This window comes from Jaculus jaculus, chromosome 1 (assembly GCF_020740685.1).
Source record: "Jaculus jaculus isolate mJacJac1 chromosome 1, mJacJac1.mat.Y.cur, whole genome shotgun sequence".
NCBI lineage: Eukaryota > Metazoa > Chordata > Mammalia > Rodentia > Dipodidae > Jaculus > Jaculus jaculus.
Window position 1 is genome coordinate 55,098,893 of NC_059102.1, and position 144,179 is coordinate 55,243,071.

Below are 144,179 nucleotides of genomic sequence, written 5' to 3' on the forward strand. Positions count from 1 at the left end.
CTTAGGCTAGTCATTAAGAAAACTAAGACACACTCTAAATGGGAAGCATTGTTTAAAATATTCGACACATAATAAAAACAACAAACAACAAAAAAGAATCTCAGAGCCGGGCATGGTGGTGCACGCCTTTAATCCCGGCACTTGGGAGGCAGAGGTAGGAGGATCACTGTGAGTTCAAGGCCACCTTGAGACTACAGAGTTAATTCCAGGTCATCCTGGACCAGAGTGAGACCCTACCTCAAAAAACCAAAAAAAAAAAAAAAAAAAAAAGAATCTCAGAAACTGCTACTGCTAAGAAGAGTCCAAGGAGACATGCTGATTATATGATTATCTCAGATGTGATCCTGGAAAAGAAAGATGGATGTTGGGGAAAGCCCAAGAAAATGAAGCAGGACTCTTAAATACTAATCCATCAGTACTGGCTTATTGGACTGAAGATATTGCCCAGAGGAGAGAGTACTAGCCTAGCATTTGAGAGACCCTTAATTTCATCCCTATTATCATGAAAAAAGAGGGGAGTGGGGACTATAAAATGGCTTAGTGAATAAAATTGTTATAATGCAGGCATGAGGACCTGAGTTAGAATCCCACCATATAAACCACAAAAATGGCCTAAATTCTACATAAGCATGGAGGCCTGCCTATAATCCCAGAACTCAGGAGGTAGTGATGGTATGGGAATTTTGGAGTTCCTTGGCCAAAGAACCAACATAAAGCAATGCACTGATAATTTGGGGTGTTTCTGGATCCTTAGGAATTGGAAGAATGAAACCCACAGATAAGATGATAAAGTTAAGAAGGATTTTACTATAGTTTAGAGCTTTAAAGAAGGAAAGGTTTGAGAGAAAGGGGTTTAAGGGAATGAAGGAAGACATATCTCTTTCCCCAGGAGGGAAGATGGGGTTTGGGAAGCCAGGAGTTTGGGAACAAGAACCTTGGAAAAGGGCAATCTTCTCAAAATCTTAATTCCCTAGGAAGGGCATGGAAGGACTCCCTAAGGGGAATGATTAGAAAAAGCTATATACTTTTAAACTTTCTGACCTGTCTTAAAGTGCAGTGTAGATTTTTCTCTTACAGGCCCAAGCACCATTCTTATGTTTAGCCAAAAGAAAGTTATTCACTTTTGTGATTCTGTCACCCCCAAACTGCATAACCAATTTCTATTTCCTATGCTAAAAAGACAGGAGATACCCAGGGCAACCTGGCTGGCTAGACTAGCTAAATCAGTGAGCTCTGGCCTCAAGTGAGAGACCCCGCCTCAGTATAGATGCTTGTGAGCAACTGAGAAAAACCTGGGTGTGAACCTCTGGCTTCTGCATGCACACTAAAGAGCATACACACACAAACACACACACACATACATACCACAAACTCATATACACATGCATGAACATCATACACAAATATGCAAAAAAGGAAAAAATGGTTTATTAATAAAAACAAAAGAACTGTACTAATATAACATTAATATAGTGGAAACTGGGTATGAGGTACGTGGAAACTCTATGCTACCTTTGTAATTTTTCTATACACCTAAAATTATTCTTAAATAAAATATGTCATTTTAAAAATTTATAATGCCTCAGTTCCACTCCTGAGATTCTGTTTTAATTGGTCTGGGTCGTAGCTGGACGTTCAGAAGCTCTCAAGGTGATGTGTTATCAGCAACCCACTACTCTGTAGAAAGAGGCGATTTCTGCAAACAAGCTGATTTTTCTTTCTTATTCCTTTTCTGCTTAATTACAATACATATTCTGACCTTGTCCCTGATAAAATAGCAGAGTGACTTAATGATTTAGGCTGTTTGAATACAGCTGTTCTTAAAATTCACAGGTAGTGACATGGAACTTAGAGCTATTTCCCATTAAATTAAAAATCTTGTCCAAAAGCTTAAAATACCATGAAGAGTTTAGGTAACTAGACAGTGAAGGGCAGAATATATTAAATGTATTGTTGGTTTGAATCTGTATGTAATAAGAATGCCTCCATCTTCCCTCTGCTATATTATTCCCTATGTCAGAGGTGAGACATTCTCTAAATTTTGAGCATAGAAAGTTAGGTCTTAATTAGAGTTCTCTGGGGTCTGATAATGACACATGAGCTAAACATGTTACTGCTAGAAATGTAGCTTATAGGCTCGGGAACTGAAGGCAGCCTTCTGTTTGTCTCCTACAAGGAGGGGTGCCAGGGAAGCTGGTAGTTGGATCACTGGGGAGCATGGCTGGCTCTAGACATGACAGGCTGTGGCTGTCAGGAGGAAGGTACCCCATCTACCCAGCACCCAGAAGTTAGGTGAAGAGAGGAGGTAGAGAGTCAAAGGAACCCTGCTCCCTCGCTCCATGATATGTATGGCAAAGAGAAACTTTGGTTTGAAAATGTTGAGACCATATTACTCCTACATTCATTGCTAAAGGTCCTAACAAGCCAGGTGATCACTTCATGCACATTGAGATATGCAAAATATCTATTTTTCCTTAATGTTCTTCCTTTTCAAATAATCATTAGTAGAAATTGCTCCATTTTGTTATAAGATTAGCCTTCTAGGAAACATCTGCTGGCTGGAACTAATACTAAGCTAGACATACAGTGGGATATTTTAAAAGTAAAATAACCAAGGTTTTATTTATTCATCCAAGAACTGTTCAATTTAATGCATTTCTATACCAGGCATCTGCTAGGTACTAGATATTAAATAATAACAATGACAAAGCAGGAAACTAAGTAACACTAGGTTTACTTTTTATGCTCTCACAGTTTTAATCATTAACTTTTATTGATAATCTGTATATATTACATAATGCAATTTGATCACAATCCCTTCCCATTACCTTCTATTGATGTCGCTACTCCATCCCCCTTTCACTGAATCCCTTACTCCTACCTAGGCTTTCTTCTACTTTGATGTCCTTCTGTGTGTGTGTGTGTGTTGGGAGAGTGTGACCCACTGAATTTAATTAGGATTGCTTGCAAGAGACAACTCATCCTAATGCTCAACAAATAATGTGGAAGAGAGGATGGAAAGAATGTAAGAGACAGGGGATAAGGAAGACTGCTGTGGAATGTTATCTTCCAGGCATGATATAGCCATCAGTTTCATGGCCTCACAGTAATGTTTATAACCTGCACAAAACTCACACTATATTGGGTCCATTAACGTTCCATCATAAATGATGGAAAAATTCTATCCTTCTTTGGTCATTGGCAGTTGATCATGTCTGGGGCGTGGGAGACATTTTCTTCAGTGATATAGCCACTGGAAGGATCCATGTATCCTGATAGATTTGGTTTCTTTTGAAAGTTACCCACTATCCAAGATATCCATGATCTTGAATCTGGGTCAGTGATTCTTAATATTTGGGGAAATACTTGGTCATTACTGCTGGGAGGGGTAGGAGATGTTAGGACACTGCTGTGGTTTGGATGTAAAGTGTCCCTCACAAGGGCTCATGTGTTTAATGCTCAGTTCCTGCTTGGGGATCCAATCACTGACCTGTGAATGGATCACTGGGGCTCAGACTTCATTAGTAGACTGATCCTTTTGGTGGATCTAAAACTAGGAGGTAGGGCCTAGTTGAAGAGAGGAGGTTACTGGGCCTCTATAAACCTTATCCCTTGCTCCTTCCTAGCCCCATCTGCTTCCTGGTCATCGTGAAGTGAGCAGCTGTGCTTCACCAACTCCCACCACCATAGCCTCTGCCTTGCCTCAGAGCCCGAAGCAAGGGAGCCAGCTAACCCTGGGATGAAGCTTCTAAAACTTTGAGGCAAAATAAATTCTTCTTCCCTTTAATTTTTTCACTCAATGTTTATGATAGTAACAAAATACTGTCTCACACTGGTTATCTAGTGGCCAGAGCCAGGGATACTGATAAAAATCCTACAATACACAATTCCATGCCCTCCACTGATGAAGATTTATCTGACCCCAAATATTAGGAATGTCAAGGTAGAAAGTCCCTAAAAATCTATTTACTCCTTCTTTAAATATAATACATGCTCTATAAGTGTGAATTAAAGCAAGATCCCACTTACCCTCTACTTGGAAGGATGGGACCTTAGAAAAGAGGGTGCAGGGAACTGGCCCACCCTTTTAGGTAGAGTTTGGTTTACAGGAAAGTCAGAGGTTCTGTCACCAAGTCCCACAAGGCCAAAGTGTATTAAATCAGATTAACCCCGAGAGAATAACAGAGTCCTCTTTTCCTGGGAACAGAGAGCTTCTGCATGCGGGGCCAGATACACACAAAATCTTCCAAATAATATTACTAAAAACCTAACATTAGGACTTAAATTGAAACTATTACAAAATATGTGTCGGCTTACCTATTTGTAAGTATTAAGTACAAATTTCAAAGAAAATGATGCTTTACAACCATTTTGTCAATGTGGCTACATAAATTTAAATTAGTTGGCAACGAACATTATTTTTTTTCTAAAATAAGATAGACACAGTTAGAAATGCGTTCTTTGGTGTCACTGGCCACATGTAAGTGCTCACTAACCACATGTGGCTGCTGGCTACCAAAGTGCAGTGTGTGGACAGATACTGTTTCTTTCAATAGGACAGTGTACTTGAGCAGCGCTGTTTAACAAAGTACCAGTTCTTGGGGTCCTCACCAATATGTATGGAGATTACTGGAAGGAAGAGAAGGAGGAGGAATGGGAGAAGGAGAAGAAAGGGAAGGTTTTTCCTAGCAGTTTAGACTATATTATTATCATGTTCAGAAAGACACCACCATATTCAGCTATCTTAATGATCAGTATTCATAGCTATTGCATAACATATCAAATGATTAAAACTGATTTCTAGAAGATAAAATGGTATAAAATTCAAGTAAATGACTGCTACAAGGTATTGCACCCACATACCAGACAGAACCAGTCCCTGTTGTAGTAGAGCTATTTCCTCTGGGCATGATGTGACCATCAGCCATCAGGAAGAATAGTTCTCTGACTTATAGTAATGACAGGGAAATAAGCAAGATGATATAGTGGTAGCTGGGCATATGGCTGTTAATTTGGCTGGCAGGGCTGTGAAGTGCCTGAGATTCTAGAAACCCATGGGGTTTATCTCTTCTAGATTACCCAGCTAGAAGGAAGGAGACCTTTAAAACTATGTAGGGGTTGGGTTTTAAAATTCATTATACCACAAGAAAAGCAAGAAGTAATTGTAGAGTGGCTTGCCAAAGACTGCATTATTCATCCATATACTCATTCATAGGTAAACGTTTTATGTCTGTCATGCATCAGACACTGTGGAACTGTTATGACATGGTAAAAAAAAATACATTAGTCTTGGTTCCAGTTTCTGGCACTGAGTTCCTGAAATTTATAGAATTTTTCTAGTGAGACAAGTATCTTTGGTATGCTAATGAGGCAACTAAAGCAGAGGCCAGCCACGATTGCTTCAGGACAGAGGCTGGTCACTGGAGAACCACACACCTGAAAGGAAGGTGAGATCTGTGTTAGATCTGCACATCACTTCCAGGAGGCAGGCAAGAGTTGGAGATTCATTGTCATCAATAGCCACTACTTTAGTAAGTTGTGCCTACAGAGTGAAGCTTTGATAACTCTGAAATCATGAGGCTAAGGAGCTGCCTGGTTGGTGAATACAGAACGACTAAGAGGGTGGTTCACACAGAGAGATCATAGAACCTCTGTGTTGTGTCCCCTGCCTAGTTTTTGTCCTACTGAACCCTCTCATTTAGCTGTTTCTGGATTGCATCACTTACAATAAAACTGCAATAGAGAGGATGGAGCTTTCCTGAGTTCTGTGAGTCATTCTAGAAAATGAATCTGGATGGATGGTAGGAAGCCCTAACTTTCTGGTAAGTTGAATTGAAGTACAGGTAACCAGAGGACTCTATTTGCAGCTGGTGCTTAAAGTGATGACATTTTCTACAACTATGTCCTCATTTGCAGGGTCTATAGTGATTGGGTGGTATCCAAAGGGAATTGAACTGTTGGCCACCTTCTTGGTGCTAGAAAATCAGAGGACCGGGTGGAATAGGAGTAATATAGCTGGGGACAGAAAGGTGAACAAAAGGACTGGAGATATGGCTCAGAGGTTAAGGTACTTGCCTGTAGAGATTAACAACCTGGGTTCAATTCCCAAGTGTTCATGTAAAGCCAGATGCACAAAGTGGCACATGTATCTGGAATTTGTTTGCAGTGGCTAGAGAACCTGGTAGTCTCTCTCTTTGTAAATATTTTTTTTTAAAAAAAAGAAAGATGAACAAAAGCAAATTCTGTTCTCAAAATTTGCATAAATGTCAATGATGATCTGGGATTCTTCAGTATTGTGCCATATGCATCCTGTTACCCACTGAACTCTTTTCAGCCTGTTCTCAAGGACTAGCCCCTATGGACCACGAAAGTGGGTACCATGCTTTCTACCTCTGGTTGCATGGGACCAACAGAATACTCTAGCATGAAATTGAAGAGAAGGATCCCTGCTTCCCTCCCTCTGTGAGGTCACCATTGGCCATATATCCTTTTTTTAAATATTTTTTTATTTTTTTTTATTTATTTATTTTGAGAGTGACAGACACAGAGAGAAAGACAGAGGGAGAGAGAGAGAATGGGCACTCCAGGGCCTCCGGCCTCTGCAAACGAACTCCAGACGCGTGCGCCCCCTTGTGCATCTGGCTAACGTGGGTCCTGGGGAATCGAGCCTTGAACCGGGGTCCTTAGGCTTCACAGGCAAGCACTTAACTGCTAAGCCATCTCTCCAGCCCCCATATATCCTTTTAAGACAGCTTTTTTTTTTTCTTCATAATAGCATTCTCTATTCAAATTTGTCCATTTTTCAATTCTGCTACTCTCCTACTAGAATCTGGGAGTGATAAAATTGGTTTGGCTTCTAACCCTGGCTTACTATCTGCCAACTCTTGTGGTTCTTTTATACCTATATACATCCTGATTAAAAAATTAAACAAACCTTCTTTGATTATGTTGATACAAGTGTTCCATTTCTTTGTGGCTCAGTACAAACACTTTGCATGTAAATGTTGGATTTATGTTTGCCAAGTATGTTGACTTTTCTTTAGTACAGTTGATACTAAGCCAGCTGTTCAGCTGCTCATAGAGGGTCACCCTGGCCTGTAGTGATACAAGAACGTGGAGTGGAATGCTTATCTTTCTGCTTTCTTTGACAGGAGGGTGTGCAGAAAAGAGGGGCTAGAATATCAGCTCTGTTTTATAACATTTAGAATCGCATTTTCAGTTACCCAAATGCAGTTCTTATTATGATTCTTGCATTAATTCTATATGCCAGGCTTTGAAGACACATTGATGGTCTGGGTATATGCCAAGAGCATGCATGCTGGTGAGAGGTTGATAAATGATGTAAATATCATTATAATTAACTTTAATTGGTGAGATGGATCGGGGCAACAACATTCAGAAGTTTAGTCTTTATTCCTGAAACATGTTTTTTTTTTTCACAATAAACATTTTAGTGACAGAGTACCCAGAAATGAGACTGTGAAGATATAAAATAGGTGTGCTTTTCTTGCTTGCTTGGAGAACCATGCTCCAACATTTATATTTGTTATTAATCATTCCATCTGATCCCCACCCTAGTACTTCCATTGAAATCGATCATAAGCTAGTTTTCTGAATGATGAATTTCTTATGAAAAGATATTAACTTATAAATTTGTAGCTTTTCATGAGTCTCTTTGAGCCTCCTTTTGCTTTCTGGAGTCATTACTGGAAGATAAATTGGCCAGACAGGGTAATCAAAGCTAGTTTCAACTCATCTATCATCCATTAATCTGAAGATTAGAAGGGAAGTTTATCTCAGGAGGAATGGCAAGAGCCTTCTTTATCCTTGACCATTAACCTTCAGAAACTAAAGACCATTCAAAGACAATTACTTCCTTATGTTATAAGAAGGGATACTAAGGCCCCAGGATATTATAAGACTTGCTTAGGAACATAGCTATGTCAGTTTTTGTCAGGGTTTATATAAGAAAGTATTTATAAATCAATGAGCTTAAACAATGGAAATTTACTGTCTCACAGTTCTGGAAGTTGGAAGTCCAAAATCATGGTGTGGGCAAGTTTAGTTTCCCCTGAGAGTTTTCAGGGAAGGATTTGTTTCAACTCTTTCTTTTGGCTAGTTGATGACTACCTTGCCCCTCTCTGTTCATGTCACCTTCCTTCTATATGTTTGTATCCAGATATCTTCATCTTTATTTCATTTTATTCATTTGCAAGAAGAAAGAGAGAGAGAGAACAGGCATGGTAGGTCCACTAGCCACTGCAAACAAACTCCAGACACATGCATCACCTTGTACATCTGGGAATGGAACCCATGTCATTATGCTTTGAAGGCAAGCACCTTGATGGTTGAGCCATCTCTCCAGCTCCCAGATTTCTTCACCTTATAAAGTCATGGAGCATACTAGATTAGGGACTACCCCAATGGACTCATTTTAAGTAAATTACATGTTTGAAGACCCTTTATCAAAATAAAGTGACATTCTGAAGTTCTAGAGATTAATATTCAGCATAAAAATTCTGTGCAAGATACCCTAGTTCAACCCCATTCAACATCAGCTAAGGACTGAACGTAATTATGGTCTTCTGACACCCTTGTTATCTTTTACTCATGTTTTAGTAATTGCAATATTCTCATTTTCCATGCCTTTTTGCTGTGTGATAACATATCAGGGTACACTTAGATTTTGAATTTTCTCAGATATTTCAAAAAATTTAGTTTGGGGAAATATAAAACCAGAGTATCAAGGCAGCAATGAGCCTTATTAATATAGGTTGAAACTATTCATCCTGGAGATAAATGTATATTTTTAAAATTATTTGGCAGTGGACAATGTTGAAACATTGTAGATGTAACCCTTTAAGAATTATTTCATTAGAGCCGGGCATGGTGGTGCATGCCTTTAATCCCAGCACTCAGGAGGCAGAAGTAGGAGGATCACCAAGAGTTCAAGGCCACCCTGAGACTACATAGCTAATTCCAGGCCAGCCTGGACCACAGTGAGACCCTACCTCAAAAAAAAAAAAAGAAAAGAAAAAAATAGAATTATTTCATAAACTATATGTTATTAAGATGTGATGGTAAACCTTTGTAATCTAGCTCTTTCCCCCTTTTGATTCTCTCTACCCTTGGTGGAAAAAAACCTTCTATGGAAGCAAGAGTTTGTTTGCCTTCCCCAGATGTATTATACATACATTTTTGGAAGAACCATTGCCAGTCTAGACATTTGATTCTCCTAAAATTGTTTTGTCATCTTAGGGATGCTTAAAAGTTTAGAAAGCAGCTGAATCATGCCACATATCTTGGGGACATATCTGTATGTTGGTAGGAAGGATGTTTTTATTATGTTCTTTTAGGGGGAGGTGATCTCAATAACACAAGAACATTTTTAATCACTGAGGTCAGGGTGGCTGGGTCACACTCAAGTCAACCCAAACTTCTTTAATTTGATGTTGGAACAGAAAACAAATAAGGTATTAAACTCTCTACCTGTGACTCCATTCTTTTGCCTCTCACATGGCTCAAAATGCTTTTGGAAAGTAGGTGATTGATGACAAGAGACACAGCATGCTCCGTCTGAGACTCGTAGTCTATGTGCTTTCACCCTGGACAGCAGCCATGCTGCACAGCTGGGAAACCCCAGGCTCAAGGATGTGCTCACTGTCTGGTTGCAGTCACTGGCAGCACCCTTATGTATGGACATGGACTACTAGCCCGTGTCACAGAATATGTTTTGAGATTGCTCATTGGTTAAAGGTGCTTTCTTGTAAAGCCTTCCAGTCTGGGTTCAATTCTCATCACCCATGGAAGGCCAGATGGACAAAGTGTGCATGTTTTTGGAGTTCATTTGTAGTGGCAAGAGGCCCTGGCATGCGCATTTTCTTTCTCTCTGCCTCTGCATATAAAGAAATAAAAATGTTTTTAAAAATTAAAAAAGAGGTAACATAGGCTTTAAGATGTATGTCCATGTACTTCTCACTAACAGAGCTCCCCAAAGGAGTTGTGTAGAGTCCAGGCATGTCCAACCTGTGGCCTATAGGCTGCATGTATCCCAAGATAGCTGTGAATGCAGCCCAATACATCTTTACATGACAGCATCATGTCCAGTTTCAAGTTGGACAACTCTGGTATAGACTGTCACAGTTCACCCCATGGGAATGGATAGCTTCCAATTTCTAAAGGGTCACCAGAGTTTCACTATATTCCAAGGAAAGAAACTTCATCATTTCAACAGCTTGGAATACATAGTGCACCCTTCTCTCAGACATGCTGCAGGCCTATTGGAATAGTGAAGACTTTGTGGCATCTGGCAGTTACAAAGCTGTTAAATGTAATCAGGTGCATCCATAAGTTTTCTGGTCATGGTACCTTTTGTTGACACAAAACCTGGACGTTGAGGATGGCTAGTTGGTTCCATGGTTAAAGGTATTTGCTTGCAAAGCCTGCCAGACTAGGTTGAATTCCAGCCACCCACATAAAGCCACAAGGACATTTGTCTGCAGTGGTGAGATCCTTTGGCATGCACACACACACACACACACACACACACACACACACACACACACAAATGAATATATATTTTTAAATCTTAGAAGTTGCAAGCAACATTTTAAGAAAACTTCATAAAATTTTGCACAAGTTTAAGAGATATATACATAAAAAGAAATGTCAAATTCATAGGTGTTAGGACAGGAGCTATAGGCAGAGAGGAAATCATGTAAGAAGATAACGCAGATGAACTGCCACCACATCCTGTGACTATAAGTGGGGAACTCATCTTAAACTAGCTGTGAGGTTGGCCTGGATAAACAAGGGCCCATGATAGCAGTCAGAAAGCAGGTCTCGCTCAGGCTTTTGTCACCCAGTACTTGTTGTACTGCATGGGGTTGGTACGGTACCCCCTCTCCAACCCCTGCCCTTGATCACATCCAGGCCTTTAGTGTTCACAAGGGCTTCTCTCTATTTGGCACCTCAACAACCTGTCTGAAGGTGAGGAGGAGGATGTTGTCAGGCTGGTGACATAATGTCTGCACTGTTTGGGTCACCTCCAAGGAGCAGTGTGGTGGAGAGGCTCTGAGTCGCTTCTGAGCAGGGTGGGGGTGACTGTCTGAAGATACCAGATGGAGCTACGGTAGGCAGGGCTTCAGAAGCCTCTGGATTTAAATCTCAGGAGCCATCTTGAGTCCACATAGGAAAGAAGTCTTTGTGGGAGATGAAATAATTAAGCATAGGATAGAATTTAAAGAATTGAAATGCTTGCTATATTAAAAATAAAACCAGAAGGTTGTGTTATTGGAAATGAGACTTGAGTGGCAGAAGGAAGCCAAATGAGTGAGTTCTGAGGATCAAGACACTCAGGAGGAAAGAGTGAGTATAGAGGCACTAAGGCAAGCATGGGCCTGGCTTGCAGGAGGTAAGATGCTTGGCTGCTCTGTGTCCACTACAAGGCTCTGTGGAAGGTTGTCTCTGGGCTAGTGACTCAGATCACTGACCCTGACAGGTTTCATGCTGCTGAGTGAGCAATGCGTATCCGTGTGAATCTTCCTATGATCTGCTTCAGGCTATCAGAGCCCAGAGGAGAGGATTCCTCTGGGTTTTATCTGAGTTATGCCCTCCCAGACCAACGTGGCCAATCCCCTCCTGTCTGTTCACCCTTTGGGCATGGATCCATCATCTCCAGCCTCTGTTCCTCAGGACAGAGCTTTCCCAAATGGGGTCAAGGCTGGCTTTCTTCAGATTGACACCAATTCTGTGCTGGAAGGACTGGCGGTGTTCAGCTGCACACAGCTGCTTCCATACCACACCCCAGCCACTCTGTCAAGTACAGCTGTCATACTGGATGTATTTAGTGCAGACGCCCACCCGTGCAGGGAAGCAGGGAGCCTATGAGGGCTATGGTTCGCAGCTTACGGTGGCTCACAGCCTGCTGGAGCTAGTCATGCCCGTGTCATTGTCAAGTGATACTTATCAGAGAAGCAGTCACATGAGATCACAGGGCCACAGAGGTCATCCTGTCTTACATTCCTCATGTGTCTGGTATTACCCAGAACAAAAGTGTTGGAATGCCACCATTCCCGCTTCTAATAGGGTTTCTGTTAAACTGGATATCTACTAGCTATAGTTCTCTTCTCCCTTAACATTAACTTTCTGGCCATGGGAACCACTATAATTATATCTCTGGGCAGTTATATTTCCCATGTGACTGGTGGGACTTCAGGGATGTGTTTTTTCACATTAGGAGGATCAGGTTGCTGAACAGTACCTGACCTTGGATTTATATAAGCTAGACCTGGGACATGAAGTATTAAAATTTGCAGTGATTTTGGTGATTCCAGATGCAAAAGAAAGAAAGCAAAAGAGAAAGAGCGAGAGAGAGAGAAAGGAAGATAGAAAGAAAAGTGGACAAGGTTAGTGGTCATACTGCAAAGAAAGTCTCCTTCGGGTATGTGTTGCACTGTGGTATGGTATCTTTAACTCGCGGAACAAAGAAAATAAAATTGTCCTGTGCAGAACATGTCCATCAGCGTTCTTTGTGCCTCTGTCTGGTTTCACTCTTCCCAGCTTATGTGGTCAACATTGTTTTCTTTTCCTTTTTCTTTTTTTTTTTTTTACAGACAAGGAAAATGAGACCAGAATGATTAAATCCACTAACAGAGTAAGTGACAACAATGTGTATGAGCTGGTGGTTGATGGAAGAGCAGAAGTTAACCACAATGTAGGTCGGGCGAAATCTCTGTCCCCCTCATGAAGCAGGTATTCTAAAGCACTAGACCTTCAAACAAAGGTCTCTGGGCTTCAGAGTTACACACTCACCCTCAGTGGTGTGGTGTGTGGAAGCACCACTCCAGGAGTCTGCATAGCGGGGACAGGGCAGCCACAACTCCTAACATCATCAATACATCTCAGTAGCTGCTGCCACTTATCTTAAATATCACTTCCTCCACTCAGTGCGGTACCTGAAAGGCCAGACTGTAAGAATCAGCCAGTCAAGTTGAATCTTGGTTCACTACTGATTCTGAGATATGGGACTAAATCTTCCTGTGTTCAAGTTTCACATTTGTACAATGGGAGTTAGTAGTAGAACTTTCCTGGGAAAATTGTGAAGAGGGAATGAAGCAACACACTGAGAAGGGCAAATGAAAGAAAGGTTAGTTGTTGCTGCATTTGTTGTCCTCCCAGCAGCAGGAAAGCAGACAGATCTGAGCTCTCTGTAGTGCTTCAGAGAGAAGACAACCATGGGTCATGACAGTGGGTGGACTTCCCACGGTGAGAAATATCCACGAAGTACTTGGATGCCCACCCCTAGGGACTGATCTGCTATGGGTTCTAAATTCTCAGGGTTATCTTCATTTCCTGTCGACATCACTCCTCCAACAGCAGAAGGTCTTAGCTTGCCTACTTGAAAAGCAAAGGCTGACCTGAAGGTTGTGATCAAGTTTTGTCTCAAAGAATCAGACATAAGAGCCTCTCACATAACCTGAAAAGTATAAAGGAGCCAGTGATAAAACAGCTGCCCTGAACTTTTCCAAAGCACTGTTAGTCTCTGTGTTAGGAATCCCTAGTTCTTATCAAGGTGTCATTTGCCCTGTTGTTTTGGTCTTAAGATAGAATAGGAAGAAATTAATAAGCCTCTCTTGTAGACTGTGAATTTGTGACTAAAGGCTATAAAATGCTCTTTCAAGTTATTTCTGTCCTATGAAATAATTCCATGCTTGCTTTACCACTTCTCAGCAATATTTGGATTTAAAAAGACTGGTTCCTATGACTTTATGTGTACTCTTAGTCAATACTGATCTCCTTCCCCCTCCATATATATGTTGACCTTTCTACTGACCCTTTGGTGGCTTAATATTTTATGGCAGTGCAGGGGAAACGTTTAAATCCAGAGCCAAGTGACAGGCTGGGAAGTAACAGCTCAGCCTTCATAGGACAAGTATGCTTTGTGCTATTTCTAGCCAGAACACATGAGGCCTTGATGGACTGTAGGGAATGATATCTCTCAGGTATAAATAAACTACTAAGATTAGAACCAAACTGATGCAAATCCTTCAGTTTGAAAACTGATCATAAACCAGTAGCTATGGAAAAAGAAGACAAGAGTTGGACCCAAGCAGGATCCAGTCCCCAGAAGTTTAGTAAAAACACAGAAATCAGCTACTTGGCCTTCAGGTCAGTACTTCAGATTAAAAAATGTTTTAAGTCAACAAAAAATGAAATGAAATGACAAAATTGTATGTGCAATCATCCAATTTGGCACAATCTAAACAGAGTGACAGGTTTGCTTCAGAACAATTGAAGTTCTTTGTACACATCTTTTGATTCTAGTTACTCCCCGTTCCCCAAAGTGTTGTATGCAGTCTGCATATAGCATACTCTATATGTATATATGCATTGATCAATAAGATGTGGTTTTACTTAGCATATTTTAAAGCTTTAAATAAAACAATGTATTATATATATTATTCTGTAACTTGACATTTAAAATTTCATATTAAATTTTAGTCATTTAGTTTCTGGTTCCACTCATTTGAACTGCTTTGTGGAAAAACGTTTCATCTCTTCTACATTTGGTAAACACTTGCTTCTGATTTTCCTCTATCCTAAAGCAAAGTTTCAGAGGATTCTTGCACAAAAGTTCCTCTAAGACATGTTTTTTCAAAATGTATTGTTTACATGCACAGTAAGTTTACATGCACTTTACATGGAAAACCAGCACATGTGTGAATGTGTTGCATTCATGTGGATATATATCAAATATATGAGGAACATAAGTTTCTCAAAATGATATCTTAAAATTCATTCAATTATGGTACAGTTTAGCTTAGCGTATTTCACCTCCTATGTCCTCCCTCAAAAAATGTTGGGTACAACTTACCGAAGTGATTTGATGACCCTATGTGTATCCACTGACAATTTGAAAAACACTGATCTTGGATATATACCTAGACAGGAACTTGCCTGGTCAAAGGCAGTGGCCATGACTGGAAAACTGATGATCTAATCTTTGTGAGTTCACTTATTAAAATATGTAAATAGATTTTTGTATGTAGCAGCATTGTATGTACTTCTAAATATAGCTTTTAAGGTTTGGTGTGCCATGTAGATGGAATAGAAATCCTCGTTTATGTGTCCTAAGAAGCCCCTCCCTGCCATACACACATACATATGCTTTCTTCTTAAACATTTCGCCAACAGTTCTCCTTTGTAGTCTCAAGATCACAGAGAGGCCATTACTGTATATGTGGAGAAGGGATCGGGGACAGGGAGTAAGCAGGTCTTAGGCCTCTTACTTCTGTCCTAACCAATGACCTCATTTTAACATTGGCCTGTTGTATTTCTGTTGGGTTTAATTGGCAAAAAGAATTACACATCTTGTAAGCATTTTTATTTTGACTTTTTTGTTTGATCTTAAATCTTTTCTTAATTTTTTATTGACAACTTCCATAATTGTAAATAATATCTCATGGTAATCCCCTTGCTTCCCCCACTTTCCCCTTTGAAACTCCACTCTCCATCATATCCCCTCCCCCTCTCAATCAGGCTCTCTTTTATTTTGATGTCATCATCTTTTCCTCCTACTATGATGGTCTTGTGTAGGTACTGTCAGGCACTGTGAGATCATGGATATTCAGGCCATTTTTGTGTCTGGAAGAGCATGTTGTAGGGAGTCAAATCCTTCCTTTGGCTCTTACATTCTTTCTGCTACCTCTTCCACAATTGACCCTGAGCCATGGAAGGTGGGATTGAGATATTTCAGTGCTGAGCATTCCTCTGTCACTTCTTCTCAGTACCATGGTGCCTCCTGAGTTATCATAAGGTCTCTGCCACCTGAAAAGAGAAGGTTCTCTAAACAAAAGTGAGTGTAGCATTGATATATGGGTATGAACATTAAGAGAAATGCTTACTGGGCAGTTTGGTGAGCGTAGTATATATATCCAGATAGCTGCAGACATTACCCCCCTATTGCTCATAACTACCCATGTTGTAGGTTTTCAATATCAAGGGTTTATTCTCTCCCATGGAGTGGGCCTCTAGGCAAGTTGGAGGGCTGTTGGTTTCCCCAATAACCAATGTGCCACTTTTGCACCTGTTGGTTCATTTGGCCTGGTTGGCCAAATATAAGGCATGCAGTGTCCACTGTTGGGTATCTTCACTAGTAATTTCTCTCTTGCTCTCCCATTGAATTGCATGAAGCATAGCTTTATTCTGATTTCTGTCAGCTGGTCTACATGGAGGAGGTTTTCAGCTCAGCTCCAGCAGGATTTCTCAGTGACCCTGCAGCCCAAGTATATGGAGTCTTCAGCAATGGGGTCTTACCATCTATTCTTGGTGGGATACCAAGGGCCTTGGCAATGGTCTATAATGTTTGGGCTGGGCTGACATTCAGGATAGCCACTTCTGTTCACCATTTGGGCTTCCTCTGCCAGAGGTTGATTTAAAAGTTCCTGCTTTCACTGTATTTGTTTATATGGTGAATAAGGGCCTAATATAATATTTTTCTGAAGTCCATTTATTCCCACCAAACTGTTCCAAATGCTCATGACAAAGCTTATTTGCTCGGCAGGGTGCTCCATCAGTTAAACCCATTTATAGTCACAGAGATGAAATTTTATTACCATTTTAATGAAAATACTCAGCTCCTCATGGGTTTATTTTTACATTCACAAGAATAGTAAGAGCGTTCAGAAACACCTAGGTAGTAACTTGGTAGTGAAGTGAATCAGAAGTGGGCATGTGTTAATTAACTTGCACAGAATCACAACCCTCTCTCCTATAACACTGGCTTTCCTTACCTCCCCAGGGCCTGGGTTGCTGCCTACTCTCAGATTCTAGTCCTTCCCTTCAATTTGTCCTGCTTGTATTTCATCCTCTTTAATCACTGCTTTCATCACACCACTCCCATGCTTAGAAACCCTCGAGGGATCTTCATTTCCCACCACATCCAATCTAAATGCAGCTGCCTGTTTCCATGGCGTCTCCTAATCTGTTCTTTCCTTACATCTCCAGCTTTATTTCCCTTGCCAGATGTGGTTCTGGTCCCTGTGGCTTGGAGATAATAGAATTTTTGTACATCAAAAAAAAAAAACTTGAAATATGCATCATTTTTTCTTAGCAATTCAGTGCAGCTGCCTTAAACAAAAGCACACATGGGCAAAACAAAGGCGTGCCTCAGAACAGTCTATGTGAGCAATGCTCTTGGGGGTAGGGGGAAGGAAGGAGAAAGTACCTTCTGTACCCTTATTTCTCCATGGCCAGGGAGGAGATTAGGTACTGAGAAGATGACTCTGGAGCAGCTTTGATAGCTCTGCCACGTTGGTAAGTCCAGAAGGAAGTAAGCAATGTACAGGCAAGTGAGAAAGATGTTAAAGATACAACCAGCAGAGGTTGTCTCAAAATACCCTGTGAAGAGAGGATCCCATGCTGCAGGGAGGGGAGAGGGGGCTCAACAGATCAGAGCTCTGCAGAAGGTGTTGGAGGGGTTGGTGTATGAGACTCAGGAAAAGGCTTAGATATTGGAGGAGGCTCTTCCTACTTTCACATGTGATTTTCCGATTTGTCGGTTGTGTGTGTATGTGTGTGTGTGTGTGGGTGGGTGGGTGGGTGGGTGGGTGGGTGTGTGCAAATAATTCTACATGATTTCTCCCTATTGTAACATGTCCTGGCTCTTTCATTTAGTAACTGTATGATTTGGAGAAAGTTTCTTTATTCACAAAGTGGAAATGTTTTCTAAAGGTTTAGTGGCATACTACATACATGTAAAAAGCTTAAGAACATGTTAAAGAGCAAAATATTTATTTGAAGAGCTGACAAACACGTACCATCTCTCAACTTCTCTCCAGGCAGTTAGTATAGTTTATTAAGCATGGAGTGGGAGCACTCAATATATACTGGGCACTGAGGAGACGCCAAAACACCACAGTATAGCACTGACCTTGCCCATGAACAATTTATCTGCAGGCAGGAAAATAACAGCCATACACTGATTGTGAGAGTTTGACCAGCAGCCCCAGATCGCATTCATGAGAGTGGTTTTCATAAGTTTACTGTAGAGCTGGCCAATTCTTGGTGTGTGTGTGTGTGTGTGTGTGTGTGTGTGTGTGTGTGTGAGAGAGAGAGAGAGAGAGAGAGAGAGGGAGCTCCAGTGGCCCTCATGTCTCTGCCCCCACTCAATTCTGGAGTTGCAGGTATGTAAAGCCACACTGGCTTTGTATGTGGGTGCTGGAGATCAGACTTGGGCCCTCATGCTAGTGCGGTGCATGCTCTTACCAGTGAGCCATCTTCTTCATCTTCATCAATCCTTTTTTTTTTTTTAATTTTTATTATTTATTTGAAAGCGACAGACACAGAGAGAAAGACAGATAGAGGGAGAGAGAGAGAATGGGCGCGCCAGGGCTTCCAGCCTCTGCAAACGAACTCCAGACGCGTGCGCCCCCTTGTGCATCTGGCTAACGTGGGACCTGGGGAACCGAGCCTCGAACCGGGGTCCATAGGCTTCACAGGCAAGCGCTTAACCGCTAAGCCATCTCTCCAGCCCCAATCCTTTTTTTTTAAATGTTATTTTCATTGTAGAGATCTTTTACTTCTTTGCATAAATTTATTTTTGTAACTACTATAAATAAGTTTGCCTACTTGGTCTGTTTTTCAGAAAATTCATTGTTTGTCTACAGAAGTGCTACTGATTTTCATATGCTTATTTTATACCCCATGGTCTTACTAGACTTATTTATTAGTTTATTTGAAATTTTACAGACTTTCTATGCATAATCTTGATTATTACTGTATCCATCTGAGATATTGGTCTGTATTGTTTTTGTTGTTGTTGTGCCCTTGTCTGGTTTTGGTATCTGGGTAACCCTGGCCTTACAGTATGAGTTTGGAAGAATTTCTTCCTCTTTGTTTCATGGAATGATTTTTAAAAGATTCATATTGGGTCTTCTGTAAATATTTGGTGGAATTCAGTAAGAAGTCACATAGTCCTGGGCTTTCCTTTAATGGGACACACTTTTATTACTGATTCAGTCCTGTGTCTCCATGTTGGTGTATTTGGGTTTTCTGTCTCACCCTCTCCAGGAACATTAGATTCAGGTGCTCCCACTAAGGTCCACCTATTAGTCTGACTTCCAGGATATAGGATTCTGTGATAACTGTTCAATTTGGGTTCAGTTTTGAGTCCCCCAAATTTCTCTCTTCCCTCAAGCCCTACCCTTCCTATTTTCTAAGCCTTAAGATGCTATTCAGTTATGTCAGCAGCTTGGGCTGATACAGCTTAGGAACTGCAAATGAGTGAGATCATGGTTGTCTATCTGTGATTGTGTGAGTTCACTTAGAATCAACTGTTCCAAGTTCAACCATTTTTCTACAAATTTCATTGTGTCATTGTTTGTTACTGCTGAGTAGAATTCCATTGTATAGATATACCACATTCATACAGTGATGGCACCTGGGTTGATTCCAGTTTCTAGCTACTATGAATAGCTAAAAGCATGGTTGAGCAAATATTTCTGAACTGAGGTGTTGTTAGGGTAAATGTAGAGTAAGGGAATAACAGGGTCTGTTGATAACTCCATATTCATCCTTTGCAGGAGTCTCCATATTGATTTCAACAGTGGTTGTATCAGCTTACATTCCCACAGAATAGAGTGTTCCTATTTCCCCACAGCCTCACCAATATTTGCTTTCATTTGAACTTTTATTGTTTTCTATCCTTACAGGGGTAAGGTGATTTGCATTTCCCTAATGGTTTGGGATGTGGAACACTTTCTTAAGGGTGTGTCAGCCATTTGTATTTCTTCTTCTGAGGACTTCCTATTTAGTCCTCTGCCCCGCTTTTGGAATGCATTGTTTGCTTTTTTAAAAATTATTACTAAATTTTTATTAACAACTTCCATGATTATAAACAATATAACATGCTAATGTCCTCCCTCCCCCCAATTTCTCCTTTGAAGCTCCATTCACCATCATATCCCCAACCCCTCTGAATCAGTCTCTTTTATTTTGATGTCATGATCTTTTCCTCCTATTATTATGGTCTTGTGTAGGTAGTGTCAGGCATTGTGAGGTCATGGATATCCAGGCCATTTCTGGGGGAAGCATGTTGTAAGGAGTCCTACCCTTACTTTGGCTCCTAAATTCTTTTCGCCACCTCTTCCACAATAGACCCTGAGTCTTGGAATGTATGACAAAGATATTATTGCAGTGCTGAGCACTCCTGTCACTTCTTCCCAGCGTCACAAAGCCTTCTGAGTCATCCCAAGGTTACTGCCCTCAGAAAAGAGAAGGTTCTCTAACAAATGTGAGAGTAGCATTAATATATGGGTATGAACATTAATAGAAGTGCTTACTGGGCAGTTTGATAAGCATAGTATATATATTTAGCCAGATAGCAGCAGACATTACACCCCTAGGGCTCATGGCTACCCCTGTTATAGGTTTTAAGTATCAGGGATGTATTCCCTCCCATAGAGTGGGTCTCCAGTCCAATTATGGGGCAGTTGGTTTCCCCCATAACAAACATGCCACTATGGTACCCGTTCTACAGATACATACTCAGTTTTCCTAGCACCATTTGCTGAAGAGGCTGTCTTTTCGCCAATGAGTATTTTTGGCATTTTGACCAAAGATCAGGTGGCTATAGGTACCTGGACTTACATCTGTACCCTGTATTCTGTTCCATTCATCTACATGTCTGCTTTTGTGCCAGTACCATGCTGTTTTTGTTACTATGGCTTTGTACTATAGCTTTAGATCAGTTATGGTAATACCATGAGAGGTGTTGTTTTCTTCTTTTGCTGAGGATATGTTTGGATATCTGAGGCCTTCTGCCATTCCATATGAATTTTCAGATCAATTTTTCAATCTTTGTGCAGGATGATGCTGGTGTTTGCATTAAATCTGCATATTGCTTCTGGTAGAATTGCTATTTTTACAATATTAATTCTACCTATCCAGGAGCATGGAAGATCTTTCTATTTTCTCAAGACCTTACCTATTTCTTTCTTGGGTGTTGTTATGTTTTCATTAGATAGGTCTTTCACATTCTTAGTTAGTGTCATTCCAAGGTATTTAATTTATTTTGTTTCTATTTAAAATGGGATAGTCTCATTGATTTCTTTCTCTGTATACCTGTCCTTTGCATATATAAAAGCTACTGAGTTTTGTGCATTGATTTTGTATCCTTCCACTTTGCTAAAGGAATTTGTCACCTTTAGAAGTTTTGATATGGAGAGTTTTGGGTCACTTATATATACTATCTTGTCATCTGCAAATAGAGCTAACTTGCCTTCTTCCTTTCCAATTTGAATCCCTTTTATTATTTTTTTTATTGTCTTATTCCTGTCTTATTTCTTGGGCTAGTATTTGTAGTACTACATTGAAAAACAGTGGTGAGAGTGGGTACCCGTCTTGTTCGCAATCTCAGTGGGAACTCCTTAAGTTTTTCCCCATTAAGTATTATTTGGGCTTTAGGATATTTATATAGAGACTTTATTGAGTTGAAATATAAACAGTCCATGCCTATTCTTCCCAGATCATGAAGTGGTGTTGTATTTTATCAAAGGTCTCATCTGCATCAATTGAGATGATCATGTGGTTCTTAAGGTTCAGTTTATTTATGTGGTGTATTATGTTGATTGATTTCCATATGTATACCATCTCTACATTCCTGGGATAAAGCTACTTGTTCAAGGTGTATAATGACTTTGATGTGTTGTTGAATTCAGTGTGCAAAGATTTTGTTTAGGATCTTTACATCTAAGTTCATTAGGGATATATGTCTGAAGTTTTTTTCCTTGTTGCATTTCTGTCTGATTTTGTTATTAGGGTGATGCTAGCTTCATAAAAGGAGTCAGGGAGGATTTCCTGTTCTCTGAAGTTGCACAATAGTTTGAGAAAAATTGGCCTCAGTTTTTTTATGAAGATTTGATAGAATTCAGCTGAGAAGCCATCTGGCTTTTTCTTTTCGGGGAGGCTTTTGATTACTTTTACTTTCTTTTTTTTTTTTTCTCAATTTTTATTAACATTTTCTATGATAAAAAAAAATATCCCATGGTAATACCCTCCCCCCCCCATATTCCCCTTTGAAATTCCATTTTCCATCATATCCCTTTGCCATCTCAGTCTTTCTTTTATTTTGATGTCATGATCTTTTCCTCCTCTTATGATGGTCTTGTGTAGGTAGTGTCAGGCATGGTTAAGTCATGGATATCCAGGCTATTTTGTGTCTGGAGGAACATGTTGTAAGGAATCCTACCCTTCCTTTGGCTCTTACATTCTTTCTGCCACCTCTTCCACATTAGATCCTGAGCCTTGGAAGGTGTGATCGAGATGTTACTCAGTACTCCAGTCACTTCTTTCCAGCACTATGATACCTTCTGAGTCATCCCAAGGTCACTGTAATTCTGAAAAGAGAAGATTCTCTACTCAAAGTGAGAGTAGCGTTAATATAAGGGTATAAATATTAAGAGAAGTGCCTACTGGGCAGTTTGATAAGCATAGTATATACATTTTTCCAGACATCATCAGATGTTACACCTGTAGAGCTCATGACTACACCTGTTTTAAGTTTTCATTATCAGGGATGTATTCCCCCCCATGAGCGGGCCTCCAGTCCAATTGGAGGGCACTTGGTTTCCACCATGACAGACGTGCCACTATTGCACCTGTTGGCTCATTTGGCCTGACTGGCCAATTATAAGGCTTGCAGTATCCACTGTTGAGTATCTTCACTTTTCGTATCTCTTTCTCCCATTGAACCACATGTAGAATGGCTTCTTCCAACTTTCTGACAGCTGGTCTACATGGAAGAGGTTATCAGCTCAGTTCCAGCAGGATTTCTCAGTGGCCTTGCCGCCCAAGTATATGGAGTCTTCAGAAATAGGGTCTTACCATCAATTCCTGGCGGGAAACCAAGGGCCTTGGCAATGGTCTATAATGTTTTGGGGACATCAGGGACCTCCCTGGCCAACAACTCATATCTCTTTGGAGGGCTCTATCATTTTCTTCAATCAAGTTAAGCTTACTGTCAAAAGCTGAATGCTCTAGGATACAATTCTGTTCAATTTTAGTGATATAATTGTTGGTTCTTTGATAGTTTGATTTAAGTTTGCCATTTTTTTTTTTTTAACCAGGGTATCATTGGTTGTTGTGGTTTCATTTTGGGAATGAATTTCTGTTGATTTCTGTGTGATTTCATTGGAAGCTTCCATTGTAGTACTAGGCATCCTTAGAGGAGATCTCTCAGTTTTCTGGCTTTTTTTTTTTTTTTTTTTTTTTTTTGCATTGTCTACCCATTTTAGGAAGACTCTTCATTTTATTGAGGAGGAAGCAAGTTTTTGTCCTTTGGCTCATTCACCCTCTGTGGTGGTTTGATTCAGGTGTCCCCCATAAACTTAGGTGTTCTGAATGCGAGGTTCCCAGCTGATGGAGATTTGGGAATTAATGCCTCCTGGAGGGAGTGTATTGTTGGGGGCGGGCTTATGGGCTTTATAGCCAGTTCCCCATGCCAGTGTTTGGCACACCCTCCTGTTGCTGTGTCCCACCTTATATTGGCCAGGGGGTGATGTCCACCCTCTGCTCATGCCATCGTTTTCCCCTGCCATCGTGGAGCTTCCCCTCGAGCCTGTAAGCCAAAATAAATCTCTTTTTCCCAGAAGCTGCTCTTGGTTGGGTGATTTCTACCAGCAATGCGAACAGGACTGCAACACCCTCTGACTCAGGTGAACAGGGATGTTGGCACCTTGTGGCAAGTCAGGATAACAGCAAAAGGCCTGATTCCACAGGTCACACAGGGACCAGGCCTCCCCAAGCCAGGCACAATGGGACCTACCAGGACTAGCAAATTGGAAGGAGCAAAGGAACAGGGATCTTGCCTACTTGGTTCTGTGCCTTATAACACACCAACCAGGCCAGGCAACTCAGACCTGGGAGATGGGAGAAGCATAGAAATGGGTCTGTCCTACTCACTCCAGACTGCTGTGCCCACCCACACACTGTCCACAAAAGCAACTCAGGCCTGGGAGGTGAGAGGAGTCCATAAATGAGAGTGACCTACTCACCTCACACTGCTGCACCAACCCACACACTGTCCATGCAAGGAACGGGGAGTTGGGAGTAGCCCAGAAATGAGTCTGGCCTTCTCACTCCAGACTGCAGTGCTCACCCAAACTGTCCACACATTAGGCTTGGCTAATACTGTGATTTAAAAAACTGTCACATATACACTCCTTGAATATGTGGTACTTATTCAATATTACTTCATATTTTTAGAGAGAGCATCAGTGAGAGAGAGACAATTAGTGCATCAGGGCCTCAGCCACTGAAATCAAACTCCAGATGCTTGTACCACCTAGTGTGTATGTACAACCTTGAACCTTGGCTTATGTGGGATATGGAGAGAGATGAAACATGGGTCCTTAGGCTTTGTAGGCAAGTGCCTTAAGCACTAAGCCATCTCTCTCCAGCCCTTCTTCATTTTTTTAAAAAAAAAAGTTTATTTTTATTTATTTGAGAGAGACTGATAGACAGACAGAGAGAAAGACTGAAGGAGAGAGAGAGAGAGAGAAAGAGAAAGAGAATGGGTGCAACAGGGACTCCAGCCACTGCAAACGAACTCCACATGTATGTGCCACCTTATGCATCTAGGTTACGTGGGTCCAGGGAATAAAGCGTTGAACCAGGGTCCTGAGGCTTCACAGGCAAGTGCTTAACTTCTAAGCCATCTCTCCAGCCCTTCTTCATTTTTTTTTTCTTCAATTTATTGTTTGATGTCTCTTCATAATGAGATTTAGATTACATTATAGCCAGAAATATTACCTGAACAGATACTGTATTCTTCTCATTGCATTTATCAAGAAGTATGTGATTTTGCTTTGTTTCATTAAGTGGTTAACTTCATTAAGGTAATTTATCACATGTCTCTTCCTATAAAGTCATTCTTTTCCCCTTTGAAATGATTTTATTTTGTGAAAAAGTACTTCCAAACTACATACATATCCCATTCTTCATTAAATATTTATTTATTGGTTTATATTAGAATGAACCCATGCTTTCATATTTAATGGGCCATGTTATGGTGTGTTTCTAGTATTATCTACTTCAGTTGTCAAATTCTCTTAGACTTGGCCATTGGAATCCCCTTCAAAGTGGCTTCTGTGTCATTGTGGCATGCACCTTTTGTTCTTACCTCTTCCTTACTCTCTCATACAAGAAGATGCTCTGCTTTCATCTCATACTCTGTCTGGCCCAGCCCTAGAAACAGGAATTCCTTAAAGAATCATCACTTCCTTTTGTTGTACCATATTTAGAAACCAAGATTTGTTCACTAAGGGATATGTACTGCTCTCTGGGGGTCACTTCTTTTGGGTCCTCCTAGTGCAATGACCAAGAGTAGATATAAGCTTATGTATACATACATATGTGTCTTCCTATTATCCATCTCTCTGTGTATATCCATCTACCCAATCATCTTGCTATCTGTAGATAATCATGAGGTTATATCAATGCTTATATTCAGATCCAATTCCTTTGATACCTGTGTTGATTTCTGTTATCCTTAATCCTTGTTTGATCAATGCCTTTAAACAAACCACTAAAATTCCAATATAACCCCATTCCTTATCGACCTAAATAGTAATTTTTGACAGAAGTTTTGAGACTAGAAAGGATTAGGAAAAGAATAAGAAGAAATCTGGTTTTCTCCGTGACTTATAAAAAAGTAAACTACACTAATAGACTTTTCTAATTTTGACTCACCTTGAGTCTTTGCAATGTTCTGTCCTTAGGTTTTTTGTTGTTTTTTTTTTCTCTCTCTCTCTCTTTCACTTGGAATCTTTGATAAGCTAATTTATTTTTCTGACATTAAAAAGCTTTGAAATGCTAGGAAATTTCTTAGGACATTCCTTTAATTTCATTTTCTTTGATTTCTACAGGAAGAATATCAGACTTTCTCCCAACTTTTTAATAGTTTTCCTGTGCTTTTGATTGTAAATCCTTTAAGACTGATGGCTGGTTTTCAGTAGTGGACTTTCCTGATAAGATTGGGATGCAAGGGTCGCAGGACCATGCTTTCAGTAGTGAGGTTCAGCTCTGGCAAAAGCCATACTGTTTGGTAATACCATAATGAGCTTTCTCATAGCAACAGACAAAGGATTTCTAAGACTTCCTAGAATTTCAAGAAAAAAAAGAAAATTGAACCAAATATCTTTTGTTAGCCCATTACTAGACAGAGCTAGTCTTAAAGAATAAACCAGTGTCACTACCACTATCTTTCATCTCCTCATGTCCAGACTAACCCCGTAGAATTTCTCAAAGCCCACAATAAAGCTAATTTAAAAGACTAATCTGCCTTGGGAAAACATTTGTTCCTTATTAAGCAGAGGTGGAATTTGGGGAAGTGCCTTATAGATGTCTATCATTCCATCAACTGTGATAATTGTCAGCTGTCTGAAACCCAGAGGATGGCCTTATGAGTAAATGAAGTCTATCATTTTTGCAGGTGGGGAAAGCCTTTATTCTCTTGCCACATCACTAGCTCACTTTCTTGACTCCTGGAGGACCAAAGTACATACATTGCTAATAGGTATCTTGGTAGTTGCTTAATTTTGGAGGTAACCATTTTACAACTATGATTGCTTCCTCTGACAGACTGTACCTTGGATCTTCTTTACTTCACATTTACATTCAAGCTACCCATCTTTCACCAGCTTTCCTTCCACTTCTGCTTAAGGAAGATATAACTTATGGACCTAGATCACTCTGCAATGACTGGGATATGCCTGTTTACTCAAGTACCCATATGAACACATATTCCCACAGTGTATGTGTGCTTTTGAATGCGGTTTGATTAACTTGGCTATTCTTGGAACAAATGTTGCCACTTTTTAAAACAATGGACTTACATACTGATTTAGCATGTATATATGTGTGTGGTAAGGGCTTGTGTGCTTGAGGGGGTCAAATAACCTTGAAGTGTTTGTGCTCTTCAACCACCGTCTTTGAGTCAGGGTCTCATTGTTATTGTAAATGAATGTCAGGCTAGCTGGATCCCGAACTTTGGATTCTCCTGGCCCAGCCTCCCATTGTCTGTCATAGGTGTGCTGGGACCCCAGATATATGGGCCATTTTGAGTCCTGCTGTATTGTGGGAGCTGGGGAGTATCAAACTCGGGTTGGAAAGTTTTGCAAGCAAGTGCCTTTAACAACTGAACTATCTCTTCAGCACCCCAATTTTGCCACTTATGAAGCTTCATAGAGAAGGGAAGAGGAAAAATAATGAAAGTTTTAGTTGCAGGGTTTTTTTTTTTTAGTCTTTTATTGCCTCAGCAACTGGCCATTGTGGAACTGTGACACCCAAATGAATCACACACTTCAACTATATCATGGGTTCTGGTGACCCAGGGAGAACAAAGGTCATCCATTTTTTTTTTTCCAAATTAAAAACTAAACTGTCTAAAAATAAAGAGCAAATGATCATGCTTTCATAAAAATGGAAAGGCATATTTGTTGCAGGTGTACAAGTGGACATCTATCTGGGCCTGTGATTAGAGCATTCATTCATTTATTCATTCATCTACTCTGAAAATATTTATTGGGTGTCTTTCAGGTGGACACTCTTGGCAATACGTTAGTAAGTAAAGGCAAGCATTGTCCTTTTTGATAAATGAGTAACATCTGGCTTTCCAGGAACAAAACCTCTGATGATTAGTATTTGCCTATTTCTGTGTTGGAAACATTACACCAAAGCTTCTTTCAAGCTGTCTGTGTCTTACACTCTCAGAATATGAACACAACCAGCAATTACCAGCCAGTTTGAACTGGCTTCTACATACCACTGATGTCCAAGAACTCATGGGCAAGTAAAAGAGACATATATTAAAAAATTAAACTGTCACTTCAACTTGTGATAAGGGCTGTAGAGAAGGGGAATATGGAATTATTATAGAATGAAATAAAGTTATATGAACTCAAGTGGGAAAACATTCCCTGGGTAACTAATATTTAAGCTCAGAATGTCAGATGTAAAATAAGCTGATCAGAGAAAAGGGAGAACATCTCAAACAGAAGTTTGGCTCATGCTGTAAATGGAGTTTGATTAATAAAGGCTGGTACCCAGTGTATTACTGGATCTGTCTGTCGTTTGTACAACTGGCTAGATAATACTACCAGAGAGAAGGTACAAGAATATTGTGTGTGAGAGTGTGAGTGAGTGAGTGTGAGTGAGTGTGTGTGTGTGTGTGTGTGTGTTTGTGTGTGTGTGTAGCAGAGAGGGAGAATCTTGGGCTTGAGAGTCTGCCCTATCTTGTAAAGTGGGTGTATAGGTACAGGTCTAGAACTCAGAATAGAATTTTGGTCTAGGGTACACACTCTGAAGTGATTTTCATGTAGATGTAGTCTGAGGAACCTCTCAGGCAGTAGACATCCTTTCAACATTTATCCAATTGTTTATACTATTTTTCCTGAAGATATTTTTGTTTGGGAGTGTAGCTCAGTGGAAGAACGTTTGTCTAGCATATGCAAGGACCAAGGTTGGATCCCTAGCAGCACAAATGAATTAAAAAATAAAAAAAGATAGCTGGAGAGATGGCTTAGTGCTTAAAGTGCTTGCCTGCAAAGCCAAAGGACTCAGGTTCAGTTCTCTAGGACCCATGCAAGTCAGATGCACAAGATGGTACATGCATCTGGAGATCATATGCAGTGGCTAGAGGCCTGGCATGCCTATTCCCTCTCTCTATCTACCTCTCTCACAAATAAAAAAATTAAAAAGATGTGTTATGAGGATTTTTTGCATTTGTATAAGGGGACAATATGACAAGAGTTAGGTAATTTTAAATTATATTCTTTGTTTCTGATTTTTAAGTTTTCCCTTAGAGGGTTGTGTTCACTTTAACACAATGCATTACATGAAATAAAAAATGTAAAGTCATTGTTGGCAGAGTTCCAAGTGCATGGAATTCAGAAAACGGCAACTGTCATTATCATTATATTACATCATTAATATCTCTTGATCATAATTGTCTAATTTCATTAACAGATCAACATTCTCAACATACTGAAAAGAAATTATGACGAATGGGTAAATTCCTAAGATATGTCCTTGGTGCTTGTGTGTATGTGTACATAAAGATGTAAAGAAGTCAAGAGGGATCATGCTGCTCTTGTCTCCCTCACCATGCAGTGGCTAGATTTAAAGAGAGAACCAGGTGGAAGCTCCATGAACTGCTGGGACCTAAACTTGGAAGTAACTCACAATCACCTCCCCATTCTTGGAGTCAATATAATCATAAAGCACTGCATAGATTCAAGGAGAAGGAAAAGGGACACCCCTTCTTGGTTAAGGAATAAGGGTTCCATAAATGCTTATATAATAAGAATTACAAATATGGTCATTTTTGGAAAAGAAAACTTGCCACAATAAGTCTGTCTCTTTTGATGCCAAATTTGCTGTGGAAATATGGAAAAATAAGCGAAATCCTCTCATAGCTGGATATAAGAATTATGGTTACCATAGCTGGATATAAGAATTATAGTTTCACCTTTAGTGACCAGATTCATGCATGATGAAAAGCAATAAAATGTCATGTAGCAAACAAGAAATATATAAAAATATGTTTAACTGTTGCATAAATACATGTATTGTACACATTCAGGGAGTACCATATGATACTTTGAAACATGTGTACATTGCTTCATATTTAAAGCTAGTTAAATACAACTATTTCCTCAAACATTTATCATTTCTTCCTGGTGAGAACACTAAATGCTTTCTATCTTTGTAAGATAGATGGGACATTGTCACCACTTATTCCTATCTTATGATGAAACAGTATAATAAAGTTCTTCCCTCCTATCTCACTGTATCTTACTATCCATTGACTTCACCTGCCCCTCCCCAACCAAAGAAATTTAATTTAGCTTTCCTTTGTATTATAAAATTTGCCTTAATATAAAAGGTGAAATGATGCATCCCAAGCATGAGAAAAGTCTACCTTTGCCTTGTCTGACCAGCAGTGGGTGGCTTTCTATTTGTTTTTTCCACTTAGCTTAGTCTGCAAACACAGGAACAGAAAGGCACAGGGAAATTCATGAGAATGAGTGCTTTGCTACAGAATTTTTAAATAATTTTCTTTCATGCACATCATTGTCTTCTTTCTCTACTAACCTCATTTTATACAAGACTGTGATAAAGATAATGTGTTGTTTCTGAGCCAGGTACATTTCTCAAGTTATTTATTTATCAGGGTTGAATCAAGTCCTCCATTTATATTCCTGCTGCCCTTGTTCTAACCAGAGCTTGTGAACATAGACAATTATTAACAGGGGCATTTACTAACCACTAGAGAGCTGTGTTTAGGGGATTGTCAGGACATATCCCATTAAACAGAAGAGTCTGCTAGACTCAAATCTCCTGATATTTTATGGGGTGCATGGATAGCTCAAAGAAGGTATAAATTATATCTGTAGGAATTCTAATTTTGTAAAATACTATTATTGTAAATTTTTATTTCTTTGAACATGTCCAACTTTCTTCCTCATTTGAGAAGTTAAAGTCATCATGTAATAGGAGCCTTAGAAGTTAATCTGTTTTGGCAGAATTTCCATGCAAAACAAACATATAAACATGAAGGCTGGGATGTAGTTCTGAGGCTTCACTTGCCTCCCATGCCTAAGGAATTAAATTAAATCCCTAGTCCCTCTCTCTTTCTCTCTTTCTCATACACACACACACACACACACACACACACACACACACACACACACACAATTTTATTGAAAATCAAAACCAGATTTTCATAGTCTTATAATGTGAAAAAATGGTTTTTATTCATGGCTATATAAATTAGTTCAATTAAATTTTAATAAAACCTTCTTATCCTGAGTATTTTTCTTATTTAGACTGGAGACAACCATTCAGTCAAGATTTTATTTTTTCAGATATGTATTGGAATTGAAACATGTAGTCATCCTTCTCCTCTGAGAATTTTAGTGCCAAAACAGTATAATAAGTAAATTGATGCCCTCTTCATGTTTGAAATTGAAAGTATGAATGGAATCCAACTCTTGTGTGCCCGCATGTGTATATTCATACTTGTTAGGGGCATTTACTCGTGTCCTCAGCACAGTCTCTTCATTGTAAAAGTCATCAGTTAAGATGGTCAGCTCGGCTGCTCTTTAGAGTTCTCCTAAAGGGGCTTTTATAGAGTACTAAATCTTGGACCCCACATTCTAAAGTGCTGCCTCACAGGCCAAGAAGTAGGTTAGGAAATCTTTTTTTTTTTTTTAAGTTCCCCTTACAACTCTAGGTGTTAGTCCGATGTGAGAGTGCCTTACCTGGAAGACTAATTCTGCGGCATAAAGTGTTTGCTCTTAATTCTTTCTGCCACCTCTTCTGCAATGAACCTGGAGTCTTGGAGGGTGTGATAGAACTGTTTCAGTGCAGAGCACACCTCTGTCACTTCTTCTCAGCACCATGGTACCTTTTGAGTCATCTCAAGGTCACTACCATCTGAAAAGAGAAGCTTCTCTAACCAAAACTGAGAGTAGCATTAATATATGAGTATGAATATTAAGAGAAGACCTTACACCCCTAGGATTCATGACTACCCTGTCATAGGTTTTCAGTATTAGGCATGTATTCCCTCCTATGGAACAGGCCTCCAGTCCAATTAGAGAGTAGTTGGTTTCCCCTCGAACAGACATGCCACTATTGAACCCATTGGCTCATTTGGCCTGGCTGGCCAAATATATGACTTGCTGTGTCCACTGTTGAGTATCTCCACTGGCAATTTCTCTCTCTCCATTGAACTGCATGCAGAATGACTTCTTCCAGCTTTCTGTCAGCTGGTCTACATGGAGGAGGTTTTCAGCTCAGCTCCAGCAAGATTTCTCACTGACCTTGCAGCCCAAGTATGTGGAATCTTCAGGAATAGGATCTTCCCATCTATTCTTTGTGGGAAATCAAGAGCCTTGGCAATTCCCTGTAATGTTTTGGAGACTTCAGGGACATTCCTGGCCAACAACGTACTGAAAGGTATCCCATCCCTGGCCCTAAAAATGTTTTAGTAGCAATCTATGGCTTTTGGGTATTCCATTGTTCAAATAAGTATGTTTCCCTATGACTTATTCATACCCTCTTAGATTTTTTTTAAATTTTTATTTATTTATTTATTTGAGAGCGACAGACACAGAGAGAAAAACAGATAGAGGGAGAGAGAGAGAGAATGGGTGCACCAGGGCTTCCAGCCTCTGCAAACGAACTCCAGACGCGTGCACCCCCTTGTGCATCTGGCTAATGTGGGACCTGGGGAACCAAGCCTCGAACCGGGGTCCTTAGGCTTCACAGGCAAGCGCTTAACCACTAAGCCATCTCTCCAGCCCCCCTCTTAGATTTTGATTAGCCCTCCTTCTCACCTTTCCTTTACTCAATCTCTTTCCCTGACCTCACTTAGGCCTTTCCACCCCCATTAATTGATTCTTCTACTTACATATATCTAGTACCATCCTATTAAGTCCATATATATGTGGATCCTGGCTACAAATAATTGGACTTCTTTGTGAGTTGGAATAAAACTAAGTAGCAGAGTCCAGTATTCTAGAAAGGGGATATAAAGGGAATAGGAATGGAGGGAGGGCATTTGTATTTCTGAGCCTGTGTGGCCTCACTTAATTTTTCCAAGTCTCTCCATTTTCCTCCAAATTCTATTATTTCAGTTTCCCTTACTGCTGAGTGAAATTCCATTGTGTATATGTAACACATACTCATTAACTATTCATTTGATAGGCATCTGGGATGATTCTAGTTCCTGGCTATCGCAAGTAGAGCAGTAATAAAAAGTGGTTGAGCAAGTGTCTCTGTGGTACATAGTAGTCTTTGAGGTATATGCCCAAAAGAGGTATAGCTGGATGTAACGGCAACATGAATCAATTCCATAGAAACTTTCTTCCTGGATACCATTCTATAAATCTCAATAAGGGAAAGGAGGAACCTGAACATAAGAGCTCCATAGAAAGGTGGAGAAAGGGCTGGAGAGATGGCTTAGCGTTTAAGCGCTTGCCTGTGAAGCCTAAGGACCCCAGTTCGAGGCTTGGTTCCCCAGGTCCCACATTAGCCAGATGCACAAGGGGGTGCACGCGTCTGGAGTTCGTTTGCAGAGGCTGGAAGCCCTGGCGTGCCCATTCTCTCTCTCCCCCTCTATCTGTCTTTCTCTCTGTGTCTGTCGCTCTCAAATAAATAAATAAAAAATGAACAAAAAATATTTTTTAAAAAAAGGTGGAGAAAGCATAACCCTATTAAAACCATGGGCTTTTCCTGGTAATTCCTGTGGCCAAAATTGGATTCCACCCCACAGTGAAGTCAGGGAGACGCAAGGTCCACAAAATAACACAGACCATTGCCAAAATACTTGGTTATCTGCAAGAGGTAAAAGGTAAGACCCTATTGCTGAAGACACTACAGCCTGCTGCCACAAGACATCAAGTGACCATGCTGGAACTGAAAGGAAATCCAGTTGCCTCCCTGATAGCCCTCCTAATGCTAGAAAGTGCTGTAAGAGTGGCTGGAGAATAATAGTTGCCAACAGATTAAATAAGCAGAAGTTCTTGCAAGATATACAACATCAACCAACCAAACAAGAGGTACACACTTGTGCAACAGTGGCACACAACTATTCACATATTGGACATGAGGCCCACTCAGTGGGAGGAGAACTCACATCTGGCTCTGGGGACCAACCCAGATTCACTAAGACAGGAAACCAGTAGGCTCTAGAAAGGACCTCTACTGCTCTTTAACTAAGAAGAGTAGATATACACATCAATATATTTCTATAGAAACTCGACTTATCCCCTTCAAATCAAACTGTTGTCACTTTTGGTTATCAAATCTATTCTATCTTACACATGGTGGAGAGTACTGAGGAGAGCCAGGATATATCAATACATCAAGAAGAGAGAGCTGACTGCCTACCATGAAATGGGTCAACGCAACCTCATCTTCCCAGGACCAGAAGTCATTATTGGAGGAAGTGGTGGCATGAATACTGTTCTCAGGCTAGTCTGAAAAGCAGTTGTCCCAGATGGTGACAGACACTGTACTCACTAAAACCTCATCAAAACAGAGATCCAGAGGCTGCAGAGAAAGCAACACTGAATCAGATCCACATCTTGTCTGCCAGTGTTCAGGGAGATTGTAGAAAAGGTGGTAGAAAAATTGTAAGAGCCTAAGGATGGGTGGGAATAGCCTGAGGCACCATACCCTCCACCCACTGACTGAGGCCTCTTGATCCCCACAACAAATCCAATAACCCCAGTGAAGAAGACTCTCAACAGAACTGGAAGAGAGGAGAGGGGATCTAAGAGTAAAACCTTTTCTAATAAAAAAATCAATAAATAATTTAAAAAATGACTTCAATAGGTAGTGTAGATAAAAAGATATTTTTTTACAAAGTGGAGACTGAGGTGAAAGTGAGGGTATAAATGCTTGAAGCTGCATGACACATGAAACAAGTTGAGTGAGTAGCTTGGTGTAACCCATTTGAATTATATATGGGAAAGATTTGTACTCAGTCGTTTTCAATGATATGAACAAAGAATTCTCTCTTGGTTCTACATGTAGTCATCTGGTATGGCTTTTTGAGGAGGAATGGTTAGACAGATTCTGAGCATCCCTCTGGCTTTATGGTGGCACAGATCTCAGTTGTGGGTGTAAGAGGGAACAGCAGATCATATTTTCTATTCCTAGTGTATGTGATATGGATTTATATAAGTATCTTCCTGATCATAGTGATTTTCATATTGTGTCTTCACTTGGTATACATGTTCAGTGTCTCTCCTGCTCTCTTGATTCTCATGGTATCTGGGAATATATACTGAGGTCCTTGAAGAGTTCATGCAATGTTGATCCTTGTGAAAGGGTGGCTTTGCTTATGACTGTCATTTTAATCTTGCCAAGGAGCGCTGTGGCAGAGCTGTACTAGAAATTACTGAAGTGGTAAAAACATGAAATACAAGCCATTGTTCACCTCCAACTTTCTGCGTCAGTGACTGAGTTGAAGGGATAACTGATGATCTGTCAGTCTGATTTTCTCATTCTATGGATTTCCATTTGAAATCTGATGAGCACTGACTTATTTTTCCTCAGAAGAAAAGGAACTAAAGTATAAAGTAGATATGACTTCAAGTTTTACTAAGAAAGCTTATACTGATTAACCACATGTGTATACACACACACACACACACACACACACACTCACACACACACATTTTAAAACTAACTTTTCAATTTACTAGTTTCAGAAACAAATCCAAATTCATTAGGTGCTTTAAGTATTCATGTCTTCAGAAATATGATATATGTGAAACCTTCTTTTGTTATTATAGTTTAGCTATGTCTAGACATACCACTTAGAGTAGACAATATATAGCCTCTTAAATACCATTTGAAAATTTTATTTTTCTTTGAATATTTAATTTGTAATGGATATATTTTTTAAATACTAACAATGTCCAGGGCCACATTTTAGCATTGTGAAATAAAGATGTGTACATTGTAAAATGCGTGAATATTTCATGTAGTGTTTTCTATCTGGTTCATTCCCCCAGCTCTCTACTTACATCTCCTGTGCCACCCTTAGTACCAAAACACTGTTAATAAATCAGTGCTATCAACAGTGGTTTTATAACTGAGGAAATGTGGAAGTTCATGCAGAGAGAATGAATGGCTATCAGTAACTGCAAAACCTAAAGGAAAAGATTGTCCAGTTAAATAAGACAGAAAAAAATTCCTTTGAACATTTCCAAACCATTGTCTCCCTCTTCCCTTTACATCTAAATATGGCTCTGTGTATGTCCAAAAATTGGAGTTTGAGATGACTTTTCTGCATTACCTGAATGAGCATGAAAAGCCCTACAAAGTAACTTAAATATCACATTATTTCCAATATCTTAAAATCACTTTATTTTAGTAAGTTGAGGAGTCCAATTAGATATTGGTGCTGAAGGGAACAATTTTCCCTTTGCCTAGAGATAAGATTAGAAACATGAGACTTTTAGGATATTAAATGATGTGAAAAGTTTAAAACTTTTCCAGCTGAGCCAAAGCCCCTGATGCCTGGAACACTTCTGAGGTATAGTTTCCACTGACTCCTTAGTGGTATTTAACTTAATCCCTGTTGTAGTTACCTTATCATTGCTGTGACAAAACACCTGATCAGAAGCAGCTTATAGGAGTAAACGGTTTACTTCATGCTTACAGTTTTGAGGGAAAGCTTCACCGTGGTAGAGTAATCTGGCTCATTTCATCATACATCTAATAGCAGAGATAGACCAGCAGTACTAGCTGGCTCTGAACACACAGGGCTGGATTCAACCCCAGGTTCTACCCCTGGAAACATACTTTATCCAGCAGGGCTCCACCTCCCAAAGCTCCACCAGGAGAGGACTAAGCAGGAAGCTTAAACACAAACACGTAAGGCTGTGGGAACATTTCCATTCAAGCCACCACATTTTCCCCCTGGCCCAACAAATTAATGACCATCTCACACTACAAAATACATTGAGTCTGACTCTAAAAGTCCCCATAGTCTTTACCAATATCAATACTATTCAAAAGTCCGAAGTTTCATTTGGGATTCAAGACAGAATTGTGAGCCCTGTAAATTCAAAGCACAAGTTACATACTTCTAACACATAATGGCAAAGAGCGAAAATTCTCATTATATAAAGGAGGCATAATAAGATGAGACTGAACCAATTTAAAATCAATAAATAGAAGGACAAATATCAAACATCTAACATCTACAGTCCCATATTACATCTGGGATCCATGATAAAGTCCTTTGGCTTTCAAAGACTTCAGAACTCCATCATTACCACCACTGTCTGCTTATTCTCTGGGAAGATTCACCCAAGCCAGAGCTATAAGTTTACCTTGGTTTCCATCTCAGTCTTGGCATATCCACCACAACCCTGGGTTCATCTTTGTAGCTCCAAAAATGTCCTTACTGGGTCTCCATACAGTTTTTTTTTGTTTTTTTTTTAAGCCCTGCTTCACCTTGTTATAGATTAACAGTTCCTGGAGTTGTGTGTCATTCTTGATCCCATTTCTTGCATTTCTCATGCTTCCAAGACCAATACCATTTGGATGGCATAGCCAAATTTGCAAATCCTGGGTTGGGGGTTTGTGGTGGGGATAAAGCTTAACCTTGAAGCATAGGATACTCCTTCACCAGTCTTCCTTCAAGCCCCCTCCTTTCAAGTGAATTTGCATTCTTACCAGTTTGAGCCTTCCATGCATTTTGAGAGCTTGTTTGGAAGTTCTAGCAGGGGAGTGCAGCTACTCGTATACCCTTGACCGAAGACTAGTCCTCTTCGACCGAGGGCGCAGCTTTGGGAGGGACGCACATGGAGCGGTGAGGGAGGAAGGGGACACCCACCTAGCCAGCCAGATCAGTCGAATCAACCCTGGCGATCAATGGGGTGACAGATGTCGCAGCCAGATCGCCCTCACATCCGTTCCATGCATTTTGTTTTACCCTCAGGGCATCTTTTCCATTTTCCCAGTGCCAAAATGTGGTGCACCTTTGATGGTTCCAATATCATTAACAATTATATCTTAGTGGCCTAAAACCAGTTTTAGTGCCTATACCTTCAAACTTACTTGAATTTCTTTATGTGATAAATTAAATTGTTCATATTTTTCTGTTCTATTTTCCTCCAAGTACACAAGTCCATCATTTTTTAACTTCAACTTTGCTCAAATTCTCAGGACATGAGCAGAATTCAGCCAGCCTTTCTGCCAGTATCCCAGTTCCTTCCCCTTTGAAATTTCACAAGCCAAGCCTTTACAGTTCATAATTCTCTCTTTACTTAATTACTTTTTACTTTACTCTGTACTTTTAAAAGTGCTCATCAGAATAGCCCCTCAAGCTTTGTTTAAAGCACTACAAGCCTTCTTCATTCCAAAGTACCGAATCCTTCCATATTCCTTTTGCCAACACATTCCAAGATACCAAAATCCACATAGTCAAATTCATCACAGCAATGACCTCATTCAACTGGTATCAATTTTCTGCTATAATTACCTAATTATTGCTTGGGACAAAACACCTGACCAGAACAGCTTCTAGGAGGAAATGGTTTATTTCAGGCTTACAGTTTTCAGGGGAAGCTTTGTCATGGCAGAGTAAGTTGTCTCATGTCATCATATATTCATAGCAGAGCACAGCAATGCTACCTGGCTCTGAACACACAGGACTGGACTCAGTACCAATGTCTACCCCTGGTGACATACTTCCTACAGCAGGATCCACCTCCCAAAGACTCCACCATGTAGGGACTAAGCAGAAAGCCTAAGCACGAACACTTGAGGTCAAATCATCACAACCCATTTCATGATATTTTATCATCACTGGTTGTTTTCTCTCCTATGTTACTTCACCCACTTCTGTAACAATGATTCCTGGAGTTCCCTTTCCTCCCAAACAAAGCACTTATACTAGAATTCTACCCCCGTGGTCCATTATGATAAAAATATCCACTCAACATCTAAACTTTTTCCTGTATTTAAAGAATGCTGCTTCCATAATGGGGTCTGAAAATGCCCATTGCTTTTGCCATCCTCGTGGCCAGCATTGTACATGATGTATACATGGGCAATAAAATGCATCCATCCAAGTCTCTAAACTGGAAGCTAATATGGGGAAGAGAAAGGAAGTGCCCAGAGCTGTTTCTGGTGACAAAAGTGACAGTTAATTCAAATGGAAACCTTCAGAAGCTAGTATTGGTGACACCTGTGGTGAATTCCTAGGCATCAAGGGTGGCAGTGATGGTAGCTTTAGACAAGTTCTTCTGTGATACTTTGTGAGTGTTTTCCTTCCCTACCTCAGAGCCTGATTTTTTGGTCTTCTTAGTGTCTTTCCTGGTAAAATTTTTCTGCAAAATATCAGGACAGATTTCTGTAGCTTGTAACTGAAAATGCTGTTTGTATCCATCAGAATCCAGCCAGGAAAATTGTCCTTGAGGTCTTTTGAGCAGGTGGGATTTAACACAGATAGTTGGTTAAAAGGGAAATAGAAAAGCTGATAAGCCAGTGCAGGAGCAATGAGGCTGCAGGAGATGAGTAACAGCTGAAAGATGCTAACCACTTCTCCTGGGGCTGGAGGAACAGTGAAAGGAGGGTGTTATCAGAACCTGTTGCCTGGCAAGAAGTAGAATCATGTCAAAGGGTTGCCTGGACAAGCTGACCAGTCAGGTTGGGAGAAATTAGAGCAGAGAAAGGGAAAGCTAGAAATACACTTGAAGAACAATAGGCACATATAATTGTAGCTTAAATACTTTTAGGCTAAATGAATGAAGTAAATCAGGAGATGGCTAGACCCCAAAGCTTATGCTTTGCTAACTCTTAAAGGATTAAGGAATGAAGAGGATTCATTTTAAAAGATGTCATTAAAGAGATAGAAGGAAAGCAGGAAAGGGCAAAAACAGGAAAGGGCACCATCCTAGAAGCCACAGTCAAAAGCAATCAACTCTGTCAGACTCGTAACTGGATTTCCAGCAGCTAGGCCTCTGAATTATTTATTGAGTCTAGACAGTAGACTCTAAGCACTTATCTATGAGCTTTGAGTATCATAGCTTCTAATCCAGGCTATTCCCTTGGTAATGTGGGTTATTAAGTGAGGATAACAGCACTTGCCAATTTCAGTTAGGCCAGGTGCAAGAGAATGCATAAAGAAGATGTTTAAATATTTGGCAAAACAAACAAATATGCTGTAGTCGGAACCTTAATTGACAAACTGGAGATAAGTGCATTTACTTTCAGTTTAAATTTATGGACTCTCCTATACAACTTACAGCCACAAATGAAATACATTGTCTTTAAGAGTGACATCAGTGCCTTATTACATGAGGAAAAAACAAAGATCTGAGTTTGGACTTGGTCCAAAGGGACCCAGTGTAAAGGAAAAAACATGGAGTTTTCTGATCATATTTATTTCTTTTGTTATTTTCATTGTCAAATAGAATTGTGTTTATGATATATAGCATGTTTTGAAATAGGTATATGTTGTAAAATAGCAAAAGCAAGTTTATTAACATATATAAATATTACTTCAAATAACATTTGTTGTTGAACACAGCCTCGGCTTTCCTACCTAAGTATTCAAAACATGGTTATTAATCATAGCCATTATATTGTCTTTAAGACCAAATGGTATTCTGTTACATATTCTTCTATTCATTCATCAGTGGACACTGTGGTACTTTGAATTTATGGCCCTCAACAGACTCAGGAATTTATCAAAGCCTGTAACTTGGATTTCTAGCTGCCTGGAAGTGTCACTGTGAGTTGATCCTGGGGTCCAGCCCTAAGGTGTTACTGGAGGGCAGATCTGAATTCCAGCTTATAGCATGCAGACTGCTTGAGCTCTGCTTGGGGTTTCCAGAGTGTGCTGGCTTGTGGTACTGGTTTTCTTCTCTGAGTGGATTTGGTAAAGAAGGCCAGCATTCTCCCACCATTATGAAGCTTCCCTTGAGTATGTAAGCCTGAACTAAATGCCGTTCCTCCCATAAACTGTGTCTGGCTTGAAGGTTCATCCCAGCAGCATGGAGCTGACTGTCTGTGACAGACACTTAAGTTGATTCCATCTCTCAGCTCTCAGGCACTATTCTGCAATGAACATGGGAGTACAGTTGTCAAAAATCACATTAATTTAAAAAACTCGGGAAACCTTCATGCTACTTTCAGCTTTATTGTTCCTCAGCCTTGTGATTTTTAGACATATTATAAACTGATTTTCAGTTCCTTTGTGTTTAAAAAGATCATAATCATGGTTCTTTCTTTAGAATCATGAGAACTTTTTGTGATTACATAATCAGAGCTTCTAACACAATGCCCAGCATAACATGAGCATTTTAGAAATGCATGTTCCCTTCCTTGGTATGTCTTCTTTGTATCATAGCTCTAACCCAGGAGATAAAACTGAAAAATAAGCTGAAATATAAACTGAAATGCTTTTCCAAAGGAAAATGACTAATGTAAATTGGTTCTATTGAGAAATGATTGAAAGATTTAAACCCCCAAACTCAATGTTCCTGCTCATTGCTGAAAGAATCAAAATCCATGGGAATTATAAATCTGGATTACTTTAAGCATACTTAGCAGTTTATTTCAATATTTAACACTGTACATTCTAGTCACTTCCTATCATCGTAGCTGAGGACTTCTCTCTTAAATCTGTTTCTCCCTCCTGTATACTTCCTGTTTGTTTGCATTCTAATCATGATTTACATTATTCTGACAATGGAACTAGTTTCTACTGAGCCAAGGAGACTTCTGTCATTACAATTCCTTTCTTGTTCAAGTATTGTTTTTCCTGTAGCTGATAATTTGCTCATTAGAAAAAAAAATTACTCATCTTCTATGTTATGGCCTCGCAGCTCTTCCAACAGTCCGTACTAATCAAGGCAGTACTTTCAACACATTATCATATTGTATTTACTTGTACAATCCCTCTCTGAGCCGACTCTATGCTCCTTGCTTTCTCATCCTTGTTTGCTTTTTTTAAACAGGGTCTCACTATTTAGCTCTGGCAGGCCTGGAGTTTGCTATATACTCCAGGCTGGCCACAAATGTTCAGCAATCCCCTGCCTGTCTCCTGAGTGCTGTGATTGCAGGTGTGAGTCACATACTTGGCTTGTGATCCATGTTGTATACATGGGAAATGTTAAACAAAGAGATAACTAGCTTATATGTGATCATAAGAGCAGAACTGAACCCAGTGTGTTCCTCCTAGTCATGCTTCCACACAATGAATCTCCCCCCAGATACGGAGTTTTTCACCCAGCATATTTACCATGTAATCTGAGTTCATCAATTATTTTTTTTTTCATGGAGTCTTTCACCTAAATCTCTCTATCCTATGTGCGAGTCTGGGTTTCCGGTTGTCCAAACCTATATCTTGTTGTCATACCCAGACTTAGTTTCCTTTTTCTCTAGGAAATTCTGTCATCTCACTCCCTTCTTTTCTGGATAGCACTTCTTTCTTGATTTCTCTCACGATCCATGTTAGGTGAAGTCCATCTTGCAGTAGACTTTGAAGACAGCAAGAAAAGAGTTGGCCATGCATTTTTAGATCATAAAAGGTCAGAAAATGTTTGTTTCCTCCCTTGATAGCACTGGGTATGGGATTCATTGCCATTCTTTTCCTGGTCACTTATAGGGGTCCTATTGCTTCCTTTCTTGAAATGTTTTCTATCGCCCTGCTAGAACAACAGCAGACATGCTCTTATGCACAATAGGGTTCCTTAGCTTGGAGAGATATGTTCCTAAGGTACAGGAAATGTTGCTATAAATCTTTTTCTTTTTTTTTAAAGACTTGGTATATTTTATTTCCTAAATCCTACCTGCTCTAATTTACCTATCATATTTAAATTTCTCAAAACCTATTTTTCTAATAACATTCTACACTTATTTCTTTACTAAAATAGCAACCTGATTTGCTTTTAGAGATAAATGGCTCATCACTCTGAGGTTTTTTTTTTTTTTTTTTTTCTGGTCTTTTGAGGTAGGGTTTCACTCTAGCTTGGGCTGACCTGGAATTCACTCTGTAGTCTCAGGGTGGCCTCAAACTCGTAGCAATCCTCCTGCCTCTGCCTTCCAAGTGCTGGGATTAAAGGCATGTTCCACCACGCCTGGCCTACTCTGAGCTTATTAACTACTCTTTAATTAAAGTCATCTTCTTTTGGGTGTGCTGCTTCTGTTGCTTTTCTGTTTCCTTTTTTTCCCCACACTGGTGTTTTTAATCTTTCATGTCACAAGTTATTATCTTCAAATTTTATATAAACCTTGACTTCATATTTTTAAAAATAGGTTAAAATTCACCTAAGGTGCTATAGAATAATTGGGTAATTGACCTTCTAATTTGGTTATTCCTAAATATTAGTAACTATAGGTCTTTTCTCTAGGAACATGAGGTAACTTATTTGCATGAAACTAATCAACTCTCAATGAGGCTGAGACAATTTGCTTTGTAACAACATAACCTTTAAATTCATTGTTAGAAACTTGGATTCCCAGAAGTACTTCTGCTGTTTCTATAAATAAGGTTCTATTTCCCAGCCATGTTGGTTAGCACTGCCTTCTGGATTGTTTTTTCTCTCTCCGTCTTCCTCATTATCATCTCATTATCATGCATCTTTAATGTAGAGCTATTAAGTTCATGCTGACTCATGCTCTCAAAGCCCTATTCAGCATTACCAATTATTTTCCTAAGTGAAAACAGTTCTTTTCCAGTTATTGTCCTGATCGTGCCTTATATCCACACATCAGTTGTTTAGTTAATTGCACTGATGATTATATAACAGCTATTAGTAAGCCTAATATCTGGATTGGTGCCCACTCACATATAAATATTCTTTTCTGATACTGTGCAATTATTTCATAGAAGTTCATTCCACTCATTAAGATAATTCCATGGATCTTGAAGTATATCAGTCTGCTTGTTTTAGTGACTGCTAAAACCACAAGCTTATTAATCCTCTTGTTGCATGAGTTTGAGATTGTCTGCATCTAAAATATCACTTCTTCACACTCCCACACAGAATCTACATAGTCATTTTCTTTCCTATCAGCCTATTTTAATTCTATGGATGTGAATTATCCATGTCTGATGTATTTCTTATTTCTTTGCCTAGCTCTTGCCAGAATGTAAAGTCTTTCAGAGCAGTGACCATGCCCATCTTAGGAAACCATCAATTCCAACTTACTTATTTCTAAGTTGAAAAACCAGCAACTAAGAAGACAAAAGGCTTTGCCAGAAACCAGATCCATATATCCATATATCTGGAGGTGTTGGTTAGTTAGCCGACTGATCCAAATGTGTCCATGGTTAACATGCTCGCAACTATGTCACACCAGCCCCCATTGTTTGTTTTACTCTTGCTCTGATAATTTTATCATTTATTATATTTTGGAATCAGAGATGATGTTCAGTATCATTAGTATTGTCACAGTTAGGATGCTGTGGCAAAAGTATATAGTCTGTTGTGTCAGTTGTCAGTCATTGTTCAGTTGTACCCTGAGATAGCTGTAGAAGCCCTCATTATAACTTTCAGGGCTCAGCTTTTCACCATGATTTTCAATGACTCACTGGAATCCACCCTCTTAAGAAACCAGACAACTGGTTGTGTTCAGTCAAGAGGCTGGATTGTCATTTTTGCTATGGAAATCCAGTTCACAGAGCATTGATAGTTTGGTAGAAATAGTTCTGGCTTTGGAAACCTGTCTTTTTATATACTTCACTCAGGAGCTGTCTGATCTTAACTGAGGCCTTAACACACTAAGATGCAGTTTTGTGAGTTAAAAAAAAAACAAAAAAACTAAACTAAACTAAACTAAACTAAACTAAACTAAACTAAACTAAACTAATTCTCTCATTGTGCCCTGTATCTAAGAATATATATATGAAAATCACTTCACAGGCTGGTAGTTGGATTATGTGAGCTGATTAATATAGAATTTGTGAGGCATTTTAATTAATGCAGGTGTTTTGTGTATGAGTAGTAAGTGCGGTGGGTGTGGTGGGTGTGTGCGTGTGCTGATGCAGTGCCCCATGGGTTTGCCTGTAGCAGGGGAAAAAATAATGTTGGATACGCCCCTCTACTCACCCACTTGATTTTTCCTTGAGTCAGTCTTATTTACTCTAGACCTTGATGTTCTCAAGCGCTAGTGAATCTTTACTTCCCATAGGAGTGGGGTTACAGACAGATGCGGCTATGCCCAGCTGCTAATATGAGTTCTAGAGATTCAAAGTTGGAAATCTCAGATCTTCATACTTGAGCAGGAAGGATACTTGATGATTAGCTGCTGAACTCTCTCTCCAGGCCTAGAATTAAAATATTCTATTTAGATTCTGCATAAGATGCTATGAGGAACCTTAAGAAGGCCTTTCCCCTAAAACCGCATCTTCAAATATATGTCTAGATAGGTAATTTCTTTAAAAGTATTCTTCATTCAGTTTTTAAGTTCACCATGGGAAATAGCTCTGCTTAACATTTTGCCAATGTTGGATCAAAGATCTCAATATAAAACATAACAACACTGTCCAATGGATGGAAATGCGTTCAAGAGTGGCACTCAAATCCTTTGTAAGTTTATTGTTAAAGTTTTCGTGTAAGTATACCTTATATGTTGAGCATCATCCCATCTCCCCTTTCTTGCCTTCTTCCTCTCCCATTAGTCCCCATTTTCCCTCTGGATAGTTCTACTTTGACTTTCATGTCATATAAAAATATATTATTTTACGTATTCATATCATATCTAGGAACCACATATAAGAGGAATCATATACTATTTATCTTTATGAGATTAGCTGAATTCACTTATATGATTATCTCCAGTTATATTCATTTTCCTGCAAATGACATGACTTCATTCTTTGTGATTGAAATATAATTCTATTGTGTATAACTACATTTTCTGTATCCATTCCTCTGTGTTTGAATACCTAGGTCAAATCTACAATTTAACAGTGAATAGTGCTACAATAAACCCTGATATGCATGTATGTATGTGGCTTATAAATGTGGAGTTCTTTGGGTAAATACCAAAAAGCAGTATAACTGAGTAGTATGGTAGATCTCATGTGTGTGTGTGTGTGTGTGTGTATGTGTGTGTGTTTGAACCTCCATACTGACTTCCATAATGGATGGACTAGTTTACACTACCAGCAGCAGTGTATGAGGGTTTCTTCACATCTTTGCCAGCATTTATAGTTTTTGATTTCTTAATGAGTGTTTTTCTGACAGGGGTTATGTGGAATCTCACTATAGTTTTGATTTTTATGTACCTAATAGTGAGTGAAGTTGAACACTTTATTGGCCATTTATTTGTATTTACTCTTTTGAGAACTGTCTGTTATTTCATTAGCCCATTTATTGATTGACTTATTGATTGGGTTGTTTAGTTTTTGGTTTAGACTTTTAGTTTTTTATATATTTGAGATATTAATTCTCTATCAGATGTATAGCAGCAGAGATTTCTTTCTCATTCTGTAGCCTGTCTCTTTCCTCAATTAACTGTTTCCTTTGATAGAAGACTTTTTGATTCCATGAGGTGTGATTTGTCAAGGGTTGTCCTTATTTCTAGAGTGACTAGAGTCCTTGAATATAGAAATATTTTTTCTAAGTTTAAACTGCATTACAGACACAAGGGCATAAATGAAAAGGCTAGCACATAGTCATCACATAATACATTCATATACAGCAATGATTGTAATTCTCTTTTTAGAAGTTGAGTTCTATTTGAATAGCATGTTTCAGATTTTATTTATTTACTTGAGAAAGTGGAGGGGGATGAGTATGCCAGGGCCTCTTGTAACTCCAAACGAACTCCAGATGCATGTCCCACTTTGTGTATCTGATTTTACATGTGTACCAGGAATTTTAACCAAGGCCAGCAGGCTTTGCAAGCAAGCAATTTAACTGCAAAGCCATCTCCCTAGCCCAAAGTCCCTATTGCTTGATCAACTTTAAAATAAATGTCTTATTACCCAGTAAACTTTTGAATAATTACTCTAATTAATTATTTTAATAAAACTATGCTCACTGAAACCAAACCAAACAATATATACAAAAATCTAAAGTAGAGGCTGAGGAGACTGCTCAGTTGATACAGTACTTGCTATGCAAACATAAGAACCCGAGTAAAAGGTGGCACATACCTGTAATCCTGGGGCTGGGAAGGTAGAGACAGGCAGATTTGCCAGGCTCATTGGCTAGCTGGTTTAGTCTAGCCTTAGTGAGACATTTTGTTTCAAAAGCCAAAGTGGAGATCAATTGAAAAGGACACCTATGTGAGACTGTGGCCTCCCTATCCATACATACACATGGAAACATATGCACCTGCACACACCCATGCAGCATTCACATACCTGATTATTCACATCCACAAAAATAAAAATGGAAAAAATGGAAAAAATGTTAAAAGCACCTCTTCACCTCAAGCCTTATGAGTTTCACCTCCAAGTTCCATGACCTTTTTTCAATCAATGTTACTAACAGTGAACACTTACTTATTGATTGACTATGAATCAAGCATTTTTATGAATACTGTATGTTAACAGATATCACTGTTCACAATCTACCTATACCTCAATTATTACTGCTTTCCTCATTTGATGCTTGAGCAAACAGGGACTCAGAGGAGAGGAGGTAGTTTTCCAGGGTCATGCAGCTAAAGACAGGCAGTTTGGCTCCAAAGTTCATATCATAACAATGAAACATATCATATAGCTGCCTATCCAAGTGAGTGTGTAGTGTTCTGCACAATTTTAGTACTTATAGAAAGGTGCACTCTATGTCACATATTTTACTGGTTTTCAATTAATGAGACCATAAACATCTTCCAGTTTTTGATTATTAAAATAAAGGTCCAAAGGTTTGGGACATAGCTCAGTGGATACAGTGTTTGCTATGAAAGTGTCAGGGACCAGAGGTCAGATCTCTACCACCCTCATAAATGCCATTTGAGCTTGGTGACCCTCCTGTAATTTCATAACTTAAGAAGGAAGAGACAGGGAGTCACTGGGGCAACCTGGCTAGCTAGACTACCTGCTTAGCTCTGGGTCCAGTGAGAGACCTTACCTCAGTAAATAATTAGAGAGTGATCAAGAGAAACAGCCAACACCAACTCCTGGCTTCTATGTACACATACAAACATGCATGTGCACAAACATAGCCACTGCATATGAACCTTCACAAACATATGCACCATCCACACTCACCAGATATATATTTACACATGAGAGAATTTTTTAAAAATGGGAAAAAAATGTGGAAATATAAAATTAAAGTGTCTTGGACAACCTAGAGCTCTTATATGTCCACCATAGAGTAAATGTCTAAATGTGCACAGTTGCTAGATATGTACACAAAACTTTTTGGGTAACACCAGTTTCTCCTGGAGTTTAGAATCCACAAGAATTACAGAGATGACCCGTGATTTCTCTATGTGCAGCTACTTTTTAAAACTTGTTATTGACAGCTTCTGTAAGTATAGACAATAAACATAATTTCTTCCCCCACCCCTTTCAAATCTACCCTTCACTGAATCCTTTCTTCTTCCCAATTCTTTCTTTCTTCTCCCAAGTCTCTCTTTCATAATGATGTCATCATGTTTTCTCCTAACATGAAAGTCTTATATAGGTAGTGTCAGGCATTGTGAGGTCATGAATATCAAGGCCATTTTGTGTCTGGAAGATTGCATTGTCATCAGTCTGCAACCATTGTTTTGTTCTAATTTCTTTCTTATTGATAGCTTTTTGTTAGACAAAAAATTTCACTGTATGCCAAGCACACTTTGGGCAAATGTTCATATTTCTGTGAGGTATGACTGTTCATATGTGTTGAGCAGGCACGGGGTACCTCTTAGCTTATGCAGCCTGGTGCCCTGAGGCTATGGAAGAATTACTGTGAGTCTGTTCACCTGAGCTCAGCCTGAGATCTATGCTGGCAGATTTATTGACTCAAACATTTATCCAACCAGAACCTCTGCAATAATATAAATAATATATTTGTACTCCAGTGAGAGGAGAGAGTTGAGAACTGTACTAAGTGAAACTCCAGAGGTGTGACTCCATATCCACCTCTTTGCCAACTTCTCATAAAATGGAACTAACTCATCCATTATTTTCAGCTATAGATCTCTTTCCTATCATAGTTAATACTGATATGTGAAAAGTATATTGATGAGTGGAAGTTATTGAGATCATTCAATCAGTTACTCCTCCACTCATTTGTTTTGTAAAGGAAAACATTTGAGTAAGATATACCTGCCTTCGAGAAACTTACAATCTGCACCAGCCTTCTAGAAATGGGGGATGGAGACACTAGGGCCAACTTAAGTAAGAGTGAATTTAGAGCAGTAAGGAATAGTGTAAAAGGAAGGTACCCTGGTGAGAACAATAAACTTGAGAGAAGTAAAGTGACCTGCCACAGTTTACCCAGGTCACAGGTGGTGAAGTCACAGTCAAGCTCTGGCTCCAGATTCAAAGCTCAAGTGTTCTGTCCTGCACCAATGTTTGCTCTGCAGACTTGACTGGTGGAGGCTTCCAGGGCCTTAGACAGAGCAGGCTGACATCCTCCGGGTGCCACAGGCACAGGGAAATGCTGAGTATAGTAAAACAAAATTATTTTACCTACATAGTTAAGAAAAGACGCATATGTACATATACATGCACACCCATATGACAGAGAGGAGGGAAGAAGGAAGGAAGAAGAAAGGAAGGAAGGAGGGCAGGGATGGGATAGTTTTCCCCTAATGTTGACTTTCTTTAACTAGTGGAATTTGAAACAAATGTTTTCTTAGTCTTTTTTGTGTTATACTGTTTTGTTTCTGCTTTGTTTTATTTTAGACAGGGTAATGCCATGTAGCCCAGATTGGTCTTGAACTTGGAATCTTCTGCCTCAGCCTCACTAGCATTGAGATCATAGCTATGTGTATGTGCAGGTATGGCTGGCATAGATTTTTTTTTAAATTCTCTAATATTCCACCAACTTCATACTTAGAAGAACCAAAATGAAATTTATTTTCAAAATGAGACTTAATAAATTGATCACCTTTTTCTATTATATTTAATTTTAGGCAGTGCTCTGTTGTATCAAGTACCCATAGTAAATCCAGACAGCAAGTGTCCAAGCTCCAACTAAGCCTCCATATTAGCTTCATTTACACAATATTCCTATTAAGTTTATTATTTCAACCTACAAAGAAATACCTTCACAGAAATACCTGCTGAGTCCAACATGGAGCTGGGCAGGATCAGATCTTGCTTATCCCCACTCAGTTTCAGTTAGTCTCCAGGGGGGCCAGGAAGCTGCTCTGAGATCTTGGCATTCCTCTCAGCACCATGCTGTAATGTATTTGCTTTCTGGCTCAAAGACCCCCATGCACATGCCTTGCCTTTCCGCATTCAAGCAGAGGCTCCTTCTCTGCACTGTCTGGGTGTCAGCAGGTGGCTTTATGCATGATTTGCTGTGTGCATTTTCTGCACATTGAAACCTGACAACCCCTCCCACGCACACTTCCTTTTCTCTATTACACACACACACACACACACACACACACACACACTCACTCACTCACTGTGTTCCATCAGAAGCCATCCAGATTTTTGGTGTGAATATTGGGCCAAAGCCAGGCTTTCGTCAAAAGAAACAGATAGTTTCCCATATAAAACACCACAGCCCATCCCCCTTTCCAAGGAAAACACTTTATATAAAGGTTGTAAGATCCCTTCTCCATCCCTGACTCCACATAGCCACTTGGATGAGTAGATTGCCTCGTCATCACCCTGAAGTCTTCTGTAGCTTTCATCACATTCACAAGAAGGCATGCATTCCATAGATGGTGTGATGATTAATGTTGATTGACATCTTGATAGGATTTTGAATCACCATGGGAATAAATCTCTGGGGATATCTATGAGTAAGGCTCTAGATTAGATTGAGTTGGATGTCCCATCTAAACTATGAATGGTGCCATTCCATGGGCTGGAATCTTGGACTGAACAAAAGGGAGAAAGTGACCTGAGCACCATCATTATTCATCACTCTCTTTCCTGATTGTTTTATGCTCCTGCTACCATGTCCCCACTGCCCCCACTACCATGTTCTGTATTTCCTTTATATGCTGAAATAAACCCTTCCTTCATTAAGTTGCTTCTTGTCAGGTACTTTGTCGTGGCAACAAGGAAAGGAACTAATACAAATGGTGAGCAAGTTCCTTCTCTATGAGACCTCAGCTTATCAGTCCTCTCCTCCACACATTCTCTCTGCCTTCCTCTATTCAGTGGTCTGAATTCAGTCTTCTTTCTTCCTCATGGTCTCCTTTCCCTGTGCTGTTTCTTCTCCCTTCTCCTCTTTGTTCCCTTATCAATACTAACTTACACTTCAAAAAGCAACTTGACAATCACCTCCTGTGGTGATCTGGCATAGCCTCAAGTGTTTGTGATTAAGCTTCCTACATAGTTCTCAGCGGGTAGAACCTTTGGAAAGTAGAGCCTTGCTGGAGATGGTGTGTTTCTGGAGGTTGATGTTGCTATTAATTAGTTTTTCCCACTGTGTTCACAGCTAGCTCACTCAGACTGTACCCACCTTGCCACTGGTGGATGAAGATGGAAGCTCATCGATGATGAAACTTCCTCTAGAAATGATAAACCTGAAATAAATGCTTTCCTTCCATAAACTGCATCTGCTTGGGGGTTTTGTCCCAGCAACAAGAAGGTAACCTCCACTGAGCCTAGTCTGACTCTACTCATATCCTCCATCCGGTGCAAAGTGTTTTTGTACATAATGACTGCAGGCATTGAGGAGTCTCTGCTAACTTACCTTTGCCCTTCATTGCATTCTGAAGTCCTTGAAATTTGACTGTGCCTTTCCACCATTTTATTCTAGTGTTTAGTTATCTAGTTTCTAGTAAATGGTAAGCATCAACACTATGTGAAACTATTCTATTTGTGGGTATAACATTTATAAGATGTGTCCAAGAAGGTTCTTAGAAACTTGCCATCTTCCCAGTCCCTATCATAGCATTTTATTTTAGTTTAAATATTTTATGTTTGATATTTGTATTTATTTATTAGAGAAAGGGGGAGAATGTGGGCATACCAGGGCCTCTTGCTGATGCAAATGAACTCCAGACATATGCACCACTTTGTGAATCTAACCTCATGTGGGCACTGGGGATTCAAACCTAGTCCAACAGGGTTTGCAAGTAAGTCTCTTTAACTGCTGAGCCATCTCCCTAGCCCTATCACAGCCTTCAAAGTAAATAAAACACATATGACAACAGGAAGGAAGAATTACAGCTGCATACAATACTAGAAAGAAGCCAGACACAAAGGAGTCATCGATGCGGAATTCCATGCAAGCCCATTAGGCCAAAGTTGTCGCCTAAGGAGTTAGAAATCATGACAATAGTTGCTTGAGGTACATTTGGAACCTAAGTAATTTTCTGTTTCTTGTCCGAGATTGACATTTTCATGCTGTGAAAATTGAAATACTTGAATATTTATGATTTGTGCATATATCTGAATCACACTTCAACACGTTTTTATGATTGTGTGTGTGTGTGTGTGGGTGTGTGTGTATGTGCCACAAAATGTGTGTGCAGAAGTCTGGGGACAAGTTGGGGGTGTTCATCCTCCTCTTCCATTTGCCTTGAGATGGGGTCTCCCTTGTTTTTTTTTTTTTGTCTTTTCCCCTTATGTGTGCCAGTCTAGCCAGCCTGCAAGTTTTTTGGTGCTTCTGGATTACAGACACATGTCACTTTGTGTCTGGATTTACATGGGGGTTGGGGAATCAAATTCAGGCTGGCAGACTTGTAAGAAAGCTTCCTTTAACTAGTGAGCCATCTCCCAATACTCAATAAAGATTTTAATTCAGGAAATTTTTCTTTGTGAAACATTACTCGTCTTTGGTGTTCATGTCTGTGTTAAAAATAAAGTGTGATAAATTTGGCTAAAGTGCATAACTAGCTTGCATAATGCCTTTTCCCCAAATGCTGTCACATGATAAAAAGGAAAAGGAAAAGAAAAAATAATTCTCATTGAACACAGATTAGCATTTGGCTTAAAAAATATGGTACTGAGAGGGTCTGGGGAAATGGCTCAGTAAATGTGAGGACCTGAATTCAGATCCCTAGTATCCACATGAAAAGCCAGGCATGGTGACACACAAATATAATCCCAGCACGAGGAGACAGAAACAGGAGGATCTGTAGGGTTTGCTGGTTAGCTAGTCTAACTGAACTGCTGAGCACTAGTTCAACAAGAGACCTTGAATTTGAAACTAAGGCAGGTAAAGAGCAACTGAGGAAGGTATCCACCATCTCCTTCTGGCCTCTACACACACGTTCACACTTGTCCATGTTCACCTGCCCACACATTCACACGTGCACACACAAATGAACATGTATACATATGTGTATATATAACAGACACACATGCAAAAAACATGGCGCTAAATTTGTCCACAGGTATTCTTTGCAGTTTGACTTCTCCCATTGAATTTTATTAAGCTCAAATAATTTATAAGTTACAGAATAAGTAGATTAGGACGTTGGAATTTCATTCTTTGCATAATATTTTAATCATTCAGCTTTTAAATTTCTGTTACCAATGGGTCTATACATGCCAAATATTCCCCATACCTAACTGGTTCACACTTTACAGCTATGCTTAAATCTGATAGAAGGATTATGATTCATTATCCAAATGATTATCTTTGAGTTGGGCTGTTTTCCTCCATTTTTTTTTTGGTGGGGTGGGGCCACACTAGAAATACTAGTCTCTGGAACATTCTAACAACAGTACATTTCTTTCTTTTTTTTTTTTTTTTTTTAAACATCACAGGTGAATGTGGAGAAGAAACCTTGGGAACACTTGACTTGGCAGCAGTGTCTGTGCTGTTTTCTGATGCTCCCTGGAGTCAGTCCAGACATCACGGTAGGCACTCACCACATTTCCCTCTCACATTCCCAATAAAGACTCTCAGTGTTGGCACAGATGGGAATTCAGCTCCACCTTCTCACTTCACATTCCCTGCACTTTCCTGCTAAATTCTCTGCTGCCCAAAATAGAATCATAGTCTATGCCATGGGGGTGCGGGGAGTGTGGATTTCAAGGGAGAGTAGACAGCGATCTGTGGCTTCCCTCTAAATTACCACACTTCGACGTAATCATTATTAGGAATTAGAAGATAGGTAAAGGGTGAAGAAGAATGCTCAGAAGTTGCATAGAGAAAAGTGCTGGATTTTCTCTCAAGTGACTGGGATGACCCATCATCAGGTGAGTTATTGATGCCAATGATGTCAACAAAGGGGAAAGAGAAGACCAGAGCTATTGCCTGACCTGCCACCACCAGCCACCTTCATGAATCTTCTGTTCAGTGACTCTGAAGGAAAAGCCCTTTCCTCACTACATTAGGTTATTGAACTCCACATGGACTAATTTCTATTCTTTATACCCAGTTGAATTCTCTCCATCTTTCAAGGTCTAGGTTGCATCTGACTTCCTCTGGGAAACTTTCTTGAATGACTTGACCTACGCTATGATGATGTTTATATACCAAGATTATTCCCAGTAGTAAGGATTCTTATTAGACACATATGAAGAGTCAAGCATAGTACCTGGAGACTTGATTCCAAATAGTTTTCTCTTTATATATATTTTTAATGTTGTTTACTGATTTTTGTTTGCTTATTTGAGAGCAAGAAAAAGATGCAGAGAAGTAGATGGGCAGGGAAAGAGAGAGAGAGAGAATGGGCATGCCAGGGCCTCCTGCTGTGGCAAATGAACTCCAGATGCATGCACTCCTTGTGGATCTGGCTTATGTAGATCCTGGAGAATCAAACCTGGGTCCTTTGGCTTTGCAGGCAAGCACCCTAACCACTAAACCATCTCCCCAGCCCTTTCTTTATATTTTTTAAAGTGTGTGTATATTTATGTGTGAGGAGGCCGGATGACAATCTTGGACACTGTTCTTCAGGTCCTTCTCAACTCTTATTGAGACAGGGTATCTTGTTAGCCTGGAAGTTGTTGAGAAGGTCATGCTAGCTGACAGTGAGCCCAGGAATCCATTTATCTTTCTCTTCCCAATGCTGAAAGTACAAGCATGTGTCACCATGTACAGTATTTTTACATAGGTTATGGGGATCAAACCTAGATCCTCATGATATCAAGACAAGCATGTTATTCACTGAGTCCAGTCTCCAGGCACTATGCTGGACTCTTCATATGTGTCTAATAAGAATCCTTACAATGAATCTATGAAGGAAGTTGTATTATTTTTCCCACCTTATATATGAAGATCTCCTAGTAATATTAGAAACTCCATACTGACTCACTGACTTATCTTTCTCATAGTACAGGCTCAGGGCTTTGGAAATTACTCAACTAATATTAGTTTAATTTCTTATGTGCTAAATGGAACATGAGACCATGAAGAGATTTAAGAAGTATTCTGTCAGTCAGGTGTGCTGCCTTTCTACTTCTGTCAAGATTAGGGACTGTAATGGAGTAGGTGGAATTAGGGAAAACTAGAGTATCAGCAACAAATCCTTAACTGGTATGCATCATAATCCAGGAACTGTGTGAAGTGATGCCCATTCATATACTGTCTTAATTTCAACTGTCATCCCTCCCTAAACAATCAGAATTGTGGCAAGGCAGACAAAATCCTTGGTTCAGCCATTACAAAAATATGTGCCTTATAGGTCTTCTTGGAGGCTAGCTTCCTAGTGTCTATAGTGAAAATGGACATGCAGTCAATTATGAGATCCCTTATGCTGTAAGATAAAGACATTCCAGCCATTGCAGTGAAGTGTTGCAAATGTCATCAAACTGTTTCTTGTTTTATATCTCAGCACAAGCCAATCTTATATGGCTGAAGTTCAGACGGGTAACCTCAGGTTGGAGAGATTGATTAGCAGTTAAGGCACTTATCTGCAAAGCCAAAGGACCCAGGTTTGATTCCCCAGGACCCATGTTAGCCAGATGCACAAGGGGGCGCATACATCTGGAGTTCATTTGTAGTGGCTAGAGGCCCTGGCACACCCAATCTCTCTTTCTCTCTCTCTTTCCCTATTTCTGTATCTCTCTCTTAAGTATATTTCTTTTAAAAAGAAGGGTAATCTCATTTCTAGGAGGAGGCAAACTATTAAGCTATATATGCAGGTGAGGTTGCTTTAATTTACTCCAAGATATATGAACTGTGCTCATTTCAGGAAAGTGTCTGAAAATTCTTTTTTTATTTTTTTTCTAAGCATTATCCCATGCTATCTATTCAAGGCAATTATCCTTTAATCTTCAATCAAAACCTGAATAGAAGTTACAGGATAAGAACCATGAGCATCATATAGTATTAGCATGCCCAGGAATAGCCTTTGGAAAACCCAATAGTATAGGCAATGTGGCACTTTAAAAATCAGATTTCCAGTGGGAAAAATGAAATTTAAACTCTTTGCATGATTTATGATGTTCTTTGAAGCCCTACCTCAACTTGCTTTTACAGAACTAATTTATTGTCACCTCTATTCAGCATTTTCATGCTTTGTTCCAACCAAACTACATAGAGTTCTATGAATATCCTCAGTGCTTTCACTGACTGGATCCTCATATCTGCTTCCTTCAATCCCCTCTCCCTTGCCCTTGAGCTGCTCTGACTAAAGGGTCTTGAAGAATGTCACCTTTTTCCACCAACCTTGCCCAATTCCATTTGGCAATTAATCTTACTCATTACTGGGTTCCCAAAGAAACCTTGATTATATAGTATTTTATTACCCTCCTTCTTAAGCTTCTCTGATATTTCTGCCAAACTGTGAGCTCCTCCAGGGTAGAATGTGTCTTATTTATCTTTGTGTCCCAGCATCAGGATCATACTGTGACCTGAATTTATTTCACCAAATTTTTATTGAGTGCTTCCTGCACTGACAAAGCAAGCTGGGACAATTCCCATCCTGTGAGGCTAAGTGAAAAAACATGAGCTTCTCCACAGTGACCTACATATGTTTTCACAGTTCCATGAAGCCACCCAGGACTGTGTAGATGTATTATGCAATATGGCTCAGGATACAAAAGAATGGTAAATGGGCTAAATCACAAACTGATCACACTATAGTCTTTTCCCTGAATACATCATTTCCTAGATTTGAGAAGCTCCAAAGGAACCTATCCATACATTTTGTCACTTGTTATATATACTGTCCCTTAGGTTTTCATTTTTACTTATTTATTTGAGAAAGGGGAGAGAGAGTGCGTGAGAGCAAGAGAGAGAGACAGAGAGAGAGAGAGAGAGAGAGAGAAAGAAAGACAGAGAGAGAGAGAGAGAGAGAGAGAGAGAGAGAGAGAGAGAGAGAGAATGGGCCAGGAGCTCTACCCACTGCAGATAAACTCCATACACATGTGTTACTTTGTGCATCTAGCTTACATGGGTCCTGGGGGAATTATATCCTTTGGATTTGCAGGCAAGTGCAGTAACCATTAAGCAATATCTACAGCCCATTTCCCTTAGTTTTATAACACTGCCATGCCAAAGACCTTGGTGGAAGTGCTTAGCATGTGGAAGCTTCACTTCACCCACTGATATAATGCACAGCCTTTATAAGTAAACAGAGCCTTTGATAATATTGAAACACAACAAAGAGAAAACTCCAAGGGGACCTTTTATGAATGGGAGTCTTCTGAATGGCCATGTATGCGTTAAAATTTTAAGAAATACATTTTTAAATGTCATTGTTACTGGAAAAACTTATGTAGATAGAAATAACAGTACATTTTATACAAATATGATCTAGATTCCAGTCTTGCAAAGCTTTTATTATCCATTCATTATAAAAAGTCATATTTGGGGGCTGGAGAGATTGCTCAGTGGCTAAAGGCAATTGCTTGCAAAACGTGACAGCCTGGGTTTGATTTCCCAGTACCCCTATAAAACCAGATGCACAATGTGGCACATGTGTCTGGAGTTTGTTTGCAGCAGCACAAGGCCCTGGTACGCCCATTATTATTCTCTCTCATGAGCACTCTTTCTATCTCTCTTTCTTGCAAGTAAAAGAAGTTGTGTTTTGAACATTCAGAGCCATATAAACATTGCAAAACTTTTAAAACATTTTGTAAGTGCCATTTTTTTTTAATTTTTATTAACATTTTCCATGATTATAAAATATATCCCATGGTAATTCCCTCCCTCCCCACCCCCACACTTTCCCATTTGAAATTCCATTCTCAATCATATTACCTCCCCATTACAATCATTGTAATTACATATATACAATATCAACCTATTAAGTATCCTCCTCCCTTCCTTTCTCCACCCTTTATGTCTCCTTTCAACTTACTGGCCTCTGCTACTAAGTATTTTCATTCTCACACAGAAGCCCAGTTATCTGTAGCTAGGATCCACATATGAGAGAGAACATGTGGCGCTTGGCTTTCTGGGCCTGGGTTACCTGACTTAGTATAATACTTTCCAGGTCCATCCATTTTTCTGCAAATTTCATAACTTCATTTTTCTTTACCGCTGAGTAGAACTCCATTGTATAAATGTGCTACATCTTCATTATCCACTCATCTGTTGAGGGACATCTAGGCTGGTTCCATTTCCCAGATATTATAAATTGAGCAGCAATAAACATGGTTGAGCACGTACTTCTAAGGAAATGAGATGAGTCCTTTGGATATATGCCTAGGAGTGCTATAGCTGGGTCATATGGTAGATCAATCTCTAGCTGTTTTAGGAACCTCCACACTGTTTTCCACAATGGCTGGACCAGATTGCATTCCCACCAGCAGTGCAGAAGGGTTCCTTTTTTCCCACATCCCCGCCAACATTTATGATCATTTGTTTTCATGCTGGTGGCCAATCTGAGAGGAGTGAGATGGAATCTCAATGTAGTTTTAATCTGCATTTCCCTGATGACTAGTGACGTAGAACATTTTTTTAGATGCTTATATGCCATTCGTATTTCTTCCTTTGAGAACTCTCTATTTAGCTCCATAGCCCATTTTTTGATTGGCTTGTTTGATTCCTTATTATTTAACTTTTTGAGTTCTTTGTATATCCTAGATATTAATCCTCTATCAGATATACAGCTGGTGAAGATTTTTTCCCATTCTGTAGGTTGCCTCTTTGCTTTTTTCACTGTGTCCTTTGCGGTGCAAAATCTTTGTAATTTCATTAGGTCCCAGTGGTTAATCTGTGGTTTTATTGCCTGAGCAATTGGGGTTGTATTCAGAAAGTCTTTGCCAAGACCAATATGTTGAAGGGTTTCCCCTACTTTTTCCTCTAGCAGTTTCAAAGTTTCCCGTCTGATGTTAAGGTCTTTAATCCATTTGGACTTAATTCTTGTGCATGGCGAGAGAGAAGAATCTATTTTCATCCTTCTGCAGATATTTATCCAGTTTTCAAAACACCATTTGCTGAAGAGGCTGTCTCTTCTCCAATGAGTATTTTTGGCATTTTTATCGAATATCAGGTGGCTATAGCTACTTGGGCTTACATCTGGGTCCTCTATTCTGTTCCACTGATCTACATGTCTGTATTTGTGCCAGTACCATGCTGTTTTTGTTACTAGGGCTCTGTAGTATAGGTTAAAATCAGGTATGGTGATACCACCAGCCTCTTTTTTGTTGCTCAGTATTATTTTAGATATTCAAGGTTTTTTGTGATTCCAAATGAATTTTTGGATTTTTTTTCTATTTCCATGAAGAAAGCCTTTGGAATTTTGATAGGGATTGCATTAAATGTGTAGATTGCTTTAGGTAAGATTGCCATTTTCACGATATTGATTCTTCCAATCCAGGAACAAGGGATGTTTCTCCACTTTCTAGTGTCTTCTGCAATTTCTCGCTTGAGTGTTTTAAAGTTCTCATTGTATAGATTCTTTACTTCCTTGGTTAGGTTTATTCCAAGGTATTTTATTTTTTTTGATGCAATTGTGAATGGGAGTGATTCTCTGATTTCATCCTCTGTGTGTTTGTTGTTAGCATATATGAAGGCTACTGATTTCTGTGTATTTATTTTGTATCCTGCTACATTGCTGTAGGTTTTGATCAGCTCTAACAGCTTGCTAGTAGAGTCTTTAGGGTCCTTTATGTATAGAATCATGTCATCTGCAAATAATGATAACTTGATTTCTTCCTTTCCAATTTGTATCCCTTTTATGTGTGTCTCTTGCCTTATTGCTATGGCTAAGACTTCCAAAACTATATTAAATAGAAGTGGGGACAGTGGACACCCTTGTCTTGTTCCTGATTTTAGTGGAAAAGCTTCCAGTTTTTCCCCATTTAGTAATATGTTGGCTGTAGGCTTGTCATACATAGCCTTTATTATATTGAGATATGTTCCTTCTATTCCCAGTCTCTGTAGGACTTTTATCATGAAGGGATGTTGGATTTTGTCAAATGCTTTCTCTGCATCTAATGAGATGATCATGTGATTTTTGTCCTTCAACCCGTTTATGTAATGTATTACATTTATAGATTTGCGTATGTTGAACCATCCCTGCATCTCTGGGATAGAGCCTACTTGGTCAGGGTGAATGATTTTTTGATATACTCTTGTATTCTGTTTGCCAATATTTTGTTGAGAATTTTTGCATCTATGTTCATGAGGGAGATTGGTTTGTAATTTTCTTTTTTTCTTCTATCTTTGCCTGGTTTTGGTATCAGGGTGATGCTGGCCTCATAGAAGGAGTTTGGTAGAATTCCTTCTATTTCTATTTCCTGGAAAAGCTTAAGAAGCAATGGTGTTAGCTCTTCCTTAAAAGTCTGGTAAAATTCAGCAGTGAATCCATCCGGGCCTGGGCTTTTTTTAGTTGGGAGATTATTGATAGCTGTTCGGATCTCCATGTTTGTTATAGGTCTATTTAAGTGATTAATCTCATTTTGATTTAATTTAGGTAGGTCATATAAATCAAGGAAATCATCCATTTCTTTCAGATTTTCATACTTTGTGGAGTATATGGTTTTATAGTATGTCCCTATGAGTTTTTGAATTTCTCTGGAATCTGTTGTGATGTTACCTTGTTCATCTCTGATTTTCTTAATTTGTGTCTCTTCTCTCTTTCTTTTGGTCAGATTTGCTAAGGGTTTATCAATCTTGTTTATCCTTTCAAAGAACCAACTCTTTGTTTCATTAATTCTTTGGATTGTTCTTTTTGTTTCTATTTCATTAATTTCTGCCCTAATCTCTATTATTTCTTCCCGTCTACTGATTTTTGGTTTGCCTTGTTCTTCTTTTTCCAAGGCTTTAAGGCGAAGCATTAGGTCATTTACTTGCGACCTTTCTAATTTCTTAATATAGGCACTTAAGGCTATAAATTTACCTCTTAGAACTGCCTTCATGTGTCCCAGAGATTTTGGTATGTTGTGTTCTCATTGTCATTTGACTCTATAAATTTTTTGATTTCCTTTTTGATTTCTTCATTGACCCACTCATCATTTAGTAGTGTATTGTTTAGTTTCCATGATTTTGTGTATGCTCTATAGCCTTTCTTGCTACTGATTTGTAGTTTAATTCCATTGTGGTCAGATAGAATGCAAGGAATTATTTCAATTTTCCTGAATTTGCTAAGATTTGCTTTGTGTCCTAATATATGGTCTATTTTAGAGAATGTTCCATGTGCTGCTGAAAAGAATGTATATCCTGCAGCCTTTGGATGAAATGTCCTGTATATATCTGTTAGGTCCATTCCTTCTATGACCTCATTTAGTCCAGATGCCTCTCTATTTATTCTTTCCCTGGATGACCTGTCAATTGATGAGAGTGGGGTGTTAAAGTCACCCACCACCACTGTGTTTGGTGTTATCTGTGACCTTAGTTCTAATAGTGTTTGTTTGACGAATTTGGGAGCCCCCATGTTAGGTGCATATATGTTTAGGATTGTAATGTCCTCCTGTTGGAGTGTGCCCTTAATCAATATAAAGTGACCTTCCTTATCTTTCTTGACTAACGTCTGACTAAATCTACCCTGTCTGTTATTAGGATAGCAACCCCTGCTTGTTTTCTAGGCCCATTTGCTTGAAACACCGTCTTCCAACCTTTCACCCTAAGATAATGTCTATCCTTTGTAGAAAGGTGAGTTTCTTGGAGACAACAAATTGTAGGATCCTGCTTTTTAACCTAGTCTGCAAATCTATGTCTTTTCGTTGGGGCATTGAGACCGTTGATATTAAGAGATATTATTGAAAGATGTGTATTTATGTTTGCCATTTTTTTGTGTGTGTGTGTTTCTGGTTCTACCTGTGCTCTCTTCTGTTAACTGGTATTTGAGTATAGCTTGTTTTTTCTAGGTTCCTTATATGTGTGCTTTTCCTTTTGTTCAGCATGGAGGATTCTACCAAGTATTTTCTGTAGAGCTGGTTTTGTCTTCAAATACTCCTTTAACCTGCTTTTGTCATGGAATGTCTTTATTTCTCCATCTATTTGAATGGATAACTTTGCAGGATAAAGTAACCTTGGTTGACAGTTGTTATCTTTCAGAACTTGGAATATATCACTCCAAGCCCTTCTGGCTTTAAAAGTTTGTGTTGAATAATCTGCTGTAATCCTGATGGGCTTGCTTTTGTAGGTAACTTGATTTTTCTCTCTAACTGCTTTCAATATTTTTTCTTTGGTGTGTGTGTTTGGAAGTTTGATTATAATATGGCGAGGAGAGGTTCTTTCTGGGTTTTGTCTGGCTGGGGTTCTAAAGGCTTCCTGTATCTGTATTGGCACCTCTTTCCCAATTTGGGGGAAATTTTCCTCTATGATTTTGTTGAAGATGCCTACTATGCCTCTGGAGTTCTTCTCCTTCTACTATGCCCTGAATTCTTATATTGGATCTTTTCATAGTGTCCCGAATATCTTGAAATTCCCACTCATACTTTTCTATAAGTTTGTCTTTCTCTTTGTTGGACTGCATTAGGTCTGCCACCTGGTCTTCTAGCTTAGATATTCTGTCCTCTCCCTCATCCATCCTACTGGTGAGATTTTCTACAGAGTTTTTTATTTCATTAACTGTGTTCTTCATTGCTAGTAATTCTGACTGGTTTTTCTTTATTATTTCTATTTCCCTATTTATGTCTTGTATTGCCTTCTTTATGTCATTAAATTGGTGTCCTGCCTCTTCTTTGATTCCTTTGATTTCCTCTTTGATTTCCTCTTTGACTTCTTCTTTGATTGTTTTCATGTGTTCTTTGACCTCTTTGAACATATTTATAATTATTCTTTTGAACTTTTTCTCAGGCATTTCCTCTAACTCTTTCTCACTGGAGGACATTTCTGATGCATTAATACTTTTAGGTGGATTTATATCGTCTTGCTTTTTAGTGTTTCTTGTGTTATAATGTATATATTTTTGCATCTTGGATTAAGTTAATGCTTGGATTTTCTAGCTAGCTGTGTATTCTTAGCTGTATCAATTGATTTGATGTAATATATTTTCAGGGTAGGACCTTAAGGTATTAGGTGTGGCTCTTAAGACTCTCAGAGTATCTACAAAGATGTTCTTAGGGGTTGAGTTTCCCTGCTATAGGAGTATTCAAGCAGGCTGAGTGGAATAAAATACAGGTAGATTCTAAAATTTAACTAAACACTGTACACATTCAATCAAAAACAGCCCCGAGTATGTATGCAAGAGTAGTTATTATAATGACCAGATCCTCTATCAACAAAGAGGTTTAGATTTCTGTTCTGTTGAGGGATCCAAGTCAGCTTGTGACCAAGTGAGACCCTTCCCTGGTGCAATCCCAGTTACCTTGGGTGATTTTGGTCTCAGTCAAGTTGCTGCCTGGGTCGTCGGGCTGCTGTTCTGATTTCTGGAGCTGGGCACTTGCTTTTCCTATGGGGCAAACTGAGCCGCTGCTGCTGCCTCTGCTGCTGCTGTAGCTGCCACTGCTGGAGCCACCACTGCTGCTGAAGCTGCTGCTGCTGTGTCCACTGCCACTGCTCCCCCTGAAGCTGCTGCTGCGGGATCTGCCGCTGCTGCTGCTCCTGGGTCTGCTACTGCTGGGGCCGCTGGTACCGGTGCTGGAGCCGCTGATGTTTCTGCCGAACTCTGCTCCTGTTTGGGTCCCGTTGTCAGCCCAAGTTGGCGTGGCCGGGTCCCGGGCCGCTGCTCTGTTCGCTGGAGCTGGGCTCAGGCGGTGGGGGAGGGGAGGGAGCCTCAGCTGCTCTGGTTGTCTCGCTGTTCCACGTGTTCTTCTACCTCACGGTCTGCTCCTCCGCTGCTCGCTGCCGCTCTCCCCTCACGTTTCCCGAGTTGCGGAGAGCGCGGTGTGAGGGGAAAATCCCGCACCTGGCTTTTCCTGCGGCTCGAGCCAAGTCTGGTGGTTTTCTGCTGCGCCACGTCCACGGCGGTTGGCCGAGCTGCCGGAGCTGCTTTTCCCGCCTGTGCAGGCTCTGGATTCTCTATAACTCTTCTACTTTTCCGCTGCCGCTTCAATTTCCTATACACCTCACTTTTTAGTAAAAGTGTGTATTTTGCTGAGTTTTTTTTGGTCTTTTTCCCCCCTAGGCTGCTTTGGTGTGGTACCTACGCCGCCATCTTAACTGGAAGTTCTGTAAGTGCCATTTTTAAAAATGTGTTGTGCAATAGGAACATTTTGGATATAGAGAATGAAATCAGTATTTTCAATGTTGTTTGTATCAGCTCTTTATGATTATGCATTAATCAGCCTAACAACATTAACATCATTCCTGGAGGTGAGACCAATCTTAAAGGAGGAATACTATGGTTTTATAACATTTTCCCGAATGTATCACCTCTGTAATAGTTTTAGGCAAAGAATAATACCTCTTCTACAGGACCAGAAAGTTCTCAGATTCTGAGGAGTCAGCTTTCACAAATTTTGCTACAGAGATGTCCTCATCCCATGTCCCAGGGTCTCATCTTTTCCCTATCACAGCCCAGGCTTTCAGAATATGAGATCTAATCATGCTTCAAATTCAGCTTTCTCTGCAACCTAACTCACAATCAGAACCTGGATCTACTTTTAGAACATCCTGTGTCTGCTTTGTGTAGTCAAATGTCCCATTCAGTGCTGGGTGAGAGGCTTTTGGTTTTGTACATTAAGCTCCGAATGAATGTTTGCTTAAACCTCCAACTCCACAAACTTCATCATTATCATTTGTTGTGAATGCATGTACCCCATCCCTCTGGGTCCCTGTCAAGATTCTTAATAATCTGTGAAGTTCCAGCATGTCTGGGCGTATTTATCTCCATGATGCTACTTTACTCAGCCAGTGTAATATCTAATCCCAGATGCATGTGCTACACTTGATAATTAAGTTTTTCAAAGTCAAGACAAAATACCAAGAGATATAGACCCCTAGACACATGCACGCACACACACACACACACACACACACACACACACACACTTGCTTTACAAACTGAATGATACATTTTGTAACTAAAGAAATTCCCAGTAGTTTCTTGCATGCAGTATAGTTGAAGAAATCAATAAAGTTATTAGAAAGTTAAGTTCTGGGCTGAAGAGATGGCATAGTGGTTAAGGCACTTGCCTGCAAAGTTTAAGGACCCATGTTAGAATCTCCAGGTCCCACGTTAGCCAGATGCATAAAGGTGAGGCAAGGGCAAGATTTCATGTGACCACTAGGTGGTGCAAGCGTCTGGAGTTCATTTTCAGGGGCTGAGGCCCTGGTATGCCAGTTCTCTCTCTCCCTCTGTCTCTCTCACTTTCTTTAAAAAAAAAAGTGTTGTGTTTTCTTTTCTTTATTTTTTCCTTTTTTCTTTCTTTTCTCCTTCTTTTTGGCAACAAGCTCTTATGTAGTTCAGGTTGGTCTGGAGTTTGAGATCCTCCCTCAGCCTCCCAAGTACCAAGTTGTGCCTTGCCATGCCCAATGTTTTTTTTTTTTTTTTTAACTTGCCAGTTATATATTTATAGAAAGATAATCCCCTGGCTTTAAATAGATATGTACATACAAATATGAACAAACTTAAAAAAAATACAAACCCTTGGATCACAAGGGGGCTTCTAGTAGCCTCCTATCCTTCCCCCTCACCCAAGGACAGAGGGCATGAGTCTGCTTTTTAGAAATTATTAATTTTGGCCGTCCTTGCAACAAGCCTGAAATTAGATTAATTTACCCATAAGGTGAAATTCAGAGGAAACGTTCTGTTTCCACACTGAACTCTGCATCTCCAAAATTAGGGCTACATGCTTTCTGATTCTTTTAGCTAGAATATCAGGATAAGGGGGCAACCCCTGAAATGGGCTAAAATTAGATACACTCAGTTTAAAAAGGGGTGTGTGTGTCATTTGCTCTAGGAGCAAATGGTAAGATAAAGGCATACAGATCCTAGGGAACACCCAGTTCCCACACCACATAGGAATCTATTGTCCAGCTTAGGTCCAGGACCTATGTTCTTTACTCTAGCCACCCCTACCTATTTCTTTGGTATTGTCAGAAGACAAGATTCAGCTCCTGGGTGCTGGAAAGGAGGGAGAGTGCTTCAGGGACTTCCAATGGGTACTGAGAGAAGAATTTAAATTTTCCCTTTTTAAAATATTTAAAAATAAACAAATCAAACTCCATCCTGTGCTGTACACAGCCCTTTTGACTCCCTGACATTGATTTGAGGAAAGAAGAGAAGGGGTGTCAATGTTGGAAGGGCCTCCTCACTTTCTTCCTCCGCTTCGGTTTGGCTTCTCCCTTGGGTACAGTGCTACTGGGCTTGGAGGCCGCAGTGGCCCCAGGGCCAGGATGAAGAGCTGCAAAGAAGTTCCCATTGGACATTTGCCCTGGGGGTACTTGAAAGATTCGACTCAAGAAATCCTGAAGATCAGCAGGAGGGGCTTCCGGGGTGGCTCTCTGCCGACCACTGGTGCCTGGCACCTGAGAACCAAATGAGATGTGATAAGGAACTCTATGGGTTTCTGGTGAGATTCCCACACGCTGACATCCAGCCCATTCTATGCTTTCCTTGGCATCGGCTACACATCATAGTATTCATTGCCTCCTTGAGGTCATCTTGCAGCTTGGACAAAAACTCATTCACTGACCGGCTCAGTTCATTCTCTGCCATTCGTTTCATCTCATATTCCTTTCGCCTTTCAGGATTGCTGACAATGTCCCAAGCTGCGTGCAAAACCTTGAAGGCCTCTTCAGCCCGAGGATGATGATTTTTATCAGGATGAACCATCACTGCCAGCTGCCTATAGGCCTTTTTTAGTTCAAGATCTGATGCTGTGGTTTCAACCCCCAGCACATGGAAAGGGTTTAGTTCATCTTCAGGAACACCAGCCATGGTCAAAAGTCGAACCACTTCCTCTTCCGGCTGGCAGTAGCGTCCACTAGCCACAGGTGCATTACCCTGTCTATCAGCCCTCTGCTTGACCCAAGGCAATTCCAGCCAAGTCCAGTGAACTAATCTTACCAGCTGCTTCCATGGCCTGCTCTCTCTCAGCAGAGTCAAGCAACGCTGCAAGGCTGGAGAGTCCAGCCAAGAGAAGAGCCAAGTGACCTTATCCCTCCAGCCTAACCAGTCACCCAGTCCCACCACAAACCGCCAGCCCAACTGCAGACAACACAAAAAGAGGGCAAGAGCCAGGAGCAGGAAAGCACCCAGCAGCCTAAGAAAACGGGTGAACAGTCCTGCCCCACAAGAAAACCCCTGACTGAGACACTGGAACACCACATGTCCCCAGCCCCTCAGTCTCCCTGCCCAGACTCCCACCCAGACTCGAAAAAGGTCCAGATCACTGCCTTTCAGCTGCCTGCATGCATAAATGAGATGGCCACACATTTCCACATACTCCCCCACCAACACCAGCAGTTCAATCAGCCACCAGAAGCCTGCCTGTCCAAGCTGACATAGCTCCTCTGCCCCCCACAATCCCAGGCCTCTGCGCTTATCAGCTTGACTTCGTTTCCGGCCCAGACGATGTCGACCAGGGGACCTGGGATCTCTTCGTCCACCTTCCCGAGTATCCTCCTTGGTCAGAAACCGGTGCCTCTGCCTCCGGGGTGGGAGTTTCTTTCCACTGGGCACACGTGAAAAGTCATTGGGGAATTTAAGAGGTTCATCATCATCACACTCTTCTTCCAACTCTTCATCTTCCACCAAGGTTGGAGAGGTACAGTGGTGGCAAAAGTTGCTAGAAGAGCCATCTCCTCCCTCAGAGTAAGGCCCTTCAGGGAGTCCAGGAGTTCCCTGGCAGTTACAAGCAGATGGAATGGAAAAACAAGGGTTCCCATCCTCTTGGTACCCAGCCTCGTTCTCTTGAGAGTTCCTGGTCCCCTCCTGATCCCTCTTCTGAAGACGCCTCACTCTGTTCAGGGTCTTCTTCTCTAGGTGGTCCTGGACCCCTTGGGGGACCATGGCTTGGGTCCGACCAGTGGGCTGGGTTTGGGGGCTGTGTGTACTTAGGACCGGAGTGCCTCTGTGAGGCAGCCGGTACCATTGGGAGCAGTCCCTGCTGAGTCCCTGAGTCCTGAGAATGAAAGTATTTCAGGGTCCACAGAGGGTCCAGATGTCCTGAAGAAAGCACCACCGCTGTGGTGAGCTCCACACAACCCTCCTTCTCCGGGGTGCTTCTGGGCCATGACCCCGGGGGCTTCCTGAGGATTTTAGGTCACAGCCATCACGGTAAGATCGGATGCCGGCTGGGCAGACGCGGTGAAGGCAATGTACCGAGCCGCGGCGGAAACTCCTCCCCTCGAGCAGCTGGGCCTGAGGCCAGGGGGAGCTAGGAGAGCAGCTCCCCCGGCTCCGCCTCCCGCTCCCGCTCCGCCCATGCCCAATGTTTAACATGCCCAATGTTTAACTTTTACCTTCCCTATAATGACTTGGTTTTTTCCTTACAAAAACTAAAAGTATTCATCTTTATTTTGGCATTCTCCCTTTTTATTATCCTGGAATTTTTCTTGCCAATACTGTTTAAATATATGAATTTATGAGAAGGAATATAATAAGCTCAGGAGGAACATTGTCTCATGCATCAAGGGGCCAGGGAAAATGACTTTTGTACTCTTTGTCCACCTCTTGCCTCATTTCTTTGTCCTTCCACTACCAATATTGGCTTGATATCTCAGAAGACCAGAATTTAGTGTTTTTTACTCCTTGCCTCTGTGTGCTTCAGTGATTTCTCTCTAAGCCTTGTTGTCCTAATATTTTTTTAAAGATAATAAAAATATATACTTGGCATCATGACAACACTCCATGCCCATGCATCTCTAGACACATCCTGCACAAATCTTTTCCTTTGTCCTATAAGTCTGTATGGCTTTCCTCTGTCCCAAGAACTCTTCCTGCTACTCTTCAAATGCCTGCCTTGACATTCTCCAGTTCTCAGCTCAACTGTGACAAGTTCTAAAGGCTCTTTCACTATTATATCTAAAGTAGATCACCTTATAAACTTCACTGGCCCTACACATGAATTTTATTTATGCAGTTATTTTATGTGCTTATGTTTGTGTATACAGCTAAGTTTAGACATTTTAAAATGCAATGGTAGTTCAAGGCTTGGTATAAATGGGTTTGGAATAAATGCTAGTTAAATACACATTTGAGTTGTCTTCATTGAGCATGATAGTGTTGTTGTAGTATATGTAAAAAAAGAAAACACTTACATCATATCACTATTTTTACTATACTTAAGGCAAATATTCCATAATTGTAAAAAGTGTTCCTAGGCCGGGCATGTTGGCATACGCCTTTAATCCCAGCATTTGAGAGGCAGAGGTAGGATGATTGCCGTGAGTTTGAGGCTACCCTGAGACTATGTAGTGAATTTCAGGGCAGCCTGGGCTAGCGTGAGACCCAACCTCAAAGAAACAGAAAAAAAAGTGTGCTTTAGGAAAATAACCTGTTGCTAGATTGGAATAGCAATGTTCCTATGAATTTTAGGGATTTTTAATGTATATTCATGCTTCAAATGTTCATAATTTTTGCAATATTTGTGAAATATGTTATATATGTTATTTTTAATATTTTATTTATTTGAGAGAGACAGACAGACAGACAGAAAGAGAAAGAGAGAGGGAGAGAGAATGGGTGTGCCAGGGCCTCTAGCCACTGCTCATGAACTACAGACACATGCACCACTTTGTGCATCTGGCTTACGTTGGGAATGGGGAATCAAACCTGAGTTCTTAGGCTTTGCAGGCAACTGCCTTAACCACTAAGCTATCTCCTCAGCTTATGTATGTTATTTTTAAGATTTATGTGCAAAAGTTGAATTATAAAAGAATAAATACAGTTTGAGAGCTCTAATTGTATAGGTGATTACATATATGGTAAAGAAAAGCTCTCCCCTAAGTCTGTCAGCCAAATTTTTCAAGTCTTTTTGATACTGGACTTAAGTGAAGAAAGAAGACCTGAAATAAAGGCACCTCAGAACTGCCTATTACAAAAGTGCTCACCAGCTTCAAATCTTGCCTTATCTCATTGGATATGCATGAGATGAGCTACTAGCCACTGTCACGTGATTTGTATCCACAAAATGTGAGGCATAAAATTCAGGGACAGATTGACATCCTCCAACCCACTAGAGGAAATGCATCATGACCTTTGAAAGCCACAAGCAATCACTTACAGTCTATTTTCTTCTCAACCATCTGGAACATCATATCAAGGATCTTCAGTGGAAGACTTAGATTTTTGAATTGTAAAGTAATGCCCACAACATTTAGCTATTTCACCTAGAGCCTGTGTATGGATAAATTAATAAAGCAGTAGATTTTTTAAAGTAGTTTGACCTCATTTGTTATACATGAGATAAAGGAAACTTAAGTTGAGAACCTTTTCCAGAAAAAAAAAAAAAAGCTTAATCTTTTGTAAGTACAATTCCTTCACTCGTTTTTGATGATAATGTGTCTGGAAGTCATGATTGAAAATATATGGATGGGAATTCTGGTTTCCCAAGCACATGAAATTGCCATGATAAATTGAAAATCCACCTCCAAGAACAGTATTCTGGTTCTCATAGGCACAATGCTGCCTGTAGTACTTTATTTAACATTCTCCCTAAATGGTACCCTTCTTTATCCCACCTATAGGAATAGGGAGACGGGAGCTAACTTAAGAGGTCAGTAACCATCGAGAGGACTTGGGGTTTCATCATGTTCCATTTTACTTGGGATTCAGATAGGAAAGAACAAAATTGGCTCTACCATTTTTAGTACCTTAATGTACTATGTTCTATCACAAATGTTACTTCACATCATCTCTATTATGCTGTGATTTAAAACAAAAGGTGACCAGGAGACTGAGTCAACCACCAAAGGGAAGCTGTAAATGACAAATGTAAGTGACAGAACATGGGTGTAAACTCATCTGAAACATACTGCAAGGCTCGTGCACTTTTCATTGTACTTTCTGCTTTGTGCTGATGTTTATTAAATGTCAACCTTCTCTTCTCATTAAGGTCAAAGCTCAGTAGGAGGGTATCTTGGACCACTGACCTCCATCTAAATTCAGCTCCCTGAGGAATTTTCTTTCAGGGGTTCATATCAGTGACAGATGGCATTTCCAGTGAGGGTTTCTTCTTCAGGCCCCCTGAGTCTCCTTTTATCTAAGACGATGGCCAGGAGCTAAAGTTTACTTCCACTGGAAATTGTGCTCTGGAGCATTTTAAAACAGGAGCTTTCATTAGTAGTGTAGTGGTTCTCAGAAGTGGTAGCCCACATGTAAGTTACTTCCCTGTCATCTCAAGCCTTTTCTCTTATCACTGCAACTCCTTGGTAGAAAATAATGCCCCTGACAACCAGTAGGCAAACCATTATCCTAGTGTTTCACAGGATCCTCAGTGCCATAATTTTGACTGCTCCTGCAGCTCTATCTAAAATTGCCTAAAGTTAGAACGTGTTCAGGAGCTGGAGAGATGGCTTACTGGTTAAGGTGCTTGTCTGCAACGCCTAAGGACCCAGGTTTGATATCCAGTACCTACATAAGCCAAATGCCCAAGGTTCCCATTCTCTCTCTTTCTCTCTCAAAATAAATAAGTAAGTAAAATGAAGTTATAAAAGAAAGTGCTCATTCTCTCTTTAATTTAATGCCCCTTAGAGGTGAAAATAGGGAACTAATTACAATTTCCTGGAAATATCTAATTCAGGCTTTTAAGGATGAGACAAAGAAAAATCTTAGAATCTCTCTTCTTAGCCATAGGATCATCTGAACAAATTAATACCCAAGAAGAAACCAGAGATTTTTTTCTTAGTAATTCTAAATTGTTAAATGAAGGAACATTTTTGAAGCAAATCTTCCAGTCTTCATTTAATTTTCATCTATTACCACTTCCCAGCTGATATTCCATGAGTCCTTTCCACTGACACCTGGCCAAAATAAAGATCTATGATCTAAAGAAGGGGGAAAGGGTTGCTAATGTTTTAAGTCAGAATCTTAACTGAAAAATATATCTTCAGTCCTAAGAAGCCCAATTCTCCCATGAATCCCTCCAGACCATTCATCTGTCATTAAGCTGTGCAGTCTTAGAAGTTATATTTTAGTGCATATAGAAAATGTATTAGGCTGGGCGTGGTGGCGCATGCCTTTAATCCCAGCACTCGGGAGGCAGAGGTAGGAGGATCACCATGAGTTCAAGGCCACCCTGAGACTACAGAGTTAATTCCAGGTCAGCCTGGACCCAAGTGAGACCCTACCTTGAAAAACAAAAAACAAAAAACAAAAAAAAAAAAAAAAAGAAAAGAAAATGTATTAGTGTTTCAATGATTGGTTTCTTGGAAAGAGATATCTTGTTTAGTCATCTGTATCTTCTAACACAAGGAATTTCCAGGCAGAAATATAAATATTTTTAGGTAATTAAATTAGATGCTAGATGACCTATAAGAAAATGTTTCCTACTATGCAAGTTCTGAAAACATAAGATATGAAACAAAGTGGACTTATTAAAACATATCTATTAGTCACTTGTATAAGTACACTTGCCCTAAAGATGCCAGTGTATTTGAATTATAGAATATTTGCATCTAGTTACCAATTCTTCAGTGCTCTGAATAGTTATTTAATGCTCTACTAAAAATCAATATCTGAATCTTGGAATTTATTTATAAAAGTCAACCTGCATTAAAGTTCTATCACTCAACATAGTTTCCTGATTAATGAGCTCCAGCACAAATGTAGCAAGTTTTCAGTTAACGAGCTACAAACAAATCTATCTGTAAACACTAATTACCACTAATATCCAAATTAGTCACACCCCAGGTTTGTTATCTTTGTATTTACATTAATTTGTTTCCTTTACTCTAATCAAATGAATTTCATCTAACGGGTAATTGTAGACATGTGACTTCTAGAATGGATTCTGAAGAGCTCCGTAAGCCTGCCTCCCTACAAAACAACTTGAACTGTCAAAAACATTTTAAAATTGTAAATTACCTAAAAGCATGCAGAGAATTGAAAAATACCTATTCAAGGAAACCTATATGGTCAATTAATTTAGACCAGGGCACCAAGAATATGCAAGGAAGAAAGTTTCTTCAATAAATGAATCACCAAGGATATGTAGGGAAGAAAGGGAAGTATCCTGAGTAAATGGTGTCAGAAATCTGAATGCCCACATGTAAAATAAAATTGAAAATGGACTCTCATCTTTCACAAAAATGACTCCAAATAGATTGAAGGCTCACAGGTAAGATATGATCTCATATAACTCCTAAAAGACAAAGCAAAATAACAAGGGAAAAACTTCTTGTCATAGAACATCTAAAGTCCATACAACAAAAGCAAAGATAAGCAAATCAAACTTCATCAAGCTAAAAAGCTCTAGCACAATAAGGAAAATGATCAGCAGCATGAAAAGACCATTCATAGAATGGGAGAAAGATTTCAAATCACACGCAGGGTAGAAAATGAACATTCAAAATATATAAGAAACTCACATGTCAACAGCAAATATAATAATCCAATTTAAAAGTGGATAAAGGAGATACATGAACACAAATTTTACATGGTTTCACTAATGTATAGAATCGGAAAAAACTGACCTCATAGAAATAGAGAGGAAAACAGTAATCACCAGACCTCAGGGATTGTAGGAGAGAAGGGAAGGTGGGAAGCAATTGGTTAACAGGTGAAAAGTCATAGCCAAATAATTTATGCCATTACAGCGATTATAGTCAAATTATTGTATATTAGAATTAAAAATGGCTTGACAAAATGGGTTTGAATGTTCTCATCACAAATAAGTAAGAGATAGTGAATAATGTAACTATACTGGGTTGTTAAAGGCAATGTACAAAAGAACTGAAACATCACACTCTGTCCCATAAGGATGTATACTCTCAATAGATAAGTTAATGACTGAAGATGTAATTTTTTAACAATTTTAATTATTTGAGAAAGAGATTGAAAGAGGAAGATAGAGAGAGTGATAATGGGCACACCAGAGACTTTAGCCATTGCAAATGAACTCCAGACACATGTGCCACCCTGTGCATCTGGCTTACATGGATCCAGAGGAATCAAGCCTGGGTTCTTTGGCTTCATAGGCAAATGACTTCACTGCTAATCCATCTCTCCAGCTCCAATATAATTTTGTTTTGTTTTGTGTTTTGAGGTAGGGTCTCACTCTAGCTCAGGCTGACCTGGAATTCACTATGTTGTCTCAGGGTGGCCTTGAACTCATGGCAACACTCTTACCTGTGCCTCCTAAATGCTGAGATTAAAAGCTTGTGCCACCATGCCTAGCTACAATGTAAAGTTTTAATAAAAGACTTGAATAAAAAGAATACATATAATGCCTAGCATTCATATATACAGAAGTGCTCAAAATCACTAATCATCAAAAAGATAAATTAAAATAACAATGACTCATCACTTTACAGGTAAAAAACTCAAAATACATAAATAAAGTAGATACTATAAAAATTCAGGATAAGATACTTATGTATTGGAGTGCATCTGGAGAAAAGGGAATCCTTGCCCACTATTGACGTAGGAACCACATGATATACAATAAACTCAGTAATGAAAACATAGTCAAAGGAAAGGAAATCATTATGTCAAAGAAATGTCTGCAATCCATGTTTGCTGCAGCATTATTAACAGTATCCAAATATGCACTGACAAATAATGGACTATAAAAATGTATATACAGTTGAACCTGATTCAATCATAAGGAAAAGGAAATCCTGCCATTTGCATTAATATGTGCCAAACTGGAGGTCATTATGCTAATAAAATAAGCCAGGCACAAAGACAATTTCTGTATGATCTTATTCACATGTGGAATGTAAGGAAGTTGGACTAATAAAAACAGAGTAGGGTGGGGGCTGTGGGGTACAGGATGGTGAGGGAAAGGGGGAGGGGTGGATTAAAGGGTACAGCGCATCAGTGACAGTATGAACAAGTTCTGGGAAACTAATGTAATGCAGGAGTAGTAAAGGATATACTGACAAATTTCATTATGATAACAATTATGCAATGTATATGTATATCAAATCATCACATTATACAACTTAAATATACAAAAATAAAGCATTAAATCTTGGAGGAATGTTGCTTGAGCTACAATCCACTTCCTGCTTACCCTGTCCCTCATGTCAGCATGATGGAAGCTCCATGGTGGAGGAGGACCCCTGCTGCCACAGGCTAGCAGCCAGTGTCCCAAGGATAGACAGGCTGTCACCATTCTTCAACCTTTCCTATCTCCCTGTTCAGAGGCTTACTTCCAAGCAAGTATGGGTGGCTAAGATATCAAAGACTCTTTTCTCTCACCAGCCCCATTTAGAATATAGGAAAGGCAAACTAAAAAATAGGGATTACAGCCCCTGCAATGTCCAGCTCACACAGTAGGGGCTGTATGCTAAAAAAAAAAAGGCAGGCCAAAGTGGTCACACGGTATATAATATCTGATCTGCTTTTTCTGGGAACCTTATGGATAAGTTCAATCTCAAAGAAAAATGGGGTGGGGACTTTGGTGATAGCATTGAACAGGATGCTGCTAGTTCACTGAAAGTAACCAGCACAACCTTGTGTCAACTAGATTACCTCAGATAAACTGGTAAAGAAATAATGGCTAAGAAGGACCCTCCTGTAGCTAGAACAAACCTTGAAGCTTAAGCCTGAACCAACCTAAAAACTCACATTTAACTGGATCATTATTCAAAGGCATTATTTTAAATGCAATCAGCCAAAAGTTAGTGGACTTTCATAGCTGAGTATGGTTCCAACAATGAAAAGCAGCTCAACAGAAATTTGGGAGGATTCTAAAACAGAGATCCCTACGGAAACCTTTCATGCCGTGTGACTATGCTCATGCCAAGGCTGAGTCTTTCAAGAATAACCTCAGGTACTTCATCCTCTGTAGGAAATATTGTCCATTAAAATATACTACCAAAATTACCAGACAAATTATGAATATTTGCAACAAGCACAGAGAAGGCAAATCAATGTTTACAGTTGCTCAAGTATATTATCAAAATGTTTAGGTTTCAAGAACCAAAAAATTGTGTTAACAATCAAAATCATCAACAATGGCCAGGAATGAGAATGGGAATCTCAGGTAACAGAAGCTGCTGTGAAGAGGGTCTAATGCCAAGTTTAGGTTCTGCAGCAGCCAATATGGCACATTCAAAGAAGTAATGAATCCATGCTTTAAGAAGTAATGGAAGGTACCATGGCAATGTCTCATCAAATAGGGAATCAAAAAATTTTAAATTATAGCTAATGAACCAGCAAAAATTCTGGAGTTGAAAAAGTGCAGCAATTAAAAAGAAAAAAATTGCTTACAAAAAATAAACAGTAGATTTGAACTGGGAGCTGAATCAGCAACTATAGGATATGTAATGCAAAATAATAGCAATCAATAAATAAATTAAAAATGAACATTCCAAAAAATAAAATGAACAGTACCTAAAAGTAACCTGGAAAACCCTGGAGAGCACTGACCCGTACAGTGGAGCTACTGAAGGGAGAGGGAAGACAAAGGAGTAGAACAATTTAGTAACGGCCACAAATGTCCAGTTGAATGAAAAATAGCAGTCTGTATATTCAAGAAGTCCAATGTGTTCTATGTAGGATAGAATTTAAAAAAATCTAAAGCCAGATATTTATACCTGAAATGTTTGAAGATAAAAACAGAGATAAAATATTTTTTTTAAGTTGTAAGAGAAAATAATTCAGCATGTAAAAGGGAACCCTCCAAAACTTAAACAGCTGATTTGTCTACAGAAACAATGAAGGCAGAAGATAGTAGAATGATGTATTTATTGCTGAAAGAAAAAAAAAAAAAACCCACTGTCAACTAAGACATTTATATCTACCAAACAATCTTTCAGAACCAAAGGCAAAATCAAGACATCTTCAGACAAATAAGCTTGCTTAGCATGTTCAAGGCCCTGGATTTGATCCCTATCAATTAAAATATAATCTACAGAGTAGCAAAATACCTTGTAAATCTGATAGGAAAGGTAAAGAATCCTAAACAACTCCATAATTTTGAAAGTCCAATTAAAAGTGGACATAGAACCTTGATATATATTTTTTCCTAAAAAGATCTGCGAATATCCTCTAAGTGCATGAAAAGATATTTAGCATCATTACATCATCAGGGAAGTACAACTCAAAAACTACAAAATACAACTTCACATAAACTAGGATGGATGTAATTAAGGAGTGATTTTGAATGTATTAAAATTAAAACCTCATACAATGATTAAAAACATTACAGGGCACACACACTTGATAAATAGACTGGCAGTCTCCAAAAAATCTTATCTATAGAGTTGCCATAGTACCTAGTAATTTACTATCAGTGATACTCTTAAGAAAAATGGAAACATGTTCACACAATGTGAATGTTCATAGCAATATGATTGATAATAGTAAAAAAAAATACCACCAGCCCATAAATGAATGAACAAAATATGATATGTTAGAGCAATGGATTACTATTCAGCCATAAACTAGAATTAATTATAGTATGTACCACAACATATATAAATCTTAAAAACATTATGGTAAATGAAAGCAGACAGCCCAAAAGATCACATATTGTATTTCTCTATTTATAAAATAATTCCACAATACATAATCCTATAGAGATAGAAATTGGTAGTGGCCCAGGGTTGAAAATCTTGGGAAAAAAAATAAGAATTGCCTGAAAATAGGTTTCTGGACATAATGAAAATTATTTAAAATTCATTGTGATTATTGAGCCATTCCATAAATATGCTAAAGACCATTGACTTCTATACTTTAAAGCAACTACGCAGTACATGAAGTGTCCACGATACAAATGTTACATATAAAAGATAACTGGAACATGTTTAATTTGTATAAAATGTGTTTGTTTCTAATTTAGAGTTATTAAAATATCCAAGAAGCCAGCTTACAATTCCCTGTGGCTCTGGGCTTCTGTGGAAAAATGGCTCAGGTTAGGTTAGACAACTTTCAGCCTTAAGAGTGGCTTGACTCTGCGAGGGATGCTCTGAAAGCACCACGGGAGCACAGGGACACAGGGCCTGACCGACAGCTCCCGTTGGCATCTAGAGTGGTAAATCTCCCACGTATCTTGGCCATGGAACTAGCCTCAGCTGTTTTCAGCTCATACCTAGAAAGGCTGACAGGGAAGCTGCCCAGCCAGCACTGCAGCTGCCAGTGAGCCGAGATGGACTTGAGAATCTGTGTTTCCTAGCTAAATAAACATAATGGGTGTGGCTCAGGAGGGAGTTCTCCTTGGTTCTATCTGTCCTGAGTCCTCTTGAAGCATTTTTCTCTGCTATCTTCCTCCTGGGTGATGGTAAATTTTAGGTACCAGCCTTTCCAACATGGGGAATAACTGAGAGCACTGGCACCACGGCTATACTATTGTGTACGTCTGTCTGTTTGTAGAGAAGATAGGCCTGAGACTAGGTTTACTCAGCAGGGAAGATTGCTCTCCAGCAACAACTCCACAGGGGGTGTGGGTGAAACAAAGAAAGAAGAAAGCTCTCCACTTCTTCACTTCCCTACCCTCCCTCTCTTCCCCACTCCTGTCCTCTCTCCTGTTTTCTCTTCCCTTCTCCCTTTTCTGTCCCTCTCCTCCCTACCTCCCCTACTCTCTCCTAATGCTGGAAGTCTTTATTCCCCCTGCCCTAGGACATCAAAGCTTCACTCTCTCCTTCTGCGCCCTTCACCTGCTTTCATTGTCTGGTCTTCAGCTTTACATGGAGAATTCCATTGTTGACTTGCCTGGATTGAGGTGGTTGGACTTGGACTAGGCTATGTTCCCATGGTTGGAAACAGCCTGTTGTAGGACTGTTCAGCCTCCATAATTGCATGACCCAATTTCCCTAGCATGCCCTGTTGTCTGTCTGTCTGTCTGTCTATCTATCTATCATCTATTTATTATTTATCATCTGTCTATCTGTTGTAGTCAGGTTCACATTGCTGGTAGAAATCACCCAATCAATAGCAGCTTGTGGGAAAAAGAGGTTTATTTTGGCTTCCAGGCTCAAGGGGAAGCTCCAGGATGTCAGGGGAAAATAATGTCATGAGCAAGGGTGGACATCACCCTCTGGCCAACATCATGTGGACAACATGGACAGAAAAGTATGTCAAACATTGGCATGGGGAAACTGGTCTCTTAACACCCATAAGCCTGCCCCCAACAATACACTACCTCCAGAAGGCATTAATTTCCAAATCTTCATCAGCTGGGAACCTAGCATTCAGAACACCTAAGTTTATGGGGAACAACTGAATTAAACCACCACATTCCGCCCCTAGCCCCCATAAACTGATAACCATACATGATGTAAAATTTAATGCATTCATCCAACTTTAAAAGTCCCCACAGTTTTTATCAATTCCAATGATATTCATACATCCCCATAGCCTAAAATCTTTTAACTGAGCCATAATACCAAAAAATAACCTCAAAAAAAACCCCATAATGGCACAGAATAACATTCACGCTGCAAAAGATGGAATTGGACATGGTAAAGAAATACTCAAGCAGGGCTGGAGAGATGGCTTAGCGGTTAAGCGCTTGCCTGTGAAGCCTAAGGACCCCGGTTCGAGGCTCGGTTTCCCAGGTCCCACGTTAGCCAGATGTACAAGGGGGCTCACGCATCTGGAGTTCGTTTGCAGAGGCTGGAAGCCCTGGCGCGCCCATTCTCTCTCTCTCCCTCTATCTGTCTTTCTGTCTGTGTCTGTTGCTCTCAAATAAATAAATAAATAAATAAATAAGTAAATAAATAAATAAATAAATAAATAAAAGAAATACTCAAGCAGAACATGATTTAAACAGGGAAAACACTAAACTCTGTAGCTCCAAGTCCAGCAGCTCTATCCAGTGACCAGTCTCCAAGTCCAATAATTCTAACCAGCAACAAGTCTCTGGAGTTTCAATTCTGCCCCTCCAACTAGGCTGCTCACAGTCCTGGAAAACTTCATCTGGGATCAGAAGCTGTCCTTAGCAGCCATCTCCTGGCATCTCCACTGGGTCTCCACTGAAATCCACAGTTCATCCTCGTGGCTCCAGTGGGTCTCCATGCAGGCAATCCTGCTTCACACTGCCCAGGGCTGTTTCCAAAACACGAGACTGTGTTGCAAACTCAATTACCCTCTCTTTCCTGCATATCTTACACTCCACAATACCAGGTAGGGTGCCAATTTGTTAATCCAGGGGAAATTAAGCAGTTTTTGAAGAACAGGACATTCCTTGAGCACTCAGACACCTTCAAAAGAGCCTACATCCTTTCTGTTGTCCCAGTGCAGATCAGCTAGCCCAATCTCAAAGGTTGTAATCTCTTAATTGCAGCTGAACAGGCAGCAGTTCACCCAAAGATTTTTCTTTCAGTGCCATATCCCTCTGTTCACACCAGTTCATTTCTATTCAAAGCACCCCTGTACAACTCCTCAGGACATGGGCATAACAGCAACGTTTTCACAAAAACTGCCTCTACCCCAGTCCAAGCAAATCTCTTTCTCACCCTCATAAACCAAACCTCACAGTCCATAGTTCTTACTGCATTCATGTCTTTCAACTCTGACCAGAAAAGTCCATCAAGCTGTACTTACAACACTGCAAGGCATCTCTTTGACCACGGTTTCAAATCCTTCCACATTCCTCTTGAAAATCAGCTCCAAAAGGCCAAAGCCACACAGTCAGGTGTCTAGCAGCAACCTCATGTTGGGAACCACTTTACTGTTGCAGTCAGGTTCACATTGTTGCTGGAAATCACCCAAGTAAGAGCAGCTTGGGGGAAAAAAAGGTTTACTTTGGCTTACAGGCTCGAGGTGAAAACGATGGCCTGAGCAGAGGGTGAACATTAACCCCTGGCCAACATAAAGTGGAACATAGCAACAGGAGAATGTGCCAAGCCCTGGCATGGGGAAACTGGCTATAATACCCATAAGCAGAAGCCTACTCCAAACAATACCCTGCCTCCAGATAGCATCAATTCCCAAATCTCCATCAGCTGGGAAGCTAGCATTCAGAATACCTAAGTTTATGAGGGACATCTGACCAAAGTACCACTCTATCTATCTGTCTGTCTGGTCTGTCTATCTGTCTTTCTGTCAACAGCTCCTTCATTCTATCTGTCTGAAGAACTCTGACTAATGCATCCTCCAAAAATTCTGAGCAATTTTTTTTTTCTTGTCAGTTTTCTTTATTTTCTGTTTTGTTTCTACAGGTCTGCAAGCATCTAGGATCTTCACATTATATGGACTCAGCGGGAGCTCTGTCTAGAACAGGGGAGGGGTTTAGGCAGAATCTTATGAGCATGAATACTTCTATCCAGATGCACAATGTTCCATCTGTTAGTCACTTTAGCTGCAGCTCACTAATATCAAAGAGGAACAGATGGGCTTGATATATAGCTATAACACTCAGATTCATGAAATGTGTCTTTCCCTCAGCCTCTACCTCTTTTTACCATACCCTAGGTCTTAGTTACTGAGATATTACCCTCTATGAACTTGAATCCAAGTCTCTGTAGCAGTAGCTTATTCAGTTATGAAGAAAGCAGTTCATATAACATGTTGCTATAGTTTGAATCTGAATGTCCTCCAAGGACCCATGTGTCAAGAAATTGGTCCCCACACCATGGTGCTATTGAGAGATGTTGAAACATTTAGGAGGTAGAACCTAATGGAAGGAAATTAGGTCATTTGTGAATATGTCCTCAAGGGGAATATTGGGGCCTCAGCCCTCATCTTCCTCTCACATTGCTTCCCAGCTGTCAGGAAGTAAATAGCTTTATCTACCAGATGTTTCTTCCAAACCTCAAAAGCAATGAGTGTAACTGACCATGAGGTAAAGCATCTTAAAACAAAGTAACATATTCCCTTTTTAAAAAATGTTGATTACTGCAGTGTTTTTGTGTTTTGCTTTGTTTTTTACAGTAATGGAAAGCTAACACACATCGACTGTGGTGGTTTGATTCAGGTGTCCCCCATAAACTTAGGTGTTCTGAATGCTGGGTTCCCAGCTGATGGAGGCAGTGTATTGTTGGGGGAGGGCTTATGGGTATTTTAGTCAGTGTCCTCATTGCCAGTGTTTGGCACACTCTCCTGTTCCTGTTGTCCACATTATGTGGGCCAGAGGGTGATGTCCACCCTCTGCTCATGCCATCATTTTCCCCTGCCATCATGGAGCTTTCCCTTGAGCCTGTAAGCCAAAATAAACCTCTTTTTCCCACAAGATGCTCTTGGTTGGGTGATTTCTACCAGCAAGGTGAACCTGACTGCAACATCAAGTACTACTTGGATTTATTTGTGTCAGCTCTCGAAATTAGAAAACGCCAGACTACAGCAAGTGAAACAGACTTCCTCTGTATATTCCCATAGTTTTCAATACATTTATGATCCCTGGCTATCCTCCAGGAGTAATTTAAAGTTACAGAATTTCCAAAATTCAGGGCTTGTGAGATGTCTTCAGCACATCTTACTGCACAAGCATGAAGACTGAGTTCAATCTCTAGCACCCATGTTAAAAGCTGGGCACACCTGAAACCCAGACACTGAAGAGCGTGGAGACAGGAGGATATCTGTAATGTCCTGGGTCACCTAGTCTAACCAAAGTTAAAAAAAAAAAAGGAGCTATAGTTGCAGGGAGGGACCTATCTATCTCATAGAAATACTGCAGAAAAGCCACAGAGGAGAACACACCAGAAGTGATCCTCTGGCCTTCACACGTGTGTGCGAGGGGTGCAGGCATCTACATACAGCACATACACATGCATATACCACATGCACACATATACACAGACTATACACAAACTTACACACATAAATAACCACCAGAATTTCCCAGATACTTTTAAACAGAACAGAGTTTATTACTTATTTATTTGAGAGACAGTGGATGTGCCAAGGCCTCCTCCTGCTGTAAGCGAACTCGTGATGCATGTGCCACTCTGTGCATCTGGCTTCATGTGTACTGGGAAACTGAAACCAGGCCACCGGGCTTTGCAATCAAACACCTTTAACTGTTGTGCTCTCTCTCCAGCCTCAGAGAAAAGTTCTATGCAGATCATCTCATGAAAGTAATGTTCAAGAGAATACACTTGGGCAAACACTGGTGGAAACCACCCCATTCATTTTATTGATGAGAAAATTGTCACCCATCAGGTAAAGGCCCTTGCTTGAGTCAAAATGTTACATATTACCTGGGAAAATGTACAAAGCAACTCCACAGCATCCGCACAGTGTCCCTCCTCAGCACTGTTCATCCCATCAGGAAATCACACTGGCTCACCTGGTAGGGGTTAATGTAGTTCATGTCTCTCTGTTTCCACCATCAGTATCTCAGGCTCAAAACGTCCCAGGCTGACTGACCTTCTCTTTGCATGAGATTACTTTTTAACTGGTTGCATATTTTGTAACAATAAAATGGGATAATGACCTACTCCCCAGCCCTGAGTTTGAACTTCTTCAGTGAACTCCCCAAATAATGACAATAAAGTTCAGAATTTTTTTGCAAGCCATACATGGCCCTACATGTCATTACTTGTAGTTCAACTCTCAGCTTCCTGACTGTAGACTCTGTAACCTCTGCTGTTGTCACAAAACTGTTATGGCTCCCTGAGTGGGTCACGCCCTCCTTGCCTCTTAGCCATTGTAAAAGACAGCCCCAGTTTCAGAAATGTCCAGCCTCTTCCCCCCTCCTTTCTTCCCTCCCATGTCCCACCCTTTCACTCCCATTCTCCTGAGTTGCTGCCTCTCTTAGGAAAGTTCCTCTGACAGCATCAGACTTGACTGGCTTCTTATTTTCTTTGTCCTTTCCCTCTTAATGCCCCTTTCGATGGATTTTTATGCTCTCAGGCTGTTTCTCTATTACTGGACTCTTCTAGACTGAACCTAGAGAACAGACACACCTGGTTCCCTAATGAATCTGCCTGAACATTTTACAGGTGTGTCACAGAGCAGGTTTTTAGCAATTGTAGGTGAATGACAGGAATGGACCCCCATTTTGTTTAAGAAAAGAAAAAGTTGTAGGGATAGGGAGATATCTCAGTGGTTAAAGTTGCTTGCTCACAAAGCCTTCTGACCCAGGTTCAATTCCCCAATACCCAGGTGAAACCTGATGCACAAAAGACACAGAGTCCAGAGTTCCTTTGCTGTGGCAGCAGGCCCTGGCTTTCTCTCCCCCTCTACCCAAATAAATAAATGACAATTAATTTGAAAAGAAAAAGTTGTACATAGGACAATAAACTATGTTGGTAACTGAGCAAACAAAATTACACTTATTTTTTTTTTCTTTTTAAAATATTTTTATTCATTTATTTGCAAACAGAGAGGTAGAGAGAAAAGAGACAGGTGGCAAGAATGGATGCAGCCACTGCAAAGGAACTCCAGATGTTTGCACTGCTTTGTGCATCTGGCTTTACATGGGGACTTGGGAATCAAAGCTGGATTGCTCCAGCCCCAAACTTTATTATTTTGTTTTTGCTATAATCAACATATTTTGTGAGATCTGAATACAGACTGGATTCAGGATTATGATCAAGACCTCTATGTACAGCTTTTTAAAAGGCTCATATAGGGGCTACATAGATGGCTTAGTGATTAAGCACTTGCCGGTGAAGCCTAAGGACCCCAGTTTGAGGCTGGATTCCCCAGTACCCACATAACCCAGATACACAAGGTGGCACATGCATCTGGAGTTCCTTTGCAGTGGCTGCAGGCCTTGGTGTGCCCATTCTCTCTCTCTCCCTCTCTCTCTGCCTCTTTCTATATCTGACTGTCTGTTGCTCTCAAATAAATAAATAAAAATAAACAATTTTTTAAAAGGCTCAAATAAAGTTCCATTATGGACTTCAGCAAGGAACATACAACCTGACCCATATTCCAAGTTACTGGTCAGCTCAATCACATTTCTGGGAATACATCCAGACCCAGAAGTATGTCTCGGATAACTGGGGATCCAGAAAGTTATGCTTTTTTATAATTGTTTCCTTCTAAATGCAATATTTGTTGATGGGATTTGGACCTATTGAAGGCTCCAAAGCATTATTTATCAAATAACAATCAGTGATACCAAATTAAATATACATAAACCATAATTCTTTGGGAGGAATGCTGCCCTGAGGAGTGCATACACTACAAGATAAAAGGACATTTTTTGTGATTATTTAACTCTGTTCCATGTATGTCTTTTAACATGACTTTCCTGGCACATATCTGTAATCACAGCACTCTAGAAACTGAATGTCTGAAAATTGCTACTTTTAGGCCAGAAGTTGTAAATAGTGAGACCCTATCACGAAAACAACAGTAATGACAGCAGCAATGGAGAGTGCTACATTTGGCTGTTCTGAAGGTTTTGGCTGGTTGATTATTAATCAGTTAGTTAGACAAACCAGGATACCTTGCCCTCATTCTTGAATTTGAAGAGCCTGGTTTGTTCATGAGGAATAAAATACATATGTGGCTAAGAATAGCCTCTGGTTGTCTAGATTGAGTTCTACCATCAAATTTATCATCCATGTGACCTTGAGCAATGAAATAATGATTCCCAAGTCCTTATCAAAGTACCTGGTATATAAGAAGGGCTCAACAGCTGTTAGCAATAGTGATTCATATTATATTAGCCACAGAAAGTAATGTTTTTTTTCATTGTCTGGTTCTAAGCTTGTTGTTAGAGGGTGACTAAGGCATTACCAGGGAAATGTACACTGTGTTCAGAAAAAGCAACCAGGAACAATCAGCCCTATGAGATGATGAGAGAAGATCTAATGCTTTTCATGGGACAGAGAAGAAAACCTACACTTTGTAGGCTGAGAGACCTGCTTCTAGTCACGTAACTGGTCAAAGCAGAGCTGAGACTCAAAGCAGAACTTCTGGTCCTAAGGCCAGTTCTCTTTCCACTACACTGCACAGCCCCTGAGTGTTCACATTTCCATGTTCCATGGACTTCCAGATTTCCAAGATCAAATAGGACTTTGGATGCCAAACCTGTGTACTGGGACAGCCCGTTCTCTTCTCCCCATTCATAGGTCCTTGGGATCACAGGTGTGTGGGGCATTCTGCCCATGCTGCAGCACCTTTGGCTGAGGCTCTCCTCCCCCAGAATGGCTCTCACAGAGGCTACAGTGTCATTTCACCGAATGTCTTTTGCACGTTTGGGCTGGGAATGTCATTTATCCACTGCCAAAGATCCCAGGCATATATGTTCAGAGGGTATTTGTCATGGAAATTGAATATCACATTTGAATGGACATCAAGGAGTACTAGATTTCTGAAGTCACATTGCAAACTGCAGAAGTAGCTAATATGAGTGAATAGTACTCAGAGAGGTCATAGCATGCCCAATTCTGATTAAGAAAAACAACAACAACAACCAGGGACTCCTCTCATCTGTATAATGTGTTTTACAGAGGGTATCTAGATGCAGGAATAAATAGGGACAAATGCTCAGGCTTTTGTGGAAGTGGTTGTGGGGAGACTCCTGTGCTTGATTCTGCCATCCTTTCTGTTATGCTCATATACACCTTCCTGGAGCATCACCATAATTGGATAAGCCCTCCAGAAGCCAATTGCTTTGAACATGGACTCCTGCTTAGGATATCTGCTATCAATATGGGAATCCATTCTCTATACAGGCATTGTTAGTGATCAGGAGGGATTTCTAAGAATGGGATTGTTTTCAGGAGCTGGTCCGTGGGTGGGGCGGGGGAGGTAATTTTCATGGATTCCTTGATAGGGAAAAAAAAGTCATCTGTTTATGTAATTTTCCTCTTCTTTATTCTTTCGTTCTTTCTTTTTTTTTTCTTTTTGCATTTTCAAGATACAGTCTAGCTCTAGCCCAGGCTGACCTGAAATTCACTCTGTAGTCTCAGACTGGCCTGGAAGTTCCAGTGATCTTCCTACCTTTGCTTCCTGAGCATTGGGATTAAAGGTATGCACCACCACACCTGGTTCCCTCTTCTGTATTCCTTTCCAGAGCATCATAATCTGAGAAAACTTTCTGTTTTGTTCTTGAGCATTTACAGTAATTTGAATGTTATCACTTTCACTCTCCAGTCAGCAGGATTTTGTTCACAATGAGCCATTTTTCACTTACACCGTCCCCAGTGTCTTGTCCATGGTGGACTGGCCTTGTCACACCTAAATTCATTAACCCCCTTGTAAGAAGGATAAAAATGGGAATAGGAGAGCAAAGAGATCACAAAGAGGGCTTCTGGGTTGGACATCTCCTGTAGTACTCATCCATCATCTGCCTTTGTAAAGTACTTAGCCTGTGTATTATAATAGAGTTTATGGTTAGGAGTAATATTGTAAAGAAAGTACTTTGAATCCTGTATATCATAAAAAAATACCCAATCTCAATGGAACACTCAGAAGCCATATATTGTTACTATAAAATTTTCAGTGCCAGGGATGGGATACCATCCAATAAGTTGTTGGCCAGGGAGGTCTCTAATGCTCTCCAAAACATTACAGGCCATTGCTGAGGCCCTTGGTTTCCCACCAGGAATAGATGGTAAGACCCTATTGCTGAAGATTCCACGTACTTGGGCTGCAAGATCACTGATAAATCCTACAGGAGCTGAGCTGAAAACCTCCTCCATGTAGGCCAGCTGAAAGCAGTTCAATGGGAGAGAGAGAAATCATCAGTGAAAATACTCAACAGTGGACACTGAAAGGCTTAAATTTAGCCAGCCAGGCCAAATGAGCCAATGGGTATAAGAGTGGCACATCTGTAATGAGGGAAACTGACCTCCCTCTAATTTGATTAGAGGTCTGCTCCATGGGAGGGAATAGATGCCTGATACTGAAACCTATGACAGAGAAGGTCATGAGTCTCAGAGGTATAATGTTTGCTAGTGTCTGGCTAAATGTATATACTATGCTCACCAAACTGTTCAGTAAGCACTTCTGTTAATGTTCATACCCATATATTAATGCTACTCTCACTTTTGGTTAGAGAACCTTCTCTTTTCAGGTGGGATGACTTAGAAGGCATCACAGTGCTGTGAAAAAGTGACAGAGGAGTGCTCAGCACTGAAATATCTCTATCTCACCTTCCATGGCTCAGGGGCCATTGTGGAAGAGGTGGTAGAAAGAATGTAAGAGCCAAAGGAAGGGGAGGAATCCTTACAATGTGCTCCTCCAGACACAGAATGGCCTGGATATCCATGACCTCACAGTGCCTGACACTACCTACACAAGACCATCATAATAGGAAGAAAAGATCATGACATCAAAATGAAAGAGAGACTGATTGAGACAGCAGGGGGGGCGGGGGGGGCGGAGGGATAAGATGGAGAATGAAGTTTTTGTTTTTTGTTTTTTCTTTTTTTCTAAGGTAGGGTCTCACTGTAGCTCAGGCTGACCTGGAATTCACTATGTATTCTCAGGGTGGCCTCGAACTCTCGGCGATCCTCCTACCTCTGCCTCCCGAGTGCTGGGATTAAAGGCGTGCACCACCACGCCCGGCTTGAGAGTGAAGTTTAAAAGGGGAAGATGGGGCGGGAGAGATGGAATTACCATGGGATATTGTTTACAATTATGGAAGTTGTCAATAATTTTTTCTTTGTTTTTTCCAGGTAGGGTTTCACTCTAGCCCAGTCTGACCTGGAATTCACTATGTAGTCTCAGGGTGGCCTCAAACTCACAGTGATCTTCCGATCTCTGCCACCACACCTGGAAATATATTTTTTTAAAAAATGCCCGATGTTTGTTAGTTATAGTTATCATTATGTTGTATTGTGATGTTATTGTACCACTTAACATCTTAGTATATATGTCATTCCATAGCAATCATATGTGATATGATATACAGCAGTATTAGGTAGAACAGTGGTCTGTGCTTGTGTTAACCAGAGTCCCCCAAGCAGCTCCTGAACATTCTGCTCCTGACTCAGGCCTTTGTTTCATTCCCATGCCTACACTGAACATAGAACCGAGTACTCCCCTTGCTTCTTCTCTGAAACAACATTCAGCCAGCTATACCCATAACTGAACCACCGTGGTCTCCTGGAATATGTCTCCTCTTTCCCACCTGGGAAAGACCATCTGAGTTTGGTGTCCTGTTGTGGTCCTGTTGTGTGAGGAGAGGAAACCACTTGCCATCTCCCTATCTCATTCCTCGCCAGCACTCCAAGCTCCCACTTCGACCCACAAGCCACAAGATTGAAAGTTAATTGGAACCCTGGAAGTTTAAGATTGCTGATGAGCCAGAGCTGAGTGTGAAAGTTTATTTTCCTCACTGTACTGAGGTGCCCAAGGCCAAGAAAAGGATGGGTTTTTCTTGCTGCCTTGGGCCACTGACCCTGCTGTAGGGAAGGAACATGGACCCACAGACAAGACATCAAATTACAGAAATAGGGCATTGCAGCACATGTCACCCAGTGTTTAACCTTGAGGCAAGCATGGTTGGTTATTTCTCCTTTTCTGTTCACCTTCTCCTCTAGGCTATAGGACCCTCATTTTTAGTCTGTGGCCACATTCTGAAGGAATATGGAACCCTTCCTCCCATCTGAGAAAATGGAACAAAATTGGCATACAGCAAGCATGGAAATCCCCTTCCACTTGACTGTTGGCAAGGATTGGTTAGGCAATAGATACATAACTCAGTCCTGACCCATAAGACCAAAGGAACAGTTTGTAGATGGTTCTTCTCTTAGGTCTTTGCTTCCTGTTATAAAAAGAAATAGGAAACTCCTTCCTCCCTGACATGAAGTGGTTGGGTGAGAACATGGAGCTTGAAACTACAAAATCCATTCTGTGAGGAGCAGGCAAGCCAAAGGGCAAAGGATATAATAGTAAAAAGACAGAGGAAATGAGGTTTTGGGTGATATTATCCAATTGGTGAACCAGTGTGGAAATGTCCACTTCGAGACTTTTTATGATGGGTGAGATGGTTTAAAATCGTATTGTTTTAACCACTATTTCTTTTATATTACTTGTAATCAAAAATGTGATACCCACCATATCATAAGTCACCTAATTTTCATAACTATAGATTCTGTTTTATTGATTTTTATGCATCATTGAGATAAGCTCAGTACTCAGTAAGACTTCCTTAAATGAATAAAAACCGAGTATGGTAAGAAAAACTTCTGAACTTGTTAAAATATGAAGATCAGGAGGCAAGTTAGGTTCCAGCCCATTTCTGACTGTTTCATTGGCAGTTAATTTCTGTCAGAAAAAACTATGATGTCAGAAAAAACTGTACATGATAAAAAAAAAAATACAGTGTTATCTTCCAATAAAGTGATAACCTGGGTCCTTTGGCTTTGCAGGCAAGTGTCTTAACTACCAAGTCATCTCTCAAGCCTACCAATAACTAGATAAGTGATGACTGGGATATGAGAGGTTATCTCCTGAGAATTCTTAGAAATTCTCATCAGCCACATTTAGATGTAACTGTCTGGTAATCAGTTTTTCTGGATTCAAATCAGTGTATACACAACAGTGTGTTGCCCTCGAAAATGAAGTATATGTGTTTCATACATTTAGCAGGCATTTCTTTAACATCTCTCTACCAGGAACTTTACTATGCGCTGGGGAAGAGATGAGCAACCACATACATAGCCCCCACCCTTGAATGACTCTCAGTTCCAAAACACGGTGAATGAACTATGTAGGGGCATTTGCACATCTCATGCCCTGTACTATTGAAATAGTGTGATACTACCACTGTGTCAATTAAGAAAAGAGAGTTTTAGGCAAATATTCTTCAAGAAATAGTTACCTGTGAAAACTTCCCAAGGCAGATCCTCTGCATGTGAGTTTGTTTGGGAAGGTGGCTTTCTACCTAAACCTTAATCACTCTTCCCACAAGCTCCAGCACCACCCCTTTCCCAGGGTAGGCCTCTGTGTGGCTCACCCAGAACAGGTGTGTCAAGGAGAAAACAAATTTGAAAATTGGGTGAAGGTGGAGGGTCCACTTTTCTGCATATGAAGACTATGAGAAGTGACTTAACTTTCCTACACATCTGGAAATCTCAATAAATCACAAGTCTGGATCCACCTCCTTTTCTGGAGGAGACCGGACCTGTGCGCAATATCACTAGCACATCAGCCTCATATGCCTCCTCTCAGTGTCCATGAGATATGCAGAGCTCTTCATTTGCCCTCTGATCTACATATGATAGAAGTTGCTGGGAACTCTTTTCTATTTGTCTTTCTTAAAATGTGGGCTTCCTGCTGTCTGCTACACTTCATCTATACTCATCATTAAACATTTTGATCTGGCCTCCTGTTAATTGCTTTAGCTGTATTTTTTTTTCTCCTTGGAGAGGCATGTATACCAGAACCTGATTGTGAGAATGAATGCCAGCTCCTCCACTCAAAGCTGTGGAATTCAGATGAAAATTTGGCCAATGGCTCAGTTTCTGCATATAGGAGATGGAGGCTTGCCATATCCTTCAGAGGTTCCCATCATGGACTTTACATTTAACCAACCTGTACTGTATAGTGAACCCCTCTGAGTTGACCTCCTCCTGTCACTGCTCACACAGCTTTGTTTGGGGAGCTGCAAGGATAACCATCATGGTATCTAACACTCATTCTGTTCACACGTTTGGTGACTTGCCATCAACTCATGTCCTTGTTATTTGTGCTTTTTTCTCTAGATATATGTTATGCTTCACTAAGGCACTTAGAAGTTTTTCCAGTTATGTTAAACCCACTGGGCCTGACAAGACTTACTTTCCCACCCTGCTATTTTTTCCTTCTTTTTAGTGCAAGGGAGTACACATGCGTATATACTTAGTTTCAAATAAAAACAAAAGAATAAAAATAAATATCCATGCACATAGTATTGAGTTAGTTAATATTTGAGATGTATATTGGTTTTGCAAAAAGAATGGAATAATGCTTCATAATCTTTTTAATGTAATCTACATCTGGTCCCAATATTCTGTTTTTAAAGACTGAATTGTATCTACTGGATGAGTATAGCACAATTGTTTAACTGATCCTTAATTTGAGAGATACACATGGCTCCCATTCTTAGCAATGCTGCTGAGGCATACACTGTAGTGCCTCTCAACTTAAATTTCAATTATTCACATCCCTCCTTCTTGCCTTGTTTAGGTTTCTTGCTCTTTAAGGGAATTAGGAATTGCTTTATTATGCACCACATCCTCTGAACTTTTCCGCTGGAAGATTTACATTTCACTGGAACAAATAAGGAGCCATTTACAAAGATAGGATGGAAGCTGTGGATCACCAAAGCCATTGCCTTGAGAGGTAAGCACAGGGAGTCAGACCATGATTCGCTGGGCCCTGTGCTGCTCAGGAGGTCGGCTGTGACTCACAGTGCTATTTGCTTACTGAGTGTTGTTTGCAGTGTTTCTTCAGTGCTAATGACTACAAATTGCTAATGGCTGTGAAAAGCTAATTATTGTGCAAGGTGTTCCTCTCTGTCCCAATTGTCAAGGGAGCACACAGTCACAGTTAAACTGAGACTCATTAGCACCTCTGTCATTGCGTTCTTGGGCAATCCCCACCACAGAGTAGAAGAGAATCAAGCTTCCACTGACTCAGAGCCAGGAGGCTTTTTGACTGGCCAGCAAATCAGAGCAGTGGAGCAAGGACTTAGGAAGGGTTTCCTAGAAGGAAACAAAGAAAATGGGTGAGTATTGCACTTCCATTGGAGAACTGAATCAACAGAACAAACTTGCAGACTAGTCTCACAAAAAAAAGAAAAAAAAAACAATATACTGGGCTGGAGAGACGGCTTAGCAGTTAAGACATTTGCCTGCAAAGCCAAAGGACCCAGGTTTGATTCCCCAGGATGCACATTAGCCAGATGCACACATCTGGAGTTCATTTGCAGTGGCTGAAGGCTCTGGCATGCCTATTCTCTCTCTCTCTCTCTCTCTCTCTCTTTCTCTCTCCCTCCCTCTTTCTCTGTCAAATAAATAAAAATAAAATATTTTTTAAAAATATCAATATACTACCTGGGCTAAGCCATACACCCATGTTATTTCTCTTTTAAACACTCCACCTTTATGAGTACACTGAGCCTCAACGACACAAAATTGGGGTTCATAAACTTAGGGGACCACTCCTGAGCTTCAAAATCATATATAGCTCATATTGGTTTCATACTCACTAGGTAGCCCATGTTGGACTTGAATTCAATTCACAATTCTCCTGCCTCAGCCCCCTGAATGCTGGGATTACAGGTGTGTACACTAGATTCTTCACTTCATAGAAATTGGTGGGCCAGCTACAGACCTTGCTGATGTGGGTACACACTGATACGTATTAGTACAGTAAGAATCTGAACACTAAATTTAATTCATTATAGTCCATGATCACCACATAAAAAAAAAAATTAACAAGCCCACACTGCTTAAGGAATGTTCATTTCTGTTGGATTTCTGTATAGAAAGTACAATGCTTCCCTTGCTTCCACTGCAGCCCTATATTCTAAACTATCCACGTTAAAAAAAGGCCATAGGTAACTTATTGTTTCCCTGTTGTTAGACTTGAATTAAACAATTTATGTGATAAGGAAGACTAATTAACAATAATGCTTCTGAAATCCACATTGCTGCAAACTTTGCAGACCCTTTTCCTGTCTTTATGTGCTCATTAAACTGCCTCCCCTGTCCCCAATTTTTTATGTGTGTTTTTCAACCAGTGCCTTCCTTTTCATAGGAACTGCAATAATTTGCTATGTAGTGCTAGTAATTTCATATGCAAAATTGTGTTTCTAATTCTGAACAACTTTTTTTTTAAATGGAATTGACAGCAATATAAATGAATGAAGAAGCTATGTATGGAATTACCATGAGACTGTTAGCTGAGTTCATCCTACACATTCTTTGCGAAAACAAAAGCAGAGGGGTCAGTCCTTTGGGAATGGCAACATACTAATTCAAGGTAAAGTAAAAAAAAAAAAAAACATTGAAAAGCAAAACATCATCATTTACAGTCTCAGGACAAGTTACCCTGGCAACAAGAGACTCCGGGGATAAAGAACTGGCCTCGCCTGCCATCCTTCCCATCCCTTTCTCCTGCCTCATTAGTTTAAAAGGAGATACCAGGTGCTTTTACTGGTTTGAGTATTAATAAGACAAAGAACAGGCATTAAACTTAATGTTAAACTCTTAACCAACCCAACTGATTCAATAATGAGATTTGGTGTGAGCAACAAATGTAGACAGAGGAGTTTGTATTTTCTACTCCTCAGGAAATGATACATGCTGATTGTGGCTGACAAATTGCTCCTGACATAATTATTCCAGGCAGAGGATTTGGTATAGTAAAGGACCTTGATGCAAATGATGTCATCCAGAGGTTAAGAGAGAGCAAAGGGGAAGGCTTCTGGCTTATAAGAAAGCAGTCCCATTTGATCCTTTCAGATCTCAGCCCAAGATGAATTATTTCAGCTCCTGACACTCGTGTGGGTAAAATAAGAACTTTTTCCAGTATCACTGGGGTCACAATTGCCATCATCAGGACAGGACTAAGGCATGAAAAGTAAAAGTCTCTTTTCTTTTTTTTAATTTTTATTTTAAATTTAATTTATTAGTTTTCTTTTCAGTAAATACAGGCAGTTTGGTACCATTGTTTAGGCTTATCTATGATCTACCCCCTCCCATTGGACCCTCCTTGTTGATGTAAATGGGTCGTGCATTGCAGAGTTAGCCTCCAGTTATTGGTATGATAAATGTCTCTGCATATCATGACCCAACATGTGACTCTGACATTCTTTTCACCCCCTGTTCCGCAAAATTTCCCTGAGCCATGTTGGGTTCATTTTTGGTCTGCTTCAGGGCTGAGGTGTGGCGGCCTCTGAGGCTCTGGCTCTCTGATTTGGTAGGAGTTGATTTTTCTCTGCGTTGATCTCCTTCCCCTTTGTGCTGGTATCCGGTTCACAGGAAAACATCACCCTTGCTTATTTTGCCAGTTGTCCTTAGTTTCAGTTGGGCCCCTTTTGAGGTACGTTGGGGCAGCTCTCTTCTTAGGATCTGCATCTATCTGGAAAAGAGAAGCAGATTTTCCAACGGAGAGTAAGTTAGCACCCAGAAAACTGAGATAACACTTACTTTTTTGATAGACAGTATGATAGGTGTAGGCCCTCTTATACCCCGTGATTGATGGTAGCTTGATATTGTAGAGTGGGCTTGTGTTTGGGTATGGTTCTGACTTGTTTCCCAGCTCCAGCTATGGGTCTAGTTCCACTGAGTGGATCAGTTAGCCAAATCAAGAGCAATTGATTCCTCACCATGGCTGTGTACCACTATTGCACTTGTGTGGGCATCACATCCGATATGGAGACTCCTGAAAAAGCTGACTATAGAAATACCAACAGACCCAGTTATACCATTACTGGGCATCTACCCTAAAACCTTCAAACCAAAAACCAAAGAGATTTGCTCAACCATGTTTGTAGCAGCTCAATTTGTAATAGCTAAAAGCTGGAATCAACCCAGATGTCCATCATTAGAAGAATGGATAACAAAGATGTGGTATATCTACACAATGGAATTCTATACAGCAGTAAGAAAAAACGACATAAAGAAATTTGAGGAAAAATGGTTGAACCTGGAACAGATCATTCTCAGCGAACTTACCCAATAACAGAAAAAAAAATCGACACATAGTCTCACTCATCTGCAACACCTAACCTGAATCTGCCCAAGATGCCTTATATACCCAGCAAGCACCTCATGGAGTAGACAATAAGATGGATGGGAGGGCGGGGAGGGAATCAAAGGGTGGAAAACAGTAATCCGGACCCAAATGGCAATGGTACCATAAAATTCTACTTCCTAAAAGATAGACCAAATGGCTGAACCTTCACTAGACCCTTACAGGAAACACCTGAACCACAAGACACTGGAAAGGGTAGGATCAAGACTGACCTAAATCTCCTACAGCTTCCCTCCCTCCCTCTCCCCCTCTCCCCTCTATCTCTCTCCTCTCTAACTCTTGTATATTAGTTATGCTTTTCCTCAATTTTGTAGTGGACACTGACCTGTAACCCCCACTTCCAGTTTGGGCCTACCATCCACAATGAGCTTTTGATCAGAGAAACCTACAAGGTTTCCCAAAACAATGACAGACTTCTGTCAGAGTACTTGATGACCCACCAAAGGCCAGTGGTAAGACCCTATTGCTGAAGACTCCATACGCAGCTGATGCGTAAAATGGAATGACATGGCTGGAAGCCAGGAGAGAGTCAGTCCCCAGACAGTCAGCGTGTCTAGTGCCAGAAGGCGCTACATAGGTGACTGGGGGAAATGACCAAGATCTGTCCAAGCAACACATTGTTTAATCTAATTAGCAACAAAAGTCTCTTTTCATCAGCTGAACTCATACCAGAGCAAGAGCAGCAGTTTGAAAATGACTCCAATAAGCTGAACACATCTTACTTGAGTTTGGAGGCAAACCAAGGAAATTTATGTTTCCTAGAATAGCTCCTCCCAGAGTATAAAACTACCATCTGGGAGAAAACCAATGATAATCTCCTCCTTAAGATCTATTCTCTCCCTGAATTTCTTATCTTGGTGAAAGACTATACTCAGTATCTTTTGCCTGAGTAAAAAACTAAAAATTCAGCGCTCCCCTTCAATGCTTACCTTTCCTTTGCCATCAATTTCCAAGTCTGGGAGTTCCTGCTCCTTCAATATTCTTTCCACTTTTCATTCTTTAGTGTCCCCCCCCCCCAGCTCAGAATGCTATTCTTTTTCTTGTGTGAATTACTTAGTACAATAGTCACTTACAGGTCTATGCCAGAAGGAATCTCAGCCCCTTTGTTACAGTGTTTTTTTAAAGAAGAATTCCAAATTGGATCATGCTACTTCACTATTAAAAGTATTTGGCTATTTTCCAAAGCTTTAAGAATGAAGTTTAAGGTATTTAGCTTGGCATAAAGAAGATACAAGGGGCAGATGTTAACTGCATCTTGTTTTAGTATGACGGAGAAGGATCTGAACCATAGATAAATGTGTCCTGAACCATTTTTTTGATCATAATTAATTTTTACTAATAGAAAATAAAATATTTTATTAATAGAAAACTAAATAGAAAAATTTTAGTAATAGAAAATAAGTACTTGTTGCAGTTCCAAAGTTGTTATCTCTGAGGTTGCTAATTTAAATAAGGAATTTAAAATATTGACTTAATAATCCTGCTTTGACTAACACAATTAAAATATGGCTTAAGAACATATTCAGTATCATTTGTCCATAGGTCTTTCGGAATGTGTTCTTAGAGTGCTTGGGAATTTGCCTTCTATAAGGCATAGGAGCTGTTCAGCTATATAAGAAAAGCTCTTTGAACAGCCAAAGGGATACTATGCTGTCATCATAACAGGAATCAGTACACACACATCATGGTAATTTGGTCTATGATGATGGTCCCTTCCCTTTGGTTTCAGTTCAGGAGACATGCATCTAAGCACTGAAGGGCTAAGGAGTCAGACTATTTTCTGCTAGGCTTGCTGTTTCCAGCTAATATGAATAAATTTCTGTCACAGATGCAATTGCTCTTTAATGTCCTGTGGTTTTAGGAAGTTTAGGAATTCAGACATTACATATTTAATAAGGTCTACTTGTTAGGGTCTGCTATTTATATATATATGCATGTATAGGCAAATCATATTCTTTAAAAAATTGTTTATGTATCAGAGGTGTGCATGTCATGGTGGGTACACATAGGTCACAGAAAACTTTTAAGTGTTTGTGTTAGCTAAATTCCTAGCCCCCTAAACCAATATCTGTTTTAAAGACATGATAATGTCTTTTATCCCATGAGATTGATGCATTTTGTGTTCTCTTGTGCCTCCAACTTTGAGTAGCTTTAGGAGGAGAGGATAGTGTTTTGTGGGAAAGATACCTCCATTTGACTAATCATACTCTTTATGGTAAACTGGCCAGATTGACTCTGCTCATACCTGTATAGCACAGATCTTGAACAAGAATAGCTCCATAACTGAGAGACTATAGGTTGACCCTGAAGTTCTGCAACCCTAGAGTATACAAAAATACCTCCAAAATGCTTACTTGTTCAAATTTGCAATGGTGATAAAAATCTCCATTTGTCTTGAAGCCACAGCCTAAGAAATCAGGGTCAGAGCTTTCCAGATCTTGTGCCAAGCATGGCTGGATCTTAGGAAGAAAAACCATTTCAGGCCTTCAAACCACACTCACAGAGTCTTGGTAGAAGATGTACAGTCCCTTGTAGATGAACAACTTACCTGAAGCTTTCTATGATTTCAGAGTAGAGGAGGGGATGGTATGTGCTATTTGAGATTAACAATGTTTCCTATGGTATTTATTGACCAAAATCACAAATTTAACTTGGTGCCCTACATATTTTTAGTCTGTCAAACATTACAACCTTATAACAATAGCAACAGGTATGGGCTTGAGGATAGGGTTCAGGGGAGTTCCCAAGAGAGTCAGCAGAAAAATCCAAGTTCCAACAGAAGGAATAAGACTGTTGGTTAAATGTGATAGAGAACACACAAGTAAAGTCAATTCCTTCCAGAAAAGTCTCCAAAGTAATAGGGGATTAAAAATAAATCAGTATGACATGAAGAAAATGGAAATAGGACATGAAAAATTTCACAGCATTTTGGAGCATAGAAAGTAACATATAAATGTTAACTGATCTGGCATAAATGGAGAGACCTTAACAAGGGAGAAGCTGATTAAATAGGAAAACTTCTGTCATGACAAGATGTCATCTACAAGGGTAGAACACAGACATTCAAGTATGCCAGGTTAAAAAAATAAAAGGAGCCACATCTGGAATGTGTCAAGGTGTTATCTTGAGCCAAGAAAGGCAAAATAAAACTGGCTAGTGTTCACAATTTGTCACCAGGATATGGGGTTGCCTCACACTACTTCAGCTGTGTGGTACTCCTTTGCTCACACTGCTTCTCTCCCAGGTCCCCATCCCCAACGACACTATTCCCTAGTGAACGTCTAAAAAGCTCAAGAATCCTTTTCTCATGACACCACTACTCACTCTCATAGAATTGGTTTTAATTTCCTGTGTCCAGCTTACCAAATATTCATAACCTCATAGCCTAACAGATGTAACTTTCATGCGCCATTTATCCCTTCCTGTGTTGACTTTCCCATTTCACTTTTCAGTTTATCATCTTTTCTCTGGAAATAAGTGAGGATTATAGTAAAGTCTTAGGTCAGCATTTGGTAGATAGATAAATGGATGGATAGTGTTACAGTCAGTTTCACATTGCTGGGATAAACTTCCAAATGGACACAATTTATGGGAGGAAGAGATTTATTTTAGGCCTAGAGATCCAGAGGAAATTCCATCTATGTCAGTAAAAGCTGGCTACTATTCATAAATTTAAGCAGAGAGAGAAAAATTACCATTAGCGAGCAATACCAAAAGCAACAAACAGCAGGGACCCTATCAGAGCTCACACCTCTCTGCATACATTTGGGATGGAATTCAGTTCTACCCCCAGTGACACTTTAGGTCTGGACTCCAGGATCAGCCCCCAATGGACACCTTTTCTAGCCAGTCAGCTGGAGACCTAGGTTATAATTTTTAATAAAAAACACCTGGGTCTATGGAGGATATACATTCAAATTACCACATTCTCCCTCTGGGCCCCAATAGACTAATGGTCATTTCACATTGTAAATTGTATTCAGCCCAACTTCAAAAGTTCACATAGTCTTTACCAATTTTAAGATTGTTTCAAAGTCCCAAGTTTCATTTGAGATTCAAGACTGTCTCTTATTTGTGAGTTCTATAAAACCAAAACAAGTTATATGACTTCCAACATATAATGGCACAGAGTAAACATTTCCATTGCTCTAAGGCATAACAAGAAGTGACTGCCCCAAGTTGTTCTTCATGGACTACAGTGCTTGACTCTTAGAGTCACACCTGTCATGCCACATGCATCTCAACTCTTGCAAACTACCCCAGTAAAGAAAATTGACCCACTTCATTTTCTTTTGTTCCAGAAGAGAAGACTTTTCCTACATACAGACAGAGAGAGAGAGAGAGAGAGAGAAAGAGAGAGAGATTGAGAGGGAGAGAGCAAGAGGTGTTCAGGTAGCTCCTTCCAAAATTCTGCCAATTTAACATCTGTCAATTCCCAGTTCCTCATCAAGACCATCTAGCATTTGAAGACAGGTACCCATTTTATATTTCCAAAGCAGCCTGTTGTGCTTTGCCAAGAACTCTGCCTACTCTTGGGAGATGATAGGGGCTCTGTAGAAGTGACACAGGGACACTCTGAATGTTGTGTGGGGAGAACAGAACAGATAATTTCTATGTATACTTGATTGCTTTAATTAACACTGGATTTCTTTAAATAACACAGGATATGACCTTCATTCAATTTTTTCCCATATATACATGCATATATATGTGTATATATATATATATATATATATATATATATATATATATATATATATATATTGGAATATTGAATATTCCATTGTTTCCCCCAAAGCAACTCCTAGCAGTTCCGGTGTTGTGAGCTCCATCCTGAAATGGATCTGCAGATAATATAATTAAAATGGAAGAAGTATGTTTTGTTCTTTCTCTACCCAACCTCAGAATCACTCCATATTTCTTTCCTTGAGAATTAGATAATAAGCTGGTAAACCAGTTTATTCTTTTCATTCATTTTATCTCATGCAGGGATGTCCTTAGAAATCTTTTTTTTTTTTTTTTTTTAATGAATAGTACTCTGGCTTCATCTTTTCAACAACTTATTGAGCAATTGCCAAAAATTTATGTTAAAAAGCCCTTAGAAAGACACACAGAAATAATAAATAAATAACAACCCATGAGGGAAAGCAGACATAAATGGAAAATGCAATGCATTCTAACATGGTGGTGTTGCTGAGACATGCCTGCAGTGTGCTAGGGAAACAGCTATCAGAAACAAACATACAGGGATGTTGAAGAATCCTTCTCATAGAAAGTGGCATTCAGTCTGGGTTTGGTGTTGTGGAGTAATGAGCAAAAATGCTCTTCTAGCCTAGGCAAATAGTGCATTTGGACAAAGGCATCAAAGGTCCCACAGGGGGTATGTATAAGAAAAGTCCACTGATAACTGGCTAATGGAAAAATGATGACATCACCCAAATGCTGGTTAGAGATGATATTTCCTCCCCTTGGCATTTTGGTCCCCTCATCAGCTGGCTGTTCTTAGAACAAGGTACTTAGTGCCTTGACCATATGTTGTGAAATTTACATTCATATGTGCCCTTATTCATAAGGTGTTCAGGCAATTTTCTTAGGAACATCTAAGTGTACTTTGGTGATATGTTTTATTCTCCAATATCTATGTGCTCAGACACAATATAATACAGCTACTCCACCTTCTAGAAAAAACAGAAATTCATAAAATATTTATCTAAGAGAATGAGTTTTCACTGGTAAATTCAGTCATCTTACTTCATAGATCAAGAATGGAGAATGGTTTCATATGTTTGGAGAATATAACACAGTTTACAAAATAGACTATTCATAGGCAGTGAGGTAACTCAGTGAATTCTATGATTAGAAGATGTTTCTTCTGGGATGACTTTGATCTAAGAGACAGAAAAGCGACAAGACCTTGCCTCTTCTCTCACTTAACACCATCTCTCATAGGCTAATGGAATACAGTGTTCAGTGCTCATGGGAAATGCAGTAAAAGGTCACTCACTGAAAGAAATGCAGTTCATTTTTCCATTTCTAAAGGGCTTTGTACCAAGCAAAAGTGGTTTCTGTTTGTATTACTTAGATGTCATCCTTCCTATATTGAGGATTCAAAACAAAATCTCATGAGAAATCAGAAAATCCTTCCCTTGGACAACAGAAGACAGAAAGCTCTGATTCTAAACTATACCTCAATAAATTACAACCACTTACTTAGCCAAGACTTGTGTTATGCTATGGGAAATACAATTAGAAATAAGCTGCCCCTGTCATTCATGTATCAAAATACAGCAAGGCTAAATCATACAGCAGTGACAAGCAATCCCCAAAATCTTAGATGACAAAGGTTAATTTTTCACCCAGATACCCATTTCAACTGCCCTTCAATTAGGAACTTTAATCTGAATATTTCATATTCTAGGAATTAGAATGAAGAAACAGCATAATCGAGATCAAACTAAGAGTACCATTTTAAGATTCCATCAGGGATTGGTAATGTCTTCTCATACTTTATTGGCCAAAATAAGTTACATTGCCCATTTTGAATAATTAAATACTGTGATAACCAACACAGAGATTTTATGTTAGACAGGAAAATAGACAAAATTCCAGGGCATACTCTCATACATACAGAGACATTTGGATCAAATTTACCCAAGCCTAGCACTTTATAGATATCGAAACATAATATGCAATGCATTCTGGTAGAAATTCTTATGATAAATTTATCTGATGTTTAAGGAATTCACAGCAGGTAAGGTAAGAACTAGAGGAATTAACCATGAATTTACATTTGTTACAAAAAGTTACTAGTAACACTGAAAATGATACAGTTTTAAATATGTAAAAGATATATCACCTAGACAACTTAGTTTATTGACAGGAGATTAAAATCTCTAACATCACTGAGAATTAGAATAAAAGTGAGAATTCTTTTACTTGTAATACATTAGGGCTAGTACCTATAATAACACATCAAATGCTGAGAATAAAACAACCTAGAAAATATTCTTTAAATAGCCAGATGGTAAAATGATAGAAAAAATATATCAGGACTAAACCCAATGTGGAAAGTCAGAAGGTTCAAGAGGTTGTTGTTGCCTTGTAGGTATTTATTAAATCTGTAAACTTTAAGTTCAGTGTTTTCCCATTGATTTTAAGTCTAGACGACCTAACCATTATTGAAAGCAGGCTGTCAATTCCTCACTATTGTTGCATTGTATCCTATCTCCCTTGAGATTGTTCAGTGAGTGCTTTATGCATTTTGGTGCTCCAGTGTTGGGTGTGGTACATCTTTATGACAATTCTCTTGGTGAATTTTCCCCATTATATAGTAACCTTATTCTTTGTGTCTTTATACTGATTTTGATTTAAAGTTGTATTTTGTCCAATGTGAGTATAGCTATATATGCTTTCTTTTGGTTTTCATTTATATGGAATATCATTTTCTTTCTTTTTCGTGCTTTTGTCATGTGTGTATTAATGCGCGTGTGTGTGTGTGTGTATGTCTGGCACCCCATATACTTGCTTGTAATGACCTGAGTGAAACCTCAGGTGCCTCACTCTACCACTCTCCCTCTTGATCTTGTTTTGGAGCCCGAATCTCTTTTTCTTTTTCCAAAGCTCGAGATTCTCGGGCCTCTGATCCCCTAGGTGACTGGGGTTACAGCTGTGTGTGGCCATCGTAGCTGTTTTATGTAGGATCTGGAGATTGGAACTCATGCAGTCTCGAGCCCCCTAGGGCCCTCATGCTTCTGCAGAAAGTGAACCTAATTGCTGTGGCATCTTTCTAGTCCTGGAATATCCTTTCATTTTCAATTGATAGGTGTCTTTAGTAGTGAAATGAGAATTGAAAGGTTTTTTACATTTTTATTCATTTGTATGTGTGAGAGTGAGAGAGAGAGAAGAGAGTGAGTATGGGAACACCAGGGTGCTTTGTTGTTGGCAGATGAACTCCAGACATATACAACATTTTGTGCACCTGACTTTATGTGGTTATGTGGTTATTGGGGAATTGAATCTTATGCTAGCAGGCTTCACAAGCAAGTACTTTTAATTACTGAGCTATCTCTCCAACCTCTAGTAAAGCGAGACTTTTTTAGGTATATACTTATACACCTGAAATAAGTGGATCCTGTCTTCTTCTTTCTGGGTTTCATCAGCTCTATGTCTTAGTTGGAATTTGATCCATTACATCAAGGTGGTTGTTGATAGGTACAGACTTGCGACTGCTATCTCATAACTGTTTTCTAGTAGCTTCTTGCCTCATCCTCATGCCATCTTTGTGATTTGATGATTTGCTGAGGTCCCATGTTTTAAATCCTTTCCTTTTTCATCAAGTGGAGGTAATGTAGGTATTTTTACTTTGCTGTTATTAGGAGGTTTGCATGTGCTATCACTTACACAATTTACTGTCTTAGAATGACTACATACAAAAACTCTGTACTTCCCCTCCATCCCCTTCTAGGTTTTAGTTTAGATGTCAAAATTTATATACTTTGGTAATTTTTTATCCCTTGACAGTTTATTACAGTGGTTGTTTAGGGTTATCATGCAACAAAACCTTTATTAACATTTTGAGGATAGCTTCAGCTATTGTTGAAACTGGTAATTTCTAAACTTACATTAGAGCAAATGGCTAGTGCTGAGTAATGCCATCCTTTGCCACTGGGAATGGTCTAGAGAATTAACAGCCATTCCACAGGTGCAGGACCAGGTGCAAGGTGGACTGTGTCTGGATGTGGCAACCAGAGAGTGCGGCCATCTTCTAGCTGCTTGCCGGCAAAGATGAGATGCTGTTGGTCAGGAGGGATGCCTTCCTTATTGTAGATCTTGGCTTTCCTGTTCTTCATGGTGGTAAGGGTCTTCATGAAGATCTTCACTTTGACCTATTAACTGTTAGTGAAGGTGAAGAAACTGCGCTGCACCAACCTCGTCTGGGACCCAGAACACCAATGGCACAAGGGCTCCAGGCCAAACAACTCATCACTGACTCTACAGTTCAGTTACCTTTTTTTTTGGTTTTGGTTTTTTGAGGTAGTGTCTCACTCTAGCTCAGGCAGACCTGGATTTCACTATGATGTAGTCTCAGGATGGCCTTGAACTCATGGCGATCCTCCTACTTCTGCCTTCCATGTGCTGGGATTAAAGGCGTATGCCACCATGCCCAGCTCTACAGTTATCTTTTGACTCCTACAGTTAGAATATTTATGGCATAGACAAAATCGCTTTGCCTAGCACCCCTAGAGTATGAGTGTTGTGAGCATGGTTATGTATTATATTTACTGTTAACTTTAATTCTTTTGTATGCTTTACTTTATCGATTGGTGGCCTTTCATTTTAGGTTGAAGAACGCTTTTTAACGGTTCCCATAAGCAAGGGTCCATGATAGTGCATTCCCTTAGATTTTGTTTGCCAAGGCAACCTTTATTTTTCCTGCATTTCTGAAGGACACTTTCAAGGTAAAGTATTATCGACTGCTTGTTTTCTTCTTGGGCATTTTAAACATATGACCTCATTCTTTCCTAGTTCCCAGGGTTTCTGTAGAGAAATCCACTGAAAAACATTTTGAGATGCCTTGAAATGATTCCTGTCTTTCTGTTTCCACAATTCTTTGGTTGTCTTTGAGTTTTAATAATTTGATTATGGTATGTCCTGTGTCTCTTCTTTTGGCTTGAATTTTACTAGAGAGCTCTGGACTTCTGATAGCTTGATGTCATCTTTCCCTAGGTTTCAAAATTATTTATTCATTGTTCCTTGAGATTTTTTAATTTGAGGGTTTATTTCTTCTTTTCCTCTTTTCCTGAAACTCCTATTATATGAAAGTTAGTTCTCCTGATGATAGCCTGTCATTCATGTAAGCTTTTTGATTCTTTTTCACTTTTTTATTACTTTTATCATTGTAAAATTTAAGAACTCTGTATAGTAGCTCATGCTTATAATCCTAGCACTTAAGCTAGGCAAAAGAATTGTCATGAGTTTAAGGTCAACATTCATTTCATAGCAACCTTCAGGCTAGCCAAGAGTACAGAATGAAACTGTGTGATGGTTAATCTTGATGTAAATTTGGCAGAATTAATAATCACCATGGAAACAAATCTCTGGTGGTGTTTTGGGTTTTATTTATTTATTTATTTTTAGATTAGGCTAGTTGAGGTGGGACGATTCACCCTAATTATGAGTGGCACCATCACATGGGCTGGGGTCCTGGACTCAATAAAAAGGAGAAATACACCAGAAGAGCAATAGCAGTATTTATTGCTACTTCCTCCCTGTGGACTGAATGTGACCAGCTGCCTCAAGCTCTTGACACCATGTCTTTGCCACCATAATGGACTGTAACTTTGAACGGTAAACTGAAATAAGTCCTTCCTTCATTAAGTTGTGAGGTATTTGGTCACATCAGTAAGAAAGTAACTAAAATACCCTGCCTCAAGGAAAACAGATCTCAAATGTTCTGTGTTCAAATGTGATGATGTCTCTGCTGGATCAAGTCTGCTGGTGGTGCTAACTGTTGAAATTATCACCTTTGTTTTCGTAGTTTTTAGCATTGAAAATTTTTTCTTTATTAATTTTTTTAAGATAGGGCTTCTAGTTCAGGCTTACCTGGAAGTCACTATGTACTCTCAGGGTAGCCTTGAACTCAGGGCAATCCTCCTACCTCGACCTCCTGAGTGCTGGAATTAAAGGCATGTGCCATCACACCTGGCTCAGACTTTTCCAGCATTAAAAATTCTATTAAGACTATTGATAGTTTGTTTTGTCAAGCTCCTAACTTAACAAAGTGAATATTTTCCAAATTTTATCAATTTTCTATCTATAATTCCTTGAACTTCCTTGAACTTCTTTAAGAGGATAATTCTGAATTTTTGGGTCAATAATTTCATCGATCTCATTTCTTTAGGATCCATTATTAGATTATTTTGGTTATTTCATGTTTCTTGGGTTCTTTGTAAGCCTATGCCCTTGCTTTGGTATTTAAATATTTGAAGGGAAGTTACCACCTTTAGTTTTTCCAGGTATTCTTTGGTAGTTATAGAGTTTCATTAGTTGGTCTGAAATCTGGGACAGGCCAGTTGCTAACAATCTTAAGCAGGCAGACATTGCTGTGGCTCTGCATTTGGAGTGGGAAACTTCTTGTGCTTTGAGGTCAAGTAGGACCACTGGCTGTATCTGTGGTCTAATGAGATGAATTCTATGGCCAAATGGAATGTTGCAGTCAGGTTCACATTTCTGGTACAAATCACCCAACCAAGAGCAGCTTATGGATAAAAGAGGTTTATTTTGGCTTACAGGCTTGAAGGTAAGTTCCACAATGGTAGAGGCAAACGATGGCATGAGCAGAGAGTGGACATCACCCTGACCCACATAAGGTAGACAACAGGAACAGGAGATTGTACCAGACATTGGCTTGGGGAAACTGGCTATAACACCCATAAGCCTACTCCCAACAATACACTCCCTGCAGGAGGCATTAAATCCCAATTCCACATCAGCTGGGAACCTAGCATTCAGAACACCTAAGTTTATGGGGGACACCTGGATCAAACCACCACATGGAGCTATCAGCTAAACATGGTGGTCACCAACTGATTAGGTAATATTATAGTCTATTTCTCCTGACCAGGAAATATATAGTTAGACAAGACAAATTCTGAGTTCTAAGAGTAGGTAATGTCCCTGGGATCAATACTCAGCCACTTGGGCTAGTCTTTTCCAGAGGAAATGGTTCACATGCCCAGCTATGAACTTATCTTCTGGTTTAAAAAAGTATTGAGCAAAGGACTGAGATTTTGTGGGAGACATCACTTGGCTTCTTGGCCACTAGAGTTGGGAGGAGCCAAATGCTCCTCTCTGTAGATAATCTATGTCCTGTTCTGTCACTGCCTTAGAAAAGCTAAAGAGAGACCTAGTGAGTTGTTCCTCACTGATGGTATTGGGTAAAGATAGATTATCTCCTCTGTAGATAGATGCTGATCTGTCCTAGCCACTTGTCCTAAGGGTGGGTGTGAAGAACACTGCTTAACCATTGGAATTGGGAGGGACAGATGTTCTCTCTGCAGCTTTACTAGGACTTTTGCTTGTCTCTTCATCTGGATAAGAGGATATGAGTTATACAGAGCATCAGGGCTGTATTGGATAGATACCTGAAACAATAAAGAACACACACACACACACACACACACACACACACACACACACACAAATTGAGAATAGAATTCACTATGACATCTCTAAAAGCTCGCAACTTCACTACCAGAAAACAAAAATGATGAAATAGCGAACATGTTAGAAAAACCTTTCAGAGTCCTGCTATTGAAAGAAATAATGATCATATGGAAGGTTCAAATTAGCAGATGAATTAAATAAGAAAATCAATTTAGGACCTTAACAAGAAAGTTATATAGGAATAAAATGGTCAAGAATGTGAAGGAAAAAAAATTAAAACATGGAGGAAAATTCAGTAAGAAAGTTTAAATGCATAAATTTTGTAAATGAAAGATGTAACCATTCAATTTAAGAAAATGGAAAGCATCATCAACAGATAAGACCAAGCGGAAGGATAAATTTCAGGGACAGAGTGTAAGTTGAGACCATACCTTTATGTATAAATAAAGAAAAATGAGGAAAATTACTCAAACTTGTATGGAATTCAAGAGATGAAACCTAGGAATTTGTAGGATAGAAGAAAGAACTGAGATAAGGTCTAAAAATTAGAATTAAATAAAATTATAGCAGAAAAATTACAAAACTTAAAGAAAGCGATGGATATCCAAACACTGTAGGCATTTAGACCCCTAGCTGGATGTAAGCAGAGAAAAACCTCACTATGACATATTATAGTCCAAATATCAAAAATACAAAGCAAAGAAACAATCTAAAATCTTTGAGGGAAAATGTCAACTCACAAACAGGAGAAAAAACATAAGAATAACATAAGATATCCAATAAACATCTTTAGAAGGCAGAAAAGCATATTTCAAGCCCTAAAATAAATGTCAGCGAAAATTGCTATACCCAGCAAAGTTACCTCAAAATTTGTGGAGAAATAACATTTTGAGAAAAATATAGAATAAGGAATTTAAGCCAATGCTGCAGAAAATATTTAAAGAGGTATGATACATAAAGAGTAATAAAAGATGATTTCACCCATGACAACATAGGAAAGGATACATTTCATGAGAAGAAATAGGAGAGGTTGAAAGGAATCTATTGTGTCCAAAATAGTAAAGCCTTAACACTAACAGGGGACGAATGCAAGAACTACCAATAATTCAAACAACTAGAGTAGAAGCTGACAAATTCACAGGAAGCAACATAGCCCTTTCAATAATGTTTTTAAAGGCAAATCACCTCAACACACTAATTAAAAGATACAGACTGATTGTATTTATAAAACAATATGCACTATTTGTTGTTTCTACGAAACACACTTCACTAGGAAAGCCATAAAAAATCTGAGTTAAAAGATGGAAATTAACCTAATAATCAAATGGAAGCTATAAAAATTGAGTGTAGTTATTCTCATACCTGATAATTTAAAATGGAACCAAAACTAGTTAGAAAAGATAGGGATTGCTCTTACATATAAAGAGTGAAAATCACATGTTCTCATTAATAAAGGGAACAGTCAATATGTTTTAACAATTACAAATATTTCTTCACTGAATTTTTGGGCTCCAATTTCATAAATAAACATTAGAGTATGTAAAATAGCAGATAATATTCATATGATGTATCACCTGTAACTGTCATGTCACATACAAGAAAATTTGAATATAGATATATAATGACTTAATTATAATGGCTAATAGGTTTAATACAATCCAGGAATTTTTCCTAATGGCTCTGACAAGTATCCTTCTCCTGAAGAGCTGCTTCCCTGCCTGTTCGGCATCACCTATAACAGACTCTAGAAGGAAGCTTCCTAGTCATGTGTGACAACAGCTTGCCATGTGCACAAAATGCAACATGCTATTGGCAAAAAGGGAACCAAAAGCTGAGGTTCCCAGAAGCCATAACTGTGTTACTAGTACTTCCAAGATGGACAGCAGCAATTATTACCAGTTTAGAGCCAACATTATTTGGTGCTATATTAGCCTTTTAAAATAGCCAGCTTATTATCTTTATTGTATTATTTGACATCTCTATGGCCAGTCAAGACACCTACTGTTCTAGGTTATAGTCTTTAAAGACACATCCCTATTAAGCTAGAACTATACATGAGAACTTGCCTATTTCCTCTGAGGTAAAATTCATTCTCTTGTGTAGCAGATCTGCCTCACACTTACTGAGATTTTCCCGCTTTCCAATATCATGAATCAATATTTTCTTTGCCTCCTTGTACAATTTGTTTCAGCAGTTCATATTCCAATTTTTTTCCAAAATATCTATTGCTAGCCGGGCATGGTGGCGCACGCCTTTAATCCCAGCACTCGGGAGGCAGAGGTAGGAGGATTGCCATGAGTTCGAGGCCACCCTGAGAATACATAGTGAATTCCAGGTCAGCTTGGGCTAGAGTGAGACCCTACCTCGAAAAACAAAAAAACAAAAAAACAAAAAAACAAAACAAAATATCTATTGTTGTCTAGGGCTACCTTCTGTCATGGTAGGCCTCTTAACACATTCCATGCCTCTACATCCTTCCTATAGTCATGTGACTCACTAACAACTCTTACAGAGATGTTTTCCCAGACTATCTGCTCCCTCTTCTGGAGTTATGTCAATCTCTGCTCATTTCAGCCCTATGCCTCACTGACACCACTCCCCATTTCACTACAGGTTAAAGATTATGTTTTTTGCTATACCAACAAGGACCCCTCCATCCAAAATGGAAGGATCCTTCAAAATTCTTCTGATCACTACCAGATTGGGCCACAAAACTCCAAGTATGGCCTTACTTCTTCCATTTTTCCTTGCTAAAGAAAAGAGAGCCTTCCCCTACTTCAAAACCAACTGCTTCTTTCTTCCATGCTTTATAATTTTTTTCCAGAAATTCCTTATACAGTTGTTTCCAGAGCCAACTCTTGGCACCACATTGAATCTGTCCTCCTGCTATAGTCCTACTGAGCCACATATCCATTTTGACTATCATTCTATCATTTTTGGAACCTTGTGACTGAAACCTACTCCTATAACATCTTACCACAGCTTTCTACAAAATGACAGAATTGAGAATGTTAGAACCAGAATGTATCTATTTTTTTTTAACTCTGTCATTGTACAATTATAAATCTCTGTTTCTTAGAAGTGGCCCAGGCCATCTATCTTCATTATTTCCATGAAGTGGCCCCAGTCCTAATGCAAGCTGGACCACTGTGGTGGTTTGAACGTATGACCCATTGACTCAGGCTGCCAACTTGAGTGCACAGTGAGCAGAGCCCTACCAGGGAGCAGGTATGTCACTGGGGGTGGATCTTAAGTCCAGCCCTTGGTGTGAGGAGAGAAGTTTTGAGCTCTGGCTGTTTGTGTTTGGTGTTTGCTGACTGGTGATGCTGCTCTGCTTTGATGCATGGAAATGAGCCAGCTTCTTCACCATTGATGGTGTTTCTCCTGGAATCTATAAGACTGAAATAAACCCTATCCTCCCATAAGCTGCTTCTGGCTGGGTATGTGTCCAGCAATGAAAAGCTGACCGCAGTAACTGCCATGAAAAACAAAGAATTTAAATTACCCCATTGTTCCGTTAGAAGCCGCTAGTCTGTAAGGGAAGTTGCTTCTGCTGTGCTTGGCTGGAGCCCTTCTCAGGCGTTCCCAGATAATGCTTCTCTCAGCTGTTGAACTGAGTCTTTCATTTATTGTTTGTTTTCCTAACAGGTACAGATGCAATAATAGTAGGTGACATTAATAAGCCACTCTCACCTTTAGATAGGTCTTAGATAGAAAGTAAAGAAAGTTCAGTGTGAAGTCATACCATAGATCAATTGGATTTATCAGATATCTATGGAAAACTCTATCCAAAAGATAGGGAATACATTTTCTTTTCCCAATCACCCATGGAAACTTCTCAAAAAAAAGTTATATTACAAGCCACAAAGTAAGCCTTAACAAAAATTTTAAAACATCAAAATAATTTCTTGCATCTTATTAGGACATAGTGGAATCAAACCAGGGATTGACACCAAGAGAAACTACATAAATGCTTGGGGACTGAACACTACACTTTTGAAAGAACAGTGTGGGTTATTGAAGAAATAAATGAAAAGATTAAAAATTTTCCAGGATCAAATGAAAATGATAGCAACCTATCAGAATCTCTGGGATATAGTGAAGGCAGTTCTAAAAGAAAAAAAATTGTAGCTATAATTGCTTACATTAAAAAAGAAAGATATTCAAACAATGAAATGATGTGTCTCAAAGTTCTAGAAAAACAAGAAAAAAACAAATTAAAATGCAATATGTAGCAAAAATATTTCAGATTAGGACAGAAATTAGTGAAATAAAGACAAAAGAACAATACATAGAATCAATCAAACAAAAAAAAGTTCGGTGAAAAGATAAGGAAAATAGAAAAACAAAATAAAAAAACCTAGTGAAACTAACCAAGATAGAGAGAAGTCCCAGAAATGAGAAAGGAATTGTTACAATAGATTCCAAACATATCCCAAGTATCAGTTGTGAATACGTAGAAAATTTATATTCCAAAAAGTTGGAAAACCTAGAAGAAATAAATGAATTTCTAAACACAGGTAATCTACCAAAATTAAACCAAGCTATAAAGAGCTTAAGCAAACATAAAACTCAGTAAAGAGCCAGGCATGGTGGCATGTACCTTTAATCCTAGTACTCTGGAGGCAGAGGTAGGAGGATCACCATGAGTTTGAGGCCACTCTGAGACTATATAGTGAATTCCAAGTCAGCTTGTGGTAGAATAAGACCCTCCTTGAAAACCTTCCCCCACAAAAAAATAAATAAATAAATAAATAAATAAATAAATAAATAAATAAAAGCCTCACCACAAAGGAAAGCCCAGGACCAGATGTATTCATTACCAGAATCTACCAAATTTTTAAGGAAAGCCTAACATGAAAACTCCTGAAATATTTCACAAAATAGAAAAGAAAGGAACATTTCCAAATTCCTTCTATGAAGGATAAGGACCAGATAAGGACACAGCAAAGAAAGCAACTATAACCAGGTATAGTAGCTACACACCTTTAATCCTAGCACTTGGGAAGCTGAGGTAGAAGGATCACCATGAGTTCAAGGCCAGCCAGAGACTACATAATGAATTCCATGTCAGTCTAGGCTATAGTGAGACCCTACCTTGAAAAACAAACAAACAAACAAAAAAGTATAAACCAATTTCACTCACAAACATGATTAAAAATTTCTCAACACGATACTTGCAAACAAAACACACTTAGAAAACTAATTTTGATCAAGTTAGTTTGACCTCAGGGACTCAAAATTGATTCAACTTACATAAATCAATAAATGATCAACATTCAACAAAGTTTGACATATAATTAAAGTCCTGATGATTTGAGGAAGAGAAGAAACATAACTTCACTTAATAATGGCTGTAGCCAATGTTACACGAAGGGAAAACTGAGAACATTTCTTCTAAAATCTAGGAAGAGAGGAAGATGTGCAATCTCCATTTTTATTCAAAGTAGAGTATAAAGTCTTGGCTAGAGTAATCAGACAAGAGAAAGTTTTTTATTTTATTTTTTAAATCTTATCTAATTTTATTTTTTCCAATTTTTTAAGATATTCTCCATGATTGTAAAAAATATCCCATGGTAATATCTTCCCTCCCCCCACTTTCCCCTTTGAAATTCCATTCTCCATTATATCCCCTCCCTATCTCAATAAGTCTCTCTTTTATTTTGATGCTGTGATCTTTCCCTCCTCTTATGATGGTCTTGTGTAGCTTTTAAAGGGATACAAATAAGAAAGGAAGAAATCAGATTATCCTTGTCAATAGAAGGCATGATTCTGTAATTAAAGGATTCTGCATACTGTACCAGAAAACAATTATATCTGATAAGTATTTTCAGGAGTAATGGGATTGAAAAATCAACATACAAAACAGTAATTTTTGTATCTACTTATAATGAACTTGCTGAAAAGGAATTAAGGAAACTATCCTATTCACAATAGCTTTAAAGAGTCTACCTGAGAATAAACTTCACTATAGAGGTAGAAGACCTCTACAGTAAAAACTAAGACTCTGAAGAAGCATGGTGAAGAAGACACCAGAAAATGGGAAGGTCTCCAGTGCTCATGAATTGGAAAAATTAACATTGTGAAAATGACTATCTTACTAAATGTAATCTACAGATTCAGCATAATCCCTAACAAAATTAAAATAATGTTCTCCATGGAACTAGAAGAAAAATCATAACACTTGCAGAGAAGCACAAAAACTCTCCAATAGCCAAAGCAACTGCAGTCAGAAGGAGCAGTGCTGGCCGCATCGCAGCACCTGACTTCAAATGATTCTACACAGCCATAGTGACAGGGACAGGACGGAAGTGGCAAATAGCAAAAGCCATCAAACAACAGAACAGAATAGAGAATGTAGAAATAAATCCACACTGCTACAACCACCTAATTTTTAACAAACATGCAAAAAAATGATAGATAGCCTTAGAGAAAAGATAGCCTCTTAAAAAAAAAAAAAAGTTAGCAAAGGGGATAGTCACACAGAGAAAAAAATTAGATCCATGTCTTTCACTCTGCTCAAAAATAAATTCAAAATGGTTCAAAGAACTTAATATCAGACTTGAATGTTAAAACTAAAAACACTTTAAAATATGGGCACAGGCAAGGACTTTCTGGAAATGACTCAAATTGCAAAGGAAATTATCTCAAGAATTGACACAAGGTATAATGTGAAATTGAGAAGCTCTGCACAGCAAGGGGGACGATCATTAGAGCTCAGTAGCAGGCTGCAGAACGGGACAAAAGCTTTGTTATACTGCAAGACAGGAGCTATACTCAGAATACACAAACAAATATAAAAATTAACTACCAAAACCCTCAGTCATCCAATTAACAAGTGAGCCAGCAAGCAGAACACAGTTCTCAAAATAAGAAATACAAATGGCCCACACATACTTGAAAATATGTTCTAAACCTTGCCCACTAGAAAAATGCAAATTACAACTACTTCAAGATTCCATCTAACCTTAGTCAAAATGGCAAAATGGCTTTTTTAAGGAATATCATCATTAAGCAAAAAAAAAAAAATGCTGGTGAGAAAATAGGGAAAGATGAACACTGATTCACTGACAGTGGGAGTATAAACTAGTGCAGCCGCTTATGGAAACCAGTGTGAAGATTTCCTCTGCATCCCCCAAATAAACATATAACTACTATATGACCCAACTATACCAATCCTTGGTTATTTATCCAAATAACTTTAAGTGTTATCATGGAGATATCTATATACCCATGTTTATTGATATATTTCACAATTTCTATCCTAGCTGTCTATCAACAGAGGAAAGGATGATAAAAATGTGGTAGATAAATAGAATGGAACTTTATTCAGCTGGAAAGAAATCTGAAATCATGAAATCTGAAGAAAAATAGATGGAACTGTAAATTATTATCTTAAGTAACATCAAAAATCTAGAAAGGCAAATATTATATGTTTTATCTCATATGTGTATTCTAGATTTTAACTTTTATGTATGTATGTATATGTATGTGGTGGTCCATATCATGAAGTTAGAAAAGGGACCATTAGAGAGTGTAGGGAGCCAATGCAAATGCCATTACAAGATGGCACTGGCTTCCTGCCAGTCTTGAGGTAAACAATTCCTTATTTAGGCAACGCCTTGGCGCCAACCTTGCTTGAGGTTGCGCATGCGCTTGACGCACCTTGTCTTAAGCCTATCCCGTGGCTCCTGTGGGCGGGTGAGCTCTGGCAACCAATCAGTAGATGTCCCGTAGTGCTCGGCCCTATAAAAGCAGCTGTAATCCTACCCTCCTCGCCCCTCGCCATCAGCTTTCCTGTTAACCAAGAGGCTCTCCAATAAAGTGTGATCGAGAAGGATCTTCGTTTGCTGGTCGTGCTTTTCCTGCTGGTCAGGGGCTCGCCGCAAGAGAGAGAAAAGAGAATACAAGCAGCTAAATGAAATGATGGCGTCAAATAAGAATTGGAAAATCGAAAGTAATAAAGAACTGTAAATCATCAAGAAAACCCAACTGAAATAAAGCTGGAAATAAATACAAGAAGTCAAACAAAAAAGCTCCATGGAAACTTCATCAATAAACTAGATCAAGTGGAAGACAGAATGCTAGGCCTTGAAACAAGGTAGAAAAACTTGATGAATTAGTCAAAACTGCTGAGAAGTTCAAAAAATATATGAATGGAACATGAGAGAAAAGTGACACTCTATGAAAATAACAAATGTTTGAATAATGACCATAGAAAAAGCAGAACTTCAGGTCAATGGCTTAGAAAAATGTTATTAAAATTATAGAAGAAAAAATGTCCTACATATTAGGAGATACCTATACAGGTAGAAGAGGCATATAGAACACCAAACAGACAAGACCAGAAATTTCCCACATCATATTATAGCCAGAAAACTAATACACAGAATAAAGAAAGGATACTGAAAGCTACAAGAGAGAAATATCTCATCATCTCTAATGACAGGCTCATCAAACTCACATCCAAGTTTTCAATGGTAACTCTAAATGCCAGAAGGGCTTAGAATGATGTATTTTAAATAGTGAAAGACCACAGCTGCCAACCCAAATGGCTATAGTCAGCAAAATTATCTCTGTCATAATAGAAGGAGAAAGAAAACTTTCCATTACAAAAAGAGGTTAAAGGAGTTTATGAGTACTAAGCCAGCTCTTCAGAGGAGAATGCATGGAATACTTTGCATAAGCACATTAAAGACGCTACAGGAGGGAAAAACAATTTCCAATTCTGGAAGAGTTGTTGAGCAAAGGAAGACCAAGAAAACACCAAACTTCACAGACTAACAATATGGTAGGGCTTAACTCACACTTTTCAGTAATAAATTAATACTAATGTTTTCTACTCCTCAGTCAAAAATCACAGATTAACAGGCTCAATTAGAAAACAGGACCCACCCTTTTACTGTCTTCAAAAAATTCATCTCATTGTCATTAACTGTCACTATCTTAAAGAAAGGGTGAAAAAAGCTATTCTAAGCAAATAAAACCAGGAAACAAGCAGATGTTGTTATTCCAATATTTAGAAAAAAAAAAATTTCAAACCCAAATCAGAAGAGATAAAGAAAATCACATCAAATTGGTCAAGTTTACAATCCACCAAGAAGACATTATAATTCCAAACATATACACACCAAACATAGGTGCACCTCATTTCACGAAACATATCATCTGGACAGAAAATAAGCAAAGAATAATTGGAGTAATGTGACATTGTGGATCAAGTGGATCTAACAGACATTTACAGAACATTCCACTGAAACACTACAGAATACATATTCTATACATAAACCCATAGAACTTACTCTGAAATAGATCACCTATTAGGACACAAAGCAAATCTTTAGAAATTTAGGAAGACTGAAATAATTCCTTGTATTTTATTAACAAGAAAAAAAAAATCTACAGAGATCCACAAACTGTTTGGAAGTAAATAACATACTACTGAATAATAAATGGGTCATTGAAGAAATTAATAAAAAAAATTCTAGACCAGAATGAAAATGAAAACACAACATACCAAAATTTGTGGGGCACAATGAAAGTAGTCCTCAGAAGGAAGTTTATGGTTTTAAATACCTACACTCAAAATCAGAGATCTCAAATAACTTAATGGTATACCAGAAAGCAAGAAAAACAAAACAAAACAAAACACAAAAGTGCCAGATGCAAAGAAACAATCAACACTGGATAGAAATCAGTAAAATTGATTAAAACAGTAATAAAAATAATCTCCCAGCCAAAAAAAGGTACAGGTCCTGATGAGCTCATTGCAAAATTCTATCAGACCTTGAAAGATAAACTAAACCCAGAACTTATCAATTCCACAAAATAGAAAAGAAGAGAATTCTCCCTCACTCTTTATATGAACCCCATAAACATTGCACTAATACCAAAATAAGAAAGAGATACAACATACTGGAAATCTATAGACCAATCTCCCCGATGAACATAAATACAAATTTGTCAAATACTTACAAAGAAAGTGTGGTGTTTTGATTCAGGAGTCCCCCATAAACTTTGGTGTTCTGAATACTAGGTTCCCAGATGGAGGTTTGGTAATTAACACCTCCAGGAGGCAGTGTATTATGAGGGAAGGGCTTATGGGTGTTATAGCCAGCTCCCCCTTGGTAGTGTTTGGTACCCTCTCCTGTTGCTATTATCTACCTGATGTTGGTCAGGGAGTGATGTCCACCCTCTGCTCATGCTGTCATTTTTCCTGCCATCATGGAGCTTCCCCTCAAGCCTGTAAGCCAAAATAAACCTCTTTTTTATTTCCCCACAAGCTGTTCTTGGTTGGGTGATTTCTATCAATAATGAAAAACTGACTGCAACAGCCAGTTCAAGAACATATCACAAAAGTCATTCACTTTTATCAAGTTGATTTGATTCTAAAGATTCAAGGTGGTTTGACATACATAAATAAGTATATATAATACATGGCATAAATAAACTCAAGGACAAAAATCACATGATCACCTCAATAGATATAGCAAAAGGTATTTTATGAAATACAACATCCATTAATAATAAAACATGGAAAGACTAGGGATGGAGGGAACATATCTCAACATACTAAGGCCTATATATAACAAATCTGTATACAATATCATACTAGAAACAGAGAAGCATTCCCACTAAGATTTGAAAAAAGACAAGGTGTTTACTCTTTTCATTGTTATTTAATATAGTGTTTGAAATCTTAGCTGTAATTAGGTAAGAGAAAGGAATGCATGAGATAAAAACTGGAAAGAACTACCCTTATTTTCAGATGATATAATTTTGTATATAAGAGATCCTCAAGACTACCAGAATATTTCTAGAGCTGACAAATAATTTTAGCAAAGTGGCAAGATAAAAAATTAACATACAAAAATCAGTAGCCTTATCATGTACTGAGAAAGAAATAAAGAAAACAGTTACATTCCCAATATCAGGAAAAAAATATTAGATATCATGGAATGACCCTGATGGTACCTGGAACAAAATTTACACGTAGATCAATGGAATAGAATAAAAGATTTAGGTATAAGTCTTGGTGCTATGATTTGAATCAGATGTTGCTATAGTTACCTTCTCCTTGCTGGGATAAAGCTCCCAACCAAAGGCAGCTGAAGGGAGTAAAGTTTTTCTTTTCTTTTTTTCTTTTCAAATTTGGCTTACCATCTTAAGGGTAAGATTCATGATGGCAGGGAAATGATGGTAGAGCAAAAGCTGGACGTTGGGCTGGAGAGATGGCTTAGCGGTTAAGCTCTTGCCTGTGAAGCCTAAGGACCCTGGTTCGAGGCTCGGTTCCCCAGGTCCCACGTTAGCCAGATGCACAAGGGGGCGCACGCGTCTGGAGTTCGTTTGCAGAGGCTGGAAGCCCTGGCGTGCCCATTCTCTCTCTCCCTCTATCTGTCTTTCTCTCTGTGTCTGTCACTCTCAAATAAATAAATAAATAAAATGATTAAAAAAAAAAAAAGCTGGACGTTGTCTCCTTGCCAACAACAGGTAGACAACAGCAGTTGGAGAGTGAGCAGAACTCCAGCGAAAGAGAGCTGGCTATAACACCTCTGAGCCCACCCCTAGCAACACATCTCCTCCAGAAAACTGCCCATCTTGCCATCAGCTGGGAACCAGTCATTCAAAACACATAAGATTATGAGGATGCCTAATTCAAAGCACCACAAATGTCCTCCATAAACTCATGTGCTTTGAATGCTTGGACCCTAGCTGGTAACATTTTGGGAGATGGAGCCTTGTTGGAGAAGGTGTATTTCTGAGATCAGCTTGCTTTCTTACTGCTATTTGCCACCTGCTGTTGCAAGGAATGATGTCCAGCCTCTACTCCTGCCATGTTTTCCTGCGATCATGAAGCTTCCACTCAAGACTATAAGCCAAAATAAACCTTTTTCCTCCTATCAGCTTTCTTTGATTGGGTATTTTGTTACAACAATATAAAGGTAACTATCACATTCTGTAACTATGGCCACCTGGTTTTTGAGATCAAAAACATACACTGGAGAAAAGTCACATTCTTCAGCAACTGATACTGGGAAAACTGGATATTCTGCATGTAGAAGAATGAAATTAGACACCTTTCTCTTATTCTGCACACACACACACACTCACACTCACACACACACACACACACACACAAACACAATTTCCAAATGTATCAAAGACCTTAATATAAGACCTTTATACAATCAGTAGGGAGAACACTTTAAGATATAGGTATGGGGCAGGCCTAGAGAGATGGCTTAGCAGTTAAGGAACTTGCCTGCAAAACCAAAGGACCTACATTCAATTCCTCAGACCCCACGTAAGCCAGATGCACAAGGTGGCACATGCATCTGGAGTTTGTTTGCAGAACCTGGAGGCCCTAGTGCACCCATTCACTCTCTCGATTTGCGCCGTCCCCTGCACTTCTTTCTCTCTCTCAAATAAATAAATAAATAAATATTTTTTAAAGATATAGGTATAGGGAAGAACCTTCTGAATAGGAGTCTGGTTGCTGGGACATAAGGCAATCAACAAATGAGACTTTTATGAAACTCAAAACTATTTTACAGCTAAGGAAACCATCAACCAAATTAAGATGTAATCTATAGAATGGGAGAAAATCTTCACCAGCTCTATATTGACAAATGATTAATATCTAGAATATTCAAAAAAGTCAACAAAACAATAAATTAAAACACAAATCAACCAAAAAATGAGTCACAGAACTAAATCAAGTACTCAAGAAATGAAGTACAAATGACAAATAAACATTGTTTTAAATATCCAACATCTTTAGCCAAAATAAAATACAAAACAAAACTATTTTGAGATTTTATCTTAATCCAGTTAGAATTGCTATTATCAATAATCAAGTGAAAAAAAAATATCAATGAGGGTGGGGGAAAGATGGACCTTTAATCACTGTTGGTAGGAGTAAAAACTCATTCAACCATCATGGCAGTCAGTTTGACCATTTTGCAAAAAGTTAAAAATAGATCTGCCATATGACTCAACTATACTACTCCTGGGAATATAACCTTAGCACACTATATTTTAGTATAGAGATATTTGCACATCCTTGTTTATTGCTTTCTTTACAATAGCTTATTGAATGAGCCATATGTCCATCAACTGATGAATTGATGATAAATATGTGGTGAATATACACAATGGCATTCTATTCAACTGTAAAGAAAAATGAAATGAAATTCTCAGGAACATAGATAGGCCTGAAAAATATTACATTAATTGAGATAACACAGGCTTATAAAGAGAAACACTTCATGTTCTCTCTCATATGTGGAACCTAACTTTGAAAATTTAAATTCATATGTAAGTTAGGATAGGTTATAAATAACACTAGAGGCCAGGGAGCTGGAAAGGGCGTGAGGTGGTTGAGGAGGGAAGACTTAAAGGAAGGGCACAGTAGATATGTCAATAGAAGTATTGATTACTGGGGTTAGAAAGGTTTAAATGGGGTCAGGAGAAGGGAATGGAGGAGAGAAGAGTTAACAAAAGTTAATGACAGCATGAAAAATCCATAGGGTAACCCACTTTTTTGTTAACTAATCAAAAATATAATTAAGATATTTTCAAATGGGAATTTGGGCAAAAATCTCTATGGAGGTGGATTATGATCCTCCCTGAAGCCATAGATTGTTGCAGTAAATCCCAGTGCCAGAGGTTAGATATCTCCCAGAGTGTAGTTGATCAAGGAGGCCCCACAAGACATGCACAATTCTGAGAGCCCATCAACATTTAATATGGATTATTAAAGAGAACAAAAAATAAAATAAAAAGGCACACAAAACAGAAAAGTTGGAAAGAAGAGAGTTCATTAGAATGAGGGCATCAGAGGGAGACAAAAGAAGGTAATGGAAAGAATTTAGGATCAAATTACATTTTATTTATATATGAAATTTCTTAAATTTAAAAAAGTTTTAAGAAGCTTGCAGAGAATTAAAGTTTTTTCTTACCACAGTAAAATAAAGCTGAAAGACTATACTATAAAAGACCCTTGATACTTGGAAATTTTTGTCAGTAATTGGAAATAAGACATACTTAGAATAGTGGTGTCACTTTAGATTAAGACTTAATCAGATTAAATTTGTGAGGTTCAGAGTTTGTGAAAATACTGGCAGAGTGAGTTTCCACACGATTCTAGGTCATAATTCAACAAATCTTTTCTCTGGAGCTAAAGGGGAAACTTCCAGGTTACACCTCTCCCTGATCTGCCCCTGGTTGGTCTGACTTGTCTGCTGCCTTTGCTTGATGAAAACAGACTGTGTGCATTTCTGTGGCAGTCAGTCTGAAAGACCTGCACAGATAGTCTAGTCTTTTTCAGGAGCATCTTTAACCCTCTCATCTTTTTCTCTTTCATCCAAGCTGAGTTGATGCTGCTTGTGTACAGGTCTTTCTTGCAAACCTATGTGTGCACTGAGCTCCTGCAGGCAATGCCAGCTGGCACTGCCTCTGCATATGATTAAACAGCTTTATTTCTGTGAAAGCATCTTCAATTTAGAGACAAAATAGAGGGGACCCAGCTTTTTTACAATGTGGACCTCTCAGTTAAATGGTTGGCTATCGACTAATTACATTGGAATTAAAAATTAAATTGGAGAAAAGAAACCAAGCAGGGAGATGGGACTCCACCTGAAATTTGAAACTGTCTTTACTGTTTATTTAATAATACTGTTGTTTATTTTGCGACTTTCATGTTGAACCCTAACACATTTTTAACCACCAGAACAGAATTAAGTATGTTCTCTTACAAGTGGGTAGCCCAGCTAGCCATGACAGTACCCAGCCAATTACTACAGTGTACTGGGATCCCAAGTACTGTTTTGGGAAAAGGGGGAAAAACTGTGTTCAGGAGCAAATTTAACATTTTACAGACAATAAATCCCAAACTCTTCTATGCATGTGTTTATAGTTATCACTTTGTTTACTGTGCCAATGAAGGGCTGGCCAAAAAAGATTCACAATTACTTTAACATTGCTTTTTCAGCCATTCAAGCCCCTCTTTCTCTGATGTGTTTTCTAAGAGTTTCTCTCATAAGCAGCCATAGACCCATGCCAGTTCTAGCTCCAGATGTACATGGCGGAGGTGCTAAGGACCACAGGTAAGATCATGGCTGGCAGGAGCCGGTGCTCCACTGCAGCCCTGGGGGTTCTGGAAATTAGGGAAGTTTTCCAATGGGTAAGAAAATAAGACAGGAGACTGATTTGGCAGTTTACAGTTCTAGACTTTCCCTGCTCTACTGTGGCAATTTTTTCTAACCTTTAATTCTTTGGAGGTAACACAATATTTTGGAGTCTGAAGAATTTGATTTTGTACCAATAAGAAATATAAGTTAGGGATCTTTCCTGCAGTATATAGTTTTGCTATTTTAAGGACTTCTCTGGATTTTACAAGAAAAACAACTTTCCTTAGTGGCAAAACTTTGAAAGCTGACTCAAGAGGCTTTTCTTTTCTTTCTTTTTTTGATGCAAGAACTCAAATAAGGAAAACAGTAGAGGAAAAAAGACATGATTGTAGTTAACTGTTTTTAATGTTTTCACTTTCATCAGTTTGATACTAAGCTACATTTTGTAAGAGAATCATCCTTGGGTATGCTGCATTTTAAGCTCAGTGATGTTGTACTTTGTCGGTACTAGGAAATGTCCTGCATTGGCTTTCCAGCAAGGGTTTTGTTTTAGCCTCTGTGGTGGTTTGAATAGATAGATGGCCCCCAATATATTCAGTTCTTTATTGTTTGTAGTTTGCATCTGCTGGCTACCTGGCTGGAGGCAATGTTACTGGGAGGATCTTAAGGTGTGGTGGTGGGTTTCAGATTTCAATCTAAAGATATACAAAGTGTGCCTAGCTGGAGTTCCTGAAGTGTGCTGTGCTGTGTGGCTTTTTGGCTTTTTTGGCTTTTAGGCTTGTACTTCCCTCTCTCTGCTTGGTCCTGTGAAGGAAGGCCAGCTTCTTCTGCCATTATGGAACTTCCACTGGATCTGTAAGCTTCAATAAATCCCTTCCTCCATAACTGTGCCTGGACTGGAAGTTCATCTCAGTGAACCTGAAGCTGTCTGCTACAGCCTCACAGGAGTACCTGGAGCAAGTGATTAAATTTATATAGGTACCTCAAGAAAAGAATCTGCATATGCTGCGTTCGTGTTTCTTTACCTTTTACATGTAGCATTTTATTTTGTTCAGATATATACTTTCTTAACTCCAAAAGACGGTTGAAAGAAAGCTTAAGTTAGTATCCTTTTTATTTTTAAGTTAATTGCATTATTGGGTTCAAAGGTCATCCTACTTTAATGCTTTCCCTCAAGCACCCCTGAGGAAAGTGGTACTATGCTTTCAGAAGATAGTGCTGCTCGGATCCTTTCTGTTCATGCTGCTTCTCCGTCTCTTCTCCATGTTGCCTGGGTGCAGGTACTTTGCTTCTCAGTGCTAAGCTCAAGGTTGTGGAACCTTAGTTTGTCAACGCAGAACTCGAGGCTTGCCATAAGTAAGTAGCATGATCCCACAGGTACTGCTGCCGTGGGGACCCTGGTCGTCTGTCCCCAGAGGTGGTAGCCTTCAACTTTCGTTCTCAGCACTCAACGGTACTGACCCGGTGGGGTGGTCCTCATGAACAAGACAAGTGGTGAAGGAAGCTAAATGCTGAGACACTAAGCATTCTTGTCATGTTTAAGCTTAGCTGGTTACCTTAAGTTTGTTTTCACCACTTACTGGGTTAAATAGTTTGCATTATTTTTGCAATAAATTCATGGAAAACCTAACAGTTATTTGTTTTTGTTTCTTACTGTGTGTATAGAAACTAATACTTAAAGTTTGGCAGAGTGGTTTTTCATCTCCTTACATAGCCCCTAGCATGCATTGAATGCTATCTGATGGAGATGATGTGAATGATTAGTTTACAAAGTTATTTTGTATGGTGTTGATTTGGTTTTGCCTCATAATGTATCAGCAAAAAATAAAATAAAATTCTCATATTTGAAAAAAGAAACACCTAGGAACCAACATACAAGTGATAATTGAGATTAGAAACATTTTCAACTTAAATATTAGAATAGTGTCAAACCATATAGAATACAATTCTAGCAGAACTTAGAAATGTGTAGTCTGGATACTTGTGTTAGAGTGGAAGATAGGCTATAATTTACAGAGCAAAGAGGTCATCTTCAAACTTTAGAAGAAAAGATCTATAAAATAAAATCAAATGAGGAAAAAAGGAAATCATAGAGATAAGAGAATCTAATGAAATAGTATCAAACATAAAATAACATTAACCAAATCAAATGCTATTTATTGCAAAGCTAATAGATCCCATAAAAACAACAGAAAGGACATTAGGAATGAAAAAAACTAAGCCACCATTATAGATAAAGCTGATGAATAGGATATTCTGAATAACTTCATGTGAATAATTTAGAAAGTTCTGATGAAATTCATAGAAATATGTCATTTACTAAAACCATCTTTGACCCAAGAGACAAATTCAGCTATATAGGCATAATTCTAAATTTAATTGGCTACTCTTCAGTTTACATATAGACTAGATACAATAAATTATGATGATTATGTTGCATTGTGTTTTATGATCATATCTTCTGGGGGTCAGTACTAAAGAGAGAGAGAGGAGAAATCATAGAAATGGTTTTTGTGAAGGGAGACAGGCACTCCAAGTGAAATGTTCAAAATCTGCATAGCACTCATCAAAGCATATAATGTAAGTGCCTAAACACATAAACTTATGTATTTATTTTCAATTAAGAGAATTCTTCAAGGCAGATTTTAGCAGTGTCTGGAATATGGTGTTTTTTCATTAATGTTTGTGAAATTAATGCTGTCACAAAAACTAATGTCTGAGATTTTATATTTATAATTCTATAATGCTAATAGCAGTAGTTTATTCCAGTAATACTGAGTTTCTATTTTTAGATTTATGATTATATAAAGTACTTCTAAAATGTGTTTTATTAGACATAGATATCTGAAGGATTGAACAATTGTGGCTGACTGAGTAAATGTTACATCTTTTGGTGAGGGGGTGTCAAACACAGCCTCCATTTCTGATCTGTCATTCCTCAGAAACAGGTTTTAGTATAAACTTTCATCAGGGAAATTCATATTCTCTCTCACATTCCCCGCCTGATCTCCCCCACACACACAACACACACACACACTTTGCTGGCCTTAAGCTTGCAATCGCCTTCCTCAGCATCAACAGTGCAGAAAGTATACTCTCTTTTTGATTTGCCTTCTCTTAAAGACTAATGTTCCATTTATTTTGTGAGCCCTCTCTCTGTTTCCTTTGTCCTGTTTATCAGTTTCCAGAAAGACAGAGTTCCTAATTACAATAAAGTCATACTAAAAAAAAATCTATGAAATCTAAACTCCTACTCTTATAGCTAACAGAAGAGTCAGACACAACCCTTAATTAGGATATTTTCCTCAGAGCAGTCTAAGAATTCTCAGGGGGTACATGATACCCATAGAGATGGTAGTTTCTGGAGCTGGAGAGACGTCTAAGTAGTTAAGGCACTTGCCTGCAAACCTAAGGACCCGGGTTTATTTCCCCAGCACCTACTGTAAAGCCAGATGCATTAGGTGCTATATGCATCTGGAATTCCTCCTCAGTAGCTAGAGGTCCTGGTGTGCCCATTCTCTCTTGCTCTCTCTCAAATAAATAAATTTATTTTTTAAATGAAGGTAGTTCCAATATATTCTCTATCATGGCTATACTAATTTCGTCATTTTCTATCCCTATGTGACTCCTGAAGCATGGGCATCTATATAGCTCTGTAGCAATAGCAGTACAGAAGTCTTCATCAGGAAGAAATAGCAACATGTGGACAGATCTGCATCACCTCCCCAGACCTCTATCCAGGTCACTGCCAAGTTTATGTACTTGACTCCTAGTGAACTGCAAGCTTTCCTCTCCCCTCTGAAGAAATTTCTTCTCCCTATTCTACCCCCAGACATTCTCTCTCCCTTCCCTACCCAAGATAACCTAAAACACTGAGCACATCTCAAAGAGTCTATGAACACACACACACACACACACACACACACACACACACACACACACACACAATATTCTTCCAGTTATTTCTCCTTTGGCTCTGGCAAAGCTCCTGGGCAGGTGAAAATTTCTCTTCTCATCTTAAAAGAAGAAAAATGTAGGTTGGCTGGAGGTAAATGGAAAATGCAAATTAATAGTCACAATAAATCATGTCATACCTTCAAATATGTGTTTGTTCATTTCTGATAGAATAAAATTTAAACTCCTTAGTATGATTTTGGAGGCCTCCACCATTGGATTCTTGGATTCTGCCTAGTTTTGTTTTTTTGTTTTTTTTTTCTTGTGTGTGTGGGTGGAGGGGGGAGATTTGTTTTTCAAGGTAGGGTCTCTAGCTAGCCCAGGCTGACCTGCAATTCACTGTGTAGTCTCAGGCTGGCCTCGAACACACAGTATTCCTTCGACCTTAGCTGCCTGAGTGCTAAAACTAAAGGCATGCACCATCATACCCATCTCTGCCTAGTTTTTTTTTTCTCTTTTATTTAAATGTATAAATTCAATAATTAGTTATATTAGTTATTTTATACATTAGTCAGAAGTTCAAGGGAGCAAGCTAGATTTATGATTTGTCCGAAGTTGATTCCAGGCACACAGTGTCAGAAATGAACTATAAGATACCCAGTCCAAAACAAAATAAGAGACCCTCAGAGAATGGCTTGGGTGGATAGAAAAGTGAAGTGTGATATAAGTAGTGCTCGGTGACTAGAGGAGCCCTGACAATAGGACAGGCAGTGTGAGTAGCCCCACTATCCACTCCAGATGACTCTTATACTCACTTTACATGGTTATAGCTAGGAAAACTTTTTTTTTTTAAATACTTTTTATGTATTTATTTGAGAGCGACAGACACAGAGAAAAAGACAGATAGAGGGAGAGAGAGAGAATGGGCGTGCCAGGGCTTCCAGCCTCTGCAAACGAACTCCAGACGTGTGCGCCCCCTTGTGCATCTGGCTAACGTGGGACCTGGGGAACCGAGCCTCGAACCGGGGTCCTTAGGCTTCACAGGCAAGCGCTTAACCGCTAAGCCATCTCTCCAACCCCTAGGAAAACTTTTTTAATGTTTAATTTTACTATTGACAACTTCTATACTAATAAATAATAAACCATGATAATTCCCTCCCCTCCCCCACTTACAACTCCACTCTCCATCATATCCCCTCCCTCTCTCTGTTAGTCTCTATTTTATTTTGATGTCATTCCTTTTTCTTCTATTATGAGGGTCTTGTGAAGGTATTGCTAGGCTCTGTGAGGTCATGGATATTGAGGCCAATCTCTGTCTGGACAGTTACATTGTAAGGGGTAGTACCCTTCCTTTGGCTCTTATATTCTTTCTGCCACCTCTTCTGCAATGGACCCTGAGCCTAGGAGAGTGTGATAAAGAGATGTTTCAGTGCTGGACACTCCTCTGTCACTTTTTCTCAGCACTATGTTGCCTTTTGAGTCATCCTAGTGGTCACTGCCATCTGTAAAGAGAAGCTCCGCTAACTAAAAGTTAAAGGAGCATTATTACATGAATATGAACATTAAGTATAGTGCTTACTGGGCAGTTTGGTGAGCATAATATATGCATCTAACCAGACAACAGCTCATGACCCAAGGCTCATGACCTCACCTGCCATATGCTTTTGATTAGGTTTCCAGTACTATGCATGTATGGCCTCCAGTCCAATTAGGGAACAGTTGGGTTCCCCTAGAGCAGACATGCCACTATTACACCCATTTGGTCATTTGGTCTGTCTGGCCAAACATTGTCCACTGTTTTCACCACTGTTGACTTGTGTCTCCCATAGGGCTGCATGCATTGCAGCTTTTCCCAGCCTTCAGTAGGCTGGTATACAGGGAGGAGGTTTTCATCTCAGCACCACATTGATTTCTCAGTGACCTTGCCACCCAGGCAAGTGAAGACTTCAGCAATAGAGTCTACCATCTGTTTCTCATTGGAAGCCAAGGGCCTTGGCAATAGCTTGCAATTTCTTGGAGGCAACAGGGACCTCCCTGGCCAACAACTCACTGGAAGGTATCCCATCCCTGGCACTGAAATTTTTCTAGTAACAATGTATGGCTTCTGGATGTGCCATTATCCACAAAAGCAGATTTTCATATGTCTTATTCAGAATATCTTCAATTTTGACCCTGTCCCTGCCCTTCTTTTTCTCAATCTCTTCCCCTGGCCTTGCTTAGGCCATTCCACTCCCTGTAATCTGTTCTTCTACTTACATATATACAATACTATCCCATTAAGTCCTTCCCTCTTCTCCTTCCCTTCTAGCCTTTTTCTAGGTTATTGGCCTCTGCTACCAGATTTTGATTCCAGCTCACACACAAGTCTATACATTTGTAGCTAGGATCCACATATGAGAGAGAATAGGTGACATTTGGCTTTTTGGGTCTGCGTTACCTCACTTAGTATGAACATTTCCCAATCCATCCATTTTCCTGAAAATTTCATTTTTCTTTACTGCTGAATAAAACTCCATTGTGTAAATGTACCACATCTTTATTATCCATTCATCTGTGAATGGGCATCTAGGCTGGTTCCATTTCTAGCTACTGTGAATAGAGAGCAATAAACATAGTTGTGCCAGTATCTCTAAGGTTGTGAGAAGAGTCATTAGGATATATATCTAGGAATGCTATAGCTAGATCATATGGTAAATCTGTTTTTAGCTGGCTCAAAAACCTGCACACTGATTTCCACAATGGCTATACCTCCCACCAAGAGTGTAGAAGGGTTCTGCTTTTTCAGCATCCTTGCCAACATTTATTGACACTTCTTTTCTTGATGACAGCCATTCTGAGAAAAGTGATATGGAATCTCAAAGTAATTTGAATTTTCATTTCCCTGATGGTTAAGGATGTAGAACACTTTTTAAGATGTTTATATGCCATCCATATTTCTGCTTTTCAGAACTCTCTATTTAGTTCCATAGTCCATTTTTTAATTGGGTTGTTTGATTTCTTTTTATTCTGTTTTTTGTTTTTTGTATATTTTGTATATTAATCCTTGGTCAGATGTATAGTTGGCAAAGATTTTCTCCCCTTCTCTAGGTTATATCTTTGTTCTATTCACAGTGTCCTTCTCTGTACAAAAGCTTTGTAATTTCATGAGATCCCAGTGGTTGATGAGTGGTTTTATTTCCTGAGAAATTGGAGTTATATTCAGAAACTCATTATTCATGCCAGTATATTGAAGGGTTTCCCCTACTTTTTTGTCCAGCAGTTTCAGAGTTTCAGATCTGATATTAAAGTTCCTGACCCATTTGGACTTGATTTTTGTGTGAAGAAAGAAAAGGATCTATTTTTATCCTTCTACAAATAGACATTCAGTTTTCCAAGCAACACTTGTCAAAGAGGCTGTCTTTACTCCAATGAATATTTTGGGCATTTTTGTCAAGAATCAGATGGCTATAGCTGCCTGGATTAACATCTGTGTTCTCTATTCTGTTCCATTGATCTACATGTCTGTCATTGTGCCAGTACCATGCTGTTTTTGTTACCATTGCTTTTTAATATAGCTTAAAATTGGTTATGGTGGTACAACCAACTGTACTTTTGTTGCTGAAAATTGTTTTGACTATTCAAGTTTTTTTTTTTTTTGTGCTTCCAAATGATTTTTAGGATTTTTTTTTCTATTCCTATGAAGAATGCCATTGGAATTTTAATCCAATCCAAGGACATGGGATGTTGTTCCATTTCCTAGTATCTTCTGCAATTTCTCTCTTGAGTGTTTTAAAGTTCTCGTTGTAGCAAACCTTCACTTCCTTGGTTAGGTCTATTCCAAGGTACTTTATTATCTTTTTTTGAGGCAATTATGAATGGGAAAGATTCCCTGAATCCATTCTCTGCATGTTTGCTATTAGTATATAGGAAAGATACTGATTTCTGTGTGTTTATTTTTGTATCCTGCTATGTTGCTAAAGATGTTTGTCAGCTCCAACAGTTTGCTGGTAGAGTCTTTAGGGTTCATTATGTATAGAATCATATCATTTGCAAATGATAATTTGATCTCTTTGTTTCCAAATTGTATCCTTTTGATGAGTGTCTCTTGCCTTATTACTATACCTAAGGCTTCTAGTCCTATATTAAATAAACACAGGGACAGTAGACATCCTTGTCTTGCTCCTCAATTTAGTGGAAAAGGTTCAAGTTTTTCCACACTTAGTATTATGTTGGCTGTAGGTTTCTTATAACTAGCTTGTATTATGTTGAGACATGTTCCTTCTATTCCCAGTTTCTGTAGGACTTTTACCATGGAAGGAATGTTAGATTTTATCAAATGCCTTTTCTGTATCTATTGAGATTATCATGTGATTTTTATCCTTTAGTCCATGTACTTAGTGTATTACATTTATTGGTTTGTGTGTGTTAAATCATTTCTGCATCTCTGGGATAAAGCCTACCTGGTTGGGTGAATAATCTTTCTGATATATTCTTATATTCTGCTTGCCAACATTTTGTTGAGAACTTTTGCCTCTATGTTCATGAGGGAGATTGTTCTATAATTTCTATTTTGTGTCCTGTTTTTGTCTGGTTTGGGTATCAGGGTGATGCTGGCTTTGTAGAAGAAACTTAGCAAAATTCCTTCCTTTTCTATTTTATAGAAAAGTTTGAGAAGCATTGGTGTTAGTTCTTCCATGAAGGTCTGGTAAAATTCAACAGTGACTCCAAATTGGCATGGACTTTTTTGGTTTGGAGACTTTTTATAACTGCTTGGATCTCCGTAATTGTTATATGTCTATTTAAATGGTATACTCATCTTGAATTAATTTTGGTACATCATATGCATTTAGGAAATCATCCATTTCTTTCAGATTTTCAAACTTAGAGGCATATAGATTCTTAAAGTATGTCCTTATGATTTTCTGAATTTCTTTGATATCTATTGTAAATAGGCAGAGAGGGAGAGAAGGAGAGAGAAAATGGGCACACCAGGGACTCCAGCCACTGCAAATGAACTCCAGATGCATGTTCCCCCTTGTGCATCATGGGTCCTGGGGATTCAAACTTGGGTCCTCTGGCTTTGCAGGCAAATGCCTTAACTATTAAGCCATCCCTCCAGCCCTTCTTCCATTATTTTTATTTGCTTTCTTGCTTCACACACCGAGATAAAAACACTTTGGAGGAAAGGTGCAAGCTATCTATCCAAGGACAGTTAGAGCTTCCACAACATTGAACCTAGGAATCCCACTTTTAAGTAGGTAAGTCAATAAATCCTAGGGAAATTTACTAGAACTGTCTGTATTTTTTTTTATATATATCTACTTCTTTCTCTATTCTTCGTTCTCATTCCAATTCAATTCTAAATGAAAGCAAAAAGGATATGGGGTCTATAATTGTGAGTTATGAGGTTTTGTCACTATAGTAAAAGCACCTTTATAGATTTTTAAATGAATGTCAGTACGTGCAAATTGATTCTGCATCTATTTTCCATTAAGGTTTCCATGAATGATTAACAAATAGAATCTCAATGGGGGATACATTACAGGGCTTATTTATAAGGACATTACATTTTATCTTACCTCCAAGCTGTGAATTTTACCCCATTCCTCATATTTCTCAATTTACTGACATTCTGGCTTTCACAAAACCAAGACTTCAGCCACCTAAATGTTGCCTAAAGGACAAAATCCCAGTGAGTCCCTTTTTTGTGAATTAGAATATGAACTTCAGTTTGAGTGTGTATTTGCTACACAGGGTCTTCCTCACATGTGGGATGGGAAAGAAAGAAATGTATACTTTGTCTTCCAGCTCCCCAATGGAGTCAACTATTTGTCAACTTCATAGTTACTGCTAGAGGGTCTATATAAATATATTTAAAATGCTGTGGATCTCATCCATTTTTTCTATATGATGATTTAGGATATGATTGTGAAATTAGCAAACTTTGTTTTCTACATTTTCTTACCTACATTCTGATACTCCTGGGCACCTCTTCTGATTCCTGAGTGCTCAGAAGAACAATCATATCTGTCACAAGCAACCCTTCTTAACCCAATGCAGGTGTGGTCTCCCTTTTCTTTTCCAGATGTTTAGGAGATTTATTTCCTCTAGTCTGCTAATGACTCAGAAGCACTTCTTATGTTGTTCCTCCTAGAGATGTTTGTATTTCTCACCAGAACTGGCTTGCCTTCAGTCAAAGAAATAAATCTGCAGAGACTAGCAAAACTTATTTGTTTCTGGAGCAATTTATTTTTTTACTTTTCATTCTTTCGCTTGGCCAATAGCTGTAGTGTCAAGTTACTGTGGTGACAGGGGTACACTGCTGGGAGCCAATAGATCCCCATGTGGAATAAACATGGATCTAGATATGAATCATCTGAGCTCTAAATCATCAGTATCAGCTGCAGTCTGAAGGTACCAGGCTATTGGAGGTCTTATTTAATGCAGAATCCCAGCACCTAGGGAAAGTATATGCTTCACAGTGTCCAATGACATTTGTGCATAGATTAAATGATAATTGAGAGATGAAGAGACCAGAGATGGTTTGACTTTCCCACATATTTTTCAACTTTGTGGGGAAGGAGAGTCCACTTTAGAAGTGGAAATTTAATAGGACAGCTGTAAAGACAAACCACTCTTTTGCCAGCTAATGCTCCCAAAAAGCACAGTAAAAACAACTAATGAAATAAAATTATGAGTGAGTACAGCAACATCAGCAACAACAACAACAAAAAATCCTGAGGCTCACATCAAGAAGTTAAGAGGCTTAGTGGTTAAGTCACTTTCCTGTGAAGCCGAAGGGCCGAGGTTTGATTCTCCAGGTTCCACATAAGCCAGATACACATGGTGGCACATGTGTGTGGAGTTTGTTTCCAGTGGCTACATGCCCTGGAGCGCCCATTCTCACTCTCTCTCTACCCCCACCCATGTCTCTGTCTCTAAGAAATAAATAAATAAAGATAAATTTTAAAAAAAAGAAGGGAAGAGGCCAATTCTATTGATGTCTCTGAATGCCTGGCTCAAAGCTCAAGAATTTTAGCTACAAAAAAATATTAAAATTTTCTGTACAATTTATTAAGTAATTAACAAAGCATTGAAGTAATGGCATTCATAAGACTGGCTGCTGTGTCAGTGGAAACTATGTAGCTCTGTTAGTTCCTTTCTCATTGCTGGGATGAAATACCTGAGCAGGAGCAGCTTAAGGAAGGAAGGGGGTTTGTTTTGGTCTATAGATTTTAGGAAAAGTTTCAGCATGGTAGTAGCAGACAGCCTGCATCATGTTATTACATCAGCAAGGAGGAAATAGCCAGTGCTAGCGCGGCTGGCCTGTAAGACCTTAAGCCCTGTCCACCTCAGCCCCAGTATCACACTTTCTTCAGCAATGCACCACCTCCTAAATATACCACAACCTTCCCAATTAGTTCCATGGACTGAGAATTAAATATTCAAACACGTTAGTATATGGGGGACATTTTACACTCAAACCACAACAGCAACCACTGAAATAGCATGCATTTGGCTCAATATGACTCTATATGCTTAGAAACTTAAGAAGAAGGGCTGGAGAGATGGCTTAGCGGTTAAGTGCTTGCCTGTGAAGCCTAAGGACCCCCGTTGGAGGCTGGGTTCCCCAGGTCCCTCGTTAGCCAGATGCACAAGGGGGCGCACGCATCTGGAGTTCGTTTGCAGAGTCTGGAAGCCCTGGTGCGCCAATTCTCTCTCTCTCCCTCTATCTGTCTTTCTCTCTGTGTCTGTCGCTCTCAAATAAATAAATAAAAAATTAAAAAAAAAAAGAAACTTAAGAAGAAAATGTTTCAAAATGTCACTTAACAATGCTTATCCCAACAATGTGGGATTCTGGATGATTTACATTTTCTTTCCTAGGTTTTATTTTCTTAAGCTGCTAAAATGATTAAGACTTAAATTTAAAAAAATGTTTGTTATTTAAACTATTAATCATTTAATGTATCTTAAGAACTTTAAGGACATTTTTTCATTGTCATAACAAAATTCCAGAGACTGGTGCTCTATAAAGAAAAAAAGCTTGCCTGGTCTGAGTTTCTTGTGCAGACAATATGCGGGTATGCTCCGTGGTATGGAGGGAGTAGGCCAGACTGCTGTTTCCTGGCTCCTTCTACCTCCCTGGTCTGAGTCCCTTGCACAAACATTGTGCAGGCAGGCACACAGTCCAGAGTGAGTAGGCTGTACCCCTGTTTCCAAGCATCTAGTATCACCCTGGTTTGGGTTGCCTGCACATGATCGAGAGGCATAGAGAACATACTCAACAAAATTATTGAAGAAAATTTTCTAAATCTCTCAAAAGAGAGACCCATCCAGATACAAAAAGCCCACAGAACACCAAGCAGACAGGACCAAAGAAGAAACTCTTCAAGACACATGGTTAAAACTCTTAACAATGAAAACAAAGAGAGTGTTAAAAGCAGCAAGAGAGAAACAATTCACAACAAACAAAGGCAATCCCATCAGAATTACATCACATTTCTCAATGGAATCCCTAAAATCCAGAAAAGCCTGGAATGGAACAATTCCAAGTCTGAAAAACTATGGCTTTCAACCCAGGCTAGTCTACCCAGCAAAAGTATCACTCATAATAGATGGTGTAAGAAAAACTGCATTAAAAGTCAACTCTATGATTATATGAACACAAAGCCAAAGCTACAAAGAATACTTGAGGGAATACTGCACACAAAACAGTCAAACAACCAATCTCAAGAGCCAATAAAAAGAAGATTACAATAACCAAAATTGACCAGGCTCAAAATAGAACAAAACACAAGAAAGCACCAAAGCCCATAAAACTCCTCATCATGGCAGGGATTAATTCGAGCCATAGTAATAACCTTAAATACTAATGGTCTTAATTCACCCATAAAAAGACACAGATTATTAGGATGGATCAAAAACCTGGACCCTTCTATCTGCTGTCTTCAAGAAACCTACCTCACCACTAAAGAATGATAATGAAAACACAACCTACCAAAACTTATGGAACAAAATGAAGGCAGTCCTAAGGGGGAATTCATAGCCCTAAATGCCTTTGTTAAAAAGACAGAGAGACCCCAAATGAATAACATGACTGTCTACCTAACGGCACTGGAAAAACAAGACAAATCCAACCCAAAGAGTTCCAGACAGAAAGAAATACACAAGATTGAGCAGAAATTAATGAATTGGAAACCAAGAAAACAATTAAAAAACAATGAAATAAAGAGAGTATTCTTTGAAAAAATAAACAAGATTGGCAAACCCCTGGCCAAATTGAACCACCAAAAATAAAAAATGAGAGAAGTCTCAAATTAACAAAATCATAAATGAAAAATGAGAGGTCAGAACAGACATCAATGAAATTGAAAGACTCATCAGAGCATACTTCCAAAACATCTACTCCACAAAATTAAATAATCTGGAAGAAATAGATGAATTCCTAGACACATACCACCTACCAAGACTAAACTCAGAGCATATTAACCTCCTAAACAAACCTATCACATCCATGGAGACTGAAAAGGTAATCAAAAACCTCCCCCAAAAGAAAAGTACAGGACTGGAAGGCTTCTCAGATGAAGTCTATCAAACCTTCATTGGAGAACTGAAACCAATTTTTCTCAAACTGTTCTACATAATCAGAGACTAGGGAATCCTCCTCAACTCCCTTTATGAAGCAAGCATCACCCTAATACCAAATACAGACAGATGTAACAAGGAAATAAAACTATAGGCCTATATCATCAATGAACTTAGATATAAAGATTCTGAACAAAATCCTGGCAAACTGAATTCAACAACACATCAAAATCATTATCCATCTTGATCAAGTAGGCTTCATCCCAGTGATGCAGGGATGGTTGAACATATGGAAATTGGTCAATGTAATATGCCACATAAATAAACTGAACCATTAGAATCACATGATCATCTCTATTGAAGCAGAGAAAGCCTTTGACAAAATACAACACCACTTCATGATCAAAACACTGGAAAGAATAGTCATGAAGGGTTTATATCTCAACACAATAAAGGCTATATATAAAGCTCCCAAAGCCCAAATACTACCAAGTGGGGAAAAACTATAGAAGTTCCCACTGAGTTTGTGAACAAGACAGGGGTGCCCACTCTCACCAATACTCTGCAACATAGTACTAAAAATACTAGCCCAAGCAACAAGACAAGAGAAAGAAGTAAGAGAGATTCAAGTTGGAAAAGAACTCAAGTTAGCCCTATTTGCAGAAGACATGATCCTATATATAAGTGATCTGAAAGCCTCCATCTCCAAACTTCTAAAGGTGATAAATTCCTTAGGAAAACTTGTAGGATACAAAATCAATGCACAAAAAATCAGTAGCTTTTCTATATGTAAAGGACAAATATATGGAAAAAGAATTGAGTGACACTGTCCCATTTTCAATGCAACACAATAAATTAAGTATGTTGGAATAACACTAATCAGTGATGTGAAAGACCTACATAATGAAAATGTTAAAATAAAAAAAAAAAAAAACTAGAGGAGGACTTAAAAAGATAGAAAGTCCTTCCATACTCCTGGATAGGTAAATTAATATTGTGAAAATGGCAATCTACCAAAAGCAATATACAGATTTAATACAATACTAATAATTCTTCACAGAGATTGAAAAAATGTTCTCAAAATTCATATGGAATTGCTGAAGTTCTCAACTATCCAAATATATCCTCAGGGCGAAAAAAATCCCACCTGTGGTGGTATCATCACACTCCATCTAAAGCTATATTACAAAGCCAAATTAACAAGAACAGCATGACACTGATATAAAAACAGAAACATAGACCAGTGGAACAGAATTGAAGGCCCAGAATGTAGGTCAAATAAATACAGCCATTTGATCTTTGACAAAGGCGCCAATAATGTACACTGAAGAAAAGACAGTATCTTCAACAAATGGTGTTGGACAAATTAGATGACCATACGTAGGAAATTGTAATTCCACTTATTTTGCCATAAACAAAAATCAAGTCCAAATGGATTTAAAACCTCAATAAAAGATCCAAAACTCTTCAACTACTGGAAGGAAAAATAGGAGGCACTTTGAACAATACAGAACTGGGAAAAGAATTCCTGAACACAACCTCAGTAGCCCAGGAAATTAAACAAGCACTCAACCAATGGGATCTCATGAAGCTAAAATGCTTCTGCACAGACAAACATACATAACATACAAACATACAGAGAAACATAAGCAGGTCCAATTGATAACCCACTGAATGGGAGAAAAACTTTGCCAGCTATAACACTGAAAGAAGCCTAATATCTAGAATCTACAAAGAACTAAAAAAAAGAAAAACTAATTAGTAATCAAACAACCCACTCCAAAGGCAGAGAACTAAATAGGGAGTTTTCAGAGGAAGAATTACAAATGGCTAACACACCCTTAAGAAAATCTTCAACAACCCTAATCATTAGGGAAATGCAAATTAAAACAACTACGAGATTCCACCTCATCCCAGTAAGGATAGCAAACATTAAAAAATAGAATGAAAACAAATGTTGGTGAGGATGTGGAGAAATAGGAATACTCATTCCCTGTTGGTGGGAATGTAAGCTGGTAAAACCTCTATGGAAATCAGTATGGATGCTCCTGGAAAGGATGAAGATAGAGTTACCAACAGACTTTGTTATTCCCTTACTGGGGGTATTTACCTTACAAGCTTCACATCTCAGTTCAGAGATATTTGCTCAACCATGTTTATAGCTGTTCAATTCATAATAGCTAAAAACTGGAATTAACCCAGGTGCCCATCATTGAATAAATGGATAACCAATATGTGGTAATATCTACATGATGGAATTCTAATCAGCAGTAAGAAAACATGACACACTGTAATTTGTACAAAACTGGTTGACCTTGGAACAGATCATTCTAAGTGAACTCACATAATCTTAGAATGATAACATCACATGGTCTCACTCATCTGAAGTTCCTAGCATGGATCAGCCCAAGTTGCTGATATAACTGAATAGCATCTTGAGGCTTGGATAACAGGGTGGGTAGGTCTTGGTGTAAGGGAAAAGGTGGGGGTGGACACAAAACTGAACCCCAATTGAAGTGTACTATAGAATCCTATATCCTAGAAGTCAGACTAAAAGGTGGAACCCTCAAGAGGACCTGAGAGGGAGCACCTGAATCAAAGTGCCCTGGAGACAGTGAAACGAAACCTCGCCTCAAATTTCTCCTGTTTCTCTTTCTTCTCTGGCTTTTTCTTTTTTCTTTTTCCTTTGCACTGGCCTGTAATTTCTTATACCAGATTGTGGTTTACAACCACAATGAGCTGTTGATCAGAGAGACCTACCAGACCTCCCCAAACAAACAAGACAGACTTTTGTCAGAACACTTGATTACTCACCAGAGATTAATGGTAAGACCATATAGCTGAAGACACCATAAGCTGTTAGCATGGACTATGGAGAGACCTGGTTGGAATCCTGAAGTGAGCCAGTCCCTATGCAATTAGCCCATCTATTGCTGGAAGGCACTACATGAACTATTGGCAGAAAGTGGCCAAAATCTGTCCAAGCCTCTCAGAGTATAAGTGACTCAGAAGCAAACAACCTGACATGATGCTCACACAAGTGCAATAGTGGCACACAGCCATGGGGGGGGGGGTAACCAACTGCTCTTGAATTGAATAATAATCTGCTCAGTGGAAAGGAAACCATACCTGGAACTGGGAAACAAGTCGTAATCATATCCAGATAATGATTCTGCTTTCCGTTGTCAAGCTCCCACTAACCTTAGGCTATAAGAGGTTCACATCCTTTAACTTCTTTCCAAATTAATAATGGGTATCCCATTTTACCACTGCTGACTTCACTCTTCATTGGAGAACCTTCTTCTCTTTTTCAGATAGGAGCTGGACCTGAATGATCCCAGTGCACTCCACCCCAGCCCTATCTGGAACCACAGAGGAATTGGGGAAATGAGCAAGAGTGCTGCTTCCTTAGTGAATCTTATATCAGCACAAGGGTGATGGAGATAGACACTGAGGACACTCAACACCTACCAAACCAGAGATCCAGAGGCTCTGAAGTGCCCATTACTGAAGTAGATTTAAAATGCTCCCAGCAGGCCTCAGGGAATTTTGTGGAAGAGGGGGTGAAAAGTATGTTAGAGCCACAAGTTGGGACATTTTGCACTGAGACATTGCCCCACCCCATAATGCATGATTCACAATCCCCATGGGGTTGACCTGCATCCCCAAATGAAGAAGGCCTCTTTAGAAAAGGGGCAGAAAGGAGAGCAAGGATAGTACCAACATGTGTTGTTTACATACCAAATACGTCCATATCTAATAAAATAAACTCCTAAGTAAACCATGAGTTGATTACTAAATATTTTACATATGTATCACATGATCATCCTGGACCCCATTACACTGGTTCAAAATAAAATGTCCCCTATAACCTCCACAAAAAAGAATAGAAGTTTATTTGCCATTTCAGAAGCTGAAATCTAAAATCAGGTACGCTGAGTAATCCATGTGTCTGGAGTTCAGTTACAGTGGTAGGAAGACATGACACACTCATACTCACTCTCTCTCTATCTGCTTCTTTCTCTGTGTCCCAAATAAATAAATAAATGAATAAAACATTTAAAAAAACCTTTTAGTGGCATTTATCCTTTATGGTTGAGATGCAGTGTTTGAAAATTCCTTTGCAGTGTGCTCTGGAATGGAATAATAAATATACACTTAGGAAAATCAGGTTTTAAGATAATTTTTATCTTCTTCTTCACTCATAAGTCCTGCTTTGCAATTTTATTTTGACCTTAAACAAATACTTGTATAGCAACAAAAATGAAGGATAATGCACTTAACACAATAAAAAAGTTAAGCAAACAATAGAAGTGTATGCACAGAGAAGAACCTACAAAAAATATGCCTATGTCCACCTCCCCTAGTAGTTGCCTTTGAGACACAGACAGAAGTGTGCTTAGGTTCCTAGTCCTGTTCCCTTTGGAATCACCAGACTTTCTCAGCTAGCCATGGAGATGATGTGCAGAACCACATCACTGGTTTTTGAATTGGGCAGATTAAGGAAAGAGAAAAACTTTATTCTCACTGCCAATATTCCTCTGTCCTGCTATAGATACAATGGTTCTTTTTTTGAATCAGGTTTGAGAGGTGGTGTTGTTAGAGTGGTCATAGAAGTATTATCCCATATTAGTGGCCTCAGCCTCGCATGGGAACTTATAAGAAATATAAAATTAAGAACAAAACAACATAACCAAATCCCAGGAAACCAGGGATCATTGGGAGGGTAGTCTGGTAAATAGCTCAGCAGGTAAGACCACTTGTGACACAAGCATGAGGGTCTGAGAGGGCCTTGCATGCCTGTAAGCCCCTTTCTGGTGTGTGTGGGGTGGGGGGGGGAGTGTGATAAGAATAGCACTGGAGCTTTCAGATCAACCAGTCTGACCAAATCCTCACAGTTCCCAGGTTCACTGGGTGATGCTATCTTAATGAATCAGAAGCAGAAGAGTGACAAAGGACACTGGATGTCCTCCTCTGGTCTCTGCATGCATGCCTATAAGGCCTGAACATCTGCACTCATATGCATGCATGCAGCACAATGCAATACTACACACACACACACAAAAAAAAAAAAAGCAAAAGAGGACTGTCACAACAAGGCCCCTAGGTGACTGATGAATGCTCGAGTATGAGCAGATGCGGTCTAGAACAAAGAAGGCCTGGGCTTGAGTTTATATGAGCATATTGAGATAACTAACTGGTTTCTGAATGCACTGAGACATGTCTAGAGTTCCTGTAGAGTCTGGAAAGAGACAGCGAGATTGAAAGGCATAAGGCTGCAGGTTCAATGAGAAGACCACTAGGAGTTGTGGCAAGAAGGAATTCCTCCTAAATTACTACTTATTTGCTATGTGATATGAATTTTTTCGGTATATATGTGTACATGCATGGTAAGATGTGTGAGTATAGGCTCATGTGTGTCATGGTGTGTGTTGTGGTCAGAGGACATTTTCAGGTGTTGGCCCTCTCTTTTCACGTCATTGAGGCAGAATCTCTCATGGCTTACCACTCCATTTGCTGGGATAGCTGGGCTATGAGCTTCTTGTGGATTCTTTTGTCTCTGCTTCCCTTCTTGCTGTAGGGATGCTAGTATTACAGACAATTACTACAGAGTCTGGTTCTATGTGGGTGCTGAGAATCTAAACTCAGTTACTTATACATGCTTGGCAAGTGCCTTATTGACTGAGCCATCTCTCCAACCATACGCAATTTTTTGAACTCTTCTAACTTATGCTAAAATTTTTATTAATGAAATTCTTATAGCAATGGCTGAAGAGATAGCTCAGCTGTTAAAGGCACTTGCTTGAAAAGTCTGCCAGCCCAAGTTCAATTTCAAGTCACTCATGTAAAGCTGCACACACACACAAAATTGGTGCCAGCATCTGGTTTGCATCAAGAAGGCCTCTTATAGCCGGGTGTGGTGGCGCACGCCTTTAATCCCAGCACTCGGGAGGCAGAGGTAGGAGGATCGCCATGAGTTCAAGGCCACCCTGAGACTACATAGTGAATTCCAGGTCAGCCTGGACCAGAGTGAGACCCTACCTTGAAAAACCAAAAAAAAAAAAAAAAAGAAGGCCTCTTATGTGTGTGCATGTGTGTGCAAATAAATAAACATTTTAATTTTTTTTCTGCAGGATGTGCTTATGTGGGTGGTAACCTCGATGAAGAAAGAAAGGAATGAGTGTTTGGATAGATACCAAGGTGAAACAAATCAGTGGATGAATAACAGTAAAAGCTATTACTGGAGACCAGAAATCAGAGAGAGAGAGAGAGAGAGAGAGAGAGAGAGAGAGAGAGAGAGTGAGGGAGCAGGAGAGATATGCTCAGTTACTAGGGTGGGTTTCTCAGCCTTGACATTAGTGGTGGTTTGGATAGATAATTCTTTGTGGAAGATGTGCTCATTGTAGGAAGTTTAGCAGTATTCCAGGCTTCAAGCCAAAAAATGTAGTAATTGCTTCATTCCAAACTGTGGTGACCAGCAACATCTTGAGACATTGCTGAATGGAAGAGAAAATCACCCTACTTGAAAGTCACTACTCCAGAGTCTTCTGGGGGCACTGAATCTTCTGAAGGACATGTAATGAGTGAGGTAATTGAGGAGTTGAGAGCCATTTTTATCTGAGCTATAAGAATTGGCCAAACTAAGCTGACATCTGATAGCAATTAAAATGGCAGATAACATCTTTCTTACAGACAAATGTGAACCATAAGGAGAATGTTTGTAAAGTGCCTAAAATATGTAACATCTTATTTCTTTCCTATTATAAATAGTTTAGTTTCTATTACAAACTTGATCCATGGTTTTGTTGGTTATTTCTCAGACACTATGAAGGTTCTGAAATTTTTATGCTGAGATTTGTAAATTCATAAGCCAACCTGTTCCAGCTTCAATGATACCCACAGAAGACATCAAGCCCTGTTTCAAGATAAAGGGATATCTGTCACTCATAGTAATGGCAGTAGCCTTGAGCTGATTTTCCTACCCCAGTCTCCATTAGATGACATAACAAGAGCAAAATGATGTTTTCACACACTGTGAGCTATTTTCTAACAACCGAACAACTCAGAACTCAAGGAAGTGAAATATTTACTGAACTATGCATGGCTGTTCTCTATCTTGAGGGAAGAGCTGTTCTAGCACATGAGACTTCATTATGCAGACAGACATCCTGGAAAAGATAGTCTTGAGTGAAGGCTAGTAGTTTTTCTGTACACAAGGTGTGTTGGAACACAAGAGAGTTCACCAACTCTGTATTGTAAGCTTTGAAGGCTTGGACTCATGTAACTCTAGTAACTAGGTACCCCAAAGGTCACTGTTCCAGTTATATTTTGTTTCTGGGACAAACAAATGACCACAAACAGCTTATGGGAGGAAAGGGTTTATTTCAGGTTTATAGATTTCCAGTGAAGTTCCATCATGGTAGAGAGGGCTGGCTCACTTCCATAGAAACATAGCAGAGAGACACCACCAACAGCCAGCAAAGACAAATAGCCAGAGTTCAAAACTACTCTGAACATACCTTAAAGCTGGACTTCAAGATCTTCCCCTAGTGACCACTCCTTCAGCAGGCTGATGAAGACTTAAGTTGGAAGCTCAATCAAAAGTACCTCAGACTATGGGAGGCATACATTCACATTTAAGCCACCACAGCCATTAATAAACACTGCAATGGTTTAAATGTGAAATATACCCCCATTGCCTCATATGTTTGTGATTAAGCCTTCTCTTTCATTCCAAGGTGGTAGAGGCTTTAGGAGGTGTGGCCTTGATGGGGCATGTCTGTCACTGGGGGGTGAGCCTTGAGATTTACTAGTCCAGCAATAGATGTTCAGAGTTATCTTACTCTTCTGATTCCCTCTCTG

The 144,179-nt window shown here is 39.3% G+C and overlaps 1 long non-coding RNA gene and 1 pseudogene across 2 annotated transcripts; one reads left to right on the forward strand and one right to left on the reverse strand.

The window, feature by feature from the left end:
- The first annotated feature begins 17,253 nt into the window (after nucleotides 1–17,253).
- Nucleotides 17,254–93,785, forward strand: LOC123462221. 2 transcript variants are annotated; one of them, XR_006638162.1, is made up of 6 exons: nucleotides 17,254–17,316; nucleotides 51,114–51,266; nucleotides 53,396–53,488; nucleotides 64,039–64,084; nucleotides 91,987–92,142; nucleotides 93,656–93,785. It is a non-coding gene; the product is annotated as an uncharacterized LOC123462221 (long non-coding RNA). The 2 variants fall into 2 exon arrangements; XR_006638161.1 differs by lacking the exons at nucleotides 91,987–92,142; nucleotides 93,656–93,785 and adding exons at nucleotides 82,949–83,070; nucleotides 86,729–86,786.
- LOC123462219 lies at nucleotides 65,411–68,249 on the reverse strand (annotated as a pseudogene).
- Nucleotides 93,786–144,179: the final 50,394 nt, after the last annotated feature.